The 144,179-nt window shown below is 40.4% G+C and overlaps 2 protein-coding genes and 1 pseudogene across 3 annotated transcripts; 2 read left to right on the forward strand and 1 right to left on the reverse strand.

Annotated features, from left to right (window-relative positions):
* On the forward strand, nucleotides 65,437-94,187 carry MDM1 (Mdm1 nuclear protein). Of its 2 annotated transcripts, XM_018047972.1 has the most exons (15): nucleotides 65,437-65,591; nucleotides 66,618-66,732; nucleotides 69,488-69,861; nucleotides 70,959-71,093; nucleotides 75,534-75,701; nucleotides 76,918-77,021; nucleotides 77,103-77,202; nucleotides 82,132-82,161; nucleotides 82,496-82,671; nucleotides 83,707-84,012; nucleotides 84,811-84,923; nucleotides 85,021-85,130; nucleotides 90,210-90,462; nucleotides 92,055-92,114; nucleotides 93,346-94,187. In XM_018047972.1, exons 1-15 carry the CDS (start codon nucleotides 65,574-65,576, stop codon nucleotides 93,456-93,458), a joined length of 2,175 nt encoding a protein of 724 aa, XP_017903461.1. In that variant the 5' UTR covers nucleotides 65,437-65,573; the 3' UTR covers nucleotides 93,459-94,187. The 2 variants fall into 2 exon arrangements, with proteins under 2 accessions (XP_017903461.1, XP_017903462.1); XM_018047973.1 differs by lacking the exon at nucleotides 82,132-82,161.
* On the forward strand, nucleotides 135,106-140,497 carry IL22 (interleukin 22; the record flags this gene model as incomplete). The annotated part of the gene is given in 5 exon segments (NM_001285758.1): nucleotides 135,106-135,337; nucleotides 136,288-136,353; nucleotides 136,462-136,608; nucleotides 137,532-137,597; nucleotides 139,913-140,497. Coding segments are annotated over 5 exon segments (573 nt in total). The 3' UTR covers nucleotides 140,021-140,497.
* On the reverse strand, nucleotides 141,839-142,717 carry LOC102175926 (annotated as a pseudogene).

The raw sequence follows: 144,179 nt of genomic DNA on the forward strand, positions 1-144,179 counted from the left end.
AATCAGATTTTTACACACAAACTTTTTCATAGAATTCCCAGAGCAACTCCAAGAGGCAGACATTGTTACTACTATTACTAAACCTGTTTTATGGGAAAGGTTAGTAGCTCTTTCAAGATCATAAGGCGTTTGGCATAGCTGGAGTCTGGCCACCAAGCACGTGTTTTTAACCATTCTGCTACTATTTGACATTGCCAGCCCATTTCTAAAAGCCAGTTCACAGCTTCCATCTTGGAATCAGGAGTTCTGAGATCCTTTCTTGACTCCATTGTTTACTGAGTCTTCAGGCAAACTGTGTAACTTCTTCGAGCCTCAGATTCCTCAACTGTAAAAGAAGAAAACAAGACGTGTCTGTGGTTGTCTGCTTCCCTGTCTGGCTACCTGCAGCCCAGGCTCTGGGACCAACCCTTCCTCTATGGGAAGGGCTTTAAAGATTTCTGGTTCCATGCTGAACCATGGTTCCTGCGGACTTAGTTAATCAGTTGTAGTAAGTGGGCCTTTACCCTAAACGCAACATGGTAGAGTTGTCAGAATAGGTCCTGGGACCATATTGCTTGTGTTTTTATTTCAGCTCTGCCCTACTAATGAGCTTGGTCAAGTTTCCTCATCTTTTTGTAACTCAATTTTCTATCTGCAAAATGGGGAGGATAATAGTAGTGATTTCAGAGGTTGTGAAGATTGAGTAAATTAAAAAATGTAAAGTACATATAGCAGTACCTGGCAATTAGTGTTTGCTATTGTCATCACTATTAGAGCTTGTGCGATTTATAGTTCATACTATTATACACAAATGGCATCAATTATATATTTCTATTATGATTAACTTATTATTATTTACTAATTAAATCCCTGCTGGGTTGCCTCAGGTCTTTCCTGGATAACGTGCCCAGTCTCTCCAGGGCTGCAGCCCTCATCACAATCATGTGCTAGGGCAAGATTCTGCAACTGGACCCCTTGTCTGAGGTGGGGTGTTGCAATCTGCTGAGGATATCCTTCATGTTGGTTGTTCTCTCACATCTCTGAATATTACTTGCTCTAGTGTTCCCCAAGATGGTGCCCTGGTGGCATGTGTGGCCCCTTGGGACACAGACCACTTGCCAAGAGCGCTTGTTGCCCCCTCCCCTGTTCCCTGGAGCCTGTTCTGCCCTGTGCCACACCTTTCCGCAATGCTGGTGCTGTGGGCATTTCGACTAGGCCCCGAGCCAGTACAATATGTGTGTTCAGAAGTTACCACTTCACCTTGATGCAGCCTTATAAAATGACTGTAAAGCATGGTGTATGTAAAATAGGCATGAGATCAGACTTCTATACTTTTTTTTGGGTAACAGCCTTATTGAGATATAACTCATATATCATGTAATTCACCCTTTTTAAGTATGAAATTCAATTCTTGGGTATAGGCACAGAATTGTACATCTATCATCACAATAGATTTTATGACATTTTCATCACCCCTCTCCTCTCCAAAAAAAAAAAAAAAAAATCACCTATTCTTCAGTATTTGGGCTTCGTAGATGGCGCTAGTGGTAAAGACCTTGCTTGCCAATGCAGGAGATGTAAGAGACTCTGATTGGATTGCTGAGTCAGAAGATTCCCTGGAGGACGGTATGGCAACTCACTCCAGTGTTCTTGCCTGGAGAATCCCATGGACAGAGGAGCCCAGCGGGCTATGGTCCATACGGTTGCAAAGAGTTGGACACGACTGACTGACTGACTGACTTGCACGCACACACTCCTCAGTATTTACCCCTTAGTTCCCCAGCCCCAGGTAACCACTAACCAACTTTCTGTCTGCAGAGCTGCCTATTCTCGACCTTTTGTATAAGTGGGATCGTAAACTATGTGGCCTTTTGTGGCTGACTTCATTTAGCATAATGTTTTTAAGGTTCGTCCTCATTGTAGCGTGTGTCACTGTGTCGTTCCTTTTTATTGCCAAGCAATATTCATACTTCTCTACTTTTAATTCAGCAGTTACCTTTGACCCTCTCCCCACATTCCGAAGGGCTAGTGAGGAATTCAACTCCTTGGTCTTGGGGTTTCCACTGGAGGCTGTGTCAAGGTTCCAGGCTCTCAAGCAGAGCTGACACATCCTAGGGCCCAGAAAGGCATCAGCCATCTGGCCACACAGGTTACTGGCAAGATGCCACTGTCTCTCCCTTTGCAGCCTTTAAGGGCCTCCCTTCTGCCATCTTTGCACCATCTTTAGTGCATGGAGGCCGTTGTTGTGGTTGGAGAAGCCTGGGCCAGTGGTCTGCCCCCTGGTACACTGATTGTCTCTCTGAGGTCCTGCTGGGCTCTTGGGGGCACTGGCAGGACGTAAGGCAGGACACAGATGGCCCTGGACTTTGTCTCCCCCAGCAAGCCAGAGAGACTCTTATTTTAGACAGGGGATATTCCTCCCCAGATTTAACTATATTCTCCTTAATGCTTCTTAAAATAAAATTTAGATATTGCAACCTCAAACTTTCCCTGAGGCAAGAGAGCAGAGAACCTGTACTCACATGAATGAGGGCCTCAAAGGGGAAAAACAGAAGGGAAAACACAAATTTATCTAAAAAAGTAATCTTGTATTAGAGTACGTTTCTCATTGTTCAGATCTCCTCACTAGAAAGGCCCATAAAGCGATGGAGCATTTTATCCCATCATACCTTTTCTTATTTCCCAGTCCAGTCATTGCTGGCTCTTTCCTGTGCCACTAGCCCAGCTGCCACTGCATACTAACAGCTCTTTGACCCTCACAAGCCACTGGCTACTGTGAGGACAAGGTGGGTGGCAACCTTGATTCTGCTGTGTGAATTTTTCCTTTAACAGTATAAAACAGCTACCTCTTTTTTGCAGTAGAATGAAAATGATCTATGCTATTAGAAATGTAGGATTTCTGCTATATATTTCTCTTACACATTTTTCTATTTCTATGAGATAGTTCTACTATATATTACTGATAGAAATTTCTATTTTAACTATCTAATATACTGAGTTTTGGTCTCAGGATTCCTTTATATTCTTAAAAATTGAGGATTCCAAAGAGTTTTTGTTTTTTTTGGGATTATAGCTATGAATATTAACTATACTAGAAATAACTAAGACATTAAAAAACACATATTATTAACTCATTTGAAAACAATAAACCCATTATAGGTAAATTAACTTTTTTAAATAAAATATGTATTTATTTTCCAAAACAAAAAATCAGTGAGTGGCACAGCATTATTTTATATATATATATTAAAAAATTTTTATTTTTACTTTATATTACTTTACAATACTGTATTGGTTTTGCCATACATTGACATGAATCCACCACGGGTGTACATGCGTTCTGTTTTACATTTTTTGCAAATATTTTTAATGTCTGACTTGATAAAAGACAAACTGGATTTTTATATTGGCATCTGCATTCAATCTGGTAGATGTTTCTATTAAAGTATATGAAGAAAATCTGGTGTCATGGAGGTATGCATTTGGAAAAGGAAGGAACATTTTAGTAGCTTTTTTTGGATGATTATAGATATGACCACAAATCTCAGCAAGAGGTAGTTTCTTAAATGTTACTTGTCAATAAATATTGCCAGATGTTTTCTTTGAAATAACAGGCTCATTTTGTTCATTTTCAAGAAAATGTCTGCCAAATTCCTAAATCTGAATAAGTTGCTTTTTCAAGTAAAAATGATGTTTCATGAGAAAAATGGTTAGTTCAGCTTGTAACTCAAGCAATAATAACACAAGCATTTATCTTGGCGATACCCATTCTACCTTAGTATGGAGCCGATGTGCCTCTGTGTCTGTCCTAGTTTGTCAGAGTATTACTAAGACCCATCCTAAAGTGTTGAGGTTTAATGAAATTAGTGACTTTTAATGTTTCATAAAGGACATTCTTAAGTAAATTTAGCTTTCTTTCCTTTTGATTTGCGAGTTTGTGCTGGTGAAGAAAATGGTGTCTGTTGGGTACAGTCTGGTGCTCCTGCTTCAACATGTATTAAGGGACTGTCAGTTTGAGCCAGTGTTACTTTTGCATCATCAATATAAGTGTCCACATAGTGTAAAAGGCAAATCATTCTTCAAACATTATTATGAAAGTAGTTTTGATCTCTTGGATTCCCCTGCAGAGTTCCCCAGGACTTCACGGATCACACTTTGAGACACAAAGGAAATGAAAGAAGCCAAGGGAAGAGAGCATTCTTGCTTTGTGAGTGTTCCTTATTGCCGCCTGGGACCTGGTGTTCTGTGTGTGCCCTGACCTGTCCTGGCACCTGCTCCCCTCCTCTTCTGTTCTGGGTTCTCCATGATGTAACATGACAACATCTTTGGGAGCTCCAGGCATTGAGCCTTTTAACTTGCTCTGTTTCCAGCCTCTGTAGTGGTGCCGGGAAGGGCGGTGGTGTAAAACTCTTTTATTTTCCCTTTCCTTCCAACACTAAGAATCTACTAATGAAATTACTGGTAAAATCCCCCCAAACTTCAAAATTATTGAAAAAAAAATATCTAGAAATAAAACTAATCAGAAATGTATATCCTACTCCTTGTGGTTTTGAAAGCATTTGTTCCTTACAGAGGCCATATTGATTAACCTTGAACATTTTTCCTACATGCTGTATTTTCACTGGATTGAAATAGAAGAATTTGGAAAAAAAAAAATCCCTGGCTTTCTATGCTGTCCATAGGAATGGTCTGAAGGATAGCCTTTCCCTTGAGCCACCACATGTAAATGGATCTGGAAGCTTTGAACTGTGAGTCTGTTGGGCCCCTTCCAAACTCCTAATGGCTTGTTTTATATAAAAACATGATGCTTGGCAACTTGTATGAGAGATCTAATCCCATATTATGTTACTACAACTAGGTTCAAGACTATATGTGGAAAGCAAAAATATTTAAACATGATAGAGGATAATTAATATGATTAAGTACATTCAGTTATTTCTAACTCATATGTTAGAATAAACTTTTATTTAAATATAAAATTCTCTTTTGCTATTCGAGTGTTTAAACAAGAAAATTCATATGTTTCGAAAGCATAAAATCTGGCAGTTTCCTAAGAGTCCAAGACTGTATGTTGGTTTTTAAAAAAATTCATCCATTTATTAAAAACAATATTTATCAAGTGCCTACTGTGTGCCAAACATTGTTCTAGCTGTGGGGATGAAGCAGAGAATAAGAGACACAGTTTTTGCACTCATGAAGACTATAATTTAGAAGGAGACAAAAAATGACGAACAACTAAATAAGCAAGATAATTTCAGAAAATGATGAGCATTTGAAGGAAATAACACAGGGTGTATGGATAATGAATCACAGGGGAAATGAGGTGGTCAGAGAAGGCCTCCCGAGGGAGGTGACATCTGAGCTGAGACCTGAATGCTGAGAAACCAATTATGGGAAGAGCCAGGTCAAAAAGTATCTGAAGCAGAGGGAACATCGGGTACAGAGGCCCTAAGCTGGGAATACATTTGATGCTTTTGAGGAGTAAAGTGAAGGTGGTACAACTTGAGTATAGTAAGAAGGGCATGGGTACAAGATGAGGTCAGGTCATGCAGAGCCCTGTAAGCCATGGGCAGGCATGTGGATATTATAAGCAAAATAGGAAGCAATTGGAAGGTTTTAAAATAGGGAGTGACGTAACCTATGTGTTTTCAAAAGACCACCCTGGCTGTGGTGTGGAAGATGGATTGTAGCAGGGAGTGCAGTGGGGGGGCTATGGCAATGGGTTGGCTGTATGGCAGAAATGGAGAGAAGATGAGTTTGAAGATATAGTTTAGAGGTAGAACCAGAAGTGGGCATCGAGGATACCTAGATTTTATTTTATTTGGCTTGAGTTACTAGATGGATGGTGACATTAGAAATTGAGATGTGTATGACAGGGAAAGGTCTGAAAGCCTTTCTTTATCATGTCTTTCATTTCCACTGATGTAACAGGTGTGCTGCAGCTCCAAGCATAGCGTCAGTACTCTGGATGGGAGAAGGAGGAAGCTGAAAGTAGGAAGAGGGTGGTGTCCATGTCAGGGAAGCAAAAAGTTTTGCAGAGATCCTCAGTAGACCCCTACTTTTATCTCATTGATCAAAGTTAAGTCAGGTGACCACCTCTAGCTGCAAGGGAGGCTGAGCTCTTTAGCTGGACACATTGTTTCTCTAAATAAAACAAGGTATTTTAATAAGGAGTAAGGGTTGAATGGATATTATGGAAGCAGACAACTAGCAGTGTCACCAGGGATAAATAATGTTTAAGGTCTTTGTCGAATGTTCAAATGGGAAAGTCAAACAAGACTGGAAAGTAAAGTCTGATTTTCAAGGGAGGGCAGAGCTGATAACAGTTTGGAAGTCATTAGCATGTAGACCATTCTGAAAGTTAACAAGGTAGATGAGATCAACTAGGGAGAGAGTAGAGTTGGAAATTTATTATTTTGTATTTACTACTGTGACCTGCTCTAATTAATTTTATTCAACAAAATTTTAATGTACATTTTCTGTGTGTCAACAACTGTTTCAGACTCTCAGGGCACAAAGGTGAAGCCTTCATAGAGCTTAGGGTTAGAACAGGAAGAAAACAAATCAGTTTTAATAAATGATACATGACAACATACATGAAAAATAAATTCATTTATATAGGTTGCTATCACCAATCTGAATTATGACAGTAGTTCTACTGCAGATCCATATTTTAAGTAAGAATTTAATTTATCTTGAGTGATTTGACATTCATCTGTCTCTATATGTCCATCTGCATATTTTAATTTAGAAATGCATTAAGAAAACCCTGAATTATTTAATATGACCAAATGTTAATCTTAGTAAATTATGCTAAGTAAATATGCTGATGTTAAAATTAATATAATGCATTATGGAATCAGAAGTTAATTTTGAAGTTTAGACTAGGATGATCAGGGAATTATTTGTCAGATGACCCTGGTTTAGATTGGGGCTAAACAAGCATTTGTTGACTTAACTGCCACCGATAATTTCATTTGGAAATGTCATGGGTGTTTCAAACTTAGCATGTCCCAAACTGAGTTCTTTATCTTACCTACCTGTCATTCCTTCCTCTATGTCATGTTTTTCTATAGTTCTTCTGAAGCGAGTGGCACTACTATTTCTTTTGGCTTGAGCCAGAACTCTAGATATCATTCTAAATAGCCATTTCCCTCACTCTACTCTATCAGTAAAACTTCTGATACCTTTAAATATATCTTGAGTCTTTACATTTCCTCCACCTTGGATCATCATCATCTCACTCACACTCTATAGTCATACCCCTTGGAAATCCATCTCTATAGCTAGAGTGATTTTACTTAGCTATAGTGTCTAATTCACTATTCTGATTAAAACCCAGAAAAAGCTCAGCATTCTGTAAAAATGATGACTTGCAGTAAAATAAATTAAAAACATCAGGCTAACCTGAGATAATGAGGCCCTTTTATTGCAGGACTTTTCAGAGTCTTCAGTATGTTGATATATGCAAGCCTTTATATATGCATTATGAATCACTCAGCAGAGGTAACATTGGGAATATTTCCAGACACAAGTTTCAGTAAAGCTATTATTTTGAAGAACACCTCCTGAATTACCTCTGTGAACACCAGCACTTTATATAACTTGGCTTAGGAAATTTTGTCTACAGAAAGAAACCTAGTTGTCTTAAGGTGGTGTGTAAGACTTCCCATAACCTGGTTCTCACCTTCCTTATGAAGCTCATTTTTGACCACTCCCCATATTGAACTTCCTGTCTAATAATAGAAAACCACATCCAGTTCTTGTGCACAATATGCTCCTTGTGACTTTGCTCAAGCTCTTCCCTCTGGAACACCTTTCTCCTTCATCTGGCTAACTCTACTCATCCTTCAGCTCTCGGTTCAGAGACATTCCTCGAAGTACCTGTCCTCTGAGATCAGCACAACACAAAAAGAAAACTGTTTATGTGTCTTTCCCCCCAGTTGGGGAAATAAAGATTAAGAGATCACGCTGTGGTAATGATGATGGTGGTGATGATAGCAAAATTCATCTCACTCACTAGATACCAGGCTCTGTATATAAATTATCTTATTTAATATCCACAAAACTCCCATGAAGTAGGTATTATTAATATTCTCATTTTGCAGATAAATAAGTTAGGGCTTAGAAAGACTGAGGAACTTGCCTGAGGCTATATAGTTAGCAAATGATGACCTCAAGTGAGAATTAAGAGAGCCAGAGGCTGCCCCTTTGGGCACTGTGTCTACAATACCAGCTTGGCACCTGGCAGTAGATACTTGATAAGTGCTTGTTGATCTAAACTAGTGTGTGTGTGTCCCACACATAAGGATGTTGGACACAATGTAGAAAACAGAAGCATTTGCTGTTAACTTTCATTTCTGGCAAAAGTGGCCGTGGAGAAGGAGGCATGGAATGAACAACAGCTCATGTATCAAATTACCATCAACTTGCTTATTGTCTTATCATCAGATGTACGTTTCAGGAGTGGCCAATGCCTATTTCACATCTGTGTTAGTTTTTGCAGGATAAAAAGCAAATTAGTGTTTAATGGGAACTAATAATGTCACCTAATTGAGTAATATCTAACAAATCTTTTCAATCAAAACCCAGTGGGTATTTCTAGTTAGAAATGAGTTTGGGAAATATTTTATCTCAAAATATTTTCATACATGCAAATATGTATGAGTTTGTGAGAGATGTTGACTATCTAAAGTAATTTTGAGAGTATGAGTCACTTATCCTGAGCCTGGAACTTGACAGTTGCTTTGGAGAGTACGAGTTTATGATAGTTTCTGCACTTTAGAATTTTGCTATGTGCTTGGGAGTATCAGAAGTATCTTACAGTCTATCTTTAAACTTTTTTTTTAATAAGGAGAAGTTCAAATTATTATTTTGTTGTACTCTATGAGGATCAAGAGTCATCATAATATGATTGTAATTTGAAATATGAGTAATAAATATATGGAATGGTGATTGCTATAAGCTGATTTTTGGTTCTTAATTAAATTTTGCAGATGATGGAAACACTGAAAACAATGTAATAGCTTATAAATTATAAAAAGGATTGGTAACTCCCATAATATATGTTATATGATTTTGTTTGAGGTATGTATTTTGTGTTAGATCAAGTTGGTCATTGTTTAGAATAAAGACCTGCATGACTTTCTATTCCAAATTAAACTATAAATGTAAATGCTTGTAAATGCTTGGGCTTTTTTTTCTGTTTCATATGTGGCCTATCACTTTGGATAAATTATTTAATTTCTTTATGTTAGAATTCTTTCATCATGAAGGGGAAGGTTTCTTATTCCCCATTCCTTTTTTTTTAGGATTAACCACTCACTATTCCCCTAAACTCACTAGGAGTTAATGCCAGGGGTTACGGGCATTCTTACTGTGGGCATGTTCTTTCTTCATGTTCGGCTCTTGCCCTTTCATACATGTATTCTCATGAATGTCTGCTAGTTTACCTGGAAAAGACCTCTCGACACCATCAGAGTCAGTAAATCTGGTTGTCTCATTCTTCAGTCTTAGCTATCATTGGGGTCATGTGTTAATGCTTGTATGTATCCCGAAAATATCTGTGTAGTGTGATTTCTTTATTCTTGTGTGACACCATAGCACAAGTCAATAGACTTAGGGAGCTCTATGCTTTCGAGGCGGAAAGAGAGGAGTTTTAATTTTTTTTCTTTAGTTAAATGTTATAAAATCTTTAAAGCTTAAATTCAAATAATTGTTGGGTTAAATAAAATCCATCAACTCACAGTATTTTTCCTGTTTTTATTCACTAGTGGCAACAGAAGCCTAAAAAAAGAAGCTCCATTAAGTAAGATATAAGATTTGGGTTAGGGTTATCAGGTAATTGTTCCTTTTTGCCCTGCTCCCAAATTATTTTTAGTCCTGGGCCTCTGAACCCAAGGTAATCTGTGAGGCAGCTTTAACATTTTGTCAGAAGTTAGTAGTCTCCCCTCTTCTTTGTCCTCCCTATCTTATTGGCAAATATTTCTGTGATGACCCAATAATGCTTCCTGTTAAACTGTACAAATGATTCATTTAATTCAACATTTAGCTTTTGATCCTATTTGGAAATATATAGTTGAAAGTGATTCCATTCATTAGCTGATGCGTTTTTCCCTCTGCTAACCATTTTCAAGTCATTTCACTGTTAATTTTGGCTGAGGGAAAAGAAACAGCTCTTTGAAACTCCTTCTAGTCATGGGGGGAGTTTTATGGGTCTGATATGGAGGGCAAAAGCATGGCTTGGCTGATTTTCAGATCTCACCACCCTTGCCTACCTTTGCAATAGAGATTGGAGAAGCTGAATAGTCACTGTTCTTACCTCCCCTGAAGCAAGGAGTGGTCTTCGAACAGAGTTCCAGCCAGTGCAGCGTAAGTGCAATTCTGCTGAGAAGGGTTTTGGGAAGGGTCTTTTATTTCCTGAAAAAAGCAGCTAGAAGCTTCCAGTTTATTTTTAGGTCTTAAACATGGTTATGATGCTTGGATCTGTAACAGTCATCTTGTGACTGTGAGACAATGAGGCAATGTACTGAAAATGGTAGAGCCGAATTACAGGAGAAAAACTTGATTTTTATTACATCATGGAGCCCCACACTATACAAAACTGCTTCCCTATAGATATTATATGGGAAAACAAATCCTATCATGGTGATTTTAAGACGTAGCTACAAATTCCTTGACACTCCTCCCATCAAAGATGTAGCCTAATTCCTCTTCCCTTGAATATAGGGCGGCCTTAATGACTTGCTTCCAATAAATAGAATGCAGTAGGAGTGATAATGAATGACTCCACAAGTCATAAAAGGTGGTGCAGTTTCTGTTTTGTTATCAGTCCCTCTCTCGTTTGTGCAGTTGGGAACCTTGGGTTGACGTGTCAGAAGTCAGTCTAGGGACTTCCCTGGGGGTCCTGTGGCTAAGACTCCACACTTCCAATGCAGGGGGCCTGAGTTCAACTCCTGGTTGGGGAACTAGATCCTACATGGCACAACTAAAACCTGGTACAACCAAAAAAAAAAAAAAAAAGAAGTAGTCTACACTGAAGCTGCCATGCTGGAGAAACCATTCCAGAAGACCACACAGAGATTGAGATACCCAAGGAGCCCCAGCTGTCCCAGCCTGAACTCTCTTTTCATCAAGAACTGACAAATACATGAGTGAATCAGCCTTCAAAGGATTCTAGTCCCTAGTCTTCAAGCTTCCCTTGCTGATGCCAAGGAGAGCAAACAAGCCCCCCCACCCCCAACCTCCACCCAGCCAAAGCTCTTCTCAAATTGCAGATTCATGAGTAAATAGATGTTAAGCCACTAAATTTGGGGCAGGGTTAAACAATTGGAACACTCTATTTTTTATATCATTGTTATTTGGATGTTCTGTTACCTGCAGCCAAAAGCATACACATCTGAAATGCTTAGTTGTATAGAAGATGAAGAAAGCTAAAATGACCCTTTTAAATGACTAGATGTTCCAATTATTCATTCTAGTCCTCTCTTAGCCTGACCATGGGTATCAAATTAATTCTAGTACCGATCTCAACTGCTTTCCATCGAAATAGATGCTAATTTAGTTATATAAAGTTTTTATAGGATCGGGCTAGTAGAAATATAGAAAAGGAAAAATTTCAATTCAGGTTAGCATATTGCTGTTTTATGCTCTTCTGATATTTTGCTAACAACAACAAAAAATATGAATAGCTGTCTCACTGGCAGATAAAGCTTGTCTGAGTCCCCAACTTCATCAAAATCCCATCAGTGTTTCTTAATGAAACACTCCTAGCATTTGACAGCTTTGTTCTTTCATTGATATTTGCAGCTTTTTAAATAGATGAATATTTAATGTCATGTTTAATAGACCAGATTCTTTGAAGCAAAATCCCATTAGTTAGTGCTCACTTTTTAGAGTGGATGGTCACTAATTACTATTAGAATTTATTTAAAAGTTTTAACATATGATTTTTAACAAACTCATGTATAAATCCAGCATATAGAAACCAATAGGATTGTTCTAGATAAATATTCATACATGGAAGCTGCAGTATAAATTAAAGTCTTTTATCCCAAAATAACATAATGGTATTTCTAATGATGGAAATTCCTAATCAGCTTTGCAATATAGTTTGAGCAATTTTCTTATCCCATTGCACAGAAATTTTAAACCTAAAGGAACAAAATGTAACTCCTGAAAGCTGGTTGCACAAAAGCCAGTTTCACTGTTGTGTGTTTGTTTACTCAATGTCCACATCCTTAGCCTGTTGGCAAATTTGCAGTGGGGTGGAGCAGCACATGTGTCATTGTGCTGATGCTATGTGGTGGGATGGGTGTGGAAGCTGGGTTGGGGAAGCAGAGGGGTCCTTGCAAAAAGAAGTTACATAAGTGATATCATATGCAGAAGCAGCCTCTGGGGTTTAAAAATAACTGGGCAGGGAGTGTCGGCCTTTCTTGGATCTGACTCGCTGACTTACTATCCTTAAGGGTCAGACCTATATTCCTGGGTGGGCTGAGAATCTGTTTAAGTGCGCTCAGTTCCCAATAGCAACCCTACATAATACCTTAAAGAGCCTGGGAATGTTTTTTGTCTCATGACAGCAAGGTGCTGCCTGCAAAAACCAAACCAATGTCTCAATGAAAAGCCAAAACAGTTTGGACAGATGTTTCATGCTGTGCCTCAAATGTGGTTGTTTCCAGCATGTTTCCTTCAATGAATGGAAACACAAAAAAACAGAAAAGATGACTGCTTTTGCACGGCAGGTCTAAAGCAGATTTTATAAAGCACTAATTTCCTATCCTAACCTTCTTCTCCCTATCCATCTTTTTTTGGAAACTGAATTATTGATGTATGAGATGATGCCTTGTATTCACACTATCTGATAATTTTAGATTTTTTACTTGTGAAAAATAAGTTGCTCCTGCATATATACCTTGGTGTCAGAGATTCTGTGGGGGCCAGTGTCATAATTTAATTGGTACTGAGCCCCCATCTAGCATCCGAGAAAATAAATATATACAGGACAGTTGTGAAAGACACTGGGAGCAGTGGAATAGGGGTGAAATTTCTGAAAGTTCAGAAAATAACCTAAATACATATTAGATCTGCCATTTGCCTTTGGTAACACAGCCCTGAGCATCCTCATCTGTCAGTCACTTGAGATCCTCAAGTCATGTGTGTGTGTATGCTCAGTCTCTCAGTCATGTCTGACTCTTTGCAACCCCATGGACTGTAGTCCACCAGGCTTCTCTGTCCATGGAATTCCCCAGGCAAGAACCCTGGAGTGGGTTTCCATTCCTCCTTCAGGGGATCCTCCCGACCCAGGGATCAAACCCAGGCATCTTGCGTCTCCTGCATTGGCAGGTGGATTCTTTACCCCTGCACCACCTGGGAAGCCCCATGTCTTAGGGAGAGGCAGGTATTCCTGCCCTAAGGCACTGTGTGCTCCGAACCTCACTTGGTGGTATCCTCTGCATCAGAACGCTTAGCTCTAGTCCCTGAGCTCCTTCAAGGCCTTCTCCTAGCTAATGCCTTTCCTAGAGTTTCCCAGGTGCCTGAAACTTACCCCCATTTCTCCTGCTTCTTGGTTTAGCAGAGAGAGCCCATCAATTCCTCTCTAATGCTCTTGCCTCTTCCTGATGTCCTGTATGCCGTCAGAAATTAGGAAACAATCTCTCATTCATATAAATGATCACTTTCAGAAGCATGACCTATTCAAGCCGACTCCTTCCAGAGGCCTGAGTTCTTTCATTCACTGAAGCAGTAGTTCTCAAAGTATTAGTCATCTTTTAAAATCTTCATTCCCACTGAATGAAGCTCTTTCTGGTGGGGTAGGGAGTCTGCATGTGTAACAAGCTCCTTACTTAGGCAGCCAATTCCATCTCAATTCCAATTTATCTCAAGATAAAGTGCAGAGAGATAATTTCATCCCTATACACATCAAGATTACAGTTTCTTCTTAAGGATGAGAATGCCTTTTCACCCTCACAGTTTGGAAACCTCAGGAAAAGTCTGCCAATTTCAACAACCGGGACACACCCAACCGTTCAACTTGCAGCAGTCTCAAAACAACTGCCCTTGTGCTCCATGGGGAAACTTGAAGCTGAGAGCTCCACCTGACCTTTCATCCTCGGCCTTGGCCAGCCTTCCCATGCACCTTTGAGGAGCTCCCTCCTCACAGCAGCTGTGTTCTGTACTCTGGTCTTCTCACTGCTCTGTGCCTCCTCTCCTTAACCACCGCTGTCTTACCACACCACACACAGCCCAATCCCCCTTCCCTCTGGACTTCTACTCCGTGGTAAATCCCCTTCCAGCAGTTCCTGCAGCCTCTGGCCTCAACTGAAGTCTGGTTCTCCCTAAGGATGCTCTTTCCTCTCTAGTCTTCCCGAATGCTGGCTGCCCTCTATCCTACTCCCATTATGAGCTGGTGGCAGTGAATGTGTGATAGAGTTGGGAAGGGATTGGCAACTTTATCTGTAAAGGACCAGATAGCAAATATTTTTGTGGCCCATACAGTCTGTTATAACTACTCAAGGTTACCAGCCATTGTAGTGCCAAAGCAATCTCGGGCAGTAAGTAACAGGAAAAAAAAAGTTTCAATCAAGCTTTATTTAATGAAATGTGAATTTCATGTAATTTTCACATGTCATAAAGTAGTATTATTATTTTGAAAACATTTTCAACCATTTAAAAATGTAAAAGCCATTCTCAGCTCATGGGCTGTACAGAAACAGGGGATGGGCTGGGTTTGGCCCATGGATTGTTGTTTGTTGACTGCTGATCTAAACCAGTGCTTCTCAAACTTTAATGTACATACATCTCAGTAGAAAGTCCAACTCTTTGTGACCCCATGGACTATACAGTCCATGGAATTCTCTAGGCCAGAATACTGGAGTGAGTAGCCTTTCCCTCTCCAGGGGATCTTCCCACCCCAGCAATCGAGCTGGGGTCTCCTGCATTGCAGGCAGATTCTTTACCAGCTGAGCAATCAGGGAAGCCCTGATACACCTCACTAGGGGGTCATGTTAAATACAGACTCTGATTCAATAGACCTGGGGTAGAACCTGAGCTATGCATTTCTAACAAGTGACCAGGTGAGCACACCACCCTTTGAGTAGCAAGGTACTACAACCATGTGTAGAAACTTGTTCTTTATAAAGACATTAAATGCAGTTTAAAGATATATGAAAATGCTCATACTGTAATTCTTATTGGAAGGGCTGTGTGGAAACTGTGGTAGCTGAGAAAGCAGGCTTTCAAACCAAACAGACTCCCACTTAGCAGCTATGTGAATCTGGACACACTTCTTAATCTTTCTCAGTTTCCATTTCTGTAAAACAAGGTAATGATAATCTCTACTTCAGATGGTTGCTTTGAATTTTAACATGTGCTAGCAAGTGCTTGATAAATGTTAGCCATTATTATTTTTAACTTTAAAAAGCAAGACATGATTTAGATAACAAAATAATAACTTTAATCTTAGTGCTTTGGGGGATTTCCTTGCTTTCTGTTTTTGGAAAACATTTGCAAGGGTCATGCCCATTCTTTCATTCAAGAAACGTTTGCCGAGGGGCTCCTTCTCCTGCCAGGCATTGTGCTTACTGGATCTGCTAAAGATGAGTGAAATGTAAGCTCACATAAGTGGAGGAGATGGAAACAGAAAGCAATTTCAGCCTAAAATAAGTGCTGTAGGAGAACGGATACAGAGGGCTTGGCGAAGGGAGGGGAAAGAATGTTCTCCCTGCTATAAGGAGAGGTCAGAGGGATTCCACACAGAAGGTGACTTTTCAGCAGGACTTAAGGGATGAATATGGATCTGCCTGAGGGAAGAGGATAAACAAAGGCAATGGAGCATTCAGAGGGAGTTTAGGGAAACTGGCCCCTAGGGATGTGTGGGGAAGGCCAGGGAGAGAGCCCTGACCAACCAGAACAGATGTAGGCCTTTATGTCATAGATGCTTGGACTGGCTGGGTTATCAGTTCTGGGCAGGTCATTATCCCTTTGTGGAAAACATCCAAATGTTACCATAATACAAACAGCAAGGACTTGGAGAAAAGACAGTGTCAGAAAATCCTTGACCACTTTTGCTGTAGTCACAGAAAGACTGAGGAGCCCTCATGCTGAGTCAAGGAATCATAGCCTCTGTGGTTTGTCTGTAAGGACTACAATAGACTGGATAAAAATTCCCTACTTCTTGGGTCCTACCATTTTAGGGCCAAGGAAAATGGCCTTTGTAAGTAGTCTCCTGGGAATGTACTTGGCTAATTATCTGCTATCTGTTACAGAAGGGACTTTGTGTGGTGCTGTGAGGGCTACTGAATACAGTCTGGCATCTGTCACAGAGAGTTTAGCCCCTCGTGCTAAGCTGTCATAGCAGTCAGTTTGGGAAATAAAAGCATAGAAGTACTGCACCACAGGGCAAAGGGAGCAAACAGCCTTGTAGAACTTCATAGGAAGAGGAAAGTTTATAAGGAATTTGGATATGGAGTGGGACCTCCAGGTGTGCTTCGTGGAGGAAGCAGCACTTCAACTGGCCTGAGACTAATGTTTCTGTCTCTGGGAGTTTTCTTCAGAATCTCTGGCTTGTTGCAGGTAGGGAGGGGACTGAGGTCTGCTTGTGTAAATAACTAACTTCAGTCAGTGGCATAAGAACTGATGGTGGTAGGGCCCCAAAGCTGCCATCGGAAAGGACACTGAACCTCTGCAAAGCAAAACTTGCAGTCAAAGAAAATTTGGATGACAGCCCAGAATTAAAATTTAGAGATGGTTCTTAGCAATATCTCTTCTGTCTTCACTTACTGATTCCCTGAGACCTTCTGTTCTCCATAGCAAGCTTCTAAACTAAAAGGTCATGTTTGAGAAGTAGCAGGCCCTGTAGCAAGGCAGGATGGAAGGAGGGAGGGTATTTCCCCTCAGCTGGCCATTTGCATCCTGCTGTTCATTGTCCTAAGGGGCAGACTACTGATCTCAGCCTTCTCTCCTCTCTGTTTATCCCTTCTTTCTCAGTGGTACAGGATGGACTTTCTACCCTAATACTCTTCTAAACCATGTTGATCTTTTTGAATGGGTTTTTCTCCATCTTACCTGTCTTGAATTGAGATTTAGCCACATCTGGGCCTACTTGGTGACCCTAAATGGCCCCAGCTGAGTTGCTTGGCCCAAATGGGGATTTGTGCATGGGGCTTGGAGCTGGTAAGAGGGCATTGAGAAGGCCACCACAGGGCTTCCCAGACCAGCCTGTGGACTAGGTTTATGCTCAGTGGAGAGGGGTTTAAAAGGAGAAGATAAAGGTGTTTTTTTGTTTGTTTTTTGTTTTACAAGGAATTCTTTGAGCGAGCTGGAATCAAGATCACCAGGAGAAATATCAATAACCTCAGATATGCAGATGACACCACTCTTATGGCAGAAAGTGAAGAGGAACTAAAGAGCCTCTTGATGAAAGTGAAAGAGGAGAGTGAAAAAGTTGGCTTAAAGCTCAATATTCAGAAAACGAAGATCGTGGCATCTGGTCCCATGACTTCATGGCAAATAGATGGGGAAACAGTGGAAACAGTGTCTGACTTTATTTTTGGGGGCTCCAAAATCACTGCAGATGGTGATTGCAGCCATGAAATTAAAAGACACTTGCTCCTTGGAAGAAAAGTTATGAATAACCTAGACAGCATATTCAAAACCAGAGACATTACTTTGCCAACAAAGGTCTGTCTAGTCAAGGCTATGGTTTTTCCAGTGGTTGTATATAGACGTGAGAGTTGGGCTATAAAGAAAGCTGAGCACAAAAGAATTGATGCGTTTGAACTGTGGTGTTGGAGAAGACTCTTGAGAGTCCCTTGGACTGCAAGGAGATCCAACAAGTCCATCCTAAAGGAAATCAGTCCTGGGTGTTCATTGGAAGGACTGATGTTGAAGTTGAAACTCCAATACTTTGGCCATCTGATGTGGAAAGCTGACTCATTTGAAAAGACCCTGATGCTGGAAAAGACTGAGGGCAGGAAGAAAAGGGGACAATGGAGGATGAGATGGTTGGATGGCATCACCGACACAATGGACATGGGTTTGGGTGGACTCTGGGAGTTGGTGATGGACAGGGAGGCCTGGTGTGCTGCGGTTCATGGGGTCGCAAGGAGTCAGACGACTGAGCAACTGAACTGAACTTTGAGACAAATGGGGATCAACAGTCTCACCTTCCAGGACCAGGTGAGAAAATGCTCCTCAGAGTGCACCCAGACATTGTTAATCACTTCCTGAGTTCTGTCTTCCCGAGTCCTGAACACTTAACATGGGCTCACGTTGGGTCTTTTCATAGTATGAAGGGAAAGGGACATTTTTCCTATTTTCCTCTTTTGAAGAGAATTTTTCCACCTCAACAGTTGCTGTTTGGGGATCTCTGAAAACTGCTTCCTGGGCAGGCAAGCAAATTCTTAAGAAGGGCTGCAACTCATTGCTCCAAATGGACGCTTATGTAGCATACAACCCTGATGAGGCTGGGGTACAAGAATATAAAAAGCCTGTTTGTGAACACGCTTGAGGTGCCCTTGGATGCCCCCAATAGAAGCATGGAAGAAAAGACTGCTGAGATCCCTCCTTAGTGGTGAGGAGAGCACATTAATAAAATGTGAGTTGTTATTGTAACCTCATTCGTGTCCACTGTCTGGGAAGACTAGAGGAATGAGTTATATCTGTAAATGTATATATACACATATGAAATTGATACTGAAAGCTCTGTTACTCAACTTAGTCACAAAAACTGCAGCTGCATAGGTCTCTGTGAACAGGCGCCCCATTTGGCATGGGTGTGAATCAGCAAACCTGTGGTTATTTCTCAGTTTCCTAAACCATTTTTGCCAATAAGTAGCAGGAGGGCACAAGGCTCTTCCCTTATCACATAGGGAACACAGTTAGCTGGATTTGTATTTGTAGGTGATCTGTCTTGCCTGCTAGAATGTATTATAGCCAGGACTTTGTAATTTTGTTCAGTGCCTCAAACCATGCCTGACACATTGTAGGTGCATTTGTGAATGAATGAACACTTGGGTTTTATGTATGAAACTCAAACCATTGCTCTCTTTTCTATGTTGCTACAACTTCTACCTAAAATACCTTGAGTCCCTGGAAGATGGAATATTCCACCCTGTCTGTGTAGAGATACTGGGTGGTTCCCAGGGCATTGGGTCAGCATGTGGGTGTGGATTCTTATATGGACACAGGCTCTGGGCTTAGCAGACAGTCCCAAAGGCTCGGAGGAACTTTCAGGCAGAATACCATGAAGTTCATCTTCCTTTAAACCTCTTATTTTTCCCATTAATGAAAATAACACATGCTTGTTAAATACAGTTTGAAAATGGCAGAAAAATACAAAAGTGGAAAAATTATCCATAATCCCTCTACCTCAATACAAAACCATCCTTCTTTTTCTCCTAGATTAGGGAAACAGCTTTGAAACCTGCACTTTTCCCTCCAATCTAGTCATAGGGCCAGGGAGAAATCGTTCTAAAACACAGACCTTAAAACACTTCAAAGGCTTCCTGTTGCCCTCAGTGTCCAAACTCCTCAGTAGCATTGGCTCTGCTTGTCTCTTCTGCTTCCTATCCTCCGAGCCCTATCACGTTATACTAGTGCCAAATGGAATTTCCTTTAATTCTTTAAACAAGCCACATCTTCTCTTGCTGCCTCTGGTCTTTTTCACAGGCTGTTCACTCTGCTTGGGATCCTCTCCACCTTTCTTGGGTCTTTTCCTCTGTTTACTTGCCTGTATTTATCTTTCTCATCTTTTCTCTTTCTGGTGCAGAATTTAGATACTACTATCCCCTAAAACTATAGAAAATATAAAAATACTTCTGCTATATAAAACTACATAAAGTATAAAAATACTTCTGCTATATAAAACTATATAAAGTATATAAAAAAATTTCTGCTTCATTGACTACGCTAACGCCTTTGACTGTGTGGATCACAACAAACTGTGGAAACTTCTTAAAGAGATGGGAATATAGACCACCTGACCTGCCTCCTGAGAAACCTGTATGCAGGCCAAGAAGCAACTGTTAGAACCAGACATGGAACAATGGACTGGTTCCAAATAGGGAAAGGAGTACGTCAAGGCTGTATATTGTCACACTGCTTATTTAACTTATATGCAGAGCACAACATGCAAAATACTGAACTGGATGAAGCACAAGCTGGAATCAAGATTGCAGGAAGAAATATCAATAAACTCAGACATGCAGATGATGCCACTCTTGTGGTAGAAAGCGAAGAGGAACTAAAATGCCTCTTGATGAAGGTGAAAAAGGAGAGTGAAAATGTTGGCTTAAACAGTGACAGGATTTATTTTTGGGGGCTCCAAAATCACTGCAGATGGTGACTGCAGCCATGAAATTCAAAGACACTTGGTCCTTGGAAGAAAAGCTATGACAACCCTAGACAGCATATCAAAAAGCAGAGACAGTATTTTGCCAACGAATGTCCATTAGTCAAAGCTGTGGTTTTTCCAGTAGTCATGTATGTATGTGAGAGTTGGACCATAAAGAAAGCTGAGCGATGAAGAATTGATGCTTTTGAACTGTGGTGTTGGAGAAGACTCTTGGACTGCAAGGAGATCCAATCAGTCCATCCTAAAGGAAATCAGCCCTGAATATTCATTGGAAGGACTGATGCTGAAGCTGAAGCTCCAATACTTGGGCCACGTGATACGAACTGACTCATTAGAAAAGACTCTAATGCTGGGAAAGATTGAAGGTAGGAGGAGAAGGGGATGACAGAGGACAAGATGGTTAGATGGCATCACTGACTCAATGGACATGAGTTTGAGGAAGCTCCGGGAGATGGTGATGGACAGGGAAGCCTGGCGTGCTGCAGTCCATGGGTTGCAAAGAGTCGGACAGGACTGAGTGACCGAACAACAACAAATACCCTGAAACACCCTCCCCTATTTCCTTACTAAATCTGAGTTTGGTGGTCTTCCCTAAAATCTTTCCCATCCTGAGGCTCCACACGGTATTTAGCCTTTCTCTGTGAGGGCATCTCTTTATCCTCAAGCACAGCCCAGTACCTTGTTCATGTCACAGAGCTCAAGAAGTATTTGTTGAAGTGAATTTAAATGGAACCATTGTTTACACTCTTAGAAATATTTCCCCTTAACCTTTGCTTTAATTATATAGTGCTTTCCATTTTCCATAATCATGTAAATTATGTTAGAGGCCATATCATATACAGATTCTAATCTTACTTTTTAACATTTTACAAATTATGTCCAGTTTTACTCCGGCTTCATAAACTGTATCAGTATTTTGGCCACCTCATGCAAAGAGTTGACTCATTGGAAAAGACTTTGATGCTGGGAGGGATTGGGGGCAGGAGGAGAAGGGGACGACCGAGGATGAGATGGCTGGATGGCATCACTGACTCGATGGATGCGAGTCTGAGTGAACTCCGGGAGTTGGTGATGGACAGGGAGGCCTGGCGTGCTGTGATTCATGGGGTCACAAAGAGTCGGACACGACTGAGTGACTGAACTGAACTGAACTGAACATACTATTTGATCAGGTGCATGTACTCTGATTAAATTTCTGTTCTATTTTTGGACATTTGAGATTATTTTTCCTGCTGCAATTTGTTAATAATTTGGTTATAAGTATCTTTATCTTTGGGCTTAAAGCCTTTTTGTATTTTGAATTATTTCCTTAAAACATCCAATGTAAAATGTTAAGGTCAAAAGGCGTTTAAAGTTCTTAATGCATGTTGCTTAACTGCTTTGGCAAAGCGTAATTTTTCACTTCATATTCCCACCAGCAATTTATGTGAGCAGTCATTTCATTCATCCTCACCAAAGTCACTTCCTTTTCAACCATTAAAAGCTTTCAAAGAACGTGTAACTCCCAAAGGCAGCCCTAAGGACACAGGGACAGCATTTGTCCCTCTTCTCACTCTCTTCCCCAGGCAGTGTCTCAGGTTTAGTTTTGGAATGTAGACTCGCCTAATTCTGACCCCACTAGGCTCTATAATCACTCTGAGCGTCTGTTTACTCCTCTCAGGGAAGTGAGAGAGTTTTAAATTTTCTGTTTATTTTATTATAAATCCTTTAGTTGGACTCAAGGCAACCTCTACTCACATTTCCCACACTTCCACCAACACACACTCTCTCTCACACACACATAGTGCACGCTCACTCATGAATAACTTGTGGTCCACCTGAGGGCAATATCCACTGAGCCCCCCTTCCACTCTCTTCGTCTTTTTCCTGGCTCTCTGATTCCTTTGCTCATCCCTCTAGTTCCTACTTTTCACCTCATTTCTTCCTTTCCTCCCCTTTCCTTCCTTTCTTTACTCAGTTACTCAACAAATTTATCAAGCACCTACTATACCAACCATAAGTGCTGGGATACATAGAAAATAAGGCAGTAGTAGTTTTTGCCTTCACAGAATTGTACTCTGTTGGGGAAGAGATTAAAAACAACAGCAAACCTATGTATTGAAAGTTACACAGTGTGAAGGGCATTGTAAACGAAACAGACAAAGAACGAGTTAGAGAATATTGGAAAAAATCTCTAGGTAGAATAATCACCTTCCTTCTTCAGTTCAGTTCAGTCTCTCAGTCGTGTCCGACTCTTTGCAACCCCATGAATTGCAGCACACCAGGCCTCCCTGTCCATCATCAACTCCCAGAGTTCACCCAAACTCTTGTCCATCGAGTCGGTGATGGCATCCAGCCATCTCATCCTGGGTCGTCCCCTTCTCCACCTGCACCCAATCCCTCCCAGCATCAGAGTCTTTTCCAATGAGTCAACTCTTCACATCAGGTGGCCAAAGTATTGGAGCTTCACCTTTAGTATCAGTCCTTCCAAAGAACACCCAGGACTGATTTCCTTTAGGATGGACTGGTTGGATCTCCTTGCAGTCCAAGGGACTCTCAACAGTCTTCTCCAACACCACAGTTCAAAAGCATCAATTCTTCGGCACTCAGCTTTCTTCACAGTCCAACTCTCACATCCATACATGACTACTGGAAAAACCATAGCTTTGACTAGATGGACCTTTGTTGGCAAAATAATGTCTCTAGTTTTGAATATGCTATCTAGGTTGATCATAATTTTCCTTCCAAGGAGTAAGCGTCTTTTAATTTTATAGCTTCAATCACCATCTGCGGTGATTTTGGAGCCCCCCAAAATAAAGTCTGACACTGTTTCCACTTACTTAGCCCCTGTCTGTATCTGTGCTTTCTTTTCTTCAGTTTCTGGTTTATTTATTTACTATCGGTCTCAAATGTAAGCTCCAGGAGGGCAAGGATTTTGCAGTTCACCACTGAGCCTGGCCCATTGCAGGTTCTCAATAAGTATTTCCTGGACAAGTTCTTAGCATATGTTAAACTGGGGCTTGAGGATGTGAAAGAGCCCTTGGTGAAGTCAGGTGGTGTCAGAGGCTCCAGGTGGAGGAAACAGTAGGTGCAGAGGGCTCTGAGGCAGGGAAAAGGGACAGAGAGCCTAGAGAGGCTGGGTCAGGGTGAGCAGAGGGGCCAGTGGCACCAAACAATGACGTTTGGCTGGCAGGCAGGGTTCCTATCATGGCAGGCCTTGTAGGCTGTGGTCAGGAGTTTGATATCATTCCAAGGGCACTGGGAAGCCACTAAAAGCTTTGCTTTGACACGATATTGAGATATGCCTCCCTGCATTGGCAGAGTTCAGTTCAGTTCAGTCGCTCAGTCACGTCCAACTCTTTACGACCCCATGAACTGCAGCACACCAGGCCTCCGTGTCCATCACCAACTCCTGGAGTCCACCCAAACCCATGTCCATTGAGTCAGTGATGCCATCCAACCATCTCATACTCTGTCATCCCCTTCCCCTCCTGCCCTCAATCTTTCCCAGCATCAGGGTCTTTTCAAATGAGTCAGCTTTCCACATCAGATGGCCAAAGTACTGGAGTTTCAGCTTCAACATCAGTCCTTCCAATGAACACCCAGGACTGATTTCCTTTAGGATGGACTTGTTGGATCTCCTTGCAGTCCAAGGGACTCTCAAGAGTCTTCTCCAACACCATAGTTCAAAAGCATCAATTCTTCAGTGCTCAGCTTTCTTTATCATCCAACTCTCACATCTATACATGACCACTGGAAAAACCATATCCTTGACTAGATGGACCTTTGTTAACAAAGTAATTTCTCTGCTTTTTAATATGCTGTCTAGGTTGGTCATAAATTTCCTTCCAAGAAGTAAGCATCTTTTAATTTCATGGCTGCAATCACCATCTGCAGTGATTTTGGAGCTCAAAAAAATAAAAGTCAGCCACTGTTTCTACTGTTTCCCCATCTATTTGCCATGAAGTGGGACCAGATGCCATGATCTTCGTTTTCTGAATGTTGAGCTTTAAGCCAACTTTTTCATTCTCCTCTTTCACTTTCATCAAGAGGCTCTTTAGTTCTTCTTCACTTTCTGCCATAAGGGTGGTGTCATCTGCATATCTGAGGTTATTGATATTTCTCCCAGCAATCTTGATTCCAGTTTGTGCTTCCTTCAGCCCATATAACTAAAATATTTGTGTGTGGTGGGGAGGGTAGGATGGGGATAATTCTTGTGGTGAGTTCTTGTACAGATCTCTCCTCACCCTGTGACCCATATTCTCCCTGTTGGGTGTGGAGGACTAGACTCCTTCCAAGCCTATTGTTTTGGGACCCAGTCATTACCAGGCAACAAACATAAGACTGCACTCCCCTCATTAACATATGTCCTTATGTTTTGATGTCCATATTTCCTCTAGTGAGAGGGGAAGCCTTACTCCTGAAGTGGAGTCCAGAGCTGGCTGCCATTTTTAAGATGGCAGTGGATCCCATACAGATTTGGTAATCTGAGGGAAATCATTTATATTTCTGTGGTCTTAACATGAATTTGGAATCATGGCTTTCCCTTGAACTCTGCCATTTGGTCTGATGGAATGGAATTTTGCCCAGCTTGGTTCATTTCTACTAGACTTGTTTGGGGTCTAGTTGAGTCTTGCTGTGAGGAATCAGGCCCTGTAAGCACAGGAGAGGCTCCCCACAAGGAGAGGTTTTGAGAGCTCTGCTAATGGAAAGGCCCGCTGCCTCCCAGCCCTTGTCATCGAATGACCTTCTTTGGGGGCGCTTTCCTTCTGGCCTCTGAATCCTGTGACTTTGGTGCTCTCTCCTTTCAGCAATCCTGACACCTGACACAGCTTTTGGCTTCTTCCACGGGTAACTCTGCCTGTCACTGATCGTTTTGGGGCAAACTATCTCCTCACCCACTTACTTGCCTGGATTCCATTTGCCTTGCCCTTCCCATTAGGGAAGCCCCGCCATTCCCATGCAGCATTTGTCAGTTCCCCTCAGGGAAGCCACGTTGTCCCTGAGAGACAAGGACAGGGATCCCTATTTCCCTTTGCCCAAACCTGGGAATCCATGGAATTGACAGAGCTGGAAGGTGCGTAAGTAGCACAGAATAAAACAGATGGTGCGAGTGGACACTGAGCAACTGGAAGACTCAGGAGACTGTAACACAAGGCACATTAGAGATGCCATTTCCCCTCACTTCCTGGAGCGGGCATGGAGATGGAGGGGATCCTTTTTCTCTTTTGATTGTGAGCAAAGGGCCCTGCATAAATCTGATTATTGTAATTGAGTTAAATTTGCAACAGACTCAGTCTGGCACATATTTAATAGGATACCTAATTGTTACTGGGTTTTGTGGCACTTAGGCACACCCTGTAAGCAGTTTGCTGCTGTATCATTTCTTTTATTTGGCTAGACCCCCTTTGTTTTTCTCATCTCATTTTACTTCTCTAGCATCTATAATTGGCAGTGATGGTATTCCACCATGGTGCTATTTTAATTTCACATAAGCACATCACACTTGATAGCCATTATTATCCTGCAGAGGAAATTAGACACAGAGTCCATACACATAATTAACCAGTGGAAAAGGCCAGTACCGTGTTCTGATCCTGGTGTTCTGACTTCAGCCCACGCTCTTCCAACATTATTGTGTGCTGTTGCATAATTACTCTCTCCTAGTGTACCTGCTCCGGTGTTCTTGCCTGGAGAATCCCAGGGACGGGGGAGCCTGGTGGGCTGCCGTCTATGGGGTCACACAGAGTCGGACACGACTGAAGTGACTTAGCAGCAGCAGCAGTGTACCTGAAGGTCTTAGGATCTCATCTGCCAGCAGTAGGAGGAGTGACCCAGGCAAAGTAAGGACATTTTTGCCCTTAATTGAAACAGAGCTTTGGATTCCAGGATCTGCTGATGTTAGGGTAGGAGGGTGGGAAGGGTGATGTAAAGTTTAAAGGAGGTGGGATTGACAACACAACCCCAGTGTTCTATATTTTCCCTACTCCCACTTCATCCCTGCACCTAAAAATTGTAGAACAGGTCTATTACCAGGGTCATTCTTGTGATACATCAGGAAGAAGAAATTCTCTGGCCAAAGAATGGCTCTCCCCCCACCCCAGCTTACTTGCTTATTGCTCAGTGAGACAGCATTTTATTCCAAAACTAGAGTAAAAAAGTAGAGAGATGGGTACATAAATCTCTCGGTATGTGATTGTAGGGGAATGCCTTAGGAGGGTGGCAGGCAGGTGGAGCAGTTAGGGGTGTGTGGTGGGGAGGGAGAATGAAGAGAAGGTGAATTTCCCCATTCACCGATGTTGTAACATGGTCCTTAACATTACAGAAAGATTAATCTCCTTGATAGTCTTCTCTGTTTTCAAGTGCCATGCCTAGTCCTTTGGGAATAGGAGTTTTCTCCACTTATTTCCTACCATGGAACTTCCATTAATTGGCTTGCCAAGGACAGGGGTCACACTATCTCTGATGGCAATCAGAATTGCTCCATAGCCAATGGAATAAGCTGCTTACTTCCGATGGATGGAACAGCAGTGGGAATTTGTACTCTACTTTGTGGCGGACACGTGAATGCTTTATTTTTCTTGTGTACAACTGCAGAGAAGGTGACAAGCAAGTGTGAAAAGATACTAAAGCCAGTTGAGCAATCTGTTCTTTGCAAGCTTGGGAGTCCTGAATAAAAAGCCAGTACTTCAGAATAGGTCATGTCATGGTTGCTACGGTAACCAACGAACATATGTGGCATCCAGAGGCCCTGACCCTGAAGAGGATGATGGCTTTTGTTATGATATTTGTGAACTCCGCTTCATCTGTTTCTCCACTATTTATTTTCAAAGTTGTTAATAGTAACGAATTACTCATTACCTGCAGTTCATCTTTGCTCGGGTTTGGTGCTAACCCAGGCCCCCACCTCCCTCGCTGCTGTGGTCAGTGTCTGGTGTGTGGTTCTGACCTCTCTCGTAGCCTGCAGAGGTTTATGGAAACCACGGACAAGCAAAAGGAGACCAGAGTTCTGCTGTGTGACTTTAAACCCTGGGGCCCCTCAGTTCTATTTATAAAGGAAATGAAAATACCTACCCTACTGACCTTATAGGATTCTTTGAAAATATATAAAGCTTTAGATGTAAAGATAATTTGAAAATATTTAGTGGATTATATTCACTTAAAAGGAGCGTAATATTTTAACATTTCAGTCTTCACATAGAATGCTAATTACGGATGACTAATGTTTGCTCCTAAGTGTCAGTCCTAACTGAGTGATAGAGACTGCCTCTGTGTTGAGAATTTCAAGGCTGCAGCTAAGCTCAGCTGGCAATAGCGGCAATCATTTAGTGACGTCTGCTATGCGTGCAGGAGGGAGATGTGGCATCACAAGCGCTGTGTATTTGCTACCTTGGTTTAGGACGTTCCTCCATTGCTCCTTGGGCTGCATCTGGAAGCTGAGCATTCATTACTGCTCTGCAGCTTGCTTGGTGCTGGTCTGCCAGACTGATTCATGGGAGAGAAATACTAGTATTTCAGGCTGAAATCTGTAATGATTTTCATTTTCCCAAACAACATTTTGATTTCTTGCCAGTAAAAGTGAAATGTGTTTATCACTGGAAAATTGACAAATAACAGAGTAGCAGACAGAGACAGTAAGAACAGCTCATAATCTCATCATTCTTGGGCAACTTAATATTTTGGTTACAGATTTCTCACCTTTCATCTGATTTATTAACATTTTAAAATAACCATTGGGTGCTGTATGGAATATGGATTGTAGGCAGGCAGTGTCGATGCAGGGAGACCAGTTGGGAGCCTTTTACAAAAGTCTAGGAAATAGATGCTGGTGTCCTGGGCTGAGAGCTGAGCATGGAGATAGTGAAAGGTTATTGGACTGAGCACATATGTTTTGAACACAGAGACAAAGGAACGTGCTGATGGATTGGATGTAAGGAAGGAAGGCATGAAAACAGATTTCTAGTCCCATTTTTGGTGCAATGATGACCCAGGGACAGAGGTGGAGAACAATGGGAAAGAAGTGTGTGGGGGAGGTGTGGTGGTGGAAACCAGAAGTTTAAATTTCATACCCCAATTGAGATTTTGAGTAGGCAATTGGATATATGGTGAGAGCTCTGGGGAAGAAGATGGGACTGGAGACTTTAACTTGAGGCTCATCAGTCTAGAGAGGATGGAGAAGAGATGACTGGTTTAGGGAAGTTAAATTCAGATGGAGAGGAAGACTGAGCATGGAGATCTGAGGGTGTCCAACATGTATCTATTGGAAAGTAGGGGAGGATGCAGCGTAGGAGATCAGCCAGCGACTAGCAGGACGTCTAGGAGAGGGTGCAGTGTGTGGTACCAAGGAGAGAAAGCAGTTCAAGAGAAAGAGATTGCTCCCTCTCTCTTTGCACATACAGCACATCTATATGTTACACGTATGTACGTATGCATATTTTCACAGACTGTTTTCACATAAATATAGTTTTTTTTTTCATTTATCATGAGCATTTCCTCATTCCTTTAAAAAATGCTCTAAAATACTATTTAAAGTATTCTATCCCTATGGTTGTAACTTTAAAAAGAAAAATATCCTGTGCGTACATCTTGCGTTCCTTTAGATTCAATTCCCTGAAGTGGAATTACTGGTGGATATAAGCATCTGTAAGGCTTTTGATCCATGCTTCAGAAAGGTTGTACCAAGGCTGTACATTCCAACCGCAAAAAAATGAAACCAAGTAATTGGCAACAACTGTTACCATCAGTAAAAAAAGAAAAAATATACAGTGCTATCTAGTTGTTGCTCCCATATGTGTGACTTGATTAGTGGAGGTTGAGCATACTTCAAGGTAAGGCTTCTTGTGTGCAGTCTGAGTGGTGAACAAGTTGATCCTGTACCCAAACATTTTAAATATGAAGAAAATGAATGTAAACCTCACCCAAGTCAGCCATTCAGGGCAGGAGGGCTGGGGAGGAGGAGGAAAGCTGGTTCCGGGCCAGTTTCTCTGGTGAGGGGTGGAGTAGATCTTGGTCAGCAGCACGGAGATTGTGTGGTTCCCACCGCTCACTTGCAGGGCCTCCTCCCCTCCCAGCCTGACTTCCTGTGGCCCAGTCTGGGAAAGGGCGTGGTCACCAATAGGCAGAAGTAACTCTCAGAAGCCCAGCAGTGACAGCCCAGCTGTGGTAGGTGGTGGAGTCCCTGTTGCCCCGTGAACAACTGCCCCAATTGCCCAACTAAACAATACACAGAGGGATGCAAGGAAGATTGCCCCACGTGCAGCGCCCCTTGCTGACTGGGTGGAGCCATTTCAGTTCTGACAGGCCTGGCCTCTGGGTAGAGACCTTAAGTATCCTCCACCCAGCCTTTCTGGGCATCTGTCCAGCTGAAGTGGAAAGACCCTCCGTGTTGCGAAACGGCAGCAGGGCTCGGCATCTTTCTGTTGGTCTGCTGCATTGCAGAGGACAATTGCGCCACACTGTTAGGCTCTCCGTGTGGAAACTACAGACACTGAGGTGATAGGAATCTGAAGAATGTGTGGGACACAAAGATAGGTCGAAAATGGGAATTGTGGCAATCCTGTGTGTGCTATCTCACATTTCATAACCATGCCAATAAAAACAGGAAATATTAAAAAAAAATGCAACCCTAAAGATAAAGAGAAAGCGTCACTGTCCTTTGCCTTCTGGATGGCACTGACACACGTAATGTCTTCTATAGTAGCCAAGAAAGAATTCCTGAGACAGAACTACCATGGAAGTTAGCACACACTCCAAGTCCAAAGGAAACATTCTTTGAGAAGTTAAAAATGAACATAGAAAGCTTTAAATGGAAATAAGACTGATACTCAAGTTTCTTCAGATGTTTTCCTTTTGAAATTATAAAATAACACATCTCATTATAAATCAACTCATGGAGATGTGTATAATGTAAAGCTTGTCGTCCCTTGCTCCCTCAGATGTAATTTCTGGTCTCCAATAGTTTGGTGTGTATTTCTCAGAGGTTTGTTCATGCACTTGCAAGCATTTGTGTAAGAGTATATTATATGGCTGATGTAGATAGAATATGTTTATCAAAGTGCCAACATATAGTGCTCCATAACATATACCCAAATATATAATTCTGAAAATGAGATTATACTATACAAATTCTGCAACTTGTCTAAAATTTTAAACCCGCTTTCTCTCTGCCTCTTCACAGGTGGTTTACTTTGATCCATGCTTTATAAAAACAAAACCTTTGTGTGCCAAAGACTACCAGATTCACTCATTCGACTACTTGTTGCCTGCCAACTATGTCTCAGGCACCATCAAGCTGATAACTTATTCCAGTGAATTCTTAAGAGTGTTTATTTTCTTTGGAGAGGTATTCTACACACTGGGAAGAGCAAAGTTTTGGATTCAGAAGAGCAGAGCTCTGAAATCACATTCACTGAAGTTTTAATGTAGGTGCTGCCTTTATCTATCTGGGTGATTTTAGGCAACTTTCTTCATCTCTAAGTCTGTAAGATGAAGTTAAAAGCAAGGCAGGATGATTAAGTGAAAAGCGTATGTGAAGCATTGAGCACAATGTATAGGCATTTGACAAATGTTAGCTCCCTTTCCCCCATCACCTCTTAATTTGTCACTTTTAACATTCCACCTTTTACAATTCCACCTTTTGAATTGTTAAATGTTCTATCCCTTAAATTAGGCAATAAACTCTTATAGGTTAGAAGCCACATCTTATATTGCTTGACAAACCCCAAAGCATCCATCACGGTGCCCTGCGTGTGGGAGATGATGAATAAAGGTTTGCTGTTAGATTGATTGACGGTTTCTTGACAAGGTTGATGCTGAAGGATGTACTGCTCTCTGGAGTCAGGCACATAGCAATGAGCTTCAGAGAAGAAAATGAGCCTCAGTTCTTGGAGGAAGGCCATTGCCTAGCATCTCGGGGAGACATGGTGCTGATATGAGCAGGACGCTGGACCAGCTCTGCTGTATGGGTTGCAGATCCTGTTGGCTATTACAGAATAGTTATGCAGTCCTACGAGGAATTCCTGATCACCCCACCATGACCAAATTCATTTAGCCAAGCATTTCAACAGGCTGTCACTCTGGCACATGGATTGACGGCACGTGGATTGCACAGCTGTTATTGTATGCTTACAAGGGAAATTAGGAGTAATTAATGGGCTGGGGATCAATAGCAGTACTATCTTGCAGGGAACGATTTAATTTTCTTTCTGCATTAGGGAAATGCAAAGATTTCACATAGTTAGAAAAGATGGATCCGAGTCATAGATATGAGCTGCTGAATTTCTCGGCTTATATAAAAATTTTAACTTTAAGTTTCTATTCACTTTTTGAAAGGGTAATGAACAGAAGCACATGGTGGTTGTTGTTCAGTTGCCCAGTGTGTCTGACTCTTTGTGACCCCATGGACTGCAGCACGCCAGGCCTCCCTGTCCCTCACCATCTCCTGAGGTTCGCCCAAGTTCATGTCCATTGCTTCGGTGATACCATCCAGCCATCTCATCCTCTGATGCCCTCTTCTTCATCTACTCTCAATCTTTCCCAGCATCAGGGACTTTTCCAATGAGCCAGCTGTTCGCATCAGATGACCAAAATACTGGAGTTTCAGCTTCAGCATCAGTCCTTCCAATGAGTATTCAGAGTTGATTTCCCTTGAGATTTACTGGTTTGATCTCCTTACTGTCCAAGGGACTCTAAGAAGTCTTCTCCAGCACCACAGTTCAAAGGCATCAATTCTTTGACGCTCCACCTTCTTTATGGTCCACCTCTCACAACTGTACATGACCACTGGGAAGACCAAGGCACATGGTGTGTCAGTACAAAATGGTACAGAATGGTTGCTCCCTAGAAGCAACCACTATTGCTAGTGTCTTGAGTATTCTTCCAGAAATGATGCCCTCTGTGTGTGTGTGTTTGTGTGTGTCTGTATGTGCGTGTGTCTATGTGTCTTAGCTAGAAAGAGTTTCAAGAACCCAAGGACTTCCTGGAGGTCTGCTATGTCTTTTTGGTTCATCCCTGTACCTCTGGTGGCTAACACAGAGGCCAGCTGGTATTGTCCAAAATTCATTGTCAATAATTATGTTCACTGACTGACTAGATCTATTTTAATCTATGACTCATGAGATCTATTTTAATCAATGACTGACTAGATCTATTTTAGCAGATTTGCATTAGCTTGGTACATCTTTATTGTGAATTAACAAAAGTCATACAATTTGACATGTCCGGAGAATAACGAGTGATTGAAAATCACTCAGTAGTGTCTGACTCTTTGCGACCCCATGGACTATACAGTCCATGGAATTCTCCAGCCCAGATTACCGGAGTGGGTAGCCTCTTCCTTATCTAGGAGATCTTCCCAACCCAGGGATCGAACCCAGGTCTCCTGCATTGTGGACAGATTCTTTACCAGCTGAGCCACAAGGGAAGCCCTGGAGAACAGAGTATCTTAATTAATTTTAATGTACTAGTATAATAGTTTAAAACCACTGATGCAGAAACTGCCTGTTTGAATGTTCTCTAATGACTGGGGGAGCTCTTTGGAAACTATGTACCACTTGAGTTTAAATAAGGATTGGCTAATCTAGCAAAAAAGAACGTTAAAAAATATGTCAGAACACACATGCAAATTAGTGTGCTTATTGAAAGCTGCTACTCTGGGAGACTGTATACTTTAATTGTCTCTGGGTTCATAAACCACCTATTACTATGGCTGCTGCTACATTTATTATTACTATTGCCACTACTACCAAGATTACTGTTTATTTAGTAAATAGTATGTATCAGCACCATGGAAGTATTTTATGCACATTATCTCATCTCATAGCAACATTATCAAGTAAGTATCATCACCACCATCTGCTTTCATAGATGAGGAAACTGAGACACAAAATGATTTCATAACTTGCTTATATTCACAAAGCTCATGCAATAGTGGAATGGCGGGGGGACTGGGGCCCAGCTTGATTTCAGAGCACATACATCTGATCAATACTTCAACGTCACATCTCACTTTTGACTAGAAATGGAGCATTCTTATTGATTAACCTTCCTCTTTGCCAGATTTAATTCCAAATGATGTTTGATTCTATCAACAAATGAAATCCATCTTCAAAAAGAATGATGCTTTGTTAGCACTGTGGCTTTTCAAAAGATATTGTGCCAGTTGCTAAAGTCAATTCAAAGACAGGAACTCTCAAAATGGTTTGTATCATTAAAATGAGTGATCAGCTTCCTAAGTTTTCTATTTTGAAATGGGCAATACCCATTTATGTGTATATACACGCATGTTTTTTTAAAATCCATCCTTACATTTGTTGTTGTGTCTCATGTATTCACTTAAATAACAGGGAACTTGGGGAGTTTCCCATTAAGAGTTTTATAATTAGAAAACACCAAATTGCTTGTATTTCTTCACATTTCATCACTGGGGCTTTATAATCCAGATAGTCCTAGGCAAATCTGTGAATTATGCAAAATGTATTTTGCCACATCCCTAACTTTCAGCACTTCCTTTTAATTATTTCTCCATCTACTCTCTCCTCTCCTCACTCAAAAACGTTCAGCGAGCATCAGCAATCACATGTAGAGCAAGTTCAAGGTCCCATTCTGTCCTGTCCTTTCTGAGTGCTCCTTTCGTGTGCTGCAAAGTTATTCTTCTTTTTAGCTTTTGGACCAAAATTCTGTTCTTACAGGATCACCAATAGTAATTTTAGAAGAAAAGATAGCAGAGGAAAACTAATCCACAGCAAGGGGTGAATGACTGACAGCTAAATACGGAGGTCATGGCAGTAGTACAGGCATTCGGAAAGAGAAATTGATTAGGCCAAGAGTAGTATATTCATTCTGGGCTAAATAACATTTTTGTCCTTCCTCCACTATAACAGATCCTACATGGGGACCTTTCTTGTCCTACCTCAACTAAAGCTTATCTTACATTTCTGGTTGGACATTAGCTTAGTCTAAGACAACCCTAGATACCTGCTTCCACTTTTGGAGTCTTGTGAAGGCACATACTTTGGTTGGCAAAGGACACAGATGGAGAGGTGAGAGGATGCAAGTCTTCCAAGGAGACCTTCAGATGAGTCCATGAGAAACACACTGACTTTATTACTCTGCACAAGACTGTTTGTTGTGGTGGTCATGATTATTTGTTTTGGTTTTTAATAGGGAGAAACTGACAACCTTAAATCGTCTTTACTTTGTTGCCTCTACCAAGGCTTTTGGCTTACTGGATGTCTGCGGTTTCCTGACACACCAACTTTTCTGCCAGTTTCAAAGTGATATAGTATTTGGGGCATGCCACCTAGTGGCGAGAGCTTTTGGTTGATTGCTCATTGAAAGAAAGGAAACCAAACCTTAGTCAGTCAGTCTCCTTGGCCTAAAGCCACATAGAGGCCATCTGGGTCATTCTTTAGCTTTTATGTAAGCAGGCAAGTACATCACCTTTTCTATGGACCCGAGACAGAAAAGACAGGCAGATCAAAGCTGCTGGAGCTCAGAAACCCACCGACTCCCAATTCCCTGGTGAAATTTAAACTTCGGCAGCCCGCCTGCCTGGGGACACAAACTTTTATCCTCACAGGTTTTTTGGCAGTCCCAGCAACAAATGCTAGGGAGGCCATAAGGCTCTCTCTGAGTCTTAACCTCAACTTACTTCCTGTCCTCTCTCTGACCTCTTTTCCTTCCTCCCTCCCCTTACCCGCCTTGGCTTGTTCCACATTCCCTTTTGTGTTTACTGCTTTTCTGCTATGGTCTATCCCTAAGAATCACCATATAATACTTTTTAAAACTTGCCATAATTTCCTTTGAATTTTCCTTAAATTGCATGTTTACTTTTTCTCCCTTTATTATATATCTGTTATGTTCTGTGTTCCTGCATAAGGCAGTTTTCACATTCATAATCACATTTAACGTGCATGGGGTCCCTTGACCACCTATGAAGCCCTGTGATGTTATTTTGCAAAAGAGGAAATTGAGGTGAGAAGTTAAGCAGCTTGTCCAAGAATGCACAATCTGTAAGGGGGACACAGAGAAAGAAAACTTTGCTCCTTGGATCTACAGCCTTGTGGCCACGTCCTGGTGTCTTCATAGATCCCAAGCATGAACACGGCTTCTCTGAGCACTTTTCTTTGTCTTCAAGATGTGAATAGAGAGAACCCTCCACAAGGAGGCTAGTGTAAACCTGAGAGCTGAGGTGAAGAATTTGAAATAGGGTATGAGAAAGTGGAAACAGAACTAGCTAGGGAGGGACTCTTGGATTTTCATAGCCCCAAGAATAGTAATTGCTAACTGCTCTGTATGTGAAAGTCAAAGTCACTCACTTGTGTCCAACTCTTTGAAACCCCATAGATTGTAGCCCTCTAGGCTCCTCTGTCCATGGAATTCTCCAGGCAAGAATACTGAGGGATCTTCCCGACCCAGGTCTCCTGCATTGCAGGTAGATTCTTTACCATCTGAGCCTGTATTCATTCCCCATTTTCTTCTCACAAAATTCTATGAAGTATATACTGATATCATCTTATTTTAAGGCTAGGGCAGTAGTTGGTCCAAGGTCATCCTGCTGGTAGGTGGCTGGGGAAGAATTAGAATCCAGTTTGTCTGACTCCAAAGTCTTCTCAACTGCTGTACAAACTTCCTTTCCATGTCAACTAGATCTAAGAATTTGATAGTGATATGGTCACAGGTCTTACGCCTGGTTTTGAAGGTATGTCTGCAGGGACCCATGGGACAGATGAATGAAGACAGAGAGAATGGGACAGAATAGGGGACTAAAGTGAAACAAAGCCCAGGGAGGGGGGAGCGGCGGGAAGCCTGAAAAAAATGCCAGTTGCAATGAAAGTAACCTCTGGGGAAGATAGACCGATAATCTTCAATGCAAAGAGTTTTGGAAGAAATGTTGATCCATTGAAAAGGTTAAAATTGGGGGTTTTCTTGTTTTGTTAGCAAAGGATAAATCTATGAATTGCTGTTCAGTTCAGTTCAGTCACTCAGTCGTGTCCGACTCTTTGCGACCCCATGACCCGCAGCACGCCAGGCCTCCCTGTCCATCACCAACTCCTTGAGTCCACCCAAACCCATGTCTATTGAGTTGGTGATGCCATCCAACCATCTCGTCTTCTGTTGTCCCCTTCTTCTCCTGCCTTCAATCTTTCCCAGCATCAGGGTCTTTTCAAATGAGTCAGTTCTTTGCTGCAGGTGGCCAAAGTATTGGAGTTTCAGCTTCAACATCAGTCTTACCAATGAACACCCAGGACTGATCTCCTTTAGGATAGACTGGTTGGATCTCCTTGCAGTCCAAGGGACTCTCAAGAGTCTTCTCCAACACCACAGTTCAAAAGCATCAATTCTTTGGCGCTCAGCTTTCTTTATAGTCCAACTCTCACATCCATACATGACTACTGGAAAAACCATAGCCTTGACTAGATGGACTTTTGTTGACAAAGTAATGTCTCTGCTTTTGAATATGCTGTCTAGGTTGGTCATAACTTTCCTTCCAAGGAGTAAGCGTCTTTTAATTTCATGGCTGTAATCACCATCCACACTGATTTTGGAGCCCAGAAAAATAAAGTCAGCCACAGTTTCCCCATCTATTTGCCACGAAGTGATGGGACTGGGTGCCATGATCTTTGTTTTCTGAATATTGAGCTTTAAGCCAACTTTTTCACTAATTGCTGAAATGGCTTTTCCTCCATACAATGCTAGTACATTTTCCAAACATGATTAACTCGAAATACTCGTATTACTTATCATTAAACCAATGGAATAGTCTTTCACACTAATTATTTCACATATTTATGCAAGATGAATAGAAATATTAATTTTCAGGGACTGTGTCCGTTTAGACTGCTCCTGTCTTGGTTTCTTAATCACTGAAATAAAATAGATAACACTCTCTACTTCACAGGCATTGTGAAAATTAATGAATAAATACTTAGAACTTGGGGAGGAATTGAAGGAGTATGTCAGTATATGCTATTATTATATCCTCATTCCTGTTCTGAAGTCATAATGCTCTGACGGTGACACTGATAGTCATCACCATGGAAACCAATGATATATGCTATCTTTTGCTCTGGGGCCTCTTTCCATCCTCCAGGCAGTTGCAGAGACTGCTGCAAAAATAAGATTAACTCCCTCTTCTTACTGTTTTTAAGTTCTTTCACTGGTTTACAAATGCCATCTCTACTAAACTTTTCCTTCGGTGCTTCCCTACACCTCCACCACCATCTTTCTATTCTATATTAGCCCCCACTCATTTCCCTGAGGGTAATTCTGGGCAGCACGCTTTTCTATTCCTTTGTTCTCTTCTATTTTAGTCTTCCTTTCCTCCTTGTAGGTGGGAACAACTTCCAATGATTCACCAAGGTGTCCTTTATCCTTATTAATGTTTGCATGGAGAAGCCAAGCCAGCTTAAAGTTATGAACTTTGTTATTGTGGCCAGTTACTGAGATTTCAATGTCTGTGTGGTGTTTTGCTTCAGTTATTAAGAACCTACCATAAATAAATGGTTTGAACTAATTCTTAAAGCTGAGTGCAATCAAATTAATACTAGTTACTTCACCTATGGGGATATCCACCTTAATGGATATTTAGGTTGTCTCTATTAACATTTTGTAAGTGAGTTCAATTAGATTTTTGAAAATCTGATATTCTTTGTTTCTTGAGAGATTATTTGGCACATTAAAGTATTCATTACAACATTTAATCTGGAGCAATGAAACGTATGAATTCCCTAGTGAATATTTCAAATGTGTTTCCATGCTACCAAGTATTTTTCAGTTATCAAACTAATGCAGTGAAACCTGACCCTACAGTAACAGAAAATGGTATCTTGCTTTGAAGAGAACATCCTGAACCACTTCTATTGAAACTTGCTGTCAGTAGTCATTTTTTCAGTGTTAAATTGTCCCCCCACTCCTTTTCCCTTCCCTCCTTTTGAGTCACTTAAGATGAAAAACAGGAAAAGAAGGTAGGCTGATTTAAGTTTTCCCATCCTTCAGATAATCCTCTTTAAACCATTCTCTTTCACTTTAGTTTCTCCTTCTCAGCAGGGGGCTAGCATCTAAGCGGCTGACGTCTTGCCATGGAGTAGCTGTGAGGATGTGAAAAGCACTACAAAACTGTAGGAGCCTCTGGCTAAGCCTCTTTGACAGGAAGGAAGGACTGGGCACTGGGCTGTGGAGTGTGTGCCCTGAGGACAAGTTTCCCTGTCTTTAAACTCTCTGTACCTGGTGTGGTTCTAATTCAAGCAGGCCCCGGTAAAGAGCAGGCCGGTATGTCTCATGAAGTTCCAGGCAGCCCCCGGTTCTGGGGACAAGCTGGGATTGTCAGGCAGGATTTGAGGCGCTGTCCTTCCCTTAGCTTGCCAATCTGGGACTGGAAGTGAAAGCCTTGAGTTGATGTTTATGTCTGGCTTAACCCCCTGTGCCCATACGTACTTCCTCCCTCTCTGTGCCAGGTGACATCCCTCTCACTGCTGGTTCTCATCTCAAATGCTAAGCTGAAGGTAGAATAGGTCCCTGCTTTGCTCTGCCATATCCTGGGATTTTCACGGGGCAGGTAACCAGAGGCCAGGCTGGCTGAAGCCTCATTTAGTTCTTTTGGTTTGGAGGGCACAAACGAACTAGAATAAGTTGAACCTAAAGTTAAATTAAACCAGAGTACAGAAGGACTTTTGCTTGGTGGTCTCTATGGTAAACTGCCCTTTTAGAATAAGGAACAAGTGAGTGGAAGTGGCTCTCATGGCTCACAGTGGCCCCAGTTTCTTCAGCATTTTCTGCATTTCCCTTCCGTCTCCCTTACTGGAATGAACCCTGTGACACTCCATGTCAGGCACTGTATTAAGTGCTTTACATACATCTCAATGGCATACCTAAAATAATTACTGTGATTATTACTTTTAATAAGCACTATTATTATGTGTTGTTGTTATTTCATTTTTACAGGTGAAACAGGTTCACTAACCCTTATACCTCAGAGCTTGATACATATTGAGGGCTCAGGAATGTTTATTTAACTGAAATTTGACCAATTCTAAGGAGTTAGTCCCATCATGGTGGAAACCCTTGACTAGGATGAAGGCAAGTGTTTTTTTAAGAGTGTCGAGATAGAGGGGATTCCCTGGCTTGGTGGTCCAGTGGTTAGGATTTGGCATTTTTCACTGCAGGGGCCTAGTGGGAAACTAAGACCCACATGCTGTGCAGTGTGACAAAATTTTAAAAAATTATTTAAAAAAAAGAGAGTATGGAGATATTGACTCATCACTAGTCTAGGAGTTTTGGTGAGGGGGTACTTTTTCATGATCCTTTTAGAGTTCTTGGCTAGGCCTGAAAATTAAACTGACAAAGACAGATGAACATACCAAAAAAACCCACAAAGCATTACAAATTTATTGAATGTAAGTTTTATGTGACATGGGAGCCCGTGATAATGAGAAGAAGATCTGAAGAAACAGACCTATGTAGTTTTATGCTGGGTTTGATGAAGTAGGGTCAGTGTAGAGATATGATGGGTTAGGGCATACGAAGAAGCGTGTTTAGTAAACTGGAGCAGACTTAGCAAGGTCTGTTTGCTGGGATTCTTCAAGGGTCCATTTGTCTTCAGAGATAATCATGCTTCTTTCCCCTGGGTATAGGGAAGGTACTTCTCACATAAGGGTTTTATGATTTTCCAGGGAGAATGCTACGGAGGGAGAACGTCAGAGTGACCTTCCTATTTCTGTTTTCTCAAACTACCTTCAGGTGAAAATGTTCAATATACCAAGGTGCCATATTTTGGGTTAGCAAGTCCTGAACCCCATCAGGGTCAGTCAGTTTTCTTTTTGCTGCTACCTGATTATAGAGTGTCTGGAAAAATCCCTTCCAATTACTTTATAATACTCAGATTTGTTAGGTTCTATTTCAGCACATCCCAGCGTGTTCATAGGTGCAGCTTGTAAAGATGTCTGTGTGGCCCAATACATTGGCTTCAATCAGGAAAGATAGTTTCTTCACTGCGGGGCGTCCTCCCACCTTTAATATACTAACATGCATTGAAAATCTCCTAAAGGGGGACATAAATAGTTCATCGATTCTAAGCAGCACTTTCCTCCCACATTTTATCATCTCCAAAGTTAGGATGCTTCTCATGGACAGAGGCATCTTCCAGTGGCTGTTGGTCAAGCAGCAGTTGTTGGTGGAGGTCACTGTGTGGGCACATGTGAACTTGTCACAGCTGTTGTTGTCGTATGTCATGAATTAGGAACATTCTTAGAACAACATATGTACATTTAATTGCTCTTTAAAATGTCTTTATAAAGATCACATCATGATTTGGCACTGGAATGAAATGTTACTGTATATGCCAGGAGGTTTGAAAACAGAGCGGTGGGGGTGTATGCATGATGTTACCGCAGCCAAAATTCATCATACAGGGTTAAGAGCAATGCCATATTTTCCTGCAAAACAATAATCAAGTGCGTGATAGAACTTAAAGGAAAATACCAAGTGGTGGAGGATATGTTTTGTTACTGTGTTGTCCTTGCTGTTGAGTCACTAAGTTGTGTCTGATTCTTTTGCAATCCCCTGGACTGTAGCCCACCAGGCTCTTCCGTCTATGGGATTTTCCAGGAAGGAATACTGGAGTGGGTTGCCATTTCCTTCTCCAGGGGATCTTCCTGACCCAGGGATTGAACCAGTGTCTCCTGTATTGCAGGCAAATTCTTTACCATTTAGCTACCAGGGACTGAGGTAGGGGTAAAAGGATTGCCTGCCACTTGCCAGAGAGCAACCCAACAAAATTCAGGAGAACTGCCAAATCCCTGGAAGAGCAGAATGGCCTGGTTTAATTGGCACTGCTTTTTCTTTTTAGTGGTACATAAGCAATCCTTTATAGGTTTGACGAAATATGTTAATGTGAAACATTTCCAATCTTATTCAACCACAGATTCTTGTTTCCTCAGGAACATCTCTTGGAACTTGTGTTCTGTGAACTATAATTTAATAATATCTACCACTTATGATTGGCCAGTCATATTTAAATACTTCACCTACATTGACAAATGAATCCTCACTACCATCTCATGAGGCAGGCACTATTATCTCTATGTTGCAAATAGAGGAAAGCAAGGTATGGGGAGACTGAGAAGCTTGCCTTAAATTACACAGCCAGTGTAGCAGAGCCACGATTCAAACACAGGCAGGTGCCCAGCGTGTGAGTATTTTACTTCCACAGCAAATAGTAGGGGAACCTGTCCGAGCCACAGACTGGGAGAGAAGAGTGCTGCCAATCTGACCCATGGTTAAAAAATGAGTAAGTACCACAACTCCTACTGACTCTTAAAATATTCAGCAGGAATCTACAAGGGGAAAAAAAAGATCTCCTTGCTCTTTGTTGATACTGTGAATACATTATTTCCTTTTGTATTTACCTAGACAATCTGCACTCCCCCCAGGTTATCAAGGTTAAGAAAGAAAGTCACTCTCGGTGGAAGATGGAAGCATTACAAATTTAACCTGAATAAAATACCAGGAACAAGACAAATAAATATCAGCCCCAATTCAGGTCATACATGAATGCTCTGAAAGGGTCAATGGACCTTACAGGTTGCTGCTCCAATGAAGGGTAAGCTAGTGCTTCTTTTTCACAAAGTTGGATGGTGGGGCAGGATTTACAGAAGTTAGACTACTTTGTGCCACCCTTCCCATCTTTTGACTAGCTACATCTTGTGAGATAAATTTCAGTGAACCAGATGGACTTGCTGCTAGGTGTAACAATCTCCTATTAGCTTAGCCTCTAGGGAAGAAGCAGGTGACAGAAGGATTTAGGCAGTGAAATAAAGCCGAGAACAAAGGTGGTGTCATTGCTTGGAGCTGCGATGCTGTTCAGGCCCAATAAGCTTAAATTTCCCAGGCAGGTGACTGTGAGGATGATTCTGCATAATCCATCTCCTAAGAGATTTTGAACTCTGCAGTGGGTTTTCTCCACATGTGAGCTGCTTCCTGAGATTAGTTTGGCCTTCCTGAGATCTGTCTGGCCTTATAAAAGCAGCAAGTGAATACAGCAACTGCTACCTTATGGTAATTTAAGGAAATTATACTCTTTAGGAGATAACATGCTATTCAGTTGCTATTTATCTGTGCCAGCTGGGTAAGAAAGGAAGATGATTCATAGCCAATCCAGTGGGACCAGTGAAAGGCTTGATTACACCTTGGTTCCAGGCTGTCTTGTGGAGCAAATGCCTTGGCATATGTGGGTTCCAGAAAGACCGGAATGATTACACACAGTCCAAGATTTAATGTGGGATTGAGTTTTCTGAGAGAGAACGCACAGGTGTTAGGCTAGTTGTAGACAGATCTTTTTTGTTCATTAACCAAGGAGATGAAAGATGGATTCTACTTTAATATGTGAATTGCAGCTCCAAAAGAAATCATATGGAGATGGCTATCTTTATGGCAGCTGGCTAAATGGCAGCTAAATAAAAACGGAGACATTACAATATCCGAGTTAAGAGAAAGCTTACAAATGGAAAATTCTAGTGTATTACAATAACTCATCCTTGCATACAAGAGCTGCTCCATACATATATCATGATACAAACCAGTTGGTAATAAAATTTTGACAGGGTTCATTACACTAAGTTTATAAACCGAGCTTCCGGGCTTACACATTAGGGATACTCTTTGTTCTGGAAAGCTACAAACTAGGACTTGATAAGAAAGTACTAGAAAGTGTCCAGCTGTTAGCTATTATCATGTTTCCTTTGAACATGCTATACAAAGCTTGTATAGTTGCAGGGAGAGTATCTGAGGAGATTAAAAACCATGGTTACATTAACGCACACCTGTCTCAGGGAAACTGCATTCACCTTTCTCTCACAATGTATGCTCCCTGCAGCTTCTCTGCATCATCTGGCAGGCTGCTTTTGGAATCTGTAGCGCCTCAAGTCACTTTCAGCACTGTTGGAGAATAGAAGCCATTAAATAGCCGAACTGATGCTAGAGACAAAACAGTGAATAATCCATTTGAGCGCCAGTCAAGAATGCGTGTGGCAGCTCAAACCTCCTCAAGCACAAATATTTTTCAGGAGGTAGAATGACATCTAGAAAACTACTGTTTCAAAGTGATGTTAATTGTCTTCAATAAAATGAAATCTGAAATTCCCCACCCATATGGAAATCATCTGAGCTTAGCAAAAACACTTTCAAATACTAATGAGGTGGCATGAAATATTGATTATATTACAAGCTTTCTTAATTTTCATTTTATTTTTTTAACTTACTACTGTAAGCAAAGATAACCATTTCAAAAACTTTTTAACCAGGTCTGCAAAACCTGTGTGACTACCAGGGCAGATCCTCTGAATGGCCAGCCTCTTACGGGGCAGAGATTTCAGAGGTAACAGGCCACTGCTTTTCCCTCCTCTAACAAAAAGCCAGGAGGTACAGATTCCTACTTAGGCCACAGAAAATGACTGATCTGTTCAACTTTTCAACTCTCCACCTTAGTTGTGTGCTGGAAATAAGCTGCCGTCTTTCCTTCACACAGGAGGTGATGAGGGCTGGGGGAAGGGGAGAGCCTAGCTTCAGGAAATGGTGCTTTCAGTGTTAAGAGTAAGGGCTGTTCGGCCAGTCATAAAGGAAACATTCAGCCCTGTTGTGCTCTTCTGGAGTGAAGACCTGGAGTTCAGGTAGGTGTGGACTAGATATTATTCATGGGGAATACTTAACTGATTTTCAAACAGACAAAGTTAATACAGCACTTCATTATTTGGATATAGCCAAACTGTTCCTCGTGGCAAGATAAAGAAGAGAGTAAGTAACTTTCACAGCACAGCATGGAACATGGATCTCCTTCTAGGGCAAGGCAGTTGCCAATTTACACAGATGCTTATTTCATAATGACTGATGGTTATGGTTGGGTGAGCTCTCAAAGCAATCCTAGTGACCTCATTTATAAAACGGGAGTGGGGAGGTGGAAGGTGGGATGAGATGTTTTTTAGGTCTCTTCTGTGATTCATTTTGAATCAGAGAAATAAAGAGAAGACAAATTGCATCTTTTTATTTAAGTGATCCATTATTTATTCCTTTCCCTTCACATCCCAGAAATGAAGTTTTTGCATAACTGAAGTGAGGATGAATCTTAGAATTTGTTTTCTTGGGTACTCAATATATTTTCTATAATATAATCTTCCTAGATTATATTCTGCATTCTTTCACATATCTCCATATGTGAAGATTACTCTGGGTCAGCAATCAATCATGGGCATGTTCTTAATCCCTTTGTGCCTCAGTTTTCTTGGCAATAAAATGGTAATAATAATATTTCTAATTTATAAAGTTATTGTGAGGATTAAAAAGTTAATAAATGTAAAACTCCTTAGATGAGTACTTGGTATATAGTATAGGGTGCATTATTATTATTACTATTATTTTATATTATCAGAGTTTTCTGAATCTTTACCATTTACTTATGACTTCCCTAGGAGTGCAGTAGGGGATAGATGGGGCAGGAACACTGCAGTTTAGGAAACATTGCAACCTTCCAGGATCTTATAATCTAATACACACAAGAAATGACACATTTAAAACTACATGGAGTAACATGCTACAGTATGTAATCAGAATCAAATGCTGGTTTCAGTAGCAGCAGTAAAGAATGAGACTAAATGGGTTCATGCTCTTCAGGGAGAAGGTTGAGTTTGAGCTGAGTGGAGGAACAGGTAGGATGAGTTGGATGAAGCAAAGTGAGGAGGGCATTCCAGGTGAGAACAACATGCAAGAAAGCAGAGAGACCAGAAAGAGTGTGAGTTGGTCTTGGGGCAGTGGGAGACAGAGCTGGCAAAGCAGGTGAGTGGAACAGAATGAATCTTCATTACGGTAGTTCCAGAAAGTTCTCTGTACTTAGAGGATTCTCTGCCTTATGGAGTGGAAACAGAGGAGGACAGCAAATTTCTGAGTGAAGAACAGAACAACAGACAAAGGCTTAGAGAAGACTCTCACGGTTCAGAGGCTGGAGGCTAAGTCTGTGGAGACGACTGAGGAGGTGGCTGCTCTGCCTGTGGCAGTGTGAGGAGACGGGGGCCAGTCTGGGGGATGGCAGAGGGGAGAAGAGGAAAGAAAAAGATTGAAGTGGCATTTTGAGGAAAAATTAGGCAAGTTAGCAAGGCCTATCTGTTAACTGACTGGACTGAGGAAATGAAGTAGAGGTAAATCAAAGGTTATTACAAATATTCAAATCTCTAGATCTGGGAATCAGAGATCCCATAGAAAACTGGAGGAGAATTGATTAAAAGAGGAGAGAAGCAAATGAGGAACCTGGTGTTGTATAAATATGGTTGGCAATGACAAATATGACCTCCAATAATGATAGTTGATACATGTCATTTACTATGTACCAGACACTCTGTGTTTTACACTGTAAATTCATTTAATCCTCATGGAAACTGTTTGGGATAGGTACTTTTATTATTCCCCTTTTATGAAGGACAAGAGGTTGAATAGTTAATATAGTTTATGCAGTTAAACTGGGATTTAAACCCAAGCCATCTGATTCTAGTGCTTGCGCTAGACCACCACTGTGCTTAGTACGCTCAGGAAGTCCAAATTCTGACAGGAAGTGAAGACTGAAAACAACAGTTGGGATTGTCAGCACAGAGGTGTTAATTGCAGTTATGAGAGTGGATTAGCTTTCTGAAGTAGAAAGCAGGCAGATAGGAGAGCAGATGGCCAAGAATGCATCCTGGGGGAGGCCCACACTGAGAAGTCGAGGACAGGAATGTGCACAGCGTGCAGAGCCTCCGTGAGGGTGAACAGACCAGAGAACAGGCTGCTGGCTTAGCCTTGGAAGGACTGGTTCAGGGACGGGTCTGGGGATGGAAATCAGGGCTAAGGAGAAAAAGTTTCCTCAGAGACTAAATGGAGAAATGATAGTTTTGTCAGGGAAATGAAGAAGAAAGGGCAGGATGGTCAAGTGAAAGGATTTCTTTTCTTTTTTTTCCAAAATAAGAGAGACTTATACTTCAAGAGGGTTTCCCTGGCAGCTCAGCTAGTAAAGAATCCACCTGCCATGCAGGAGACCCCAGTTTGATTTCCTGGATTGGGAAGATCCCCTGGAGAAGGTAGGCTACTCTCTCCAGTACTCTTGGGCTTCCCTGGTGGCTCAGCTGGTACAGAATCTGCCTGCAGTGTGCGAGACCTGGGTTCGATCCCTGGGTTGGGAAGGTCCCCTGGAGAAGGGAAAGGCTACCGTCCCCAGTATTCTGGCCTGGAGAATTCCATGGACTATATAGTCCATGGGGTTACAAAGAGTTGGACACGACTGAGCGACTTTCACTTTCATACTTCAAGAAGCCAGAGGCAACAAGGAGAATGTAATGTGGAAAAGGAAGGGCATACATATAGGGAAGAAAAGATCCTACAGGAGTTTTAAAAGGAGAGAATCAATGCCTTTTACTTAAGTGTGAGGAGAGGACTATTGGATTGTCAAGTCTCAGGACTGGAAATGGTCCTTAAAATCTGGTCACTTGTCTAGTCCTTGAGATAGATACAGGGTATTGAGGAAGATAAACTTGAACATGCCACACCCCTCCCCAAATTTATTTATTTAACAAATAAATATATGTGCTATCTCTACTTATATGTCTCTTAGGCATCTGTATATTAATGAATCCAAATGACCACCAATTTCTCAACCTTGCATCTGGTCCTTGCATGTACACCTTGCATCTAAGAATTTCCTCCTTCATTCTTTTAGTTGTTTAGGCTAAAACCTTTGGCCTCACTTTAGTGTTTCTGTTCCTCTCACATATGGCCTCCAATTCACCAGTGAGTCTTGTCCAATATATGTTTAAGATTTATCAATAATCAGCTCATGTCTCACTATCTCCACTGATACTATCCTACTCTAAGCTACCGACAATGTTTGTCTGGACTAGCGTGGTTTCCTGGCTTCCACCAACCCTAGACCTTGTACAGTCTGTTTTCCTCACAGTAACAAGGGTAGTTCTTTAACAATGTCAACTGCATAATGATACTCTGATGTCTAGAACCCTACAATGGATTCTTGTCTGTCTCAGAATAAATGCAAAGTCCTTGCCGTGCCTACAAGGTCATACCTATCATTTCCCCACAGGCTTCCTCTACTCCAGCTACATGAGCATTCCTGAAAAAAAACGAGGATGTTCTCATCTCAGGGCCTTTGCATATGCTGCTCCTATGCCTTGATTCATTCATTCAATTGTTTGGGTTCCTATTATTCTATTCAAGGTAACTTATCATAAACAAATGGAAAAAGAATCTTGCCCTTGCCCTGCTTACATTTCCAACATGTCTGCACTTATCACTCCTTTGGCACAGCTTTGCTGACCCCCTGATCTAAAATAGCAATCCTTTCCCACCACCCCATTGTTCCATATTCCCCTGTCCTCATTTTACTTAGTAACACCTATACCCTTCTGATATATCATGTTATTATTTCATTGCTTATTACCTATATCCTCCCAGTAGGATGCAAGCCCCTTGGCAAGAACTTTGCTTGTTTTAGTCTTTGCTGTAGTTCTAGAATATGACTAAGCTCATAAGATATTTTCAAATATTTGCTAAATAATTAATACATATCCACTATTAATTTATAAACCCATATTTTCAATTCTGAAAATATTTCTAGCATTTTTTTCCTCTACATTTCTTCTCCTTTTTTTCTTGTTTTCAACTCCTTTATTATGTCAGATTTTGGACCTCTTTGACTATAGATTTTTATGTCTTTTCATGGATTTATTTTTCTTTTTGAGCCAACTTCCAGGAGGTGTCCTCAATTTTATTTTCTAGCTCTTTATATGGCATTTTACGATTCTGCTATAATGTCTTGAGTTTCTACAAGTTCCTTTATGTTCTCCCATTGTATTGGTATAATCATTTTACTTACAAGCTGGACTGAATAGGATAAAGCATAAATCAGGTTTATTCTTTCCCATTTCTTCCTGTTAAATCCTCTTTCTGGACAGAATCTCATCTAGGTCCCAAACTTTTTTAGTTACTCAGAAAAAAAATCCCTTGTTTGCTTGTAGTCACAAAACAGCCTCCAATTAGAGATTTTAAAGTTCTCACGAAGTACAAAACTCTGATTCACTTCCCTTTTCCCTTCCTCCTGCCTCTTTCCACCCAGACATGGGCCTGACTGTGGAGAGATGCATGACTGATTTTTCTCCTTCAATGCTGTGCCTTCCTTCTTTTCCTTATGTTCTAGATGCTGTTTCTGACCTTTTCAGGACCAGGCTCAAAAAGAGAGAGGATTAAACGAAAAAAAGACCTGTTGTAGCTTGTGCAGTTTGTAACCTGATGATTTCCTCTGACGGGGCAGGTGCCAATTGCTGGCTCTGTCCCTCAAGGGATGTACTGGAGGTGTGCCCACCTCTGACCACAGCTCTCTTGGTGCAGGTGGGGCTGTACAGCAGTAGCCACCGCAATACCACCCTCAGCACCTGGACTTCTGGCCATCCACTGTTGGGTCACATTTCCCCTCCAATCTTAGGTAGAAGTGAACATGATGACTGTCAGTTGGCTCCCTCTCATCTGTTCAACTTGGCTCACTAGGAAACTCAAACAGTCTTGCCCTACCGTGGGCAGAAACGTGGTCTGTTCCTAACGCAGCAGCCTCTCATCATTCTGCCATTAAACCAGAAAACTTAGCTGCAATCTTTCACTATTTTGTGTGTCCCAGGCAGGAATGAGATAATAGCCTTTCTGTGTCATAGAGTCCAAAGAGGCTCTCCACATCAGGCTCTCCAAATGTTCGCTTGAAGCTCTTCTCACTCATCTTGAGGTAATGGAAAGCATTGCCTCTCTCCAAAAGGAGGTCCAAGGTACATTGTTTAGAGCATAGCATGTGGAGAAAACTGGAAAATTGAGTAGCATAGATATTATTTTTTCTCCAATCAGAATAAGAAAAGAAAATTGCTGACAATGTAGCTCTGGAAGCTGCCTAGCGGTTTGCTTGATACTGTGGGCAGCAGAAATGTCCCATTAGCCGCAAGGAGACAGGCAGCCCTGACGCATCACTTTAGTTCTGAGATCTGTTTCGCTTACCCACAACGTTCTAGACCAGGCATAACATATGCCTCCGGTACTCATACAGACAGGAAATAATACAAAAAGAAATATTATGACAGATAATCAGTATTTCTATTGATTTTTTGAGGGGCCATTAGAGAATAGTTATCAGAAGTATGATCATGGGCATCAAACAAACTTCCATTTGAGTTTTAGCTCTGCCACCTATTAGCATGTGACCTCAAGCAAATTACTGAGCATCTCATCATTTTTTGCTGTTGTTGTTCAGTTGCTAAGTTGTGTTCAATTCTTTGTGACCCCAATTTTAACTGCCCCTAGATGTTAGCAGCATCGTGTCCTTTGTAGATAATAGAGTTGTCTGTGTGCTGCATTGCCTATTGGTAAGTTGGCACCATGGACATCATTGCTATCTAAGGCTGGGAACTACCTTTCCCAGAATCCCCCTTCCTAGTGGTTCCAGGTTAGAGTTTGTGAGACTTTGAATTTGTGACTTGTGCAAGACTTGGAAGGTATATGAAGGGAGTCCATTTTTTCGGGGTAATAGTTGCCGAGGATCATCAGGGCTTCACCAGACACGGGCTCAGAGCCCTCTTCATGAGCTCTCACTCTGTGGTTTTGGCAGCATTCTCAGAGCTCTTCCATGAGCTAAAAATTCTCTACGCACACTCCAGGGCTTCAGGCTGAAGTCACCAGTGACTCTTCATTCCTTCAGCTGCCACCTTCTAGACCTTTACTTCCTCAGCTCCTCTCTATTTATGAAAGCTGTCGTTTCTATATGAAGTTCCTTATTCCTATACCACTTATAGTGGCTCTGTTTTCCTGACAGAACCATTCTGATACAGTATATATAGTCCTAAGACATGTATCAAGCACTCTAAATATTAGACGATAATAGTAACACTAATCATAAAAGGTATTGTTTACAATAAATTTGAAGAAGGGGTGAAGAAGTGAAGTGAAGTGAAATTGCTCAGTCATGTCCAACTCTTTGCAACCCCATGGACTGTAGGCTACCAGGCTCCTCCGTCCCTGGGATTCTCCAGGCAGGAATACTGGAGTGGGTTGCCATTTCCTTCTCCAGGAGATCTTCCCAACCAAGGGATCGAACCTGGGTCTCCTGTATTGCAGGCAGACGCTTTACCATCTGAGTCACCAGGGAAGAAATGGGTGAAGGGGGTCAAAAGTTGCAATCTTCTAGTTATAAAATAAGTCATAAGGATGTGATGTACCATATGGCAACTATAATTAATAATACTATATTGCAATTTCAAAGCTGATGAAAGAGTAGTTCTTAAAAGATCTCATCATAAGATAAAAAATTTTGCAATTATGTGTGGGAATGCATGTTAACTTATTGTGGTGATTGTCTTGCAGTTTATACACTTATCACATCATCATGTTGTTCACCTAAAACCAATGTAATGTCATATGGCAATTACACATCAATAAGAAAAAAAAAATTGTTAACCCATGTGAGTTCTACTGTTTAGGAACAGCAAACATGAGAAGTTGTATAAAAGGAAACCATTCTTAATACCTAATAACAAAAACTGCTCATTTCCAAAACACTTTTCAATTCACGACGTGTTTGCACATACCTTACTGCATTTGTCTAAGAAAAAGCATATATTTGAAACACTTACTTTCTTCACAGTAAAAGCCCATGATCAAGAGAATAGTACAACTACAATAACAGAGTGATTTATATTGGAAAAAGAACACTTATTTGAAACATGGATTTGTTCCACAGAGTTCTCTCTCGTCAGAAGAGAATGAAGCTGCCCTCTGGCTCATGTGTTCTCTAGTGCTAAGGTGTGAGCCTTGGATCACAAGGAAGTAGTAACAAACACTAACAACTGTCCACAGAGTTGCAGAGTTCAGCTTTCCAATTAATATGTTGAACACACACTTTATGACATGTATATGTGCTATCGTGCTTCATGGTACTAAGTTGCTTCAGTCATGTTCAACTCTTTGCAATGCTATGGACTGTAGCCCTCCAGGCTCTTCTGCCTATGGGATTCTCCAGGCAAGAACACTGGTGTGGGTTGTCATGTCCTCCTCCAGGGGATCTTCCTGACCCAGGGATCAAACTTGCATCTCCTGTGGCTCCTGCATTGCAAGTGGATTCTTTACCACTGAGCCACTGGGGAATTAGGCATAAATGGTAGTACGAGTTTATAAATGACTATAATTGTAATTAATTTTAGGGAGCCAATATTTTTTCTCTTTTGGGCTCACTAATATTGATAATTTTCCTTAATGCTGTGTTTTATACACCTATAGGTAGAAAGATGAGTTCTGGGCCCAGATCCTCAGATTATTTCTGTTTTCCTTGCTCCCCTCTAGAGTAGGGGATCCTGTGCTCTTCTCCTGTCTAATTCCCATCCTTCTTCTGCCTTTTGTCCAATTACCCTCACCAGAATGTCCTGCTGGCCCCTGAATCTGGCTTCCCTAATTGCCTTGCACCAACTCTGCTTGAATCTCTGGAAATACAAGGCTAGGGATGATATTCTGTGGAGGCCAAGTATAATACCATGCCACATGGTAAGGCAGGGGAGATCAGCATAGGGAATGAAAAGCGCACAGCAAAATCCAGGCTTACTGCTTGAATGAGGGGAGCCAAGTGCTGTCAGGTACCCTTCTTCGCTCCTGAAGGTTTGGGGTCTAAGACTCTAATAGCTGCATTGAGACTAGCTGTCAGTGGGAACAGACATTTTTTGGCCTATGGCTTCAAATATATGCTACTTGTTAGAACACTGACTCTGTAGTGGGAAGATGCTTACAGTGATGCACTGTCCATATCCTGCTGCTATTGGCTGTGTTGAGCTTGGCTCAACAAGTATAAATAATATAATAAAGTATAAAGTAAAAATAATTATATTTTAAATTAAAGTAAAATTGTATTTAAATATATAATTTATAAAATTATATTTAAATTAAATTAAAAAGTATTGATAATAGAATAATACAATAATATAGCTCAGCAGGCTATATCCTGCTTTAAGCCCCTTTAGGGATTACCTTCACTGCAGACAGCCACCGTGTCCAAGGCCATACACTTCCTAGGGAGGCCAGTAGGGTCCAGTGCAGGACAACTCTGATGGGCCATGCTCGTTTTGGACTCCCTATGGAGTTGGCTGAGGCTGTGGTGAGGCTGGCCTTGCAGCTGAACTGCTCACTCCTGCTCCCTTGCTCTCCCTCTATAGGTGTGGAACCCCAGGGCCCTCATTAATAAACATTTGGCACACATAACAACATCTCAGAGTCTACTTCCCAGAGAACCCAATCTGCTCTTCATATCCCCAGTATTGTTGATATCTCTATTTTGCCATTGTTGCCTCTGCCTTTCTCTTTGACCTTTTCAGTTTATACCCGTTTTCCTCATTTACTGTCATTTTTTAGAGTTTTAAGAGGGACTGGATATAAATGAGGAGAAGGCAATGGCAACCCACTCCAGTACTCTTGCCTGGAAACTTCCATGGATGGAGGAGCCTGGTAGGCTGCAGTCCCTGGGGTTGCTGCGAGTCGGACACGACTGAGTGGCTTTACTTTCGCTTTTCAATTTCATGCATTGGAGAAAGAAATGGCAATCCACTCTAGTATTCTTGCCTGGAGAATCCCAGGGACGGGGGAGCCTGGTGGGCTGCCGTCTATGGGGTCGCACAGAGTTGGACACGACTGAAGCGACTTAGCAGCAGTAGCAGGAGATAAATGAAAATGTCGAATCCACCGCTGTGCAAGTCAGAGTTAAAATGCAGAGAACATAATTTATTCTAGCAATTCAAAACAGAAAAAGTATTTTTAGTGCATTAAGTGTTGAGGCAGATTTATTGCAATGATGGCCCCAATTTTTTCATTCCTCCTTTATAATGTGATTTTGTAACTCCTCACATCAAAGGATTGAGTCTGTTTCCTTCTCACTGAACCTTGCTTTGGCCTATGGAATGTGGTAGAAATGGTGTGCTGTTTCTAAGACGAATCCTCAAGAGCCTTGTACACCTTGTTCTTCCTCTTGGAACTCCATGAGAACAGTCCAGTCTAGGCTGCTAGAAGACAAGGGGCCACATGGAGCAGTGATGAGTGGTCCCAGCTGAGGCCATCTGAGACCAGTCAGCTTCTGGCTAGCCCATCAGCTGACCACAAACACGTGAGCAAGCTCAGTAAGATCAGCCAAGCTCAACCTGAACCAGTAGAACTGGCTAGCTGACTGATAGATTCATGCAATGATAATGGTTATTGTTTTAAGTTGCTGCATTTAGAAATAATTGCTATACAACATTATTATGGTAACATACAAGTGGCTTAAAGATTCACTGGGACATCTGAAGAAGTAGACTCTGGATCTATGCCACATGACAGATTCACTAAAGTCAGGAAGTTGTAGAAGCAGGACACTCCCTGCTAAATTAACAAGCCACTGCTACAAGCCTTGTGTCCAGAGACCTGTCACCTTTCCTGTAATCAGGAAGCTGTTAACTCAGAATCATGCTGCTGCTGTTACTGCCGTGATTTATGCCATGATAGCAGATACCTATGTTTTCCCTTTCTTCTGCTTAATTCATTTTCTTCCATCTAATTCATTAAGTGCTTCTTATGAGCAGAATATAAGTTTTAAGTGGACTTCAAATGCAAAGCCCTCTAATTATTCAGTCATGTCTGACTCCATGGACTGAAGCCTGCCAGGCTCCTCTTCCCATGGGATTTTCCAGGCAAGAATGCTGGAGTGGGTAGACATTCCCTTCTCCAGGGGATCTTCTCAACTCAGGGATTGAATCTGGGTTCCCTGAATTTCAGACAAGCCATCTAGGTCAAAGGGACTTTTAGCTTTGTAGCTTCTGCAGGATATGAGAGGGAGGCTGGAATGGACTTGGAGTAAGTCCTCCTCATTGTCTGCCACAGCCATGATTAACTAAAGTGAGCATTATACAACTTATTTCACAGGTAGTTCAATAATACTGAAACAACTTCTTCAAAGTCAGGTAGTTCTCAATAATACTAAAACAACTTTTTTAAATTCAGTGTATTTCACAATTGGGCATATCATTCACTACACTGTCAATCACCATTAATTCAATTAACAAAAGTTAAGAGTAAAGGATGAACAACACAGTACCATGAATTTGTGAACTCATTGCTTCAGCAAAATTCAAACACAAATTTCTTAAGGGAAGCAACAATTATCGGTCACTAAGGAGAGGAAAACTGATTTATGTGCTGACAAATTCTTGATCCCTTATAGAAACTTGATATCACTTCAGTTCAGTTCAGTTGCTCAGTCGTGTCCGACTCTTTGCAACCCCATGAATTGCAGCATGACAGGCCTCCTTGTCCATCACCAACTCCCGGAGTTCACTCAAACTCACGTCCATTGAGTTGGTGATGCCATCCAGCCATCTCATCCTCTGTCCCCTTCTTCTGCCCCCAATCCCTCCCAGCATCAGAGTCTTTTCCAATGAGTCAACTCTTCGCATGAGGTGGCCAAAGTACTGGAGTTTCAGCTTTAGTATCATTCCTTCCAAAGAACACCCAGGACTGATCTCCTTTAGGATGGATTGGTTGGATCTCCTTGCAGTCCAAGGGACTCTCAAGAGTCTTCTCCAACACCACAATTCAAAAGCATCAATTCTTCAGCGCTCAGCTTTCTTCACAGTTCAACTCTCACATACATACATGACTACTGGAAATACCATAGCCTTGACTAGACAGACATTTGTTGGCAAAGTAATGTCTCTGCTTTTGAATATGCTGTCTAGGTTGGTCATAACTTTCCTTCCAAGGAGTAAGTGTCCTTTAATTTCATGGCTGCAATCACCATCTGCAGTGATTTTGGAGCCCCCCAGAATAAAGTCAGACACTGTTTCCCCATCTATTTCCCATGAAGTGATGGGACCAGATGCCACGATCTTTGTTTTCTGAATGTAGAGTTTTAAGCCAACTTTTTTACTCTCCTCTTTCACTTTCATCAAGAGGCTTCTTAGCTCCTCTTCACTTTCTGCCATAAGGGTGGTGTCATCTGCATATCTGAGGTGACTGATATTTCTCCCAGCAATCTTGAGTCCAGCTTATGCTTCTTCCAGCCCAGCGTTTCTCATGATGTACTCTGCATAGAATTTAAATAAGCAGGTGACAATATACAGCCTTGATGTACTCCTTTTCCTATTTGGAACCAGTCTGTTGTTCCATGTCCAGTTCTAACTGTTGCTTCCTGACCTGCATACAGGTTTCTCAAGAGGCTGGTCAGGTGATCTGGTATTCCCATCTCTTTCAGAATTTTCCACAGTTTATTGTGATCCACACAGTCAAAGGCTTTGGCATAGTCAATACAGCAGAAATAGATGTTTTTCTGGAACTCTCTTGCTTTTTCCATGATCCAGCGGATGTTGGCAATTTGATCTCTGGTTCCTCTGCCTTTTCTAAAACCAGCTTGAACATCTGGAAGTTCATGGTTCACGTGTTGCTGAAGCTTGGCTTGAGAATTTTGAGCATTACTTTACTAGTGTGTGAGATGAGTGCAATTGTGGAGTAGTTTGAGCATTCTTTGGCATTGCTTTTCTTTGGGATTGAAAAGAAAACTGACCTTTTCCAGTCCTGTGGCCACTGCTGAGTTTTCCAAAGTGCTGGCATATTGAGTGCAGCACTTTCACAGCATCATCTTTCAGGATTTGAAATAGCTCAACCGGAATCCCATCACCTCCACTAGCTTTGTTCATAGCTTTGTTTGTGATGCTTTCTAAGGCCCTCTTGTCTTCACATTCCAGGATGTCTGGCTCTAGGTGGGTGATCACACCATCCTGATTATCTTGGTCGTGAAGATCTTTTTTTGTACAGTTCTTCTGTGTATCTTGCCACCTCTTCTTAATATCTTCTGCTCCTGTTAGGGACCATTTCTGTCCTTTATCGAGCCCATCTTTGCATGAAATGTTCCCTCGGTATCTCTAATTTTCTTGAAGAGATCTCTAGTCTTTCCCATTCTGTTGTTTTCCTCTATTTCTTTGCATTGATCACTGACGAAGGCTTTCTAATCTCTTCTTGCTATTCTTTGGAACTCTGCATTCAGATGCTTATATCTTTCCTTTTCTCCTTTGCTTTTTGCTTCCCTTCTTTTCACAGCTATTTGTAAGGCCTCCCCAGACAGCCATTTTGCTTGTTTGCATTTCTTTTCCATGGGGATGGTCTTGATCCCTGTCTCCTGTACCATGTCACAAACCTCTGTCCATAGTTCATCAGGCACTCTATCTATCAGATCTAGGCCCTGAAATCTATTTCTCACTTCCACTGTATGATCATAAGGGATTTGATTTCGGTCATACCCGAATGGTCTAGTGGTTTTCCCTACTTTCTTCAATTTGAGTCTGAATTTGGCAATAAGGAGTTCATGATCTGAGCCACAGTCAGCTCCTGGTCTTGTTTTTGTTGACTGTATAGAGCTTCTCCATCTTTGGCTGCAAAGAATATAATCAATCTGATTTCGGTGTTGACCATCTGGTGATGTCCACATATAAAGTCTTCTCTTGTGTTGTTGGAAGAGGGTGTTTGCTATGACCACTGCGTTCTCTTGGCAAAACTCTATTAGTCTCTGCCCTGCTTCATTCTGTATTCCAAGGCCAAATTTGCCTGTTACCCCAGGTGTTTCTTGACTTCCTACTTTTGCATTCCAGTCCCCTATAATAAAAAGGACATCTTTTTTGGGTGTTAGTTCTAAAAGGTCTTGTACGTCTTCATGAAACTGTTCAACTTCAGCTTCTTCAGCGTTACTGGGTGGGGCATAGACTTGGATTACTGTGATATTGAATGGTTTGCTTTGGAAATGAACAGAGATCATTCTGTCGTTTTTGAGACTGCATCCAAGTACTGCATTTCAGACTCTTTTGTTGACTGTGAAGGCTACTCCATTTCTTCTAAGGTATTCTTGCCCACAGTAGTGGATATAATGGTCATCCGAAATAAGTTCACCCATTCCAGTCCATTTTAGTTCACTGATTACTAAATGTCAGTGTCATCTTATCATCTCCTGTTTGACCACTTCCAATTTACCTTGATTCATGGACCTAACATTCCAGGTTCCTGTGCAATATTGCTCTTTACAGCATGGGACCTTGCTTCTATCACCAGTCACATCCACAACTGGGTATTGTTTTTGCTTTGGCTCCATCCCTTCATTCTTTCTGGAGTTATTTCTCCACTGATCTCCAGTAGCATATTGGGCACCGACTGACCTGGGGAGTTCCTCTTTCAGTATCCTATCATTTTGCCTTTTCATACTGTTCATGGGGTTCTCAAGGCAAGAATACCAAAGTGGTTTGCCATTCCTTTCTCCAGGGGATGCTAATAGAAAGAACCGTGATTCCAGCAGCAATATTTGGTCTTGATCTGTAATTATCAAGGTATATACACAACTATGTGATAAAAGACCATTTCAAAATTTATTTGGGCATAGACTAGAAATTTACAAGATTCTAAGGAAGGCAAGTGGGTAGCATCCTTCAATCTGATCTTTAAGACACGACATCTGGTTTAAGTGGTCAGAAAATTAAAGCTTCCAAATCTGCTGAATTAGCAACTCTAGAAAAATCTGTAGGGATGGTGACTTAAGACGATGAGTAATCAGTGAAGATGCTGCTGCTGCTACTGCTAAGTCACTTCAGTCATGTCCGACTCTGTGCAACCCCGTAGATGGCAGCCCACCAGGCTCCTCCGTCCCTGGGATTCTCCAGGCAAGATCACTGGAGTGGGTTTCCAAGAGAAGGTAATTCTTAGATAACAGGATCTTAAACTGTGAAGGCTTTAAAATGGAAGGAATTTCATCCCTCACAATTTTGTTCTCTGCACCTTGTTCAGTGGAGGCACAATGTTATTATGGTATGTAAGGCTTGCAGTGGTTTATGCCTTACTGAGAATTACTGTACTCAGCCACAGCCCTGTATGGCAGGGAGTCCCTCAGGCTTTCACACACAATAAGTCCATGTTGTCAGAAGAAAACTGGAGTCCCTCCAAAAGGTACCCCACTGATTCAAAAGCTAGACACTTCTTTGTCAACAAAGGCATACGGGGCTAAATGTCTGAAGGGCAAATTGCATTTGGCTCAGTCGTAAGCCTTAATCACAGACTGTTTATTTGGTTCTTGCTGACAAAAATCGAGAAGTATCAGCAATTTTGCTTCTAAGGCAGAATCCATTGACTTAATATTTTTTACTTTTCGTCAGTTGTGCAATCAGAAATTCATTCATATGAGGAAAAGGCAGTTAATACTTATGGAAAAATGCCAAAGAAAGCAGTGGTCAGACTGATTGCTTTTTGGCAAAGGCTGAGCTGATGCTGAGGCTGAAACTCTAATTCTTTGGCCACCTCATGTGAAGAGTTGACTCACTGGAAAAGACCGTGATGCTGGAAGGGATTGGGGGGAGAAGGAGAAGGGGATGACAGAGGATGAGATGGCCGGATGGCATCACCGACTCGATGCACATGAGTTTGGGTGAACTCCAGGAGTTGGTGATGGATAGGGAAGCCTGGCATGCTGCAATTCATGGGGTCTCAAAGAGTCGGACAAGACTGAACTGAACTGAACTGAGCTCAAGATTTACCAAGGGAAGCCCATGTAAGTGTGACCTGAGGGGAAGTTACAAGTGCCAGAGCATTGCTGAGCCTGGAAACTGTCATTTCAGCTACATTGTAAGGTATTTCAGAGAAAATTATACGTATATATATGTAAGGATGATGTCTCAACATGTTGCTAAAATGGTGATTTCTAAACCAGCTTTACTCTCATTTCTGAAGCAGTAAGAGAGTAAAAGAGAGACAACAGGCAGCAAGTAATTTATTTGGGGAAAGAATCTTGAGTGAAAGTTAGTTAAAATCTTTCTGATCTCTGGCCTGGATTCAGCTCCCTGAGGGCATAACAAAAGAGAAAGCGAAACGTCCTTTAGCTCAGGTGTTGCCCATGATGAACTTATTTATTTATTTATGAGCATTAAGTTCACAGATTTATTCATTTGTTTAATAAAATCCTTATTCTTGTGAGCAAGACCTACTTGTTTTAAGAGCAAACATTCTATAGTGGCTTGTTAAGTTATAATTCCAGATATTTTATAACACAAGGATTTATAAATTTTTAAAATTCTGGTCACTTGGAAAAAACATTGTTTTAATATATTTCAGCTGTGACTCCTGCAGGGAATTTTTTGGGGGGGTTTCCTTTTAAAAAAATTTATTTAATTGGAGGCTACTTTACAATATTGTAGTGGTTTTTGCCATACATTGACATGAATCAGCCATGGGTATACATGTATTCCTCATCCTGAACCCCCCTCCCACCTCCCTCCCCATCTCATCCCTCTGGGTTATCCCAGTGCACCGGCCCTGGGCACCCTGTCTCATGCCTCAAACCTGGACTGGTGATCTGTTTCACATATGATAATATACATATTTCAATGTTATTCTCTCAGATCATCCCACCCTCGCCTTCTCCCACAGAGTCCAATAGACTCTTCTATACATCTGCGTCTCTTTTGCTGTCTCGCATATAGGGTTAACGTTACCATCTTTCTAAATTCCATATATATGTGTTAGTATACTGTATTGGTATTTTTCTTTCTGACTTACTTCACTCTGTATAATAGGTTCCAGTTTCATCCACCTCATTAGAACTGATTCAAATGTATTCTTTTTAATGGCCGAGTAATATTCCATTGTTTATATGTACCACAGCTTTCTTACCTATTCATCTGCTGATGGACATCTAGGTTGCTTCCATGTCCTGGCTATTATAAACAGTGCTGCGATGAACATTGGGGTACATGTGTCTCTTTCAATTCTGTTTTTCTTGGTGTGTGTGCCCAGCAGTGGGATTGCTGGGTCATATGGCAGTTCTATTTCAGTTTTTTAAGGAGTCTCCACACTGTTCTCCATGGTGGCTGTACTAGTTTGCATTCCCACCAACAGTGTAAGAGGGTTCCCTTTTCTCCACACCCTCTCCAGCATTTATTGTTTGTAGATTTTTCGATCGCAGCCATTTTGACAGGCGTGAGATGGTACCTCGTTGTGGTTTTGATTTGCATTTCTCTAATAATGAGTGATGTTGAGCATCTTTTCATGTGTTTGTTAGCCACCTGTATGTCTTCTTTGGAGAAATGTCTTTTTAGTTCTTTTGCCCATTTTTTGATTGGGTCATTTATTTTTCCGGAATTGAGCTGCAGGAGTTGCTTGTATATTTTTGAGATTAATTCTTTGTCCGTTGCTTCGTTTGCTATTATTTTCTCCCATTCTGAAGGCTGTCTTTTCACCTTGCTTATAGTGTCCTTCGTTGTGCAAAAGCTTTTAAGTTTAATTAGGTCCCATTTGTTTATTTTTGCTTTTATTTCCATTACTCTGGGAGGTGGGTCATAGAGGATCCTGCTGTGATGTATGTCGGAGAGTGTTTACCTATGTTTTCCTCTAGGAGTTTTATAGTTTTGGGTCTTACATTTAGATCTTTAATCCATGTTGAGTTTATTTTTTTGTGTGGTGTTAGAAAGTGTTCTAGTTTCATTCTTTTACAAGTGGTTGACCAGTTTTCCCAGCACCACTTATTAAAGCAGCTTCCTCAGCCTGTCTGCTCTTTAGTTCCCAGTCTTAGATCAAAGTTTCTGGCTCTAGATTTATAAAGCATCTTCAGAATACCAGGGTGCTCACATTCGCCCCTTCCTATCTTCCTTCTCTATCATTTCCTGTGTTCTTTGTATACGTGTCTGTCCTACTGTGTCTTACTCATCTTTGCATCTTTTTTCTTCAACTTCTGTTTTTTGTTTTGTCTTTTGTTTTGCTTATAGATAATACATTTGTTGGTGAAATGAAAATATAGTTAGAGGCAAATACAAATTCTCTAATGTTTCCATTGTTACCGAGAAAATGATGGGAGATTGCTAGCTTTGTGAAGATGATTGACTTCCAGTTCTTAGTAGAATGAGTAGCATACTTACACTTCAGGTACAAATAATTGCTGTAAGCGATTTTGATATGTTTTTGTCTCCAAAAGAATCAAGAGCCCTATTGGGATAGATATAAACCACAGTGACTCTAGAAAGGCTCAATGGAAGGAGTCATTTTAAGTAGAAGGATAGCCCTAATGATAGCTATCAATACCATAAAATTTCCGTATATTGAAAACTATGAATAAAACATTCATCTTCATAGCTGCTACTATGGAGTTAGATTTGTGAAGAAAAGTGTTTATGAATGTTACCATCTTTCTTTCTTTTTTTTGTCCTTCTTTTATCCCAATTAACAGGTATACCACACACACTCTTCTACAACTTGCCTTTTTTTGGCGAGGGGATGAAGGAGAATCATTCCAAGTCAGCTCAAAACAATGCTTATTTCTTTTTAAGAGTTCTATGGGGGTGTGTAAGTTAATAACTGTTGTCTCAATTCTAGTCTCACCCTTTGGAACCTATAGACCCTTTGGATTCTGCTGGTTCCCTGTCAGGTCTGCTAAGAGAGGACACTAGAGAGATAGGAAAATTCTCTTTTGCTAGCTTTTCCTCTCTGCGGCTCCTTAACAATGACCTTTACCTCTGTGGTGGCAGTTGCTACAGTCTCCATGTTTCCTTCCCTCTTTTTTTCTGGCAGCCTCATTTTGTCCCCTCAGAGGCACCAGCACCAGGTAGGCAATGAATCTTTTTCAGCAGTCTGACCAACTCCCATGAAATTTCTCCAGCCAACCTGGAGATGTGCCCCAATGTGTGCGTGTGTGTGTGTGTGTGTGTGTGTGTGTGTGTGTGTGTGTAAGTTGTTCAGTTGTGTCTGAATCTCTACGACCCCATGGACTGTAGCTCACCAGACTCCTCTGTCTATGGGATTCTCCAGGCAAGAATTCTGTAGTGGGTTACCATTCCCTTCTCCAGGGGGATCTTCCTGACCCAGGGATCCAACCCGTGTCTCCCGCATTCCAGGCAGATTCTTTACTGTCTGAGCCACCAGGGAAGCCCTGTGCTCCAATAACCTCAACATTTTCCCTCTGTTCTTCCAGCTTCAGGATGTGAGGCACTTCCTGGAATTACCATGCTCTCATTCTCTTTTTAGCTTTATAAGTTTTCCAATAACCCATAGCTTATATTAAGTTTTCTCTGTTGAAATGCTCCTGGTAGTTTCTGTTTTCCCTACCATACCCTGACAGATACACATAATATGTACTTGACATCTGCTGAGTCAGAAAGCCAGAAGGAACAGAGCAGCCTGCACTGCTGTGCAGACTTGTTGCATGACCTGTTCCTGCCCTGGCCCTGGAGGACCCATAATGTATGTAACTAGCACCCTGCAGATGGACATATAAGTTGCTTCCAACTTTTGTTACTATAAACAATGCAGTAAACAACATTGAATGAATTGGTTTTTCACGTGAGTAAGTATGCTGCTGCTGCTGCTAAGTCGCCTCAGCCGTGTCCGACTCTGTGCGACCCCAGAGACGGCAGCCCATCAGGCTCCCCTGACCCTGGGATTCTCCAGGCAAGAGTACTGGAGTGGGTTGGTGGGTAAGTATATCTGTAAGACAATTTATAAAAGTGGAATTGCTGGGTGAAAAGCATCACCAAGTTGCCTTTTTAGAGGTTGTATTGGTTTAGTTGCTCATAGGCAAAAAGAGAATCTATCTGCATGAGAAACAGAGAAATCAAGAAGGGGAAGAGGGAGCCAGTTGTGACACCCTTATCTTACAGAATGCTACCCATTAGTTAAAATAATTACTTTCTGGCTTAGATTCGAATTATGGACTTCGTTTTGAGCCCTTTGGAGATGAGGAAGGCTAAAACATAAGTGGAAGAACTCTGTAAGACACTTTGGTATTCCTTCAATAAGAGGGGTCACACAAAAAGTGTAGGGAGGTGCTTTGCCACAGATTGCCAGCAGGGCTAAGCAGGCCAAGGAGACTCCATGCTGTCTGTGCCCAGTAATGACTCGGTCCCCAGTAAATGTTTGAGTCAACAGGAAGAGTGACACCTAGAGATGTGTGACTATTTAAGAAGTGACAGTGCTGCTGGGCAAATTACATGTGGTAGCTGTAAGCACATGTGAGACGCTTCCTAGGGACTCCCCAGAACATATGGGTGGAATTTTGCAGGGTACTGGGTCTGCTGCCTGCAGCAGTGAAGTGTTAAAAGCTAATAAAACTGGCTACAAAACTCTTACTTACTAAGGTTGTCCTTATTTTTCATGTCTATGCCTTCGGTTCATAAACTGAAGTAGCTGTTGCTCTGTGTGCTGTGCGTAGTCCCTTAGCAACTCTTCCCTTCTCCAGGGGATCTTTCTGACCCAGGAATCAAACCAGAGTCTCCTGCACTGCATGTGGATTCTTTACCAGCTGAACGACCAGGGAAACCCCAAACTGAAGTAGGATTTTCTTAAAAATAACAAAGTAAAACATTCTTCTTCCCTGGGTCCTTAATAACACATTTCAGCAAACTCAGGTTGTGACGAAGTAATTTTTTTTTTTTTACCATCTGCTGTTTGGTTTTCTTGTCGTTTTCTGCTCAGCAGAGCCAGATTAGTTATCATTGTCCTTGTTTGACAGATAGGCTACATTCTACATACATACTGATTTCACCTTAGCATTAAGTGGTAACAAAGCTTTATGTACAATCAGAGCTGTATCTTTCCTATCCTATAAGATCCGGTCTGCCTTCCTGCAGAGGATTTTATGTTTCATTGCATCTTGTTTGTGCCATTTTTAATTTACACGACAGAGATGCTGTCATCACCAATTAACATTTATCAAGGGCCCCTTGGATGCATGGCTGTACAGGGACTAATTTCATATTCCCTTTGTTTCAGATATCAGGTGGCTCCTTCAAATGAATTTTTAAGCATCTCAGATGATGAAGAATAGAGACATCAATTAGGATTCAGAAGACAAGCCTCTGCAGAAAATGCTTAAAGGAGGGCATCAAGGATTAATATTAATATTTGAAAGTTTACAAGAGGGTATCCTTTTCTTCAGTTAACAAGTGAGGCGAGTAAAATGAGACTGCATTTGTTGTTCCTGGAAGAAGCCTGGCAGCATTCCATTCAGACATCTACCCTTTAACTGCTCTGGTTTCTTTACTTATTTTAGTTCTTCTAATTTCAAGGCTGAGTCTGAATCTTTATTCCTGAACTTTTTTCTATCCATCATTTTTAGGGATGACTCCTTCCTCCAATGTCTATGTTGTTAATACCACTTATTTGGCGATTAGCACATGATACATTGTACTATTACTGGCTAAATATATGTTCACTCTCCCCAAGCATATTAACTATCTGGACAATTTAGCTCTCTTCCGTTGTTAGGGTCAGCATGGCATTCTCTCAAAGGTAGAATCTCAAGAAATATTTATTGATGATGATAAAAATCAAACGAAATTTCATTTTTTAAAAGGATGAGAGGAGAAACAAAGCCGAGGCTCTGAGAGTTGAGACTCACAACCATCATTAATGAACGCGTCCTAATCTAGGAGCTACATGTACGTCTTCTAGGGGAAGGGGTTGTGAGAGGCAAAAACATCACCGAAAGTCAGCAGTTTGCCTTTCAAGATGCAATAAAAAAATTGGGCTTTGGCCTGCCTAAACTATATTTATTTTCTGGCCTCTTCGTTTTGATGTGATAGTTAACAGTGTAGCATGGTTGTCCATGGCAGGAACTGATATTCCAAAGAACAGACCTGAATATTTTCACCTCATAAAAAGAAACATTCGGTTCTGTCATACACGTTGGAATAAAAAACACACCGTGCTGTTTATGACGTCAAGAATCGGGGCCCAGCGAGGTCGGTGACTCAACGAATCCCAGCAGTTAGACCATTGTTGCAGAGTGGCCCACAAACCAGACGCCATCACTTCGTCAGGACGAAGCTCCCGCGGGGCCCCGCCCACTTCGGGTCCGGGAGCCTCATTGGCCGGCCTTCCGCCCGCCACTTCTTACCAGCCCGCGGGATTTGGCTCGGGAGGCGGGCGTTTTCCTTTCCGACACTAATTGGCCGAATCTTAATGACGGCATGGGGTTTTTGGAGTCTCAATTGGTTCTTAGTCTTCAGAATGGGCGGGGAAAGGCAGAGCGACAGGGCTCAAGGAGGGAATCGCGGAGTGCGCCGGCGCGTAGTCGAGGACGCTGGGCCGAAGCTTTTGCCTGGGAACCTACTGTTGTCGCCCCGCCCCCTCGAAGCTTTTTGTCCCGTTAACTGTCGGGGTGGCGGGGGCTCCAGCTCAGGCCGACATGCCGGTGCGCTTCAAGGTGAGGACGGGGTCCCCGGGCCCGAAGCCTGATGGGGGGAATTAGGGCGGGGCGCGTGCGGCGTGCCGGAGCCTCACTGGCTTTCTGGGCCGCGCCCCCCGCCCCCTAGAACCTGTCAGCTCCCGAGGCTGCCTGTCACTATCCCGGAGGATGCTCATCTCCTCTTACCTAGCCCCCTCTCCGCTCGCACTCGGTTCTGAGTTGTCGAGTGGAAGAGTTAGATGGTTTGAGATGGATTTATTTGGGGCGGGAACGGGGGAGGTGCTCAGAGGCGTGTACATAGAGGGCACTTTATAATGAGAACTGTGGGGGCTTCAGATTGGGGCACCTGTGGACCACATCACAGCTTAGCATTTAACACCTGTTCCCTTTAAAACTTCAGGGCGTTTTATGTCTTTTAAAGGCTTGAGAAATGGGACCCCGACGAGATTAAAGACAGGGTATAAGAAACACATTATTCATAATCATGCATTTCTTTAAGGTTTGTTGATAGTTTCTGATTGGTAGCTGTCATGATCAAGCACGCAACATGAACAGTTGACCACAGTGCTCCACAAGCCCTGCAGTCTTCTTTTATCTTGAGGGTTTGTATTCAGAATGGGAGGGGAATTTGTCTTTTCTTGGTTGACTTTACAAAACTTCACAAGGAACTAGGCATACTATTGCAATATAATATTGTGTACTCGGTGAGAACTTCATTAATTAGGATAATCATAGTGATGAGGATTTAAATTGCCACCCATTTTCAGACCAAAGCTCAAGCTTTTGATTCCAACATCCAGCAAAAGGGTAGCCATTCCTAGTAGCATCTGCCTCAAGTGGTTGTGAGGATTAAGGTTATAACACTGAACTGCTTAGTGCAGGGTTGGGTAAATATTAGAAGCTATTATTAAGGAGCTCTTCTGTGTTTAATTAGTCTTAAGTATTTCCACTCTTTTTAGAGGTTCAGACATGATTTTTACTGATGTATACTTTAAAACAACTTTCATTAATTACATTTTACTTAAATTGTACTTTGCATTACAGGGGTTGAGTGAGTACCAGAGAAATTTTCTGTGGAAAAAGTCGTATTTGTCAGAGTCCTGTAATTCCTCAGTGGGGAGAAGACACCCATGGGCTGGACTTAGATCAGATCAATTAGGTGAGTTGAACAATTAGTTGTCATTATAACTTGAATAAACCTTGGGCAAAATGATTAAAAATCTGTGGTTTCCCAGAGTGTGATAGAAGGAGAGAGAGACAGACTGACTTGATTCAACCTGCTTGCTTAATTCTCCCTTACTAGAATACAAGATCTCTGAGAACAGAGCTCTCTCTTCACCACCGTGTTCCTGCCCAGTACCTAACGTAGGGCCTTGGCACATTCTAAAGCTTATTAAAACTCTCTCTTTTTTAAAATGAATGCATAAACCTGGGTTTGAATCCACATTTGCTGTGTGACTTTGGACAAATTGGGCCTGTTTCACCAAGTGGGACTTGGGAAGCCCCTTGCACAGGATTGTTGGGAGTGATGAATGAGATGTTCCTGTTAAGGGCTAGGTGCTTATACACAGATACTGCTAGGTGCTCCTCCTGTGACCCCTGTGAGAGTGCAGATGTGTAGGATATAATTTCCTCCAATCTTAGATGTTTGAAGCCAGGAAAAGACTTAAAGAGTGGGGTGCCAAGTCTGGAAGCTAGTAAGAAGAGCATATTTCCAGGATTAGGTTTGGAGAACAAAGGGAAGAGTAGACTAGAGTGGGTGGTTCTTTTAATATTCCTCTGAATTGTCAGGCTCCTTTGCCCAGAGCCTGGCTTCAAAGCCCGAGTGTCCCTGCATCTTAGGCAGGGTGGTGCTCATAATCCTCTCCAGATGACCAGAATTCCACAAATTTGAGGCTCTATTAGATTAAGTATCCCAACATAAATCTCTCAAATGTAGCTAAGCTAAATCCATTGAGAGCCTTAAGGGATATTATGACACTGGCGAATTGGTTAACCATATAACATTTTAGTTTAGATCAGCTGCATTTGAAAGGGTGATGATGAAATGAGACTATGGGAACAGAGCCGCTTTGGAGTATGATACCTTAATGAGAAAGGAATGTCTAGGGGGAGGGGCAGAGTGGGAACTCCAGGTTGTACAAAAAGGAGGTAGAAAGCTAGCAAGGAACAGCAGCAGTGTTACCTGAAACTGGCTAGACATTCTGTGTGTCTTTTTCCTTCTAGTGTGTGCAGAGAGACAAGGGTGGACCACTTGAGAAGCTTCCCTTTTCATTTTGCTCTTCTTCCACCAGCCCTGCTCTGTTAAAGAGGGACATCTAGGGCAGTGGTCTTCAAGTATTTTTGGTTTCATAACTGCTAAAAGAATTTAGAAAATCTGTCTCTCTTCACATTTTAAAGTTGATATTTAATTTTTTTAATAAAAGTGTAATGAACAGTACAATCAAAGGATATATTTCTGGCTTATTGTGCATACACAAATATCATATGTGTTTTACATATATTTTGTTAACTTTGGAGCTGCTAGTTTAGTTCAGTTTACGGTAAGTGTTCATCATTTAATTGGTAAAGTCAGTCCTCATTGGAAAATTAATCAGATAAAATTAGAATTATTTTCCATGAGAAGAAAGTCTAACTTTATTTTTTGGTTCACATAAGTGCATTAATATGCATATATGCATTTCACATAATGAATCTTACACTTGAATTTTAGTTTAAGATAGGTAGATGGAAAAGGCTTGGAGCTAGATAAAATAAAGTACTGTTCCTTTTGTTATTTCTGCCTTCTTTGCTTTGCTGTTACATATTCCGCATCAGGAGTTGTGCTTTCATGAATTGTTCCTTTGTTTGTCCTCCCCACCTATGACAAATTTTTAAAGAAAATTCCATAGGGTGGTTGAGAGCCGTGTGTTCCTTTTGTAAAGTGGGCAAAGGGTGATTATGAAAGGAGCGGTGAGAAGGGAAACTACAGATGGCAGATGAAGCCCTTAGGCAGATTAGTGTCAGGAAGTGGCACATATGGAAGTGAGGATCTGGAAAGTGATTCCTTTAAGCTGCCGTTTCTGCACCCCTCATCTGGATGTCTTTATATGCCTCCAGACATGTATGCATCCAGTGTGAAGACTGTGGTCTAGGGGAGACTTGCACCAGTGGAGACTTTGTGTCCAATGGCAAAAATATCCATGATAGACGCTAAAGAGCTCTGATTTTAGCTAATGCCAGATTGTCTGTCCACCTTCCCTTCTCTTCTAGTCTTAATCTTTCTTCTCCATCCTACACCGTCTTCTTTCTATTTAAAGAATAGCTCCAAACTAGGGCAGTATCTCAGAGCTCCTCTTACCTGGGTAGAAGGTTAAGTTTTTTGGGCATTTGCTTTCCAGAGAGAAATATAGAGAAATAGTATCTTAGCTCTGGTTCAAAGGGTTCATTCTCTTCAACTTCTCAGGAAGAACTCAAGGCAGATATAGAGCCAAGATCTAGCATAATGACATCTCATCCCTTCTCATCTTGGTCTGCACTGCATAAGAGAAGCTTTGTGAAAAGTTCCACATTTTGACAGTACCAGGGCCCATTGTCCTGCTAAGTAGCAGAGGAAAGTAATTAGAAACGGAGACAACACATTCCTCCTGGCTTGCCAGTTCCATCACGTTGCAATTCTAGTGACTTGTGTTAGGATAACTTGAACATCATGACCCCAATTTAAATTTATGGTCAAACTTTTACTATTTTTTTAAAGCAAAATTAGAGATTTTACATTGAAAAACTGTACTTTTTTTTTAATCCTGTAACTGGAAGGATATTGTGTATCTCAGGTGAATTTTAAATTCCATTTCTTCTCTCATACATGTGATTCAAAGTTGTCTTTGTGGCTTTATGCTTTGGTTTCTGTTAACTTTGCATATTATATTTTGTAGGAATCACTAGAGAGCCAAGTTTTATTTCGAAAAGAAGAGTCCCTCATCATGACGCACAGATTTCAAAATCTCTTGAGTGGAATGGAGCTACCTCAGAGAATGATGTGGTCCTATCACCAGAAACTGAAGCTCCCAGAACACCAGAATCACAGGAGGCAGAACAAACAGAAGATGTTAACCAAGAAAGACTTCTTCCAGTAGAAGCCTCCAGGGGTCCCAAGAGAACCAGATCTCACTCTGCAGACTCTAGGACTGAGGGGGCTTCAGATATTGTAGAAAATAAGGAAGATGTAAAAGCAGACCGCGTACCAGCTAATGAAAATGTGGAGCTGAAACATCCTACCAAGCCTCTTTCAGAAAATGTAGATGATAGGGTATGTGTGTTCACTGTGTTTCTTTTCAGAAGCATAGAATTTTCTATAAATTTTATCATTTCAGTAATATCACATTTTGTTGCTTAATTTTTTTCTGCTCTTTTCTTGTTCAAAGTCTGTAGAATAGACTATAAGGTGATAGTTGACTTTAGTTATTATGAATTAGTTCTATTCTTAACAGTTGCCATTTTGTACTGGTTATTTTCAGAAATCCCTTCATTGGGAAGACAGTCTGCCTCTGGATTTCATTTATCATATATCAGCATCTGAGTCCTAAGGGAGAGATCAAGTTGAGACAGAGAAGGGGAGTAGGCTACTACTTCTGGCAGGGATGGTGAGCTGACTTATACCTAGGCCCTTTTCAATTTCTTATTGTATACCAGAGGAAAAAAAACAGCCTCAGTTGGCAAAATGCAAAAGAAAGGAGAGGTCTGGCTGGATCTCAAAAGATCTTGCAGTTTGCTCTCTTATGTCACAGCTGGCCTGTGGAAGGCCCCTGCAAGCACATAAGCAGAGGCTGTGGGGCCCTGTGCAGACACCTCACTGCCTTCCACAGTTTTCTCCACTCTACTGCTTCCTCCCTATTTCATGTCCACCACTAACTGGAACCACGGAGAGGCATTTAAAAGTGTTGGAAAACCAGGGGACACAAGGGAATCAAGGGAGGTAACATGTAAGTCTGATGGGCAGGGGAAGAGGTGTCCCAAAAGCAAGGTGTGGATGAGGTGATGAGCTGTTATTTCTTACTAGTAGATCCATTTATGAATAATTGGTAGGAATAAACTGAGAAATGTTACCTTTTGCTGGGATGCATGATAATTCCCTGACAGTATTAAGAAAGGAATTTTAAAGAGTCACAATTTAAAAGGAACACTACTGATGGAAGTTTGCTCTATAACAATGTGCATATGGTTAACAATACTATACTATACACTTAAATTTGTTAGGAGTGTAGATTTTTACATTGTATGTTTATATTGTATTTTTATATTGTATTGTATATATGTATATTTATTTTAAATTACAGTTAAAAAATAAGTTTGAATAGAAATTTTTAATAACTTTGAATGTTCTGGTTTTTTTTCCTCCCCCAACAGTTAGATAGACTTCTGCGGAAGAAAGCTGGATTGACAGTTGTTCCTTCACATAATGTCTTGAGGAATTCTGAATATCAAAGGCAGTTTGTTTGGAAGACCCCTAAACAACCTGCTCCAACTTTTGCAGCCAATCAGGTAGTTTAATGGATGCAATACATTTTTGAGTGCCAGTATCTAATCTAGTGTTGCAGTTTACGTAGAAAGAAATTAGATAGTAGATCTGGAGGTAGGTTCTAGAAAAGTGAAAATGAGAGTTTTGCTAAAATCATCCTGTTACTTCTGATTTATAGCAGTAATATTATACTGTCCTAGGCTACTGAATGATCATTGTTGCCAGATCCATCACATATACTAAATATGAGACAGGGTAATGAAAACTTGAGGACTGGTAAGTTTTTGCATGCTGTGAATTTTTTTTTACTTATTAAAAAATTATTAAATTGGTTATATTCTACATGTTGGTTTTATTCTACATATTTATTTACATATGTTCTCCAGGTTCATCCATGTTGTAGCAAATGAAAGGATTTGCTTTTTAAATGCCAAATAATATTCCACTTTCTTTATCCATTCATCTGTCCATGGACACTTAGATTGACTCCGTATCTTGGCTATTGTGAATACTATAATGAGCATGGCAGTGTAGATTATCTAGAGATACTGATTTCATATCCCTTGGATATATACCTGGAATAGGGTTGCTGGATCATATGATAATTATATTTTAAGTGTTTAAGTGTTGTGTTTCATTGACTAATATATTGGAAGTTTTCTGTCTAAGAAAGGCATAACTGCTTTGGATATTTAATAAGTAAAAAATAGGTTGAGGTGATACAAGCTATATAATTTTGTCTTTATATCAAATGAGCAGTGATAGAATTGTCAATTTGTGTTTATAAAATTCAAAAGCTAAAATGGTAACTAGAAGTGATATTAAGTTTCATCGTATTCTCACAGTTTTAGTACTGGGCTACCATTACTAAAATATATGTATTTTTTACTACTGTAATTCTCTAGAAAGTTCTTAGCTCTTAACTCTCATTTATGTTCTTAACCATATTCCTAGGTGTAAGTAGGAAATACTTCCATTTAGAATATCCCCGAAGGTTCATGGAAGCTTAGTCTTTTCTTTCTCACTCACCTGTGTACTTTATGCATCCCCAAAGACTGAGAGGATAATTAGATTCAGAAAGACAATAACATGTCGTCTTATACTAAGATAATATTTCCACTGTTATAAATTGTAGCAGATTTAGGCTTACTTGTTATTCAGTTTTTAAAAACCTGAAATATATGTAACATTTTAGGAACACAAAAAATAACGTAAAGCAATACATTCCCTTTATAAACCTAGTGAATAGAATCAATACTTCTTTTGCTGGCTCACAAGTGTTCTTAGATAGAAAATGTACCAGAAAATACAGCCTGAAAATTGTGATTGTTTAGTTTTTATGGAATATAAGCTAGAGGTAATTCAAATCAAAGCCCTATTGACAACTTTTACATATTTCAGTGAAAAGCATTGTGTAGAACTTTTCTTTTTATAGTATCAGAAGTCACTAGCAAATACCTTTACTGTTAGCTTTATTGCTGTCATTAGTGAAGACTTCAGAGAATTTTTTGTAAAGAAATGCTCTGTTAGTTAAAGCATATCAGCAGTTTCAGGTCTGTGGATTGGAGAGCTGTGGGACAGAAATTTTTTCCATGCTTGTTGATGGGGAAATTCCTAAAGGAGCTATTCATTTCTGTTTTATCAGACACTTGTTTCCTGAAAGGATGTCTTATATATAAAGGAGTAAGAACAATTTATGGCAGAAAAGTTCTTGAGATTATACTGAACTTAAAAAGATATACTGTTTGGTTTTGAAGTGTAGGTATATTATTCAGCATTATGAAACAATTAAACACCTTATTGGAACTCCATATCTTTTCCATTACTTTCTTTGTAATCAGTGGCAATATACCATAAAATGGAAACCATATCATGGAATAATAAGGATAAAAGGAAACATTTATAAATAGAAACATGATAATTAACCTGATTTTTTCCCTTGCTTCAGGCTAAAATTAAGTAAGCAAAGGAAAAAAAATGAACAAATGCATGTCAGATATTGAAAATATCAAGAATATTTTATTGTTGCAGGAAGAAAAAAGTTGATGTCAAGGAGGAAAAAACCTGTAGAGCTGACAAAGTTGCTTTGTAAAGCTAATGTGTATTTTCATGTGATTAAAATCTGCCTATTTTACTTATCCTATTGCCAAACTAATGGAGTGGTAGGGAACTTTGGGGAGAAAAGATATGATTCATTATTTCTTTTGACTTAAGTATTATTTTGATTATAATAACTATTACTCAGAACATATTAATGAGCATCGAAGGTTGACCTTTGGATTTTCCTTCCAGTTTTATTGAGGTATAATTGAGAAAAATTATGTAATTTCAATGTACAACGTAAAGTTTTGATATATGCGTTCATTCTGAAATGATTACTACAGTCAAGCAAATTAACACATTGTTGCCTCACATAGCTACCCTTTTGTGTGTGTGTGTGAATGCACAACACTTAAAAATACTTGATCTCTACCCTCTTAGCAAATTTTAAATATACAGTACAGTACTGAGTTCTTCCCTGGTGGCTCAGATGGTTGAGTCTGCCTGCAGTGCTGGAGACCTAGATTTGATCCCTGGGTTGGGAAGATCCACTGGAGAAGGGAATGGCTACCCACTCCAGTACTCTTGCCTGAAGAATTCCAAGGACAGAGGAGTCTGGTGGTTTATAGTCTATGGGGTTGCAAAGAGTAGGACACAATTGAGCGACTAACACTTTCACTTTTTTCACAGTATTTTAACTGCAGTCATGCTATACTTTAGCTCTCCATAACTTATTTATCCTGCATAGATGAAACTTTGTACCCTTTGACCAACATATCTCCATTTACCCCCTCTCCTAGTCCCTGGAAACCACTATTCTATGAATTCTTTTAGATTCCACTTATAAGTGGGATCAAACCATGTAGTATTTTTGTCTTTCTGTGCCTGGCTTATTTCACTTAACATATGTTCTCCAGGTTCATCTGTGTTGTAGCAAATGAAAGGATTTGCTTTTTAAATGCCAAATAATATTCCATTTTCTTTATCCATTCATCTGTCCATGGACACTTAGATTGATTCCGTATCTTGGCTGTTGTGAATACTATAATGAGCATGGCAGTGTAGATTATCTAGAGATACTGATTTCGTATCCCTTGGATATATACCTGGAATAGGGTTGCTGGATCATATGGTAATTATATTTTAAATTTTTTGAGGACCCCTCATGACTGCTTTCCATATGAATTTACATTCCCACAAATAACGGACAGGGGTTCCCTTTTCTCTACATCCTCACCAATATTTATCTTTTATATTTTGTTAATGCCCATTCTACCGTATGTGAGGTAAAGTCTCATTGATGTTGATTTACTCCTTGATGATTAGTGATGCATTCATGTACCTGGTGACCATTTATGTCTTCTTTGGAAAAAAGTTCTTTTGCCTATTTTTAATCAGCTTGTTTTTTTTTCTATTCAGTTTTTTATGAGTTCTTTATTATTTTGAATATTAACTCTTTATCACATATGATTTGCAAAATTTCCTATTCCATCAGTTCAGTTCAGTTCAGTCACTCGGTCGTGTCCGACTCTTTGCGACCCCATGAATTGCAGCACGCCAGGCCTCGCTGTCCACCACCTCCCGGAGTTCACCCAAACTCTGTCCATCGAGTTGGTGGTGCCATCCATTCCATAGGTTACGTTTTAATTTTGTTGATGTTTTCCCTTCTTGTATGAAATGTCTTAGTTTGATGTAGTCCCACTTGTTTATGATTGCTTTTGTTGCCTTTGTTTTTGGTGTCAAATCCAAAAAATCATCAAGATCCATGTCAAGGAGCTTAGCCTATGTTTTCTTTTAGGAGTTCTTTGGTTTCAGGGCTTGCATTCAAATCTGTAATCCATTTTGATTTAATTTCTATATATGGCATAAGATAATGGTCTAGATTCATTGTTTTACATGTGGCTATCCAGTTTTCTTAGCAGCATTTATTGAAGAAACCCTTTCCCCATTTTACATTCTTGACTCCTTTGTCATAAATTAATTGACCATATATGTATGGGCTTGTTTTTGGACTCATTCTGTTCCATTGATCTATGTGTCTGTTTTTATGGCTCTTTGCCCATTTTTTAATCAGGTTGTTTCTTGCTATTGAGTTCCTTGATTTCTTTAAATATTTTAGAAATTGACCCCTTACAAGATGTATGCAGGTATTTTCTTGTGCTCAATAGTTTGTCTCTGCACTCTGTTGATTGTTTTCTTTAGAGAAGTTTTTTTTAAGTTTGACATAATCCCATTTGCCTATTTTTGCTTTTGTTGCAATGGCTATTAATTAGCCATGTGAAATGAAATTATAGTCGTATATAATTTTCCCTTTTTTGTATCCTGATGATTAAACTTTATGTGTGGAATGCTTTAAGCAATTGAAGTTCTAAGTTCTATATATTTAACAAAAAAAACTAAACTAAAGTAATTTTTGTTTTAAGGTTTTCCACAATAAAAGCAAATTTGTTCCACAATTCAAAGGTAACTCAGTCATCCATGAAACTGAATACAAAAGAAATTTTAAGGGCTTATCCCCAGTGAAAGAACCAAAATTAAGAAGTCATTTGAAGGAAAACGGAAATTTTGAAACAATATCTCCTGAAAAGAAGGTATTTGTCAATTCTTTTTTTTAAATTTATTTATTTTAGTTGGAGGCTAATTGCAATATCACATTTTCTTTTACTTACCACCATTTGCAACTTTATAAGTTTCCTTTTACTTATCACCATTTGAGATTTTTGTTTTTAGCTAGTTCATTTATTTGTTTGTTCACTTAATGTCAAATGTTCATTGAGCCCTTGGTAGAAGCCAGGCACTGGTAGGTACTGAGAATACAATTATAACCACACTAAGCCTTAAGCAGCTCTTGGGCCACGAGCTCTTGTTACATGGGGTAGACAGAGATGTAAATAAAGTATAATACAGTGCAACGAATGCTTAATAATATAGCAGGTAAGTCTGCTATGCCTAATATCAAATGATTGGCCTTACAGCAATGTGAACTTCAGGGGTTACAGTGGTGATAGAAACACATACTTTAATGGAAATTAAGACAGAAATACACATACACACATGTTATTTTAAACTAGAGCTTTAAAATTACCAAGTTATAGCCAGTATAATTCACACAACTTACCTCAGTACATACAAACACCTACTTTTGTAAAAAGTTTACAGCTGTTTGAGTTGCATCTTCAGGTTAAAACTATTGTAAACTATAGGTAAATCAGGGATAGGTCCTGTTTTTGAATCTCCTGGAATGTCATACCTATTTTATGGATTCTAAGAGTGAAAACTGTATGACTAAAAGTAAAATTATATATATATATAAAATAACGATATTACAGTTATATATGATTATAAAAATCATATATTATATAATGTATGTGTATAATAATGTATAATACTTTTTTATTTGGACTTAACGATATTCTTAAAGAGAAAAAGAATTGTTATTCAGTAAAGCAATGTGCTAACTTACTTTTTGGGACCTTCCATTTAATTATTGTAACAATTAAGTGTAGATTTAGAATATCAAAGGAAAATGTAAGACTAATGTTCAAAAGGTGGTTGAACACCTAAATAAGTAACCTTGACATAATTAAAACATTTTTCCTAGCCAAGTATGTAAAATTTTTACTGTTAGAAAATGAAACCATTCAAAACTTGCTGTTGACTTGTGATTTTTGCATTATCTTAGTAGCAAAATCTTAGTTTTAAAAGCAATTATAATTCAGTATCCAAGTATACTTTATGACATCTGTATTTTCACTTTAATGTATAACATAAATGGAGCATGAAAAGTTCAAATTATTTTCATTTTAGTGTAATAAAACAGATGATCCTTTAAAATCAGAAACAGAGATGGAATCAAAAGACTCAAACCAGCCTAAAAAGAAACTTACTCCTTGGAGACATCAAAGGCTTGGGTATGTATTTTGTAAGAAAAATATCATAGTATTTAGCTGATCAGCATGGTGAAATATTTACTCTCATTTCATTTCTGTTAGGAAGGTGAATTCAGAATATAGAGCAAAATTTCTGAGCCCAGCCCAGTATTTATATAAAGCTGGGGCTTGGACACGTGTGAAGGAAAACATACCAAATCAGGTGAGTATATAAACTCAGTAAACCCACATTTTCTCTGATACTACTTCAGTTTAATTTCAATAGTTTTACTTAGTAGTAGAGACTACATTTTGAAGATATATGATGCGGTGATAGTACCAGAAGTATCAGTTGGATATTATTTATCAGTGTATTTACTTTTTTAAAAGAATACCAACTAGCTCCTTAGAGATTAATTATAAGGTCTTTAAAGTTAAAAATGTTTTTTAAATCAACTATTTTTGTTAATGAAGTCAGTTTATAGAATTGTAGCATTATAGACTTGATTATTTTATAACCTGCAGACCTCCACTCTCAAGTGAAGACTGACTGATTTTTCAAGATTAGTTTGTCTGTCTGCACCACTGTTAGCTCCTTGTTTTGGAAAGATTATCTCTTGGCCTGAGACTTTTTAAAATTAAGATGAGTTGGTAGTTAGGGTTTCAGTCAGTTCAGTAGTGTCCGTAGCTCAGTTGTGTCCGACTCTTTGCAACCCTATGGACTGCAGCATGCCAGGCTTCCCTGTCAATCACCAACTCCCGGAGCTTACTCAGACTCATGTCCATTGAATCGGTGATACCATCCAACCATTTCATCCTCTGTCGTTTGCTTCATCTCCTGCCTTCAGTCTTTCTCAGCATCAGGGTCTTTTCCAATAAGTCAGTTCTTTGCATCAGGTGGCCAAAGTATTGCAGTTTCCGCTTCACATTTGGTCCTTCCAGTGAATATTCAGGACTGATTTCCTTTTGGATTGACTGGTTGGATCCCCTTGTGGTCTGAGGGACTCTGAAGAGTCTTCTCCAACACCACAGTTCAAAAGCATCAATTCTTTGGTGCTCAGATTTCTTTATGGTCCAACTCTCACATCCATACATGACTACTGGAAAAACCACAGCTTTGACTAGATGGACCTTTGTTGGCAAAGTAATGTCTCTGCTTATTAATATGCTGTCTAGGTTGGTCATAACTTTTCTTCCAAGGAGCAGGCATCTTTTAATTTCATGGCTGCATTCACCATCTTCAGTGATTTTGGAGCCTGTCACTGTTTAACCACTGTTGCCCCATCTATTTGCCATGAAGTGACTGGACCGGATGCCATGATCTTAGTTTTCTGAATGTTGAGCTTTAAGCCAACTTTTTCACTCTCCTCTTTCACTTTCATCAAGAGGCTCTTTAGTTCTTTGCTTTCTGCCATAAGGGTGGTGTCATCTGCATATCAGAGGTTATTAATATTTCTCCTGGCAGTCTTGATTCCAGCTTGTGCTTCATCCAGCCCAGCATTTCTCATGATGTACTCTGCATGTAAGTTAACAAGCAGGGTGACAATATACAGCCTTGACGTACTCCTTTCCCAATTTGGAACCAGTCTGTTGTTCCATGTCCAGTTCTAACTGTTGCTTTTTAACTTGCATACAGAATTCTCAGGAGGTAGGTAAGGTGCTCTGGTATTCCCATCTCTTTAAGAATTTTCCACAGTTTGTTGTGATCCACACAGTCAAGGCTTTAGCGTAGTTAAGATTTAGATCTAAACATTTAATGGACTCTGAGGATTGTTACATCTGAAGTCATGATAAGGTAACAATCCTTATTCCTGCCCTCATGGAAGAGGACATTTTTGTTTTTGTTGTTAATTTAAGATGTTTCTTTAAGATTTCCTATTTAAGATTTCTCTCTTTAAGATTCCTATAGTAATGTGACTTTTCTGGGGTGTTTTATTAATTACTACTGGTGGTTTTAAAGTGTTTAAATTAGTGGAATAGTTTGCCTTAACCTCATGGTCAAAATCATTCAAAAAGCAAATTGGAGTTAGAAAAGAATAAGAATTTTTAGTTACAAGATTAGTGATGACTGATGGTGATGACAATTTTAGTTGACCAGGTCATAGACATTTAATATTTTACTTAAATCTTATATACATTTTTTTCCCTGGAAGATACTTTATGTGGCTGCTTTTGATGTACCAACAATTAAGGATACCCACATTATCCTACTGCTAACATTTCATGGAATATTATTCTCACTCTTCAAATACACTTGGACATGGGTAACTTTACTATTTGAGTGTTAATTCACCTGAAGTCCTGTTGCAGTTTCCTAGTCCATGTGTCATCTCCATTTGCCTCTTTCTTCTTTGAGATATTGTACTTTTTGAATCTAGAAAGAATCTAGTCACTAGGTATTTTAAACCAAGTCCCAAGTTCATATTCACATAACATTAAGGTAGTTGACTTTTTGGTCCAGTAATTGTTTGTTACCTCCAAACTATAACCAGTGGCACTATTCCTCTTTACAATGCTCACTTCAAGGGTTGTTTTTTAATAATAACCAACAATTGCAATGGTTAAGTCCCATCCCCAGATTAACTGCTGGATCTGCGTTAATGCCTTTTTCCCTTGATTTTTAGGTAGTCTTCTTATCATCCCAACTACATTGGTTGAGATAATTTTTTTCTAATGTGCTTCCAGAAATTGGACTTTGTTTCAAGATGAAGTGCCACTTTTGAGAGACGTTCTATAATTTGACAGACTTTTAAGCACTTTTAGGTATAAGATGACTATTTTCAGGGGATGAATTTTGGAAACAAGAAGTATTTTATTCCCCAGTTTTCTGAGTTTGAGTTTTTACATTTAAATTTTAAACAAATTTAGTTGTATTCTTAATTTAGAAAGAGAAATTCAGAAAGGAAGACATTTTTAGCATTTATGTCATGTAATCTGATTGTATTGCTTGACCTGGGAAGGGGTGTGTATATTGCTTTAATTGTTTGGCATGGCTTATTCATATCTATGACTCTGGTTTTTGGCTGTGAGGATTGTTTTTAACACTGAGTTCAAGCCACTGATTTTTTTATGCTTTCTAGCAGAACAAACACCTCACTTTGAAAATATCAGCCTCCTATTTTTTCATATTAGTTTAGGATTGCAGAAGTTTAAAATTATGTATTTGCAAAATATCACAACATTGGCATGAAGATTATTAACAAAGATTGCTGATAAAGTCAATTTAAAGCACTGAGTTTTAAATGTCAGTAACAGACAAAGCTGAATAAAGTTTTTACAGAATTTCTGTATCTCCACTCCGTTCTTTAAAAAGAATCAGTGTCAAATAAAACTGGGTCACTGTGTACATGGAGGGGATGTTTGTCCATCCTCTCATTCATCAATCAGTGATGTCCTCCCCCATGGATAGAATGCAGCCTTCTTCGTGGCTCCTTCTTGCTCGACCCTCACTCAATGCAGGACTGGTAGGACCCCCTTTTGAAACCTTCCTTCAGTTTATATCTCATTTGTTTATTATGGCATAGATCATACAGTGTTATGATAATGATTTATCATATAGGAGGAAGTCGGCCTCCTTTACCAGATTGTGAGTTCACTGAGTGCAGGCCCTTTCTTGCTTAGCTTTGCTACCAGCTGTATAGCTCAGGCCTAGCACTTAGTCCACACTCAGGAACAGCTTGTGGAATCAGTGTTGAAAGGCTACATTATCCCTTACCTCAAGGGATTTGTTGGTTAGTAGGGGAGAATGACAAAAGCAGTAATTCCAGAAAAATGAAATAGGTACTAATGAGGGTATACACAAAGAGCTTTGAGAGCTCAGAGGAAGAAGTGATCCTAAGACATGAAGATTTTATCATGCGGGTGATGGGGTGACCATGATACATTTGAAGCATGCAGGGACGTATTAGAAATAAAATCTGGATTCTATCAAGGCACTTTATTACAAGGTTCCTGTGCATTCAGAATACCCTGATTATGAGTTTAGACTCAATCCATGTGTCTCAGTTCTACCTGTTAAATGAAAAAAACGTTAACTAGTAATTTTCTGTAAGTTAAAAAAAATGGTGAATGAATATGGCTCAATTTTTTTTGACAGTGAAGAAAACATTTGAAGAAAACAATGTTTTGAATTATCCTTTGGGAATGTTTCAGGTTTGGTTCATTAGAGCAATAGGATTCTACTGGGATTTTGTGGGGTTTTTTTTGCCCTGGCAGGTGCTGTCCTTTGCTTTGGCTGATTCATTAGACGTAGTGCTTGCCTCCCTCTGCATCAGTAGTACCCTTAAGGAGCTGAGGATGTCTTTCTCCAGTTGCTTTCACAGTGCTAATTTCATTATATGCTTTTTTGTCATCAAGTGAGAGAAGAGCAGCTTTAGCAGACAGCATCTAGATAGCCTTTTCAGGCTAATACTCTGTCTTTATGATAGGAAAAAGTTACACAGTCTTTTTGAGAATAAATCAAATAGATTATTGAAAACAATTTTAAGCTGCAACTTAGTTTTTTTACATTGTGGGATTGTATTTAAGAAAGTCAGAAGGTGGCAGTATAATGTATAAAATGAAAGAGTTTCAGTGAGTATAAGAGACTCCTTTTCATGTGAAAATATATTATTTGCATATGAGGGAATTAATATGTGAGTCACCTCATAGATAGTTCATCAGAATATTTTTGGGGGGTATCCTGTTAACTTTGTCAAATTTATTACATCTATTATTGTGATAGTCTTTTAAATTATGTATTTATTACTTGTTTGGGTGATTACAAGGGAATGTTGAGGAATTTGGAGGGGGAAGTCATGAGACTGTCTCAGTGGCGCTTCTATGGTAGTAGCAGCTGTACATAAGCCAAAAAGTAAAGACTGAGGCTAGGGCTTTCTGGCATGTCAGTACTCTTCCAGAGGTGGGAAAAGAGTCATTAGGTTACCTTGTGGACAGCATTCCACTCATGCAAGAATGTCGTTGGTTTTCAAGGCAATGTTAAGGTATCTTGGTTACCAAATTAAATGTTGTTAAAAGTACTATAAAAAATATTGATTGACAAGTTTTGGTATATATTTAGAAGGAAGAATAATAAGATATTTCACTGACTCCCATTAATATTCACTTATGACATTAACCTGTCATTAAGTATGTTTCTGTATTCCTCCCCTAGGCTTCTCTAAATGCCATGTGGTATGCGGAGGTTGGTCGCTTTCATGTTTTTAAAAATTGTAATAATGCATAGAGTACTTGTGTAATTTCAGTTGAAGAAAGAAGTAGGTGTCAGTGTTTTTCTTAGCTGCTGTAAATTTCTCCCTGCCTGCTGGCCTGAAGTAAAATAATTGCATTGTGCTTAAGCTTGACTATTTTAATTTCTGCTTAAAAATGCACATAGCCTTATGAATGTATGTGGCTATTTTTGCCTTTCTTTCTCCTTGGTCTCTGGCTGTATTTGTGCAGTGTCTTGGATATGCTACTTGGTGGTATTTGCAAGGCGCGTTTAAAATAATACATGGTATCTCAATTCTCCTGCATAGGTTAAAGAACTCCGAGAGAAGGCTGAGTTTTATAGGAAACGAGTTCAGGGAACCCATTTTTCTCGGGATCATCTGAATCAGATTCTGTCTGAAAACAACCGCTGTTGGGATGTCTCCTCAACCACGAGCTCAGAAGGAACCATTAGCAGCAACATCAGAGCGCTAGATCTTGCTGGGTGAGATGTTCTTAGTGGATGGTGGAAAAGTATGTTAGAGTAATGTGGATCATAGAATTACATAGGAACATGATATGAAGACTCAAAATTTGTACAGTCAAGTGGAAATATATCAGCCACTAACTACTTTTAGTTTATTTTTTGTGAAAAGTAAAGCTATACATACTTGCTTTACACACCTGTGTAGAAATAATGCATAATTTAAATCTGGAAGTTTGGATTTTATCATATTCCTTGTCAGCAATTAAGAGTAAAATGGGGATGACTAGCAGTAGACATAAAACTTTAAAAGTAAAACAAAACAAAAAGACAACAATAATAAAAACTTAGAGAATATTAGCTATTAGTACATATCCATTATCATTCATTAATGGATTTTTGTGATTGATATGGAACTTTGGCCCTGATTCTGTGGAACAATTCTCTATTTTAGGTTTTAAAGTGAACACAAACTATTAAGAGGAATAGCACATTGATTTGCATCAAATAAAATAGTTTTCTGTTTTCATAGAGTATTAGTATGATCATACAAAGCAAATTGAACTGTAAATTATAATTAGGTGACATCTGATTTTAAAAGTCCACAAAATTTGTTCTTTAACAGTGACTCAAAAAAATTAACCTAATCTAAAATACAAAATTTGAATTAGCTTATTTGTTGTATAAGTACACATGAGTTTGTGCACAAGCCCTAATTGAGTAACTGAACAAATTAAACTGTTTAGGGGGTCCTAGTTTATGTATGCATTTATCAATTGAAAGATACATGGGAGTTTTGTCAGCAGTAGTACAGGCATATATGTGTGATGGTAGGAGTAAAAGGACATAAATTTATTTTGGAATATTTTAATAGATTATAACTTTAACTTCTATAAAATGAACTCTTAGTTTGATTTTTTTCCTTCAATATCTGGGCAAAGCAATATCAGTGGGAAACATAGTTGTGAACCATGGAAGGAAATGACGGACTTAATAAGTATCAACTAGAAACCTCAAACTACTAAATTTTAAAATAAAACTTATTTTGTTACGCAGAGATCCTACAAGCCATAAGACTTTGCAGAAATGTCCTTCTACACAGCTAGAAGAAAAAAAAACTGTCTTGGAAGAACAGCCCCAGAAAACTACCACAGAGAAACTGGGTGTGTCAAATGCTCCCATCCCTGTTAGAAGGCGTCTGGCGTGGGATGCTGAGGACACCCCTGAAGACACACAGAAACAACCGAGGGAGGAGGAGCCGGAGGAGCAGGAGGAGCAGGAGAGGGACAAGCAGGTCAACGTGGAAGAGCCGGAGAAGCTGGAGGTACAGGAAGAATCTAAAGCAGACAAGATCAAAGAAGAGTAAGTGTGTAAAATTAAGTGTGTATGTAGACACATTATTGTACACAGATAAGTATTTCATTTTGTCCCTAATGATAGTGGTTTACATTTTTGGTTTCATGACTAATAAAAAGGAGATTTTACTTTAATGTCATGAAATAGGCATTTCTGTATGGTTTATATAATTTGATTCCCTCAGGGATTTGAGTCGCTCAAATCATTAGTCCCACTGCACTAATTGGGAATTGAACACTTGAACACTGAATTATTTGGGGAGGAAGTAGTTAGTGTTCTTTTTATTTATATCCTGCTAATTATGATTTTTAAGATATGATTAGCTAGATATCTCTGAAAGAATGATTTCCTTTATGACTTAAGGAAAAATAACTAATATTCTTTACTATCAGATGGTTATAGCGAAAAAGAAGTTTTGTGATGTTAAAATAAGTGATTTCTGCAAATAGCTAATTTCTGTTGATTTATATGCAGATTGTTTTGGGGAATGGTTCTCTACCATTGGTTATAGTGTTTTTTGTTCATAGTCCAACCCCCTTATTATTAATTCACGATTTTTGCAGCTAATGGAACCTAGGCTCTGGTTCAGGGGAAGAATTCTCCAGTGTGTTGCTGACTTGCAGTGATCTCCCCTCTTTTCCAGTAGTCAGTTTCTCTTAACTGCATGTGGATTTATTTCTTATTTTTTCAGAAGCAAAATGGCCTTCTCTTAAAGGTTTATGCTTTAACTGCATAATGGTGGCGAAGTATTCTTTTTGGTCATATTTTCTAGAGGATGTGCTTCATAATTGTCTTAATTTGTAGGTCGGAGTCATCTTCTGTGTCTTCAGGGAAAGGAGGCAGGCTTCCTACTCCAAAGCTGAGAGAACTGGGTGGAATCCAGAGGACTCATCATGATCTTACCACTCCAGCTGTTGGTAATAGGCGGACACCGTACAGTTCTTATTTCACCTGCTTCCTCGATGTGATAATTTAGTTTAAATTGAAACAGTGGCATCTTCTGTATTTTTCCAGGTGGTGCTGTTTTAGTGTCTCCATCTAAAGTGAAGCCTCCAGTCATAGAACAGAGGAAAAGAGTATCCTCTCAGGATGGCTTAGAGACTTTGAAGAATGACTTTAGGAAGGTAAATATTTACACATTAGAGAAAAACATCTCTTTGGGAAGTGATTATTTTAGTTACATGCAATAAATACATGAGAGGTTCAGATTTTAGAAAATTCTGTCATATGTGGAGATGATGTTATTAACTTACTTTCAGAAGGCAAAGGCATTGAATTGTTTTTGAGGGTAGTGCCATTGTATTTTGGCTGCTTACTTTCAAATATTGTCAGTAGTGACAACAGAGAGAGAGAGAAGAAAAACAGTACTGTTGATTGTGCATCTACTCAGACAGTTTTGTCCAGGCCCTGATTTAACTGGAGATGTAGCAGTGAAAGATGCAGGTAAAAATTCTGGCCCTCACTGAATTCACATTCTAGAGGAGGAGGGAGACAGTAAACAGGATAGTTAGGTAAAACACACAGTATTTTAGATAGTGATAGGGGCTAAGGAGAATAATAATGCAGGGGAAGTGAGTGGGAATTGGCCAGGGAAGTTCTCACTGAGAGGGTGGCATTTGAGCAGAATCTGAAGCAGGTAAGGGACTGACCCATATGCATATCTAGGAAGGCATTTTACAAAAAGAGCTGCTGCTGCTGCTGTCACTTCAGTCGTGTCCGACTCTGTGCGACCCCATAGACAGCAGCCCACCAGGCTCCCCCATCCCTGGGATTCTCCAGGCAATAACACTGGAGTGGGTTGCCATTTCCTTCTCCAATGCATGAAAGTGAAAAGTGAAAGTGAAGTCGCTCAGTCATGTCCGACCCTCAGCGACCCCATGCAGCAGCAGGTGCAAAGTCCTCCAGTTGAGACGGTGCCTGATTCTTTGAGGAACAGGTAGGGAGTCAGCATGGCTGGAGATGAGAGCAAGAGAGTAGAATGGGCAGTGAGGTCAGAGGCATAATGAGGGATTAAATTGTGTAGGACCTTAGCGGTCATAGCAAAGACTTTGCATTTTATTCAGAATAAAATGCAAAGTCTTTGGAGGAGCAGAGGAATGATATGATTTGACTTAGGTTTTTCTAAGATCACTCTGGCTACTATATTGGGAATGGACAATAGAGGTGCAAGAGCAAGTAATTGAAACTAGTTAGTCAATTACAGTATCCAGGAAGGAGGTGACAATCATTTGGATTGTAATGGTAGCCATACCAGGAACTAGATTTGTTTTCTCTCCCCATTGTTTACGCTTTGGTTGCTGGCAGGCCGAGGAGTCATTAAACCTGCTATACACAATGATTTCCTCCCCTTTTTTCCTTAAAAAAGCTACTATCATAACATTAAGTCCATAAGTCATTGAATTATCAATAAATTGATATCAATAATTCATTTAGGAATTGAATTAGCAATAAATTATCCCTGTCATTCAGTTGCCATTGTTTAATATTGTTCTATCTTTTCTACCATAGGAGTTAACAGAATTACTATCTTAATATCCAGAAATATTTTTTGCTGGTAACTTTTAATGACATACCTTGAATTGTGGGAGTATTATGGGGCAGCAGCAATTTGGGAAACTTACGTGGAGATGATCATAATAGCTAGCATTTACTGAACACTTACTATGTTCTAGGCTCTGTGCTAAGTACTTTACATGTGTTAATTTGTTCAGTCTTCATAATGACTCTGTGAGGCAAATATTGTTAATATTCTCATTTAGGTGAAACCGAGGTGATAGAGCTGCCAAACAGTGAAGCAGAATTTGTCCCCAGGCAGTCTCTTCTCAGAGCCCACATTTTTAACTCTTAAACAGCACTGTCTCATAAGCCTTGAGAGTAGCATTTTCGTGGTATTGGTTTGTCAAGTAACATCTGTACATTTTGTAAATGATACTAAAAACCCAAGTGTTTGCTAGCTCTCTTTGTCCAGCAGGTGTTTCTTATCCGTTTACCTTCATGCTAGATTCTGTGCTTGTGATAATAAGTGAAAGTAGACATGGTACACTGGACTTCCATATAGCTCAGCTGGTAAAGAATCCACGTGCAATGCAGGAGACCCCGGTTCAATTCCTGGATTGGGAGGATCTGCTGGAGGAAGGGATAGGCTACCCACTCCAGTATTCTTGGGCTTCCCTGGTGGCTCAGCTGGTAAAGAATCTGCCCACAATGCAGGAGACCTGGGTTCAATCCCTGGGGTGGGAAGATCCCCTGGAGAAGGAAAAGGCTACCCACTCCAGTGTTCTGGCCTGGAGAATTTTATGGTCTGTATAGTTCATGGGGTTGCAAAGAGTCGACACGACTGAGTGACTTTCACTTTCAGACATGGTCCGTGATTTTACTGAACCCCTACGGTCCTATGAGAATCACAGCCCCCAGAAAGTAAAATTAAAACTAGTAATTGTTTCAGAGAAGTATATACTGCTATTCTGGAAGAAATTGACCCAGTAATGGAGATTAGGAAGCTTCTTAAAAGTCAAGGATGCTTCTTTGAAGAAGTCATAATTGAGTTGAGATACAGAGGAAGAGGAGCTAACTAGGTAAAAAGAGTGAGGAGAAGCATAGCATATGCCAGGATCTGTGGAGAGAAAGGACATAGGGTTTTAAGAAACAAAAGCCAGTCCTGTGTGTGGCAGGAATCAGATGCAAGATGAGGTTAGAAAAGAGAGCAATACTAAGAATATCTTCCATCTCAAGTAAAATAGAAAGCCATTGGGATATTTTAAATATGGGAGTGTTGTGATTGATTCATGTTTTGCAAGATCTTTCTGGCAGCCATGGAAGGCAAGAATAGACTATGGATACCTCTGGAGGCCCATTGCAATAGTCCAGGTAGGAGCTATGATAGCCTGGACTAGGAAGGTGGGCACAGACATGAGTGAAATTAAAGAATTGTGTGAGGGGAACAACATCAAGGCCTGGTTCTGGGTAGGATAATGGCTCCTAGGTTTCTGACTTACCCAGCAGGATTGATGGAGAGTGCCATGCTCTGAGTAAGAGAACTCTGCACCACAGCCATCTTTGGAGTGGAATATCAGGAGTTTCATTTTCATTCATTCAGTCCATAATTTACTGTGCTCTTACAGTGTGCCAAGCACTGTTAGGATCTGGGGATTCATTGGTAAGATAAAATCTCTGCCGTCATGAAACTTACATTTTCATTGGCCGAATAGACAAATGATTTTTTTAAAAGAATTTCAGACAGTAGTGAGTGCTGTGAATTAAGTAAAACTGCAGACAGCCTCTAAGGGGTGGGTGAGACAGTTTTTAAGTCATCAGAACAGGCACCTCTGAGGTGACATTTTAACAAGACCTAGCTAATGAGGGAGGGGCCCAGTGCAGAGACGTGGGCCAGAGATTGTTTTCCAGATAGAAAGAACAGCAAGGGTACATGTACAACAGTGACAGTTTGATAGAGTGAAAAAGCCTGTGGAGCCTGGAGGAAGAAGGCAGAAGAGAGGTGGGGAGTGAAGGTGGGAAGGGAGGCTGGATAAGGAGTGGGGATGTTATTCTAATGTCAGTGGGAAGCCCTTGGAGGATTTCATGCTATTAAACAAATATAAATCTCTGATACACTTGATAAATAAAATTATTGGCTACTCAGTGGAGAGCACGTTATACTGGGGGAGAGTAGAAGCAGTGAGGCCAGTAAGGAGGTTTTTAGGTTCAAGAACAGATCATGAAGTCAGTTAAATTAAACCTGAGAACCCCATGTACTACAAGTATTCTACAGATTTAATTGAGGTTTTAACAATAATAAAACCAATTTGACAGAAATTCCAAATTCTCTTTGTACAAAAAGAAAAAAAATCAATTTTCATGAGACATCTTCATAATTAGAAAGGGAAGCAAGTGGAAGATCTGTGTTTTTTATCTTATTAATAGATCTTGATTTTAAAAAATTTGTTTTTAGAGTGAGACCTCAGGATATCTCCCCTTTGAAGCAATAAGCCAAGCCTTCTAATTGCAGAAAATGATGCTTAAGATCAGAAAGTAGTGTTTTGAACATTGCATTGATAAACTCGAAGTTAATAACTAAAGGCAACAATTACAAGGAGTAATCAGGAAAATTTGGAGCTATATTTGATTTTACTGGTTTACATTATCCTAAAAGTGAAGTTATACAGGGATTTTGACCCTCGTGATACAAATTCATTGTGGAAAGACAGAAAATACTGACCAAACCAAAAAAGTTAGTCATACCTACTATAGAAACAGCCGTTGTTGAGTTTGAGTTACTTAGATAGAAAGTGTATTTGTTTATTATACTGTAGATAAGTTTTCATAATATATTTTTCCTCACCTAGCAATGTATTATAAATGTACTCCCATGTAATTAATTTATAATTTGATTTTTAATTGTGAATATGATATCTGTAGTTATACTATAGTTTTTTTAAAGGCTAGATGCTTATTGTTGAAACATTTTTTAAAACTAGATGCCTATTGTTATGTCTTAGTTTTCCTGTTTTGAAAAATGCTGTAAAGAAATCATCCATCCTTTACCTACATTTTTGTTCTTATTGTTGTTACCTCTTTTTATGTAAAGATTCCTTAAGTATTAATTTTGTGGTCAGAGAACCACAGTGTTAAGGCTTTTGCTGTGATTTACCAGCTCCCCTGTAAAGTTGTGCTCCCAGTATCACTGATGAGAGTGCCAGTGTTACTACGTCTTTGTCAACTCAGGTTATTATAGTTTGTTTCTTAAAATTTATTTTTATAATTTGTTAAATAAAAATTAGTACTTATATTAATACTTGTATTTTGAAATTATTTGATGAGTGAGGTGTAGAATGTATTTGCTATTTCTAGTTTGTATATGAATTGTTGATATATATCCTTATTTTACCTTTAAATTAGGTTTATCTTTCTACTTTTAAAGAAATATTTATGTATCAATGGTGATTCATTGTCAATCCAGTAAGCTGTGTATTTTCCCCAAGTTTGTCATTTTTCTTTTTTCTTTTTTAAAGTATTCACATATTGTTTTTATTTAGGTAAGTATCATTATATTGGTTGTTAGTCCCATAAAATCCTCTCCACGTGAAGGTTTCATAAATTTTCCCCATATTTTTCCCTATTTCATTTATGGCTATTTGTGTATTTAAATGTTTGTTTTATTTATATATGTGTACCCACATATATGCTTTTTTTGTTGTTGTTTTTAGAAGGAAAGTCGTGCTATATCCCTCCTGACTTCTCCAGCTGCTGGTATTAAAACAGTTGATCCCTTGCCTTTGAGGGAAGATTCTGAACCCAATATCCCCAAATTTGTTGAGACAACTCTTCCAGTTTCAAAAATGCCAGAATACCCACCTAACACACCTGGGAAATCTGCTTCTCCACCCTGCGCCACAGCCTACTGGCATCCTTCTCGTCGAATTCAGGGCTCCCTGAGAGATCCGGAATTCCAGCATAATGGTAATTATTTAGGTTTTAATTTTTTGTCTATTAAAATGAAAGGGCTATATTGATAGATACGAAGGCTATAAGTATACTGTGTTATTTAGTTTTAGTTAACATAGTAGATTTCTTTAAACAGAAGAAAAGTCTCATCTTTGACACACTAAGTTGTCCTGTCCCCAAGTTCACTTTGGTCTAAGTGTGAGATGTGTCTCACGTTCTTTTCCAAAAATGTATAGGCAACCCATTAGATGCCATAGCACCTCTTCCCCAGGTATGGCAACCAAAGATGTCTTCAGACGTTACCAAGTGTTACCTGGATATAGAATTCAAGTCATAAATATTTTCCTTCAGTTTTATTAGCTATTGCTCTGCTCTTTTTTTACGTCCATTATTATTGTTGAGAAATCTGATGCACCTTTTATTTTTGATCTTTTGTGTGTGACTTTTTTTCCCCCTGACAACTCTTAGCATCTTCTCTTTATTCTTAGTGCTCTGAAATTTTATGGTGGGTCCCTTTTCATTCATTTTGCTAGTACTCAGTAGAGCTCTTCAATCTGAAAAGTCATGTTCCTCAGTTCTGGGAAATTTTCTTAAATTATTTAGTCGGTAATTTCTTCCCCTCCAGTCTCTCTTGCTCCCTTCTGGCACTGTTATTTTTCGGATGTTGGACATGTTGAAGATATTATTTCTTATCTTAGCTGTCATATTTTCCATCTCTGTCTTTTTGTTTTAATTTGAAAGGGTTACTAATTTTTATCTTCTACTTGAGTTTTAAAATATGTTGCTACATTTTTAATTTCTAAGTTTTTTTTAAAACTCCTTTTATATAAGCATTCTGTTATTATTTCATGGATAGCATGTTTTACCTGGTTGAGGAGATAAATGATACATATGTATAATGCCCCTATTTGGAATATGGTTTCTCCTTTCCCCGAGTTGAATCTGGTGTCTTTCAGTCAAAGTGGCTGTGATAAACCTTCTTTAGCAATAAGACCTCAATTCCTCTTTTGGGAGATGGGCAGTTACCCTGCTGTGCAAAATTAAAGATGGATCTGGTAGATTATTTTGTAGAAAGACAATTAGATTCCTGATTCAGCTTTCCCTTCCCTTCAGCTTTCAGTGGTACTCAGTACTCCCAACCACCTAGCCATCAGGGGAGCAAATCGATTGCTTCTTGGTTTCCCTTCTCTGCTGCCTTAGGATTCAGCTCCATTGGCTGTGATAACCACACACTCACTGCCTTCCATTTGCTTTCCACTTTTTAAACTTTTGTTTCTCTTTTCTTGTTTCCCATTTTCTCTGTCCTAGATTTGTATTGCTTTTGTACATGTGTATAGTCCAACTGTCATCTTTAAAGAGAAGCTTATAGTATTTCTTTCAAGTTAGATTAGTATTGTCATTGAGAAGAATCCTAGGAGGTTATCCCCTGTTTGTTTACATATTTGCTAAGCATATTATAAATTAATAAACGGCCCTTTGGCAGGAATTTCTATTAAAGGTATAAAATTAAACTGTTTGACAGTCTACCTTCTCTTCAAATTGATTGTAAGATATATTGTTGGGTGGCTTTGAAGGATAATTTCTTATGGCTTTTTTTTTTTTTTAAGTGGGAAAATCAAGGATGAACAATTTCCAGTTACCTCAGCATGAAGCCTTTAATGATGAAGGTATTTCAATAGTCAAATAACACAAGATAAAAGTATATTTTATTAGATAGTAGTTAATAATAGTATAATAATTTTACATTCGGTTAGCACTTTATAGTTTACAGAGTACTTCCATAGATGTCTTTTCATTAGATCCCTAAAACTCTGTGAAGGGGGTAAACTATCCCCATTTTATACATGAGTAAAGTAGGCACTAAGCCTTGAAGAATCTGTTTTAAAGCAAATGGATGGCAAGAGATGCATCACACCCACGATCAGCACTCTGTTTTCCGCCCTGGCTGACTGGTGGCTCAGGAATTCGGCCTAGCATTACATCCATCATTTTCTTCAAATGTCTGTATATTCTCAAAAAATACATAATTAGGGAAAATGAGTGTTTTTCTCTTGTGTCGTTTTTATTCTGAAAAATTCGGTTACTGATAATGGTGGCAGGAGGAATTTTGAATTCTTGATGTTGAACAATTGAAATGACTATTTTAATGCAACCTAAGAAGTATAAAATTACTGTTTATAAATTTTGAATTTGAAAGCAAATTTGAATACTTTATGTATTATGGCTTCACACACATTGAAGGTTCTTTCCTCTTAGCAAGTTTGAGATGCCTTTCAGAATTCAGTGAGCTAGAAATCAAGTTGTTATGTTTTGAAATGCCAATATCTGGACACTGAATCCTGTCTTGTTTTCTTTTTAATGGAAGAACAGTGTTTACAAATAACTTGATAATTGATTTGCTTACTCAGAATGAGGAATTTCAGTAATAATGAAGGGTAGCATATTGAAGTCAGACATCGTTTCTATATTAAGTGAAATTACTTTAGAAATGTGATGTAGGTACCATGTGAAGGTATGACATTTTGTTTTTAAAATGTGAAGGTTTCTTTTGCTCAAACAGCTGTGCTTTTTAAAGTAGGACAAGACAGTATGATGATGAATTGTTTCCAAGTAATACCAAAATCACAGTCCATGTGTTTGTGTAATGACATAGTGGGATTTCAGAAAAAAACAGAATGCTCATTTAATATTGAAATGTTTGATTTCTAAATATGATAAACTTGGAAAATTACTGTGAACGATCCTAAAAATACTAATCTTACATTTTAATAGATTATGTGTTTCTGATAGTCAATATTGACATTACAGAGCTTGATGCTTTTAATTTTCACTTGATGTTTTGAAACATAGTATTTTTATAAGAGATTTTTTGCACTGAATATAATTCTTTCATTGCAGATGAGGACAGATTATCTGAAATTTCTGCTCGCTCTGCAGCTTCTAGTCTCCAGGCTTTTCAAACTCTGGCACGAGCTCAGAAAAGGAAGGAGAATTTCTGGGGTAAAACATAACTAGGCAGACACCTAGTTGAGTTGCTTTTATCTGGGGGAACCATTGGCATACTTTTTCATTATTACTTTACTATGTTAAGACTTCAATTATTTGGATTTTTTGCTAACATTTCTCACTTAAAAAGAATTTTTTTTTTTGTTTGTTTCTTTTTGTTTGCAATACTCAATTCAATCTACTGGAAAATTTTTAACACAGGTTCATGAAATTTTAACTTTCGAAGAATTCTTTTGCATCTGTTCCCAAAGTATAAAGACATAGATTATATAGTTCGTCACATGTTCTAACTTATATAAAGTATCAGGGCTAGCTGGTAGAATTGTGAATTTCCCCTATCCAGAGAATATTCTTAAATATGAATAAAGTAAAAATTAAGATCTAAATGTGAAGTATAGATTACCTGAAGATGGGCTTTATGTATCTTTACAATTGTAGATGTCATAAAATGAATTTGTTGTTCCTTTAACTTTTGCTGTGGTGTTTATTTTAGTACCTTCTGTTTGTGGTTACAGTGTTAAAATAACTGTACTTCATATTGAAAATACTAGCTTTTGTATATACTTTTCTTATTTATGTAACAAAGTTTGCTGAGAGAATATGTATATTTTTTATCTTTGTGTGTATTCTGTTTGTATAAGGACTTTGGCTTACATTTGAATAATGTCTGAATTTTGAAAAATTTGTATAATGGAAAATTAAAACTTTGTAGATATTTTGAAATAAAACGATCAACTGTTTCAGTTCTGTTTGTTTCAAGCATTTCAAGGGTTTGACTTCTCTAGAGAGTTATTACATGGAAAAAATGATTATCTTTTAAAAACATTTTACTCACAACAGCTTAAGCACATCATACTTCTTTTGCATTTTCCAAATGCAGCAAAACTGAGTCCACAATATTTTTGCACAAATATAGGAAAAAATGTAGAATTTCCAAGGCAGACTCATTTTTTAAAAATTTGACACAAACTTTTTGATTATACTTTTGTTCTGTGATCTTATTCTTTATCTTGCAAATCATGATAAACTTAATTTTCTAAAAAAATACAGATTTCATAAAATATAATACATAAAATATTTACAATAGACAGAAGTTACTGAAGATAATACACAGAATATTGATGCCTGCTGGTTAGAAAACAAGTGTATAGTCTGTGTTCTAAAGTGCTTAATTTGGTCAAGAGTGCTTTTGCAAATCACTGGTTCACAATAAGGGCCTTAAAGATCTTATGTTATCATGAGGTTATAAAGAACTGTAGGCATACAGACTGTTTGCTTACATTCCACAGACCTTTTAAAACTGTTGATTTAAAAAGTTACTAAGCCCCAGCAATCTCACTACTGGGCATGTACTCTGAGAAATCAGAATTCAAAAAGACTCATGCACAATATGTATAATAAACTGCAGTTATTAAAAATTTTACGGTTCAGGGACTTCCTTGGTGGTCCAGTGGTTAAGACTTTGTCTACCAATGCAGGAGGTGCAGGTTCGATCCTTGGTTGGGGAGCTGAGATCCTACACGCCTTGTGACCAAAAAACCAAAAACATACAATGGAAATGATACTGTAAAAAATTCGAAACAGACTTTAAAAATGATCCACATTAAAAAATCTTTAAAAAAGTATATAAAAATTTTACAGCTCAGTGAGTTTGGAAAAAATGTATATATCTGTGAAACCAACACCACCACCAAGATACACTACATTTCCGTCATCAAAAGTTTCCCCATTTCACTTTGCAGTTCAATCCATCCCTCCCACCCCAGTCCTCAAGGAAATCACTAATCTGCTTTCTGTCGGTTTATAATAATTTTATATACAGTGAACCATCCTTTTTATCTGGCTTTCACTCAGCATGTTTTTGAAAGTCATCTATGTGTTGGGCACATATGTTCCCTTTTAATCCACTCACTTATGGTGGACTTTAGGGTTATTTGCAGCTTGGGACTATAATGAATAATTAAAGTCTATTGTGCAAATCTTTGTGTAGACAAGATTTTTCATTTCTCTGGAAAATCCTAGGTAATTCAATTTTTTTATCTTTAATATAGCTTCAAGTATATGGTACACCCTATTATAAACTGGTGATTTGGTTTTTTTGTTGAAATTGGTACCTCAAGCTAGACAGGAGAACAAACATCAGGATCACAATGGAAGTAGCACACCAGTTGCCTCTGTTCTTTGTCCCTATCTTCACCCCAGATGCTGAGATGCCCATGTGTCCCTGGTTGAGAACTCAGATAAAAATGCACATACATATAATTCAAATTTTGTATACATGTATGGGAATGGATATTCATGCTGGATCTCATCTCAATCTCGTGGGAGTCTGAACTCCCAAGTTAAGAAATCTTCAAGGATTATTTTTGAGGATTAAAGGTAAAACACATGATAAACATGCTTAGTGGGGTTTCTCAGGTGGCTCAGTGGTAAAGAATCTGCCTGCCAAGCAGGAGACCTGGGTTTGATCCCTGGGTTAGGAAGATCCCGTGGAGGAGCAGATGGCAATCCACTCCAGTAATCTTGCCTGAGAAATCCCATGAACAGAGGAGCCTGGTGAGCTACAGTCCATGAGGTCACAACAAGTTGGACATGATTAGTGAATAAACAACAACAGCAAAACATGCTTAGTACCTGGTAGAATATATTACCTTGAGATGTAAGTATACATATTATCATTTTACAGATGGGAAAACCCTCTTAAATGACTGGACTAAGACCTGATAGCTGGTGGGTTCAATCTAGGTCTTCTTATTCAATCTATCCACACTGCCTACTCTGGAGTGTTTATACTAAAATTGTGAGTCCTACTGTGATTCAATTTTCCCTGGTTGATTCATTTGGAAGTTAATTTTTTTTTGACTTCATCATCTTAGAAGATAAACATTTTTCTTCCTAGTCAGGTAAAAAAGTATATGGGAAAAAAGTTGCACTGGTAGAGTCAATCAGAATAAAAGTGAGTTAACATTCAAAACAAATTTGTTCTCATAGAAGTAGTGTTGCAGCTGCCTACACAGGGAGCTCAGGATGGATTATGTACCTTTGTTGCAGTTACAGACACCCCCAAAATATTTATCACAACTTCTAGAAGTTTACCAAGGGAACAAATACTCTAAAATGGTGGATGATCCTAGAATCATTTATGTTTGGTTTTGGAATATGTTTTAGGACCTTTTACATGTGGTGGCGTTAGTCATGATGGCGTGCTCAGGGCACAGTCTTTGTCAAGCTGCCATCATCACTCTCAAAATGAGTCAGTGCAAAGGCTACCACAGGCAAAAGGCTACCACAGGCAAAAGAACAGTCCCTGTCATTGGATGAGCTAGGGTTGTGCCCTGCCTGAGAAAAGAGCCTGCAGTCTAGCCAAGTGAATTAAAAGCAAGCCAGTGGTATCTTCACTAATGGTGATCCTGCAATCTGAGTTGACCTTATGCATCTTTCTCCTATGGTGAATGGAGGCATAGAAAACTCCAGCCTTTTTTGTTCCTTTCAGATTCAAATTGTCTTAAACTCTGTTTCATATTTCATTTCCACCTGATCCTACAAGTCCTGCTAAGTGTAGCAGCCTCTCTCAAACAGAGGACGGCTCTCCTGCTATACTACACCTGCTATAACGCAGGTAAGAAGAAAGAGTAGTCATCCTAAACATGGCATCTGTTCCCTGGTGGTGCAGTAGATAAGAATCTGCCTGTCAATGCAGGGGTCACAGTTTCCATCCCTGGTCCAGGGATGTGGACCTGGTCCACATGCTGGGAAGCACCTAAGCCCCACAACTACTGATCCCACACTTCAGAGCCTGCGCGCTGCAGCTACTGAAACCTGAGTGCCCAGAGCCTGTGCTCCACAACAAAAGAAGCCATTGCGATGAGAAGCTGAGCACCTCAACCAAAACAGGGCCCTTCTCACGGCAACTAGGGAAAGCCTACGCAAACAACGAAGACCCAGCACAGTCCTAAATTAACTAAATAAGAATTATTTTTTTAATGACTATATAAAAACGGAATCTGCTTCTCTTCCGCTAAATGCTCCTTACCCATTACTCCCCAGGACCATATCAGAGTGTGTTCTTGGCAATTGAGAGATGTGTGGGGCCACCTAGATCCCTTTGGAAGTCAGAGAAGGAAGCTAACAGACATAATGATGTTTGGGGAATTCGAACCACACAACCAATTCGAGCCACATAATGGACAATTTCGATAATGTTGGGAAAATTTTCAGTTTCTCACTATGTATTTTACATCTAGTAGTATAGTGAAGCTGACTTTTGGGTCAATTGCTAAATATTCAGAACTTTTGTGAGCAGGTTGTTAAACCATCAGTAGCTTGAAATTGACCACTTGAAAACGGTGGACTAGGGTTTCCTCCCCATTACCCCCAAAGGCAGTTTATAAACTTACTGCAGCAGCCACTACACAAATCTTTTTGTTTTTTGTTTTTTCATATAATTTGCCTGATAGAGAAAACAATCCACTTCAGGAAGGAGAAAAGAGCAGCTCAAATAAGCTGCTATAAGGTTTACTAAACCATTCACATCTTCCTTGGCTTATAAAACTAAAGTGGTTTAGTTTCCTTTCTTGGCTGAAGTCTACCTAGAAAATAAAAATTAGCCACAAATAGCAGATACTAGAATGTAAAGGGACACTATCCACGATCCACCCATAAGACTACCCAGAGGTGGGGCCTGGAAATCTGTATATGTCTTCCTTGCGTGATTTTGATATTCAAGTAGTTTGGGAACCACTGGTTTTGGGGTTACAGTGGAATCCCAACTCAACCTTGAACAAGCTGGTTAAGCTCCTTTGAGTCTGCTTCTCACCTATAAGACTTAACAATTAAATGACTTAAAGTCTGTAAGGACATTTCATGTATGTTACCCAAATATCATTCTGCAACCAAGCAGAAGCCTCTCTCCCTCCAAGTATAGAACCAAGCAATTAATGATTAAGACAATAGAGTCTACCCACAGCAGCCCCCTAAGCTATTCTGCAGGCAGATCATCCAGGCAAGACATCTGAAGATAGAGTCAGTCAGTCTGTACTCAACAGAGAAGGAGGCAGAACTCAACCTCCTGCCTCAGTGATTCCCTGAGATTCTCTCCCAACCCCCATCTGCCATTTTTTCCTTTAAAAACTGTCATGGCTGAGCAGAATCTCTGGAGTTGGTCTCAGGACATGAGTCTACCTTCTCCCCAGACTGCCGGCTTTTCTGATTAAAGTGACTTTCCTTCCTACCACACTTGCCTCTCGAATTATTGGTTTATGAGCACGGAGCAGCCAAACCTGGGTTCAGTTACAATGCAATTGAAAGTGTTACTTCTGTTAGTTTGAAGGCAAATTTTTATTAAAAACAATGGGAGAATGGGGGCTTCTCTGGTGGCTCAGTGGTGAGGAATCCACTTGCCAATGCAGGAGACGCGGGTTTGATCCCTAATTGGGGAAGGTCCCACGTGTCTCAGAGCAACTAAAGCCCAAGCTCCACAACTACCGAGCCTGTGCGACAGCGCCAGGAGGCACAATGACAGCCCGTGTGAGATCGCCGCTGAAGCCCAAACCCTCCAGAGCCTGTGCTCAGCAACAAGAGAAGCACCACAGTGAGAGGCCTGCGCATGACGATCAGAGAGCAGCCCCCGCCAGCCTCGCTAGAGAAGAGCCTGCGCAGCAATATGTGTATATACGCATTATATATATACTTAATATGCATAATATATATAGATATAAAGCAGTGCGAAGGGAGAGGCTGACTTTAAATGTGAAAGCGGGAGACAATGTACCCTGACTTCGTGGCATCTCCTATTGCAGCACTGTTTGCCATGACCTACATTCAGCTCCCACAGCGGCAGTTTGGGGCAGGGGTGCTGAAATGATTTGTCTATTTCCGTTATGTGGTAAAGCAAAGAAGACTGTGACTCCAGTGTTGTGACTCAGCGATTCTAGAAGGTGGAATCAATTACCTGATACATGCAAACTGTATTAGAGGAACTATGAATTGAAGATGTTATCAGGTATGAGTCAGACAATGCAGAGATAGAGGACTCACGATAATTACTGATGAAAGGAAAGATAGGCGAACTCGGTCCCTGAATGAATGCACAGTCAATAAAGTTTTTCTACATTTGCTACAAGCTTTTTTTTTTTTTAAGAGATGAATTAACTACAAACTCAGAGTTTTGTTAACTTTAAGAAAGAAGTATAAACTAACCTAAATGCCACACACTATGGGAAAATGTAGAAGCACCACACTCATAAATTCAATTGCAGTCAGAGGATGAGCATATCACCCAGGAAAAGTTTTGCCCACAGTGAGTACCTTAGCAGTTAAGGTTCCCGTTAAAAATTACTGTATTCAGGTCAAAACATCTAAGGTTCTGGAAAAAAACCAAAGAAAATTGAAAATAGGTTTGTATGAGAATGCTCACACTTTTGTTCCGTAAAGAACCAGTAATAATTTTAACTTGTAATTTTGCAAAGATGAAACATCCAAAGTACTGTACTAATTGGAGAGTATAACCCAGCATTAAACACTGCAGCTTGATCACTTAATTACAGTGAATTGTAGCTGCCAAGACTTTAAAAGCATCACAGGTCAAGGCCTTAAGAACATACCAGTTTTTTTCATCATTCAGAATGAAGCTGTGGGGACCAAGAAAAAATTTTGTAATTTTTAAAATTTGGATTTGTGTTTATAGTTTGAGTATTTAAAAGACTAGTAAAGACTAATAGAGCAACATGTACGGTTCTTTAATTATTTAAATAATATTTTAAAAAATTAGAGGCAGAACACTTTTGATTAGAGAAGCTCCTAAAAATCTGACAATCCTTATAAGTTTAGTGACTATGTTCATTTATTTACTCATTAAACAGCATGCAAAAATTCCACAGATATTTTCTGCCATGCACAATGTTAATCCTGGTGTCTCTTTAGGATTAAATAAGTCACTGTTGCAAATTACAAGATAATTTGCCATTCATTTAGTTTTTTTCTTAATTCCATATTTGGAGAAAAATCACTTTCCACTCATGATTTATGGATTTTCAAATTTTCTGAAACAACTGGTTTCCATTGCCTTCTCTTTTCAGGGCATTGTAGCCAGCCAGCTAGTCCTTTTTTCTGCATCAAGCTCCCTTTGTTAAACTCTGTTTCCTAGTCACTAATAACACGCTCAGGTCTGCATGGTTGTGTGTGTGCACGGATGTTTGCATGTGTGTTACTGATGATATTAGAGCACTACTGTTCCTTTATGTGCACTAAATAAGTAAGAAATATAAACAAATCTTGCATGCCTTTTCTCTACCAAATCAAGCTGCTTTAAAGAACACTTGCCCTGTCTCTGCCTTCTGGTTTTCCTGGGCTCCAAGATGCCGGTTTCTCTAGAACTCACATTTCCTTTGGCCTTTGAGGCCATCTCAAATCAAGACTTGACAAAGATTCAAGGTCAGATGTGTTAGAGTATATTACCATATTTTTCTCTGGGTGAACGGTACAATCTCCATAAGTCTTCCGACAATAGATTTTCTTTAACAATATTAAGACTACAATGAAGCTGGAAAAAAACAAACACCCCCGAATATTCATTTTAAGCAGAGCTATGCTCTTGGGCCAGATAAAAGGATGTTTAAATTTTGGTTCTGCCTCTTGTTTGTTGTGTGATCCTGGCAAGTCACCTATCTTCTGAGCTCCAGTCAATGAGTATATTGAGTAGGGTAAGAAGTGTAAGTTGTTTTTAATGGTTATTGTGAGAATTAATTAAAGAATTCCATGCACCTGAAACACTAATGCTGCCACATAGTTAGAATTCAAAAATTTTAACTATTTTCTATTTTATTTCATAAAATTGCTCAATTTTATTGGAAATGAGGGAAGTTGGGTGGAATGAAAGTTATTTCAATTTAGCATTTAAAACATTTCTAATTAACAAGTGAGACAGAAAGTTAGAGCAGTGGCCTAAGGACCATTGAGGGTCAATCCTAAGAGGTACAGTACACTTACGGGCCTCTTTTTTGTCTGAACCCTGAATATGGTCTCTCCTCTGACTCTTTTCTACCACCCACCCAAATGGAACTAGAAAGAGAAGTTTAAGAGAAGAGAGAGGGTGCTGTTCACATTGAAGCCTGCCACTACAGCACTGCACCTACCCCGGAGATTCAGAGAAACATCCAGTAAATGAATGTATTGCTAAGCCAGTTACTGGGCTAGATAACTGGAGCTTGGCACAGCTGGGAAAACTCTGGGAGCTCATATCTGAGCACTGAGGGTTGAGGGAGCTCCCATCAGTCACTGACTGAAGGATGCAGGGTGGGGAGAAAGTGAATAAGCATCAGCAGCATCAACAGTCTTGTGACTCCTGCATGGACAAGAAAGCCCTCAGGCCAAGGAGAGCAGGTGCTGCAGTTGGAAGGCAGCAGGTGTACAGCAAAGAGATGGAGAGGCAGGTACACAGGAGGGCCTAGTGTTTGCTGCAATGCTGTATTCTTCTGTCCTCTTGTTTTGCCAAAAGTTTTACTTTTGTTTTAGATTTGAAGGATTTGTTAACAAAAGAAACCACTGGTTACACACAATTTCAATTTTTTATATAAGATTATTTGACTCAATTTCAATATGTAGTCATTAAAAGTAAAGGATTAATTGAATAGGTCTGTTACCAAAACCGGGGTCTGGCTGCTCACTGCTCAGAAGACTTTAAACGACAGTAGTTTGGCCAGCAGGAAAGGTTGCTTTGTTTCAGATGTTGGCAACCAAGGGAGAGGGCAGATGTCTGTCCAAAGGCCAACTTTCCCAGCTGATGAGCAGAGTGTAAGAGCTTTTATAGACATAAGGACAGTGCTATATGCAAAAACAGCATGGTCAGCTCTGACGCTATCTTTAAAATCGGTCATTGGTGGTCTGACCAGCAACATCTTGACTGTTTAGGCACAGTAAATCTTCAGTTCCAAAGTCAGTCTGTTTTCATTTCTTGAGGCCAGTTCTCAGGATTGTGGCAGCTTATGTCATGGGTATAGTCTGGTCATCGTGTAGTTCACTTCACCTGGGTTTCCAATATCTGTAAGACAGCTCACACAGTATGGCTCAGGATATTATCTATGGCCCTTGAGAAGGAACTAAAGGTCCTTGACTATGCTTAATGACTACATTATTATTATTTTGTCTCCTTTGATTCTTTTCCTTTGTTTCTACATTTTCCCACTTCTCAGATTAAACTTACTCTTTGACTAAAGTTTTCCGCAGACAAAAGGCAGGCTGAGAACATAGTGGGGGGCGGGGGGGGACGGGGATCAGGACCACAGAGGGTCCTGCTCTGTTTCAGATCCATAGAGGATTCCTACACAGCACTGTGTACACAGCAAACAGACAGCAAACACTAGCCATTACTAGAAGGGAAATGACAGAATTTGTCACCAAGTCCAAACTCATGTGCTCGCCGCACGACAGGCCAACGAATCCAAGAAACAAGGTGTTGACATGAAGTTACCAGAGACCAACCCTGGTCAGAGTTCCTCAGTTGCTTCCACAACCTCTTGCCTGTTCACAGAGAAGAAAGAAGCAAGAAAACATAGAGGAAGCCTTAGAGGAAACAGTACCAGATGTCCGCCTGTTACCAAAGTAACCAGAATAAACCAAAACCTAGCCAGCTTGTAAGTCACATTAATGTGACTTCCCAGTCCCATTAAACCTGCGGCCCTTCTCCAAAAGGTTGGAGTTTTTCTTCTATGGGAAGCTTCCCAAACTGGAGCTGATGCTTCCCACTATCAAAGTTACCCAGGGCCCTTGCAGGAAAATTTAGAATCAGATGTCTCAAGTTCAAGGGAGTCACCAGGCTTCTTCATTATCAGAGTGTTCCTTTCCTTTGCAAAGTGATTCTAACTGTCAGCTTATTTAATTGTGAGCCATTCAGGGGCCATTGCTCTTCTTATCTTAATATCTAATATATGCCCCAAAGAGCTTTCCTTTTGCAATAGATGAAATATTTCCCATTTTTATAAGTTTGATAACACCAAAACATAAGTGACATAGGCAAATTCTAACACAAATGACATAAATTCTAGCTTGGATGCATAAATGAACTGATTCCCAAATCAGGTAAATAAATTTACTTTACAAAACAAATAAATTGATTCCAACTAGGGTAGGCTTGCCCCACAGTAACCAATTCCCCAATGAACCAGCTCAAGGTAGAGTCCAACAACACTTCCTCTCTCCAGCAGGGTACTCCAACCAAATTGGCTTGTCTTGTGAAGGAAAAGCCCAAATTAAGGGGGAAATATATTCCTGGTGTATACACTGGAGCAACTTACTCTCCAAAATCGAGCCCATCAACCCACAACAGAAAAGGTGACACAAAAACACAAACAAATGAACTGGCTGAACTGGCTGGACTTTTCCTACAAGCGAAATAAAATCCGTTGACTCAGGAGGGAGATGGGAGGCAGGTTCAAAAGGGAGGGGATATATGTATACCTATGGCTGATTCACAGTGAAGTCTGACAGAAAACAACAAAATTCTGATAAGTAATTATCCTTCAATAAAAATACATTAATTTTTAAAAATCCATTGACTCGAAGTTTGTCAGTTCCTTGTCTCACTTGCCAAGTGCTGGGGACAGTCGGTGCTGCTTCGGGAAACTTGAAGGAAAGATCCTCAGGACAAATGGTCCCAGCAGCTGCTAGGGCCTTGCTCCAATATTCTCCGCCTGGGACCGGCTAGTCACAAGCAGCAAGGCTCCTGACTGGCTAAGCCAAATTTGTTACCAACTCAAGCTTGCTCTGCTTGACACATGACAGGCCAGTGAATCTTAGAGACAAGGTGTTGAGCCAAGAAATATCACTTTATTTGGAAAGCAGGTTGACTGAGAAGACGCAGACTAATGTCTCAGAGGAACCATCTTGCGAGGTCTGGATGCCAGATTCTTTTATAGAGTCAGAGAGGAATGAGGATCTAACGTTTAAAGGCAGCATAGAGAGGGAGAGGCAGTGGGGAAGGAAGGTGAAAGGGTCTTCAGTCTTGCAAAACCTCTCTGGGAATGGCCAGACTTTGGAAGAGGTTTTTGTTGTAGTTATTCACAGGTAGGCAGAGTCAGATTATCTCTCTAAGAGTGGAACAAAAGCACTTTCATTTACAATCAGGTAGAGGATGCTGAAGCTGAATCTCCAGTACTTTGGCCACCTGATACATAGAAACGAATCATTAGAAAAGACCCTGATGTTGGGAAAGATTGAAGGCAGGAGAAGGGGATGACAGAGGATAAGACGGTTGGATGACATCACTGACTCAATGGACATGAATTTGAGTAAACTCCAGGAGATGGTGAAGGACAGGGAAGCCTGGCCTGCTGCAGTCCATGGGGTCGCAAAGAGTTGGACATGACTGAGCTGCTGAACAAAAACAGAGGGTCTGGGTCCTCTGAGGTAGGTTCTTATGTATGATTATAGCAACAAAAGCAAGGAAAAGAAAGTCAAAGAAACAGTTTCTAACATGGAGTCAGAATCGGCTTCTCTGCAACATAATCAATGGGCTTAATGTGACTTGTTCTTTGTTTATATTATTTAATTAAATATTCAGAATGATCTTAAGACTTTAGCTCTCATCTGCCTTTAAGAAAATGGGGGTTAAGTTGGAATCTGAACCCAGCTCTTAACTCTAAACCCTGTATGTTCCTCTCCACTGCCACAGAGCAATGGAAAAGGGTATCTACAGCCTTCCCTCAAATCAGTGGCATTTCAACTGAGAGTTAACTGACTGCAGTAGATTTCTGAGGTCCTCAGAACTAGTCAGGGGTAGAGGAGGAATTTAAAGTGAGGTTGATCCAGTTCTGGGCTTCAGCGTGAAACCATTAAGTTACTCTTTCAGCTCCATTGCTTTTTCCATTCTGCCTCTCCAGATCAAAGCAGCCTCCCCCTCTTTTGATACTTCAGTCTCATTAAGGACTCAGTAAACATCCTTGTAAGCACATTGATTGCAAATGCTGATTTTCTTTTTGGAAATGCACCATTGCCAAACTGCTTTCGAAAGTAGGCCAGTCAAGTGCATTGATTCCAATAACGGTCTTACTAAATTTGATTCCCCTTTGAAACATTGCAAAATTGTCATAAAAATACCATTGGAATTAAGTAGGCTGGATTTCCCTAAATGAGATTCCCAGATAAGCACCAGCCTCTTAGAACTTGCAATGTCTCAGCAAGTAACAGATAAATGCCCCTGCCCCAAGGTGCCAATGCAGTGATTTCTCTGGGCAGTGGCTCAGTTCTTAGTCACCAAGTATAGCGTTTACTGTGTCCCCTCTAGGGTACAGATATTACTGTTACTGTGAACAAGGGAATGAGAGAATGCAAGCCAGAGGATTATACAGCAGCTAGAGCCAAACTGCTTACACCTGTCAAAGAGCACTTATCACGTGTTGGCAAGAGTGTGGAGAACAGGGAATCCTCCTGCTCTGTTGGCGGGAATGCAAGCTGGTGCAGTTGTTATGGGAAAAAAGCAAGGAGGCGCCTCAAAAAGTTAAAAATAGAACTACCATATGGTCTGCAGGACTTTCCTGGTGGCTCAGCAGTAAAGAATTGCAGAGTCAGACACAACCAAGCACACACACAGGACGATCCAGCGGTCTTACTGAGACCAGAAGACAAGAGTACAGCCATCCTGGAAAAGGACTGGGGAACAGCCTTGGACAAAACAGGTCTTACAAGCCAAAACAGGCCCTTGGGACCTGAGTCCCAGAGAGGGAAACAAAAAAGCCTGCAGGAATAAAAGATTAACTTTGTTTCACTAACAAGTGTATCGAGTTGTCACAAGACAACAAGCTCAGTTATTTAACCTTATCTGTTCTGGTGCATTCCTGAATAGAATTTTCATGCATTCCTTTTTCTTCACAAAATTACTACCTGTTTCTGATAGCCACCTGCTGCAGATCAAAGATGTCTGATTTCTGGAAATCAGTGGTCTTGAGACAAACTCCACCTTTCCTTAGAAAAGTGAGTCATCCCTTCCCACTCAGGGAGCTGGTGTTTTCCTTCCTTCTCCCTCCTGCACAACCTCTTTTAATAAAAAGCTTTGCTTGCCTAAGAGTCTTGTAGAAGAAGTATTCGTGTCTATGGTATTGCTGTCAAAATTCTGGAAAAAGCCCAGTAATGCTACTTCTGGGTATTTATCTGATTGAAACAAAAGCACTGCCTTGAAGAGGTAGCTGCATTCCCATGTTCGTAGTGACATCACTCACAATAGCCAAGACGTGGAAGCAAGCTAAGTGGCCATGGAGGAATAATGCACAAAGAAAAAGTGGTATATACACACAATGGAATATTCGGTTCAGTTCTGTCTTTCAGTCGTGTCTGATTCTTTGCAACCTCATGGACTGCGGCACGCCAGGCTTCCCTGTCCATCACCAACTCTCGGAGCTTACTCAAACTCATGTCCATTGAATCGGTGATACCATCGAACCATCTCATCCTCTGTCAACCCTTCTCTCCCCGTCTTCAATCTTTCCCTGCATCAGGGACTTTTCCAATGAGTCAGTTCTTCTCATTAGGTGGCCAAAGTATTGGAGTTTTAGCTTCAGCATAGGTCGTTCCAATGAATATTCAGGACTGATTTCCTTTATGATTGACTGGTATGATCTCCTTGCAATCTGAGGGACTCTCAAGAGTCTACTCTAACACCACAGTTCAAAAGCATCAGTTCTTTGTTGCTCGGCTTTCCTTATAGTTATACTCTCACATCCATACATGATTACTGGAAAAACCATAGCTTTGACTACATGGACCTTTGTTAGCAAGGTGAAGTCTCTGCTTTTTCATATGCTGTCTAGGTTGGTCATAGCTTTTCTTCCAAGGAACAAGTGTTTTTTAATTTCATGGCTGCAGTCACCATCTGCAATGATTTTGGAGTCCCCAGAAATAAAGTCTGTCACTGTTTCCATTGTTTCCCCATCTATTTGGCATGAAGTGATGGGACTGGATGCCATGATCTTAGTTTTCTGAATGTTGAGTTTTAAGCCAACTTTTTCACTCTCCTCTCTCACTTTCATCAAGAGGCTCTTTAGTTTTTCTTCACTTTCTGCCATAAGGGTGGTGTCATCTGCATATCTGAGGTTATTGATATTTCCCCTGGCAATCTTGATTCCAGTTTGATTCCATTGTTGATTGAATCTTATTTAGCCATGGAAAGAAAATCTTGCCTTTTGTGATAGCATAATGCCCCCAAGGTCCATCCATGTTAAGTGAAATCAGGAAAATACATGCCATATAATCTGAATTGTGTGTGGGTTTTTAAAAAGCTGAATTTATAGAAATAGAAAGTAGAGTGGTGGTTACCAAGGGCAGGAGGGAGTAGGAGAAATGGGGAGATGTTGATTGAAGGGGCCACACTTCTAGCTATAAGATGAATAAGAACTGGGCAATATAATGTACAGCAGGAGATACCAAATCAGGTTTGTCTTGTCCTGAAGCATGGCAAGTAAAAAAATGCTAAGAAGCTGAGGTCTGCAGCAAAGAGAGAGTTGACCGAAGACAGGAGAACAAACTCTCCACCCAACACTCTCAAGGTGAGGAGCTAGGGGTATTTATCAGATGAGGAGTAAAAGCAGCAGGGTGGTCTGAGTCATGGGGAATATGGAGAAAGGAGATTTGAAAGCTGTTAAGAGAATAGATCTTAAATGTTCTCATCACACAGAAAAAAGGCAATTACATGAGGGAAAGGAGGTTGGGGTTAGGGAAGTATCACTACGAACAAAGCTAGTGGAGGTGATGGAATTCCAGTAGAGCTATTTCAAATCCTGAAAGATGATACTGTGAAAGTGCTACACTCAATATGCCAGCAAATTTGGAAAACTCAGCAGTGGCCACAGGACTGGAAAAGGTCAGTTTTCATTCCAATCCCAAAGAAAGGCAATGCCAAAAAATGCTCCAACTACTGCACAATTGCACTCATCTCATAGTAAAGTAATGCTCAAAATTCTCCAAGCCAGGCTTTAGCAATACATGAACCGTGAACTTCCAGATGTTCAAGCTGGTTTTAGAAAGGGCAGAGGAACCAGAGATCAAATTGCCAACATCAGCTGAATCATCAAAAAAGCAAGAGAGTTCCAAAAAAGCATCTATTTATGCTTTATTGACTATGCCAAAGCCATTGATTATGTGGATCACATTAAACTGTGGAAAATTCTGAAAGAGATGGGAATACCAGACCACCTGACCTGCCTCTTGAGAAATCTGAATGCAGGTCAGAAAGCAACAGTCAGAACTGGACATGGAACAACAGACTGGTTCCAAATAGGAAAATGAGTACATCAAGGCTGTCTACTGTCACCCTGCTTATTTAACTTATATGCAGAGTACATCATGAGAAATGCTGGGCTGGATGAAGCACAAGCTGGAATCGAGATTGCTGGGAGAAATATCAATAACCTCAGATATGCAGATGACACCACCCTTATGGCAGAAAGCAAAGAAGAACTAAAGAGCCTTTTGATGAAAGTGAAAGAGGAGAGTGAAAAGGCTTAAAGCTCAACATTCAGAAAACGAAGATCATGGCATCTGGTCCCATCACTTCATGCCAAATAGATGGGGAAACAGTGTCTGACTTTATTTTGGGGGGCTCCAAAATCCCTGCAGATGGTGATTGCAGCCATGAAATTAAAAGACACTTACTCCTCAGAAGGAAAGTTACGACCAACTTAGAGAGCATATTAAAAAGCAGAGACTTTACTTTGCCAACAAAGGTCCATGTAGTCAAAGCTACGGGTTTTACAGTAGTCATGTATGGATGTGTGAGTTGTACTATAAAGAAAGCTGAGCGCCAAAGAATTGATGATTTTGAACTGCGGTGTTGAAGACTCTTGAGTCCCTCAGACTGCAAGGAGATCCAACCAGTCCATCTTAAAGGTTTAAACCCAAAGTAGAACCTGAGGTAGAACCCTCCTGCATTGGCTGGTGGATTCTTTACCACTGTCCTACCAGGGAAGCCAAGAGGTACTTCATCAGCTTATAAAAATAACTCGTCAGCCTGAGATCTCCAGGATCTTAAAAGCCCTTGTATTAAGAACCTGGGACAGAAAAAATACATATATAACAAAAGGTGTTCCTGTCACCCTTACTACCCAGGAAATTATAAGGGTTTTAGGAGCTCTGTACCAGGAAGCAGGAACCAAACATATTTCTTGTCATGTAACAGTATCAGAATTGGCGATCTTTCCGTATTAACACGTGGAAGTCATTCACTTTTGACTATTTACATCTGTGTGGCTTCCCTGGTGGCTCAGACGGTGAAGAATCCGCCTGCAGTGTGGGAGACTTGGGTTCGATCCCTAGGTCGGAGAGATCCCCTGGAGAAGGGAATGGCTCCCCATTCCAGTATTGTTGCCTGGAGAATTCCATGGACAGGGGAGCCTGGTGGGCTACAGTCCATAGGGTCGCAAAGGGTTGGACATGACTGAGTAACTAAGCACAGCACAGCACAGTGTTATACTGTGTGGCTATACCATAGCTTATCTAACTAGTCCCCATTAATTTGAGTGTAGGGCATTAAGATAAACTTAACGGACATTCAGATTGTTTGAAATCTTGTAATTATAAACAGCCTTGCAGTGAATAAACCTGCATGAATGACCTTTTCTCTTACACATCTATGTCTGTAGGATAAATTTCCAGAAGTAGGATTACTAGGTTGATGGGTAAATACGCTTTTGATGGTTATTGTCAAATTATCCTTCAAAGGATTCTCCCACCAGCATTAGATAAGAGCCTCTCTCCCCTCTGCCCTGACAATAGAATGTGTTGTCACACTCTTGAATTTTTGCCAATCTGAAAAGCAAGAAATGGTTTCCTACTACAGTTTTGATTTACCGTTATATTTTTATGACTGAAATTGAGAATCTTTTCATATGTTTAAAGACATTTATATTCCTTTTCTTCGAAAAGGGAGTGCGGGATTACATTGCCTGAAATGAGTTACAAGTATCTTTCCCTGTTTCACTTATCTTTTGACTTTGCTCTTGGTATAACATTACCATAAATTATTACAAATTATCGAGTATAGTTCCCTGTGCTATATAGTTGGTCCTTGTTGTTTGCCTGTTTTATATATATCAGTGTGTATATGCTAATCCCAAACTCCTAATTTATCTCCCCCATCCCCTTTTGATAATGGTAAGTTTTTTTCTCTGTCTGTGAATCTGTTTCTGTTTTATAAGTAAATTCATTTGCATCATATTTTAGAGTCCACTGATAAGCGGTATCATATGATATTTGTCTTTTTCTTTCTGACTTTTTTCACTTAGTATGACAATCTTTAGATCCATTCATGTTGTTTCAAATGGCATTATTCTTTTTTATGGCTGAATAGTATTCCATTATGCATATATACAACATTTTATTAATTTATAATATTTCTATTATATTAATTAATGCAAATATTAATTTATAATATTTCTATTATATTAATTAATGCAAACATTAATTTATAATATTTATATTATATTAATTAATGCAAATATTAATTTATAATATTTCTTTTAGGGGGTGAGAGAAAGACCTTCTCTTTGCACTTTAAATGAGAAAGTCACTCCTGTTATATATTGAGTCTGAAAGTCTCACCTTGTTACAGGTCAATATACCTTAGCACCAGAGGTGCTTCCATCACTAGCCTCCTAGCAAGGGAAGCAGCAGTGGGCAGTTATGTATGAGCTAGATAAAGGATGATGCTCCTAATTCGCAGAGGGGCATGAGAAGTGTGAGGGGGTTAGGGGTAAGAGGGGTGGTGGTCTCTTGTTCTATTTGGATGTTTGAAACAATTCCAACTATGGAACTTCACTGGAGGAGTTCTGAGAAACTAAGACAGGAAAAATCTAATTACTACCAGACAGAATCTAGGCTGAAAGTGTTATGCTTGAAGCATGTCTCTCAGAGTTCTAAATCTTTTGCTCATTGACTTTCAAAAATATCCTGTTACCTTAGAGCCTGGAAAAGAAAAGGGAATGCCCCCTTGAACTTCGGCTAAGATGACTCTTAAACCATTTCTTGTCCACTATGTTCTAAAACAAAAAAAAGCAGAACCACCATATGGGAGAGTCTCCAGCACCATCTTTATGTAGGACCTGTGTACACCCAGCGCTTCCCACTTCCATACAATGCTGTAGAACAGTATTTTCTTAAGAGAAAGTATATCTGTAGCATAAAACAAATCCTGTGAGTTTCCCCAAGGTAGATGCAATATGAGGGTTGCTTTTCATTCAGCCACTGTGAAAATAGCTTATTATGGGTCTGCGGCTGTACTTTTCTCTGCGTGTATCACTGCACCTGGTCCTCCAATAGCTCAGATGAGGTTAGTTCTGAGCGGTTTAGTAACGTATGAACTGTGCTCAAGCAGGAGCCTGGCAGAGTTGTTGTGCGTGCGTGGATGAATGTGAGCTGGCTGAGGCGCTGGGAGTGGGAGTGGGCAGGAAACCTCTGCTCTGAATGCTGCCAACCTCTGAGTCATTTTCTCAGTAGATGCCCATGTAATCAATCCCTACGTTATCTGCGGTTTGTTTCAGGGTAGCTTCACCACACCCCATAGTGGGAATGCCTCCCTATTTCTCCCCACACCTTCTGTCTCCCACTTTGCAGTAATAATTTTGTCCTCTCTCATTCTCCTAGATCCCTCTGGTGTTTAAAGAAAACTTCAGTGGTTGTTCCAGGCTGTGGTTGGTATCTTCCCAAAACTTGCTCTGTGTTTTGACTAAAGATCCACTCATCTACTTAGACAATATTTAACCATTGTTAATGGTGGTGGACTTTTCTCTACAGGCATTAAACTTTTTTTTTTTTTTTGGTTTTAGTTTTCTCTTAACTAACATGTACTCTTAGAAATATCCAAACACTGCAGAAATACATACTGTGAGAAGTGGAAGTCCTTTGTAATGCCACTTTATAGAGGAAACCAATTTTTTTCAAAGGTATGCTGGCTACATTGTTTTTATTTTATTAATCTAAAACAGTAGGGTCATGTTATGCACACTGTCTCACAGTTTGCGTTCTTCACTTAGGAAGTCCTCCCAGCCTCTTCATTTGCTGGAATCTCTGTTGTGGTGATGATACAGAATGCTCACCCCACTCCTTCTCTTGTCTGGGGCTGCATGCTGTGGGAAAAAAGAAGAGTGAGGGTCTTGGGTTTCTAGTCACAGTTCTTCCACTAGCTTGCTGGGGGACTACTGAAAAATTATTAGGCCTCTTTGGTCTCAGTTTTCTTCTTTGTAAAGTTAGGGGGGTGGGCACATGATCTCAGCTCTATCAGACCAGCCCTCTTGGGAGCAGAGATGCAATGAGCACCTATCCATGCCTCAGACTCTGTCCCAGGTGCTGAGGAAGCAGCCACGAACACAAGAAAACCCCTACCTTCAGAAGGCTTCCATTTCAGTGTTGAATGTGGCCCCCTGCCCCTGCCTCTGAAGAGCACACCCAAGCTTCCTCAAACTTCTCTCTCCACTCTCTCCATTTCTTCACCCTCCAATTATTCTCCAACTCTTGCCAACCATTTTCTTGCTTCAACCACTCCCAAGAAAGAATTCTAACAAACACCAGCAATTACCTTATGTTCACAACATCCAACAGATGTTTATTTGGTCTTCATTTTACCTGAGCTCTGTGTGGAAGGTAACACCTTTATGATTTTCTTCTTTTATCAACAGTCTTCCACAGCACACTTTCTTTTGAAAATGACTACTTCTTCTTCTGAATATATAGTCAGTCCTCATAATTTGAAGTTTCCATACTTGTGAATTCACCTACTCTAAAATTTATTTGTAACGCCTAAACCAAAATACATGGTGCTTTTGAAGTCATTTGCAAACATGCGTAGAACAGTGAAAAATATGAGCTGCCCCACTTGCTTCTTCTCAGCCAATGTAGAACAAGGTGATGCTCTGCTTTCTTATTTAAGCTCTTGTGGTATATACTTGTTTCCTTTTCCTATTTAGTACCACTTAAAAAAATTTTTTTTTATGCTTTACACTAACAACTTTGCAGTTTAAAATGCCTGCCCGCCACACGCCCCTCACTCCCCCAGCTTAGTGCTAAAGTCCTGTCTAGGGATCCTAAGTGCAAGACACCTTACAGACCTTACAGATGAAGGTTGATGTGATGTGCCTTATGGAGAAAATAGATGTGATGTGAAACATGTGTGTTAGATAAGTTTCATTCAAGCATGAGTCATAGAGTTATTGGTTCCAAGTTCAATGCTAATGAATCAACTATATATATATATATATATATATATATATGAAAAAAGGTGTTTTTCAACAGAAACACAGGTTTAAAAATGGCTATAATTGATATGTTGATAAAAATGCTGTGACCAGAGGCTTGCAGGAACCTAACCCTGTATTTCCCCTCAGAGTGTTGCTCCATATTTGCCAATTCAGTGTTCACGGAGACTTTATGGACCATAACCACCAACCATTATGGAAAAAGCATGGCGGTTCCTCAGAAGATTAAAAATGGAACTACCACATCATCCAGCAATCTCACTTCTGGGTATATCTGAAGGAAATGAAATCACTCTCTTGAAGAAATATCTGTACCCCTGTGTTCACCGCAGCATTATCCACAACAGTCAAGACATGGAAACAACCTAAGTATTCCTCAACAGATAAACACAAAAGCACATGTGTTACACATGCATAGAAATATACGCCATTGGATATTATTCAGCTACAAAAAGCATGAAATCCTGTCTTTTGTGACCACATGAATGGACCTGAGGGCATCATGCTAAATGAAATAAGAGAAAAGGAAATATTATATGGGTCCCACTTGTATCTAATCTAGAAAAAAAGTGAACTCCTAGAAACCGAGAGGAGAATGGTGGTTGCTAGGGGCTGGGGTGTGAGTGGGGTGTGTGGGAAATTTGGTCAAAGGGGACAAGCTTCCAGTTATAAGATGAATAAATTTTGAAGATCTAATTACAGCATGGTGACTACAGTTAATAATACTGTGTTATATACTTGGGGGTTGTTAAGAGAGTAGATCTTAAGTCTTATCACCACACACAAAAAAAGTCATTATGTAAAGTGATAAAAGTGTCAATTAACCTTATTTTAGTAATCATTTCACAGTATATACATGTGTGTATCAAATGAGCATGTGTATACCTTAAACTTACATATCTTATATCAATTACATCTCAATAAACTTGGGGGAGAAAGAGTTTCACTACCTTGAATAGTGAGAGTCAATTGTATTTTAAAATCCAGCTCCTCTTTCTCTATCATTCCTTAAATATTGGCATTGTTTAGGACTTTTTTTGGCCCCAGTGCCCCTCTCATTTTATAAATGCTCCAAAACAACCCCTTTCTCTTCTAGAAAAGACTCTAAACCTTCTCCTAAACTCTATGCCTGTATATCCAGCTGCCTGACTGTATGCCACAGGCTTCCCCAACTCAGAATCCTGAACCGTACTCACTGCCGTTTCTCCCCCAAAATGGTCCCCAGTTTCACAAACAGGGCCACCCAGGGAGGTGAGCCTGTGCTTCTTGACTTCTCTGATCCCATACCTCCATCTCCAGCCCCCAGGGGGTTGGTTCTGCATCTGATATCTCTCAGCTCATCCTTCTTCACTTTGCTCCCGCTTTGAGCTAGACTCTTCTTGCTTACCTACAGTGTTGCACTGGTTTCTGGATTTTCCTGCCTGTTTTCAGTATCGTACCCCTATTCTCATGACTTCTATCTTCCCGACTACAGCCAGAGTGAGAGTTCTATCAAAGCAAAGCTAGCATTTACTTCATGCCTCTGTGTCCCAGGCACTGTGCTAGAGACCTGATGCACATTACATATACTTCTCACAGTGCACACAGTTATACCCACTTGCCATCAAAGAGTTCCATAGGCAATGATACCCCGACTCCTGAGCAGTAGAACAAGACCCTTTAAGACTTAGTCTGCTTCACTTCTATTAGCTTCTTTTCTTGACAAAATTTTTTTTCTTACCCCTCTGTGCATCCTACTCCCCAGCAATTCCAGACTATCCATGGTTTCCCAAACACCTTGTGCCATTCCACATTTCCATGCCATTCTTAATTATGCCCTCTGCTTGCTGTGATCTTTCTTTCCTTGTCCATGTGTGAGAGATTACTCGACTTACCACACTCAGATTAAGCTTTCCAAGTAGAGTTGACCGCACCCTTTCTGTTCTCACTATACTCTGCAGAAATTGCAATTTCAGCATCACTTTAGCCCATTTACTGACTGAACGTCTTTACTTCTCTATGGAAACTCTTCATACTCTACATCTTTTCTCTGGGTGAGTTCATCCCTGCCCATGGCTTCAGTAACTACCAATAAGATGCTGAGTTTCTAGTCAATAATAATCTAGTAAGCTGATCAGGTATTTCTGCTCAGATCCTTATCCTTCTATCCAAAGCTTACCTGGACCTCTGTGTTAATGTGGTCCAAACCAAACTGACTAATCATTTTCTCTCTCCAAGCTGCTCTTCTTCTAGATGCCCAGTGAATGAGACCCCATTTGTTTGCTACTCAAGGTAGAAAACTCAGAGTAGTCAACTTTTCTCTTCTCCCTCTGTCTTAATATGCCATCAACCTGTACATTCTAGTTATCCTAAGTCCCTCCTATTCGTGTGTTTTGCACCCATCACTTTTCTCTCCACCCAAGTCAGCCACTCTGTCCCACTATCTTCCCATTTCTGCATCAGCCTCCTAACTCGCTTCTCTATCTCCAATCTTGCCAAAACTATTCTTTTCAGTCTCATCAGACTGCTCTTTCTAAAGAACAAGTAGGAGCTCATTGGTTTCTGGTACTGTAACCTTTCTGTAACTTGACAGTGTGTTACTAAACCTAAGTTGGGTCCATTCACCCGAGCGCAGTAAAACCCATCTGTGACACTGGGTTTAGTGAAGGAAAGTGCACATTTAATATAGGGTGCCAAGCAAGGAATGTGAATGGCTAAGGCTCGAAAGGCCTGAACTCTCCAGTGACTTTCAGGAAAAGGTTTCTAAAGACAGGGTGAGGGAAAGGGTTGCAGTGTGAATTATTAGCTTGTGGACGTCCTTCTGATTGGTCGCTGGTGAGGTAATCAGGAGTCAGCTTCGTCCGTCTTCTGGTTCCAGCCAGTCTGTGGTCTACATCCTTATGAGCAGCACGCAGGTAACTTCTTCCACTGATGGGGCTTTCAACATCTGCAAAACACCTCAAAAGATGTGGCTCAGAATATTATCTATAGTCCTTTGTGTCAGTTCTAATGATGTGTATGGAGCCTATTATACAAAGTGAAGTAAGTCAGAAAGAGAAACACAAATACTGTGTATTAATGCATATATATGGAATTTAGGAAGATGGTAACAATGATCCTATACAATCCAAAAGAGACACAGATGTAAAGAACAGACTTTTGGACTCTGTGGGAGAAGGCAAGGGTGGGATGATTTGAGAGAATAGCATTGAAACATGTACATTATCATATATAAAATAGATGACCAGCGCAAGTTCAATGCATGAAACAGGGCACTCAAAGCCGGTGCTCTGAGACAACCCAGAGGGATGGGGTAGGGAGAGAGGTGGAAGGGGGGTTTCAGGATGGGATAACATATGTGCACCCGTGGCCGATTCATGTCAATGTATGGCAAAAAACCATCACAATATTAAATTAAAATAAATTAATTTTAAAAAAAGAACTAAAGGTCCTTGACTTTGTTTAATGGTTAAACTATCATTATTTTGTCTAGCTTGACCTCCCTTTTTTCCTACATTATCTCACTTCTCTGATTAAATTTATTCTTTGGAACTTGGAGAAGGTCTAGGAAGCTAAATGATTTCTACAGGCAAGAGGAGGTAGGGGACATCGGTGGGTGGGTAGAGGGAAAGGTCTGTCCCAGGAGGGCCCCACAGGGTCCTGCTCAGATACAGTTGCCCTCAGGATAAAGTACAAGCTTGCAAGAATTAGGATCTTTTAATATCCTTTGCATTTCTCTCCAGCCTCGTTTCTCTCTAGCTCTCCCTTTCACATAAACCTTTCATCCTCACATATTTTCACCCAGTTACTCAAAGGTGATTTTGTGCCTGCCTCTTGGCCTGCATAAGTTGTATTTCTCTTCACAAGTCAGCTCAGAGGATTTCTAGTTTAGAGTGTTTTCTCTATGTTCAGAAATCTCTGCCTCTAACTTTGTACACTTTAAACCCACTGAAGAAAAGAACTGTGTACCATCCTCAGAACATAGTCCAGATGCTAGCGTGGAGGAAGTAAGGTACAGCTGTTTGCTGAGCGAAGGAATGAACTTTCAATTTTGAAGGCTATGATGACTTGGTATATATTTAATTGACCAGTTCATTGTACCCTTCAAAATTGAAAGTTCGTCCCTTCATGTGAGTAAATAGTTCCCCTGACATCAGAGACTGCCATTTTTTGGGGAAAAAGAAAGTCAACCCCCTCATCCCACGTTTCTGGAATCTTTTAACATTCTACATTTCTTATGCCTTCAGAAACACATCTCAGGTTGGCTCTGCTTCCTCTCATTCCTTGAGTTTCAGCAACAACAACCATTTCCAGCACTGAAGAAAATTCCAGCTTTAAAGTAGGCAACAGATTACCTTTTGCATAATGTTTGCACAATGCAATATGTTTCTATGTCATTGATTATTTTTGTGGAAAAATGACAGGCTTACAGCTAGAATTGTTATATCATATTGATGTGCCCATATTTACATTTTGATTTATTCATTTTTCCTCCTGATGAAGATCATCATAGAGCTGCTGCTGCTGCTAAGTCACTTCAGTCATGTTCGACTCTGTGCGACCCCATAGACAGCAGCCCACCAGGCTCCCCCATCCCTGGGATTCTCCAGGCAAGAACACTGGAGTGGGTTGCCATTTCCTTCTCCAATGCTTGAAAGTGAAAAGTGAAAGTGAAGTTGCTCAGTCGTTTCTGACTCTTAGCGACCCCATGGACTGCAGCCTACCAGGCTCCTGAGGGACTCAAATACCCTATTTGTTGGATGATAATCTGTAACCACCAAGGAAAGAAAGTGGTATAATTTTTTAGACATGGTTATAAACAGGTTTAAGCAGGACTTTTTAAGAAAAATATATTGACTTAAGCAGAACCTTAAAAAAGGAAAGGCAAAAATAAAAATACAAAACTGTATATGCCATGACCTCACTTTTTGTAAAATGATTGAGTTAGCATACTTAGAGCAAAAATATGGAGGACTATGCATCAGGCTGTTAAAGAGGATTTTTCTGGAGGGCAGGATCACAAGAGAGCTTCATTTTTCACATTACAGATTTCTGTTTTTGCTGTGCAAAAATGTGCAGAAAATCCTAGGAATATTTTTATTTATAGCTTTATTCTGGGGGCTATTTTGCTTTTCTTCATCCTCAGAATGGAAGTACTCTTAGTCTCTTCTCTAAGCAGTTGTTCCCAATTTTTAAAAACAATGGGATATCATCCTGAGATCATAGCTCGACCTAGTATGTCCCTTTTGTTTACACATTTTGGAACATGTTATTCTTTTTTTAAAGTTTTTTTAAAATTTATTTTTGGGCTGCAGTGGGTCTTTGGCACTGTTTGTGGGCTTTCTCTACTTGTAGCAAGTAGGGGCTACTCTCTAGCTGTGGTGCACAGGCTGCTCATCGTGGTGACGTCTCTCGTTGCAGAGCATGGGCTCTAGAGTGCAGTCTCAGTAGTTGCGGCACATGGGCTTACTTGCCCTGTGGAACTTTCCAGGACCAGGGATTGAGCCTGTGTCCCATGCATTGGCAGGCAGATTTCCAACCACTGGACCAGCAGAGAAGTCCCGGGACATTTGTTCTTCAATGATATGATGAAAAGTCTGAGACTTTCATGAGTCAGTGAGTCATAATTTCCCCCACAGCTAAAATTTATCAGTTGGTTACAGCAAATAATTTCCAAATTGTAGGACTACATCATCAGAGGGTGGAACTCTGGACCGTGCCTCCAGCAGTGGAGCTGATGAGGCTTGTGCCATGGCGACATGGACCACACTCTGAGTCAGAAAGTTCATTGAGGACTGGCGTTCAAATGCAGCAACCGATGGAAGAATCCCTCTGTGACGTCCACGACGTGTCAGCTTCTTTAACTCAAGGGCTCTCAACAGGAGTCATGGAAAAGAACCTTCAGATGACTGCAGCCCTGGTCCTCTCGATGACAAAATCCTCATGATTTTTAGAGCCAGAATTTTAGAAATGATATGAGATAGCATATGAGATAGCAGCTTAAAACAACTACGTTTGGGGACAATTTGTTACATAGAACCCATGTCTCTTGCATTGCAGGTGGATTCTTTGCCATCTGAACTACCAGGGTAGCCCTTGTTGCATAGCAAGAGGTGGCTAGTAAAAAAAGAAAATAGTGAATTTATATGGTAGGTGGTGTCTGCAATTGCCAGGATGGATGGGGGAGGCTTTTATGAGAAGGAGTTTTATAGCAAACGTCTGAGGGATTTGGGATGATAATAATGTGTCAATGGGGGTTTCCTTGATGGCCCAGACAGTAAAGAATCTGCCTGCAATGCAGGAGACCTGGGTTCGATCCCTGGGTTGGGAAGATCCTCTGGAGAAGGGAATGGCTACCTACTCCAGTGTTCTGGCCTGGAGAATTCCATGGATTGTTCAGTCCATGGGGTCGCAAAGAGTCGAACGTGACTGAGTGACTTTCACTTTCAGTGTGTCAGTGGAGGTTCATCAGTGGTAACAAATGTGCCATTCTGGTGTGGGATGTTGATAATGGGGAACCTAAGCATGGGGTTGGAAGATATATGGAAAATCCCTGGGAATGAAAAACTGATCCTAAAGAGGGGGAGAGAGAAAGAAACCCTGAAGGAGGTGACAGAGTGAGTCATGTGCATATCTGGGGAAGATTTCTTGTTAATCTTCCTATAGCACTGAAGTCATATGGAACTTACTTCAGTTATTTGAATGCGCTATTTTCCTTTTTAACCCCTGGTCTTCCCACATGCTATTTCCTTCACCCATAACTAAGCCCTCACCCCGTCCCTGGCACCGCAGGCCACCCCACGCCCATTGAGACCTCATTTAGCCATCAGATCTTAGCTTAGATGCCGCTTCGTCATATTTCCCTAGTCTGGGGGTAAGTACACCTTCCTTGTGCTTCCTGTGTCTCTCACCACTGCCCCCCCTGCATCCCAACACACTTGATACACTGTAAGCATTTGACACACTGTAAGATGATGGCCTTTTAGGGTGATTGTTGTTCATTAGGTAGATTGTACTCTCTGTAAAGATAGGGCCAGATCCGTGACAGTGATAAACATGCCAAACAGAGCAATGGACACTTCTTTGGAATCAATGCATATCTACCCAACGCATGAAGAGATTCTGTTCCATCACCAAATAGCAATCACATCAGTCCTCTGAGTCTCTGTTTCCTCATCTGTAAAATACCTCTCTTGGAGGATTATGGTAAGGATCACAAATGGGCCATGCAAACCACCTAGCAGAGTAAGTTCTATATAAGTATGGGTCACAGTCTAGAGGTAGGAATTTGTTCCTTTACAAGACAGTTCATTCTATTCTATTATCAGGCAGTTTTGTCCAGGAGAAAGCTGTTGCCTTGAAACTGGCAAAACTGGGCATTAATACCTTCCTTGGGTAAGCCCCATTTTAATTTTTCCTTCCCAATTAGGTTTTAGAATACAAGAGTCAAATATTAGCCAAATTCTTCTTTTCTGCCTCCCTCCCTCTGTGCCTTCCCTCCTTCCTTCTTTCTCTTACCAGGTTTATTGAGATATAATTTACGCTTAGTAAACTGCATCCTTTTTTCAAAGCACTGTTCTATGCATTTTGACAAATGTATGCTTTCTTACTACCTCCCCCACACCTCAGTCATGAGATTTTAACTATTAATTATCTGTTGATGACAACTCAAAGCAGTGTACAGTGCTTGTGATGCTTCCACTTCTGCTAAAATGGGATTCCCTAATTTCAAATGATTCTGGCTTATTCTCTCAGTGTTTGGGGCATGGACATCCAAAGGGGTGCCTGTGTTTTGGGTTGAGTCTCTGCTAGTCTAAAAGGTTGATATTCCAAAGTCATGTTACCCTGCATTTGGATTTCGTTATGAATGTCTCAGAGCAGAAACTGTGAATAGTCTAGGATAACTCTTTAGCTTTACTTAGGACCCTGAAGGTCAAATTCCTTCCTCTTCTCTAATAGAAATAAAAAAAGGAAGATAGCAAGATTTATAAAAAGAGAGATTTTTAACAAGAAATTTGTACATGTTTCTCACTATGATCCTGCCATTTAAGATGGTTGTTCTGTCACTCTCTGCACACCCCCTGCTCAACCAGTGCCACTTCACTTACACCCTACTTACCTGACTAAATTTCTGTCTTAATTACAGAGCTGAATCAGTAAATGCCTACAAACTTTCCCCCAGCACCAGTTTATGGTTGTTATAAACTTTAGATCAGAAAGGTTCCACTATGATAGCTTATCAAAGGGGCAGTGAAGAGTCTGCTCTTCTCCTGGTTTCCCTGGTAACCAATGTGTCAACCTGACATCAATCTATAACTGGCAACCTACCCCTATAACTGGCTTGCTCCCCATAGCAAAGACTTCATAACATGGTGGGGTGTTGCTCCAGGACCTTGCTTCAGATAAGTAAGATTCCCGTCCATTCAACCATCTACATCTTTGTCGATGACTCAGGGCTCTTTCTTCATTCTTGAGGCTGGTCAAGCACAGGGCTTGTAGACCTACAGGGTACAGCCCAACAATCACCCTGCTCTAAATTTCTATCATATTTGATGTCAGCACCATCTGTTATTTTAATGTTTCCAATTTGCTACTTCTTTGTGTTTGTCTCATTGACTCAAATATAAGGTGGGGAGTTTTTCCTTATCTTTCTTTCCTCCTGCCTAATGAGGACTAGACCAGCGTCAGGCACACAGAAGTCACTCAATAAAAGCTCTTGTGAGAGACTGACTCATGGGAAGAAGTGACTTTTAGTAAATTTATGGAAAGGTTGTAGGTGCCCATATCAGGATTTCAGGACAGAACCTCTATCAGAATGTCAGAACTTTTAATTTTTTTCAAATTAATTCAGTTGATTTAAATCATTATGATGAATGATGCTTTTGCCAGCACCTAGCAACATCGTGTGACAAATAGAGACATCTAGGAAAGTGGATTATCTCAAAAGATCAAGGTAGAGTTTTGGTTCTGTTTGTGGGTGTGAAAAAATGAAAGAAGGAAGCATTTGTGGCTCTTGAGGTTAAGTGATGCTGGCTTCCAGCTCTTTCCTTCAATCCCCTTCATTGTGTATGTCATTGTCGAGAATACTAAACCACCAGGGTGATGCAGGGGAATCCCATAGGCAAACATGATAGTAGAACATGTTCTCAGAAAGGTCTCTGGAAGAGATTTTCTGGACATCCTGGCTACCCAGTAGTGTCTGAAAGTCGCTCAGTTGTGTCTGACTCTTTGCGACCCCGTGGACCATACAGTCCATGGAATTCTCTGGGCCAGAATACTAGAGCAGGCAGCCATTTCCTTCCCCAGGGGGTCTTTCCAATCCAGGGATCAAACCCAGGTCTCCCACCCTGCAGGGAGATTCTTTACCATCTGGGCCACCAGGGAAGCCTAGTAGTACGCATGTGATAAGGTCCCCCAAGTCAACCTGGTGCCAAATAATTCAGTCATTCATTCTGGGATCTTGTGTGAGAATATAAGAAAAATCCTCTACTCTGTCTCAACTACAGTGAGTGTAGCCAACCACAAATATTTCCAAAGAAGTCACAGAAATTTTAATGTTATAAGAAAGTCAGAGGGTCAGGATAGGGCCTAGACCAACACATTCATAAGAGGCAAAGAAAGTTGCCTAGAGGCACGTATCCAAAATCTTTCCTCTACAAGCCTGTCTTTTTGTATCAGCTTCCCACTAGTCATTCCTTTGAGCTAAAATGTTAAAGACTTATGCAAAAATGCCTATTGGCAGTTAGAATTTCTTAGCTATTAGTGCTTTGTTAGCCATGATTGTCTCAGTTGCTTCCTTTGTGGCTCAGTAGTAAAGAATTTGCCTGTCCATGCAGGAGAGGCAGGTTCGATCTCTGGTTTGGGAAGATTCTCTGGTGAGAGAAATGGCAATCCACTCCAATATTCTTGCTTGGGAGAGCCCCTGGACAGAGGAACCCGGTGGGCTACAGTCCACAGAGTCAAGAAGAGTCAGACACAACTTAGGGACTGAAGAAACAACAACAATAACAACAAATTGTTTCAAATAATTACCTGCTGCCACAATGGGTAGTGGAAACAAAGGTCAGAACAATCTTTGATAAGGTTTGGGACAAGAGGTAAGGTCCAGGGCATGGCATGTTTCTGCTGAGGCTGTGCCTCCATGGGGGAAACGCTGGACACCCTGAGCAGACTGGGCTCAACATAAGGTGGAAGAGAACAGGTCTAGTAAAGAAGGTGAGTTGTGGCTGCCGTTGTGGGTTTGTTAGCCAGGTTTGTTTTCCTGAGTGCAGTAAGACAAAATCCTGAGGTGCCAGGGTTTGGAGCAAAGGCAGGGTTTATTCCCAAGGCAGTCAGGAGAGGAGATGGGAGAACAAGTATCAGACCACGCTCCCTGAAAGCTAGGGGCTCAGGGTATTTATGGGATGAGGAATGAGGCTGCAGAGTGGTTTGAGGCATGGGAAGCCTGGGGAAAGGTGATTGAAAAAAGATGCAGTGGTTGTGGTTCTGGGCAGGTGTAATTAAGCTCCAGGCCTCTGCACCTTCAAATGTAGAGGTGCTTAGCACCATCTGAGGGTGGAGTTTTTGGCCTCTCTGAGGTCAAATGATCATGAGTGGATCCTCACGCATGTCCAGTTGGAGAGTCCGTGGTCCTAACTAGTCTCAACCAGTTCAGTTCCAACTAGACACAGCTGATTCCACGTTCCTGGAAAACTATTTGGGCAAATATTGTTTAGGCTACAAGACACTTGGAGGACATGCAAGTCTTAAAATGAGCTTAAATAGTGAAGGCAGGTGAAATGGATTTGACGAACTATTACCCACAGCTTCAGTTTTTCATCTCGAGTGCCCTCAGGATGACCTGGTAACTGTGCAGAGAGTGGGAAAGCTGTGAAGCTGGGTAGTCTTTGGAGCTGGGTCACTCTGGGGGCATGTGTGTCTGCACGTGGTGGTAAGAACTGGATAACTTTTGTGATCCATGAAGACAGCATCCTTTTTGAGAAGACTTCTTTGAGTGAAATTCCAGGTCTGTTCTTAGCTCAGAGAATGAACCACAGCAAGGCTGGGACCACATAGGTGCAGATTTTATCCTTCACAAAATAAAGAAGGGGATGGTTCGTTCCTTATGTCTTTTTGATATCCATGGCACTCTTCTATTTCCTTGTCATTCTCTCTCAATCTCTGCTCCTAATGGAGAGGGAGACTTCCTATTAAAAACACTCTCTTGGTTCAGTTTGAGTAATCATGTCATTTGTTGGATGTTATGTAGAATAGCCATCACCTCACTTCTTGTTCTTTTCATTTTACTCCAGGCCATCCCTATAAAGCGTTGGAGAATATGTGTGTGTGTGAGAGAGAGAGATAGACAGACAGACTCAGACAGACCACAGTATTTAATGGAATTACAGGGGGAAGCAAATAAAAGCTTACCTGTCCATGCTCCCTGCTCTGGTGGAATCAACCATGTAGTTGGGGAGATAGATAAATAGTCAGGCAGTTTACATTCAAATTCATGTGCCATGATAGGAATGAGCACAAGGTACTGTGTGACTTAGTGGAAGAGAAAGTGGTATAGATTCATGGATTCCAGGAAACTTTCTTTGCTAACCAAATCTTTGCTTTGCCTGGATCACTAATATCTGAAATCCTATCATTGGAGATGCATTTAGCATGACACCTCACTCTGAGATAGCATGCGGAGGGAAAAAACCCTTCATGAGCCCCAAAGTTGTCATTGTGTAGCTGTGTGACTTGGAGAAAGTTATTTCGCTTTCTGATCCTCGTATTTCTTCTCTGCAGAATTTGGAATAACATAATTTGAGAGGTTATTATGAAGAGAAAATGAGATAAAACATAAGCAGCAGCTGAAAATTATGGAGGATACTAATTTTATGCTTTATGACTCTTTATAAAAGAGTCTGAGGAAGAGGTTGGAGCTAGAGAGATGATGGTGAATGAAATGATGTGGAAGGGAAGAGATGAAGGTCCCAAAGCACCCTTGTTTTATTCCACAGTTTTGCTTCAAATCAATTCTAACTGAAGATAATAGTTTTTGAGGAAGGCAAACAATTGACCCCATTATTATTAATGAGGAAAAGGAAAGAAAGATTAGAACGTGTGACTCAGTCAGTCATGCTGTCCATGGATAAACCGCCTCTTTTCTTTCCAACAGAAACTACACTGACATCATCAAATGTCCTTTCTTTTTTTCTCAGTCTCAGGATCTGCCGTCTGTGGGGTCGCACAGAGTTGGCCACGACTGAAGCAACTTAGCAGCAGCAGCAGCAGCAGCAGCAGCAGGATCTGGTAGAGTTTCTGAAAGCCCAACAGGGGCATATTTTCATGGTTGGCTAACAGCCTGAAAATGTTTAAGTGGTTAGCAAAAAAATAAGATTCAGAGACCAAGAGGAATCCAGGTTAAATAATTTTAATTCAATTCTTAGGGAGCCCGAAAAGAGAGCTTCTGGGTGGGGCTGGAGGATTGGGAATGGGGAGAAGAGCCCAGCAGTGAACTGCAAGGAGTGTTTGTATGCAAGAGAGTTTAAAAGGTCGTGCCAAAGATCTTCCTCAAGCAAGAATGTCTCTTGTCCCATCCTTGATGCTTTTGGATAAAGTCCTGCGTTGGGGTCAAATTCAGCATAAACAATTCTCATCCGTGCTTTCCTCTGTTGAGAACGTGTGGAGATGAGGACAGTCTACACTGAAGCTGAGGATGTCCGTTTTCATTACTCAGTTGCCTCCAGATGTCTGAGTGTCTGAGTAGAAGGGTTTTGGTCTTACTCAGTTCATGCTCCTTCTCAGGCTCTGTTGAGAAGCCATCAAAGCAACTAGAATGTTTGTTTTCTAGCAGTTTTCACTTAGCAGATCTCTGTCTTAGGTGAGAAGGTCAATTCTATGAGGACAAAATCCAGGAGCCAACAATTCCCTTTTACCCCTCTCTCCAAAACATACAGGCTCTGTGCCCCCAGCATGCCATTCTTATCCCTTCCCTGCACTGCACCCCATTCCACAGGGGAAGCCATGTGTCATCTCTATTCCAATCAGTTACCCACCCCATCACCCCATCCACTTCTGCCCCACCCCCCACCCCCCGCCCAGTCATTTCAGCTGGAGCAGAGGAGGAGGAGTAATCCCTGAGACCAGAATGGAACCTGCTGGGCTCATGAAATGACTGAAAGGAGAAAGTTGGTTAGAAGCCTTTGGGCTACTGAGATATAATCAATGGCAGCAGTCTAGTGAGTCCTTCCAAAGCTTCTAAATTCTAATAAGTTTCCCTCAGAGTCACCGTTTCCTATTTCATTGATCTCTTTCTCCTAAGTGGCTGCAGCTTCTCAGGGTGCCCTCCCCCCACATATGGCACCTCTACACTCTAGATATGCCAACTGTTAGGCAGACCATTCAGGCTGATCACCAGCATTCTATGGGACTATGCCTCACAGATCACTCATTCCTAAAACATTTTAAGTAGCTGACATTTTTTTTCTTTATGCTGAATTGTCTGAAAATATTAAATATCTTTTTTGTCACAAACTCAAACTAGCATTAACTCTAAATCTTACCCATTGGTGGCTCAAGTATTTTGAATTCTGACCATTCTCTTCATTGTTTGTTTGTTTCGTGTTTTTGAAAAGTTTTAAAATTTTATTTATTTAACATTTAACAATTTATTTATATACTTTTTGGCCATGCCACAGGATATGTGGGATCTTAGTTCCCTGACCAGGGGTAGAACCCATGCCTCCTGCAGTGGAAGCTTGGAGTCCTAACCCCTGGCCTGTCTTCCTTGTTTCTTATGGCACCAGCACCCCAGCTGTTGCTGTCACAGTCTCCTAGCTCGTCTCCTTGCTGCCAGTTTCTGCCTCTTGGATTCATGCTCCAATAACTCTCAGGCTATCTTTTTAGGTTATTGCTTCATACAAGTCCCTTCCATGCACAAATGTCTGTGCATGCTAAGTCACTTCAGTCGTATAAAACTCTTTGAGATGCCATGGACTGTAGCCTGTCAGGCTCCTCAATCATGGGATTCTCCAGGTGAGAATACTGGAGTGGGTTGCTGTGCCTTCCTTTAGGAGATCTTCCCCACCCAGGGATCGGTAATGGCTCTCTATTGCCCACTGTCTCAAGTCCAGACTGTTCTGGCTGGTATTCAAAGCTGCTGTTACCCTACCTACCCCCACCTCACCTTTGCCACCATTTCTCAACACCATTCCATTCTAATCTAACTAGTCATTTCAGTTCTATAAGCTCCATCTCCAGGGTTTGTTTTCCCTCCCATTTCCTCTTCTTAGGAAACTCTCTTCCATTCTTTAAACTGATCACAAAATTAATAATATTAACAGTTTTACTCAGATTCAACATCTTGCAGTCTTGAATGAGTTTCCAGTATCAGTTTCTAGTCAGACACCTCTACTGGAATGGTTATAATTCTATTATAACATGTTTTATTCCTTTAATGTTAACTTGTAGGTTAACACTACATAGAATATTATTTTTCTCTTTGAGTAATCACCATCTCCGCTATACTCTGAGTGCTCTGAAAGCAAGAAATTCCCCTTATTCATTTGTGCACCCCTAGTGTCCGTCCCGTGCCTGGGACATAGCACTTGAATTAAAAATGTTATCAAATCAATTGTATTAATAAGCGTCTTGAGGTCAGGGCCATGTCTTATTCATTTTGCATCCCCCAAAGCCCAAGCCAGTACTAGGCACATGGCAGATATTCAGCTCTCATCATTGCATTGAGCTCTCAAGATAAAGAAGTAGGAATTATCACACTTGGAGAGACTAAATGTAGGATGTGTAGGATGAGCTCTAGAAATCAACAAGTATGGCCTTGGCTTTGTCCATAACCTAAGAAGAGGAACCTGAATAGAGAGTGAAGATCAACCCTTCTGGAGAAGTATAGAACTGAGCAGAAACAGCCCTGGAAATTATTGTCCGAATTAGAGAAAAATGTGGACAGGGTCACTGCTGAAAAGGTGTCACTGATTCTGAGGAATAGTGATGTTAAAACTTTCATTACTGTAACATACACATAGAAAATTATGGTCTAAGCACAGTGCCACAGAGAGCCTGTGCTCTTATGGAGCTGATGTTACAATGGGCAAATGAGTAAGTGAATAAATAATGCAGATTCCCCCTTTTCTCATCCAGCACACGGTGCTGCCGCTGCTCTATTTCCTGGTAAGCCTCACTCAGATATTTCCTCTTTGACCCAATCAACTGTACGTTTCCACTTGTCTGTCACTTATTGTTAGCTCCCCTCTCTTCTAGCATTTTAAGTATTACAATACTATTTCCATCTGGTTCTTGTGTATAATTCGCTCCCTACTCATTGAAGGGCCTGTAGGTACTTCTAATTTCTCTAAATCTGCGTTCATGGACTAACATGAGGTCAATTTCAATTCTAGTTTCTCCAGTTAGTATTCAGTTACTTCTTCTGTTTCCTCTCAAAAGTACTTCCTCCCACTTCAGATGAATCCTAAGGCCACTATACCAAATTACTACGCTAACTATTACTGTATTTTTCAAAAGTATTAAGCATGGGTTCAAGAATCCTGACTTGGTACTATATTCTAATAGAAACAAAACAGATATTTGTTAAAGAAACTGAAATAGATTAGCTTAGTTTGCCTGGTTGTTAAGAATTTGGAAGTAATAACAAAATAGCACTTCTTTTTAAAACATACTGCATTTCAGACTTGCTGCTGATTTAGAGTGAAATCTCATCCAACTGACCTGAATTGGTGACGCTTCACCCTATTTATAGCACAAACAGCATTTGAATTAGGACAGTTGCAAAGAAAAGGGAAAGGGGGCATTTTCTCAGGACTGACATTTGTGATATTTTAAAACCAAATCACCCCAGAATTGGAACTGTATTTTATCAGTTGTGTTTTAACAAGTTCAACAGGGTCAAGAAAACCTAGGAAAGATCTAGTTTACTTGGCCCACAATTTTCCCATCAGAGACAGAAAGTTTGGTAAAACTGCACTAAGATACACAGAATTTTCAATATGAATTTCTGAAGCAACATTTAAAAATACAATTTATCCTGGGCAAAAGATTGTGAGAAAAACTGATAATCCTAAAACTGATTGGAGAGTTGGGATAAAAGATTCACTGATAATAGGCAATTAGCAATGACTTCGAATATCTGGTGGCATAAGCAAATGTGAATTAGGATTTTTAATAGTGATTTGACTTCCCTTTATTAGTTAAAATAAGCAATGAAAAGAGAGACTGGGATGGAGCTACAGATTTAAAAAATCTATGCTAGTAAAGGACAGACGTTAAGGACAGACGTAACAAATTCTGTGTTTATGCCCTAGAGTAGTGAGAAATTGCGTAAACATTATTTTCTTTTATCATTTAAGTCAGTTTGAGTACTTGGTATTACTAGAGAGGAACCTGTACTCATTTATATTATGACATATACCCATGGGTATAGTGTTCCCTTTAAGATGAAGTAAAGTACAGATTTACAAGGTTTAGTGCTCAGGAAGGAGAGAAAGGTGCCTATGGTTAACAAGTGTCTTTGTGGGCAAAGTGTTAAGAAGGAGGGTGGACATGGTAGGAAGTTGTCCTGGGTGCTGACAGGGTTATCTTCGAGCAGAACTGAAAAGCAGAGAAAGTTCATGTTTAGGAACACTAGCTAGTCTCCCAGGGATGGCGGAGCCTGGTGGGCTGCCGTCTATGGGGTTGCACAAAGTCGGACACGACTGAAGTGACTTAGCAGCAGCAGCAGCTAGTCTCCAGCTTGTTCTTTGCTGCGTACTTTTAGCTCTCCTCTCTAGTGACCTTGAAGAAAACCACATACTTGTTTTGTTTTTAGGAAATGAGCATCCCATAATCTCTTTCTCCAAGCCAAGTTGGTATTCATTCACAACCAAGGGAAAGTGATTAATAACAGCTTAACATCTTCTACTGTGATGTAGCTAGGAATTAAAAATATAACCAGACCTCAGGGAGACAATTTGGAAACACTATCAAAGGGTATAAAAGAAGGTCTTATTTATGTAGCCAAGAGATGGTAAATGCTCTGGAATGGAATGAATTCATATTGTAAAGATGCTAATTCTCTCTGAATTAGTCTTTAACTTAAACGATATTCTAAAGTTTCCGCAGCATTTTTCCAGGAACTTGACACATCTGTTATAAAATTTATGTAAAATGTATGCCAAAAGTTCATGAATAGCTAAGCCAGCCTTGAAAAAGTAGAGAAAAGAGGGTAGATGTCTAGATATAGAGACTCAGTAATAAAATATGGAACTGGCTCAAGAACAAAATGAGAAAACCAAATAAATCAATGGGAAAAACGCAGAGAGCTCAAAGATAACTGTTTATTAATGAGAAATTCACATATGATAAAGGACTCACTGTTTTAGTAACTGTGTTGGGAAAACTGTCTCATTAAGTGGAAAAAATAAAACCAATTCCCTACTTTCCATCATATACAAAAGGCATTAAAAACCTGATTGTGAAAGGCAAAATCATAGGGTAAATACAAGAAAAGACAGAGAAATGTGTCTAAGGTCCTTTGTGACCTAAGGATGAAGGGAGACTTTTTCCACAAAACCTTGGCAAGTACAAATCATACAATGAAAAAAAGAAATTTAAGATGACATCCAAATCACATTTTCTGTTCAATAGAGGAGAAGTTGACAAAGTTAATAGGCAGGACACAAACTGGGAGAAGAGCTTGTTACGTGTACAACCCAAAAGAAAATAATACATAAAATACATAGGGTACACTCACAAATTATCACTAACAATAACAATGAAAGACCAAAGCCCATTAAAAAAAATGGGCAATTGATATAAACAATCTATTTATAAAAAAGGACTGTAGTGGCTGCAAACATATGAAAAATGCTAATTTTAACAATGAGATGCCATTTTAAACCTCTAAAAAAACCCGAATGATGTCAAGTGTGTGTGTGTATCTTAGAAAACAGAAATATTACTTCACTGATATGAGAGAATAAATCAATACTGACTCTGCTGTGTCTAGTAAATGAAGTTATGTCTATGGCCCAGTAGACCTACTCCTGGGTAACTATTTCAAAAATACTCTCCAAAATTACCATTAAAATGACTTGGATGAAATGAGGTTGCTTACTGCTGTGATGGGAGAAGGCAATGGCACCCCAATCCAGCACTCTTGCCTGGAAAATCCCATGGACAGAGGAGCCTGGTGGGCTGCAGTCCATGGGGTCGCAACTGAGTGACTTCACTTTCACTTTTCACTTTCATGCATTGGAGAAGGAAATGGCAGCCCACTCCAGTGTTCTTGCCTGGAGAATCCCAGGGACGGGGGAGCCTGGTGGGCTGCCGTCTATGGGGTCGCACAGAGTCGGACACGACTGAAGCGACTCAGCAGCAGCAGCAGTGCTGTGATGTCTGTAGAGCAGTGAAGCAGAGGTGGTTTACAAGTAATAAGTCATAAAACGTGGGAACCAATAATAAAACGTGGAGACACAGGATAGAATGTCATGTTAGGAACAGGACCTACACACAGCAACACAAATAGATTGCAAGAACACAGTGTGAGTGAAAGGTTAAGAAAGAGAACAATTTCTATAAAATAAAAATTGTACCCCCACTAAACAGCAGTTTACAAGGATGAATATATATGTTTACAAATGTATGCCAAATACATGAAAGCAATTGTTTATAGCAGGCTTAGGGGTGGTGGTGGGTGATGGGTGCAGAGGGAAGGAGAACAATGAGGGTAGGAGCTCACACACACACACACACACACACACACACACAAATATACACACACAGAAGGAACCTCATAGGGAACAACGCTCGTGTAAGTTGTACTGAGGAGTATGATGAATACAAAACGTCTTACCTGAGCTACCTAAAGTCCTGCTTCTAGCGAGAAGTGTACTTTAAAGGAATGGACTGGATTTCCAAGCATCGGCCAGTGAGTCAGGAAGGAGTGTAATCATGCAGCCAGCGATAGTCATCATTCATCACCTGCCACGTGTCTGGCACTGTTCTAGGTGCTGGGATGGTGTTTGAATGAGACACAAAGCCTGCCTCGGGCTGGAGACTAGAAATGGTTCTCTTTCTTAATCTTTCACTCACACTCTGGTTACCCTTGGCCAGTCTGCATTAGGCCGGGCAGATTTTTCCATGTAGCTAAGATCAACCATGGGTACAGTCTATCTGTCTGGGGCCAGGGAGCATGATGCTGTGGTTGCCCTTTATCCAGTGTGGCTTCTGGGAGAGACTTGAAAATTCACAAAGAAATAACTTTAGAGAAGACACATTAATAATCTGGAATTATTTAGCACACATATGTCTCTATGAATAGTTGTTTTCACAGAAGCAGTTTTATGATGTATCTACTATCTCTCCTAACAGCGCATACCTGTGAGACTCCTAGTATGATGGTTTGGAAATCCACATACAGCCCTAGAGCAGACTTTCCCCTTAGTAGGCCTTGTCAAGCTCACTAAAAAATCTAAGATCTTGGCTCTATTAACACTATCTTACTAATAAGATGGTTGTTCATCAGGGCCACATAATGAACAATAGATGTATTGCTGCTACTAAAGACTGGTTTGCAATTTTTTGGCATTCTATTTTTGTTTCACAGATATTTATTCCTTATACAGGAACACTAATGAAGCTGGCAAGTAGTACTGGGTCAAACCCCAACATAAGAAGGCAATTCCCAAATTACCTCCATGTAGGTTCCCAAAGACACTTAGTAAATTATTTAATCTATTTATCTATTCATTCAATATGCTCTTACCAAGTCCTTCCTATGTGTATAGCACTGTTCTAAGTGCTGGAGGTACAAAGATGAAAGAGAGAGATAGACTTCTCCCTCAAGAGCATATAATTTAATAATGTCAGAATTTATTTTCTGCTGGGAACAAAATTATGTATGTTTATAGGGTTCCCAGGCAAACCAACAGAAGCCTAATTTAATCCATTATATAGTTTAACTCTATATAGAGAGCTTAACTATGCATAGAGTTAAGAGCTTAACTCTTAACTCAAGTGCTGATATAATTATATAGCATTTTGGACAAAAGTGGTTATATCATATATAGTAGGAAATTGGAAAAGAAGAGTTTTCTCATCTGGCATTCATGAATCAGCTCGAGCAAACTTGTGCAGTGGGTATGGTTTTTGTGTCCTCTCCTAACCTTCCCTTTTAATTACCTTCCCAAATGCTCAGTGTCCTCATGCTGTCTTAGCTCTTCACTGTGGCCCCTTGCCGAAGGCCCATGCAATCTCACAAAATGCTCAGATTTCTACAGTTATTCACATGCCTTCTTTGATGCACCTGATCCAAGCTTGTTGCAAAAAGAAAAATCTGATCAAACTAATCTGCACGAATTCACATTCCTTCCCTCAGCAATAGATCAGTGCCCTTGTCCCCTGATCCCACCTCCTTGGGAAGGTTTCAGGTTTAGGTATTATTTAGAGTTCAATGCATTTTAATAAAAACCACCTGTAATCATTAAATTGCCAGATTCTCTTCTTTAGACTTTCATGTATCTAATAAAAAGTGTTATAAGGTTTTTGGAAATATTTTGGGGGGGACTTGTGTGTTGTTTAGAATGAGTGCAGGTAAAATGAACTTCTTGACTGTATTCCTAAAATATTTGCATGTTAAGTAAAATACCGACCAGATTGTTCAGCATTAATATTTTCAAGTTTAAATTGATATTGATTATGATTTAATGAAAAATTTAAAATATATTTGCATCTATTGTAATTGTTTGGTCACTTAAAAAGTGCCATAGAATGGGAGGAAAGTTATGTTAGCCAATACTGCTATTTTAAAATTAAAGTCTTCTTCAGCATTCATCATATTTTTTTAAAAAGGACATAAAATTTTAAAAAATAGAATTGTCTCCAAGCTGCCATTACCGCTTATTTTAAAGTAAAGGATATAGGTCCTTTTTTTTTTTTGATCACCTCTAAAGAGATAAGAATCTATGAAGCTGCTAGGAAAATGAGTCCGTGACCAAAAGGTTTACTCACTACAAGAGATCAGAAAATTTTAAACTAAACCTGGAATCTACAAAGACAAAGCAGTCATTTTCTTTGAAAAGTATGTAGGGTTTAGAAACTTTCTGGGATTTGTCTGTAAAAGCACGCCCCGGGCCTAATAGTGACGTTTTAGGGAAATGCTGGCGTATCAAGGTGGGAAGGCTTGGAGGTGGTGCTCTGTGGTCCCCTATGGTGGTTAGGTAGTTCTCAGAAGACAGCACTGGAAATTAGATAATTGCTGATGTCATACTTTTCACACACACAATTTGGTGTCCTGGGGGCTATAAAAGCAGCAGCTTCTACTTTCCTATCACAAGCAGAAGCCTTGAAACAGGTAAGTCCTCCAACGAACTTGGTAGGATTGGCTTGCTGGGTCTATTACTTCTGGATACTTAATTTTTCCCCTTAATGTTGATTTTGTTTCTCATTCTCTTGATACCAGGTTCTTCCTCCCTAGTCACCCACTGCTCAGGTTTGCTTTGTCCACGATGGCTGCCCTGCAGAAGTATGTGAGCTCTCCCCTCGGGGCCGCTCTGGCCGCTGGCTGCCTCCTTGTCATGGTGCTGTGCGCCCAGGGAGGAGCGGCTGCACCCATCACGTCGCACTGTAGGCTCAACAAGTCCGACTTCCAGGAGCCCTACATCTTCAACCACACCTTCACTCTGGCTCAGGAGGTACTCATCTCAGTCCTTCTCTTTTGCATCTTATCTACTTGGAACCTGAGTAGTTCTTAAAATTTCTCCAGAGGACATCTAAGATCTTTAACAGACGAACATTAATCTCTACTGGTGTACCTGTCATCACTTTTATGTCTCTTTTAAGACTTTTTGGAGCTCAAGCTTTACCTCAAGACCTGCCATTTCACCCTTTAGGAGATGCACATTCAGTTTTGCCCCCAAAGGAGCCATGTAGTAACCCATCTGACTGTTTACGGTTCCCTTTACTCCTCTGAGCATTCTTTTATTTTCTGAAGAGCAAGAAATTCACATTTTCGAGCACTTACTATGTTATGAGCTCTATTCTAGGAGCTTTAAATCCATTCTTTTTTTTTTTTTAACTGAAGTATAGTTCATTGACAGTATTATTTAAGTTCCAGGTATACAGCATAGTGATCCACAATTTTTAAAGATTATTCTCCATTTATAGTTATTATAACATATTGGCTATATTATCTATGCTGTACATTATACTTTTCTATCTTATTTTTTATATGTATTTTGAAGTATAGTTGGTTTACAGGGTCATGTTAGTTTCCAGTGTACAGCATACTGATTCGAGTCTATATATATGTATAAGTATACATATATATGTGTATATATAAAATATATGTATATTCTTCCCCTTATTGGTTATTATAAAATACTGAGTATGGTTCCTTGTACTATATGGTAACTTCTTGTTAGTTATCTATTTTATACATTGTGGTGTATATATGTTAACCCCAAACTTCTAATTTATCCCTCCCCTTGACCCCTGAGCATCATTTTAAACCCATGAACTAAAGAGCCCTTTCTTTAGTCCTCACAGTGCTGCTCTGGGAAGAGGGGACAGAGTGCAGCTCTCCTTACAGACATTTCTTCTAGCTTTATGATGTCCAGGCACTTAGTCTTTTCTTCTCTTGCAGGCTAGTTTGGCAGATAACATCACAGATGTTCGTCTCATTGGGAACAAATTGTTCCAGGGAATCAATGTAAGCCAGAGGCATGATGCTACTTGTGGTGACTTGGAGCGGTGGTGAGGATGGGCCGGGTCTTGTGGATGTCGCCTAACTTGAGCCCTGCTCTTTCACTTTCACCAGCAGGTGACGAAGCGCTGCTATGTGCTGAAGCAGGTGCTGAACTTTATTCTTGAAGAGGTGCTGTTCCCCCGATCCGATGAATTCCACCCCCATATGAAGAAGGTGGTGCCCTTCTTCTCCAAGCTCAGCAAAAAGCTAAGCCAATGCGTAAGTTCTTCTCCAGCCAAAGTCCGATCCTCCCAGGTGCCTGCCTTTCATCTTTCTTCTGTGTGGAACCCTCTTCCTTCCCATCCCAGTGCCCCTTCCAAGCTGGTAGTAAGAGGTTCCTCTGTCACACCATTACAGAAGTCATTTGGCATCACAACCTGTTTGCTTTTGCTTTAATTGAGTCACATTTTGAGTTGATTGTGATGGGCAGGGTCTGAAAGACCACAGGAGACTCATTTGTCCCTGGGAAAAAGCAATTCGGACTATGTGAGATGAGAAAGGTGTTGGGAGCTTTAAGGAAAAATACAAATGGTGCAAATGGATTCACTGAATATAAGTTGATGGAGGGAGGGGATGGGAAAGAGAGAAAGGGAGAAATAAGAAGATTTGATATTTGGCAGTGGGTGGGTGGATGAAGACTGCTGCCCTTCTGATACTGGAAGTGACAAAAATCAGAGGTGCGTGAGCTTGATGCCTCTGAATATTGAAAACTAAGAAAAATATTTTGGTGGAGTAGGCTGAGCAAAGGGGGCCTAGTATTTATTGAGGAGGGCCCTGTTCACATGAGATATTTTATGTAGGTTTCTTGTTCTGAGCCCGTGTTTTTGATGAGGTGCCGTTATGGTTTTATTCTTGACAGGATTTGCATAAACCACTCTGCTCTTTCCACAAACTTCAACCTCAGTAGGGTTTCCCAAAGGTGAAGTGAGGTTCCGTGTGAGGGAAATGACTGGATTTTGGTGTCCCAGGGATTGAAGAGGTCAGAGAATCTAGGTCACTATTGATATCTAGGTCGTTGTGGGAAAAATTGCTAAGAACTTTAATTCCAGATGAATTGTAACATGCTTCAGTTAGGAAGGCTGAGTCTCAAAAAGCTTCAGCACAACAATGTTAAACTTGTTGCTTTCACTTCCATTTTGCAGCATATTGAGAATGACAACGAGCACATCCAGAGAAACGTACAGAATCTGAAGAACACAGTGAAAAAGGTACTAGTAACAACTATTAGCACTAAATCATTTGATAGAAGAGACAAATATTGTTTCTCTTCCTTTTCTTTCCCTTTTTCTCCCATGTCATGATTTTTTACTTGCCTCTCCTGCCACTGGGTTGATTATTTAGGTGCACATACATATAGATGTGTCTACATGTTTATAAGTCAGTTTCCATATTTTGCAAATTCTAGAACTGGCTGGGAACTTAAGTCATCTAATATTGTCACCCATGTGTTAGGGATGGCCAGTGTCAGAGTCAGAATAGACTGCAGGACCTCTGAATCCCATCCAGGCCAGAAGTGCTGGATATTATAGTTAGTCTCGTTAGTTCTTAGGGAAATTTAAGATACTTACTGATTCATTTCGTCTGAAGAAGTATTTGTTCAAAACCAGAAAACTGGGTAAAACTTATTTGAAATAATTTTGAAGTCATTCACATGATGATGTAAAACTTCGAGAAATATACCTAGAACAGCCATAATAAAAGAGCTGGACTTGCACACAGGATGAATTTCTGGAATGGTCTGATACTTATATTTAACTATTAAAATACCCAGCAGCTATTGGTTTTAATTTAAAAGTGAGAGTGAATGACCCCCCAGTTTCTTTCACGCAGTTTCAAATAGAATAGAAATATTACTATTAGTAATGGATTCATTGTAGGGGAATGAATGTCCACACTGGAAACCCTCTTTCTTCCTCTTTCCTTTTCCTTCTTTCCTGGTCTCTTCCTTCCCTTGACAATGTGCTAGTGAGCATCTATCTGATATAGGTTAGTGTATATTTTGACAGAGAATGATATGGTCAGGTGGCCTATTTGGGGGAAAAGAACAACAGGGGAAGGTTCAGCTCAGCTGCTGTGACTCATTCAAAAACCAGAGCTACCATAAGCAGCAGCAAAAGTGATGATTTGGCAAGCAGGTACAATTAAACCTCAGAAACAAGAAGGCTCTGGTTGATGGAATTTTCAGCGTAACCTCAATTCCCTCTCTTTTCCATCTTGATTTTTTTTATAAAAAGTATCTCTTCCCGAATGTGATTTAATGAACATTGTCAATGTCTTCCTTTGATAACTGAAGGATTTGTTGTTTTTCATTGTGAAGATAAATTCTCTTGTCATAGAACTATTATTAGCTAGACACAGAGGGCTGAATATTAGCATGCCATGGCCAAGAAGTACTTTGCATTTCTGGTGTGAAAAATTCCTCATATGAGCTTACTTTGTTGTCTTTAGTGGAGTGTGGGAGAGAAAAAGCTGATGGGGATTTGTGTGGGAAAACAGATTTTAAAGCTCTTAATCCATTTTAAGGGAATTGACTTTCACATTAGCAATCAGTTGCCATGTGGATGAGTTGTTATACTTTTTTTTTACCCTGTAGTTCCAGAAAGCCTAGTGAGAGAGGAATATTATTCAGAGAAATCTCAGCATGCGGAAACACTGGTCAGCACTGTGAAATGGGAGGGCATCTTGAGGGGATAGTAATCCTCTGTCACTGAAGAAAAGCAGAAAGCAGGCTGTAGCAGAACAGAGAACAGACAGTAGAATTCTTTATCATCTTGGGAGTCTTTGAGATATTAAAAAAATAGCTGTCATTATGTCAAAGGAAGTATCGGAAGGTGGAAAGATGGAAGAAAGCAGGAAGAGAAAGGCCCAAGTCTAGAGAACGATGGTGACTTAGGGCTGCTGTTTCCTTTGAAATAATCTTGAGCACATTTAATAGATTAGACAAGTTGCAGAGGAGGGGATTTAGACTTGTGTTCCCTCTCCCGTGGGGTTTAAAAGACTCTTTTGCCTACTACTTGGAAGGAGGAGAAAAGAAAGTGTGTTAGACTGTATCTGGCCTTTCACTGTTAAAGCAACTAGATAGGAGGCATTTGATATTTCCCCCACAAAAGTGAAAACTTGTTTTCCCTCACCTTGGTCAAGAAAATGGAAACAGAAAAAGTCCACATGTTTTGGTAAATGTGGTAGTTTTGATTCAAGACTATTGGTCACAGTCGTGGGGCTCAGAGGCAGGGCAAGGAGGGATGAGTGATGCTTGGGTCCCCTGGATCCCAGCACAGGCTCTACCTGCTTGCTCTGGTTCAGCAGTGATTTAACACATCAACCAGCTGAAACTGATGCTCATAGGTGCCCTCTCAGATCAGGTCATATACTTTTGAAAAAGGGTATTATCACTAATCTTTTATAAAAGGCTAAAATTTGGTTTCTGTTCCAACAACCTAACCATCTCATCTCTCTCTAATTTGTTTCTCTTTAGAAAACATGGTAAGAATGCTGAAATACTTGTGTGTACTTATTTTCACAGCTTGGAGAGAGCGGAGAGATCAAAGTCATTGGAGAACTGAACTTGCTGTTTATAACCCTGAAACGTGAATGTGCTCAAGTAGAGCAAGGCTGGAAAATGGATTACTAACCTTTCTCACCTGTTAAACAATTAGATCCCCTGAGGTTTTCTTTTATCAAAAGGAAAAGGGGAAGCCAAACTCCACAGTCCTGTGTAAATTCTAAAAAAAACCCTGGCTTAGCTTCAAAATGAGAACAATGTCACTTGTATCCATAAGATCAGAAGCTAGACCTTCCAAGCATATTAATAACTTTTTATTGTAGTCAGTGTTTTATACACAGAAATTTAACTATTTCCCCACAAAAAGATTACTTTCTATCTCTTTAGAAAAAGCCCCTAAATAACTTCATTTCCATAATCAATACTTTATATTTATGAATTAATTTATTGTTACAAATATATGTCTTATTATTTATGTCACTTTACTAATATGAGTTTATTTATGGAAGCATTATAAAATATTTCTACTTAATTATAAGGTGAATAGTAATATTTATGATAATAATTATGGAGCTATTATTTAGTCTCAATAAACACATTGATATCCTAAATCTGGTCGCTTTGTGACTTTTTTCCCCTTTAATGTTTTCACTACCATCATCACCATCATCATCAAGTAATCATTCCTATTTGCTAAATGGGTCCAAAAGCTGTATATAAATGATTTTATTCCTGACTCTAAGCAAATGAGGTGCTATTAGTATTATCCCCTTTTACTGGTGAGAAAACTGAATCAGAAACATGTTTAAAATATTGTGTCACTATGAGTAGTTGAATCTTTTTAAGCTAGGTCTATCTGATTTCTAGGGGATCTTCTGTGTTGCCTATATAGATTTATTGTGTTGATTCAGCATGTGATTCTGAAAGTAAAAAGGTAAGAAATTTAAAAGAATTCATCTGCATCATTAGCAGTTTGTGGATAAAAGAAAAGAATGATGCTGGAGGGGAAATACATATTGCCTCTGTTGATATAGATGAATTGCTTTTATTTCTAGGTTGAGCTTGTTAGGCAGGGTATCCTCCAGTTTGCCTGTGAGTCAGGAAGGAAAGGGGAAGCTGATTGAGTTTGCGGAGTCTCATCTGCTAGTGGAGTTTAGCCCTGATAGAGAAGTCATGTGAGTGGAAGATGAAACACACATGAGGGCAAAAGCTGGACGTTGTCAAGATTTGTGCAGCAGTACAGAGAAGAGAATAGAGATAAAAGTTGGACTAGTTTTGTCTAGAAGAATGGACAAACACCACCAGCACTGAAGCTTGTATAGGTCTTTCCATAGAAGGTGAAAGTTGGTGGTCAGCAGTCTGAAATGCTTTCTTCTTCAAAAAACCAGGAATTATTTTAAGGGCACTCACCAATAGTTTGCTAAGCTCCTGAAGGATGAGGTCAAGACCGATGATGATTAATATATAGAGCACAAAGAAGTGGTTACCTGTGGGGAGAAGGGCAATGTTCAGGGGAATAAGATTTACAAACTATTAGGTATAAAATAAGCTACAAGGATATATTGTACAGCATGGGAAACACAGTGAATATTTTATAACTATAAATGAAGTATGCTGCTGCTGCTAAGTCGTGTCAGTCATGTCCGACTCTGTGCGACCCCATAGACGGCAGCCCACCAGGCTCCTCTGTCCCTGGGATTTTCCAGGCAAGAATACTGGAGTGGGTTGCCATTTCCTTCTCCAATGCATGAAAGTGAAAAGTGAAAGTGAAGTCGCTCAGTTGTGTCCAACTCTTCTCGACCCCATGGATTATAGCCAACCAGGCTCCTCCATCTATGGGATTCTCCAGGCAAGAGTACTGGAGTGGGTAGCCATTGCCTTCTCTGATAAATGAAGTATAACCTTTTTTATTTTTTTTCTGGTTTCATTCACGTTATTATTCTCTTTATAAAATTATGTGGTGGCTACAGCTGGGGCCTGGGTTCTCTGCACGGAGACTCTGGTGTGGGTCTTCACAAGATGGTCAGTGAATTCCTGATATGGAGACTTGGTGAACACCGACTCTTTCCAGAAGTCAGGGGTGAGACAACTGTAGGTCTTGGAAATGGCATCAAAAGTGGCCTTGGCAAAGTTGCCCAGGGTGGCGGTGCAGCCCCTGGCAGAAGTGTAGCAGTCGTTGATGGCGGCCATCATCAGCAGCTTCTTGGGCACAGGGGTGGAGATGATGCCAGTGCGTCTGGGGGCAGGGATGAGGTGCAACAGCACGGAACCACAGTGGCCAGTCACCTTGCAAGGAATCATGTGGGGCTTGCTGATCTTGTTCCCCCAGTAGCCTCTTCGCAGGGGGACAGTGGACAGCTTGGCCAGGATGATGGCCCCACGGATGGAAGGGGCTACTTCCTTAGAATACCCAGACCGACATGTCCGTAGTAATCCTGGATGGCAACAAACGCCTTGAACCTGGTCCGCTGGCCAGCACAGGTCTGCTTTGCATGGGCATCATCTTCAAAACCTCATCCTTGAGGGATGTTCCCAGGAAAAAGTCAATAATCTCAGACTCCTTGATGGGCAGAGAGAAAAGGTAGATGTCCTCCAGGGACTTGATCTTCACGTCCTTGACGAGGAGGCCCAGCTTGGTAACCGGGAGCCACTCCTTGTCCTCGGCCTTGCCTCCACGAACTCCGCGGCCTCTGACCCGGCCCCGACCCCGGCCGGGACCCCTGCCCCAGACGCACTGCCGAAGCCTCTGCGGAAGCCAACGCGGCCTCCCATTGCAGGGGCCCCGGGGCCTCCGGGCCCTCCCGCAGGACTGGCGTCATCCACCATTTGGTGTTTTAATGAAGAAGAAGCGAAGTATAACCTTTAAAAATCACGAATCACTATATCATACACCTGTAACTTATATAATGTTGTACAGCAACTATCAGTTCAGTCGCTCAGTCGTGTGCGACTCCTTGCGACCCCATGAACTGCAGCACCCTGTCCATCACCAACTCCTGGAATCACTCAAACTCATGTCCATGGAGTCGGTGATGCCATCCAGCCAACTCATCCTCTTTCGTCCCCTTATCCTCCTGCTCTCAATCTTTCCCAGCATCAGGGTCTTTTCAAATGAGTCAACTCTTTGCATCAGGTGGCCAAACTATTGGAGTTTCAGCTTCAACATCAGTCCTTCCAATGAACACCTAGGACTGATCTCCTTTAGGATGGACTGGTTGGATCTCCTTGCAGTCCAAGGGACTCTCAAGAGTCTTCTCCAACACCACAGTTCAAAAGCATCAATTCTTCGGGGCTCAGCTTTCTTTATGGTCCAACTCTCACATCCATATATGACCACTGGGAAAACCATAGCCTTGACTAGATGGACCTTTGTTGGCAAAGTAACGTCTCTGTTTTTAATATGCTGTCTAGGGATGGGGAGCCTGGTGGTGTGCTGCCTATGGGGTCGCACAGAGTCAGACGTGCCTGAAGTGACTTAGCAGCAACAGCAGCAGCAGGTTGGTCATAACTTTCCTTCCAAGGAGTGTCTTTGAATTTCATGGCTGCAATCACCATCTTCAGTGATTTTGGAGCCCCCCAAAATAAAGTCAACCACTGTTTCCACTGTTTCCCCATCTATTTCCCATGAAGTGATGGGACCAGATGCCATGATCTTAGTTTTTTGAATGTTGAGTTTTAAGCCAACTTTTTCACTCTCATCTTTCACTTTCATCAAGAGGCTCTTTAGTTCTTCTTCACTTTCTGCCATAAGGGTGGTGTCATCTGCATATCTGAGGTTATTGATATTTCTCCCGGCAATCTTGATTCCAGTTTGTGCTTCTTCCAGCCCAGCATTTCTCATGATGTACTCTGCATATAAGTTAAATAAGCAGGGTGACAATAGACAGCCTTGACGTACTCCTTTTCCTATTTGGAACCAGTCTGTTGTTCCATGTTCAGTTCTAATTGTTGCTTCCTGACCTGCATATAGGTTTCTCAAGAGGCAGGTCAGGTGGTCTGGTATTCCCATCTCTGTCAGAATTTTCCACAATTTATTGTGATCCACACAGTCAAAGGCTTTGGCATAGTCAAGAAAGCAGAAAGATGTTTTTCTGGAACTCTCTTGCTTCTTCGATGATCCAGCAGATGTTGGCAATTTGATCTCTGGTTCCTCTGCCTTTTCTAAAACCAGCTTGAACATCTAGAAGTTCACGGTTCACGTATTGCTGAAGCTTGGCTTGGAGAATTTTAAGCATTACGTGTGAGATGAGCGCAATTGTGTGGTAGTTTGATCATTATTTGGCCTCTT

This window comes from Capra hircus, chromosome 5, assembly GCF_001704415.2.
Source record: "Capra hircus breed San Clemente chromosome 5, ASM170441v1, whole genome shotgun sequence".
Taxonomy (NCBI): domain Eukaryota; kingdom Metazoa; phylum Chordata; class Mammalia; order Artiodactyla; family Bovidae; genus Capra; species Capra hircus.

Coding starts and splice junctions, on each gene's coding strand:
- MDM1 (XM_018047972.1), top strand. Junction 71,094..75,533: donor CAACTTTTGCAGCCAATCAG/GTAGTTTAATGG, acceptor TTTTGTTTTAAG/GTTTTCCACAATAAAAGCAA. Junction 77,203..82,131: donor AGGAAAACATACCAAATCAG/GTGAGTATATAA, acceptor TTCCTCCCCTAG/GCTTCTCTAAATGCCATGTG.